The sequence below is a fragment of the Pygocentrus nattereri genome, chromosome 16, assembly GCF_015220715.1.
Source record: "Pygocentrus nattereri isolate fPygNat1 chromosome 16, fPygNat1.pri, whole genome shotgun sequence".
Classification (NCBI taxonomy): domain Eukaryota; kingdom Metazoa; phylum Chordata; class Actinopteri; order Characiformes; family Serrasalmidae; genus Pygocentrus; species Pygocentrus nattereri.
In genome coordinates this window covers 11,998,851-12,115,245 of record NC_051226.1, presented here as the reverse complement: position 1 = coordinate 12,115,245, position 116,395 = coordinate 11,998,851, and the positions used below count along the sequence as shown (strand labels likewise).

At 37.9% G+C, this 116,395-nt stretch overlaps 5 protein-coding genes and 1 long non-coding RNA gene across 40 annotated transcripts; 4 read left to right on the top strand and 2 right to left on the bottom strand.

Annotated features, from left to right (window-relative positions):
* The first annotated feature begins 5,169 nt into the window (after nucleotides 1-5,169).
* Nucleotides 5,170-12,052, top strand: LOC108436869. The gene is made up of 6 exons (XM_017713594.2): nucleotides 5,170-5,304; nucleotides 6,716-7,060; nucleotides 9,166-9,255; nucleotides 9,765-9,851; nucleotides 10,959-10,992; nucleotides 11,364-12,052. Exons 1-6 carry the CDS (start codon nucleotides 5,259-5,261, stop codon nucleotides 11,377-11,379), a joined length of 618 nt encoding a protein of 205 aa, XP_017569083.1. The 5' UTR covers nucleotides 5,170-5,258; the 3' UTR covers nucleotides 11,380-12,052.
* A 2,898-nt stretch (nucleotides 12,053-14,950) lies between these two features.
* Nucleotides 14,951-17,684, bottom strand: LOC108436864. The gene is made up of 3 exons (XR_001858560.2): nucleotides 17,508-17,684; nucleotides 17,337-17,370; nucleotides 14,951-15,003 (listed from the first exon to the last, which is right to left on the bottom strand). It is a non-coding gene; the product is annotated as an uncharacterized LOC108436864 (long non-coding RNA).
* Nucleotides 17,685-24,244: 6,560 nt separating this feature from the next.
* Nucleotides 24,245-28,963, top strand: LOC108436849. 2 transcript variants are annotated; one of them, XM_017713569.2, is made up of 6 exons: nucleotides 24,245-24,389; nucleotides 25,132-25,446; nucleotides 25,896-25,991; nucleotides 26,182-26,298; nucleotides 28,126-28,165; nucleotides 28,271-28,963. In XM_017713569.2, the coding sequence occupies exons 1-6, from the start codon at nucleotides 24,341-24,343 to the stop codon at nucleotides 28,323-28,325; spliced, it is 672 nt and encodes a 223-aa protein (XP_017569058.1). In that variant the 5' UTR covers nucleotides 24,245-24,340; the 3' UTR covers nucleotides 28,326-28,963. The 2 variants fall into 2 exon arrangements, with proteins under 2 accessions (XP_017569058.1, XP_017569064.1); XM_017713575.2 differs by lacking the exon at nucleotides 24,245-24,389 and adding an exon at nucleotides 24,399-24,639.
* A 14,822-nt stretch (nucleotides 28,964-43,785) lies between these two features.
* On the top strand, nucleotides 43,786-48,228 carry LOC119265386. Of its 4 annotated transcripts, none has more exons than XM_037545812.1 (6): nucleotides 43,792-43,908; nucleotides 44,516-44,860; nucleotides 45,349-45,426; nucleotides 46,321-46,413; nucleotides 47,305-47,354; nucleotides 47,481-48,228. In XM_037545812.1, the coding sequence occupies exons 1-5, from the start codon at nucleotides 43,863-43,865 to the stop codon at nucleotides 47,316-47,318; spliced, it is 576 nt and encodes a 191-aa protein (XP_037401709.1). In that variant the 5' UTR covers nucleotides 43,792-43,862; the 3' UTR covers nucleotides 47,319-47,354; nucleotides 47,481-48,228. The 4 variants fall into 4 exon arrangements, 3 of the variants coding, with proteins under 3 accessions (XP_037401707.1, XP_037401709.1, XP_037401708.1); XR_005131620.1 differs by having other exon boundaries at nucleotides 43,793-43,908; nucleotides 47,305-47,386; XM_037545810.1 differs by having other exon boundaries at nucleotides 43,786-43,908; nucleotides 46,930-48,228.
* Nucleotides 48,229-51,582: 3,354 nt separating this feature from the next.
* Nucleotides 51,583-64,165, top strand: LOC119265375. The gene is made up of 7 exons (XM_037545754.1): nucleotides 51,583-51,789; nucleotides 54,317-54,406; nucleotides 60,821-61,135; nucleotides 61,588-61,683; nucleotides 61,891-62,007; nucleotides 63,617-63,656; nucleotides 63,754-64,165. The coding sequence occupies exons 2-7, from the start codon at nucleotides 54,358-54,360 to the stop codon at nucleotides 63,806-63,808; spliced, it is 672 nt and encodes a 223-aa protein (XP_037401651.1). The 5' UTR covers nucleotides 51,583-51,789; nucleotides 54,317-54,357; the 3' UTR covers nucleotides 63,809-64,165.
* Nucleotides 64,166-65,533: 1,368 nt separating this feature from the next.
* cast (calpastatin) lies at nucleotides 65,534-115,141 on the bottom strand. Of its 31 annotated transcripts, none has more exons than XM_017715196.2 (37): nucleotides 115,018-115,141; nucleotides 86,958-87,026; nucleotides 85,173-85,418; nucleotides 84,459-84,617; nucleotides 83,904-84,005; nucleotides 81,498-81,542; nucleotides 81,284-81,385; nucleotides 81,088-81,168; nucleotides 80,864-80,914; nucleotides 78,423-78,506; nucleotides 78,092-78,241; nucleotides 77,486-77,617; nucleotides 77,072-77,116; nucleotides 76,896-76,958; nucleotides 76,727-76,807; nucleotides 76,493-76,543; nucleotides 74,910-74,993; nucleotides 74,697-74,756; nucleotides 73,948-74,019; nucleotides 73,747-73,812; nucleotides 73,480-73,584; nucleotides 73,241-73,357; nucleotides 72,958-73,068; nucleotides 72,736-72,810; nucleotides 72,510-72,569; nucleotides 71,479-71,583; nucleotides 71,258-71,374; nucleotides 71,044-71,154; nucleotides 70,486-70,593; nucleotides 70,283-70,387; nucleotides 69,860-69,952; nucleotides 69,705-69,755; nucleotides 68,976-69,104; nucleotides 68,796-68,879; nucleotides 68,474-68,506; nucleotides 67,080-67,188; nucleotides 65,534-66,954 (listed from the first exon to the last, which is right to left on the bottom strand). In XM_017715196.2, the coding sequence occupies exons 1-36, from the start codon at nucleotides 115,063-115,065 to the stop codon at nucleotides 67,087-67,089; spliced, it is 3,297 nt and encodes a 1,098-aa protein (XP_017570685.2). In that variant the 5' UTR covers nucleotides 115,066-115,141; the 3' UTR covers nucleotides 65,534-66,954; nucleotides 67,080-67,086. The 31 variants fall into 31 exon arrangements, with proteins under 31 accessions (XP_017570685.2, XP_017570693.2, XP_017570651.2 ...); XM_017715204.2 differs by lacking the exon at nucleotides 115,018-115,141 and adding an exon at nucleotides 111,135-111,344; XM_017715162.2 differs by lacking the exon at nucleotides 115,018-115,141 and adding an exon at nucleotides 103,432-103,658.
* Between the last annotated feature and the right edge of the window lie 1,254 nt (nucleotides 115,142-116,395).

The following is a 116,395-nucleotide window of genomic DNA, read 5'->3' as shown; positions in this document are numbered from 1 at the left end:
GAACGTTACATTGATGTTACTGCCCTAATTTGCACAGTGCTTGCTGTTTGCTCCTGCTACTTTGGCTGAACTTTTGCTTTAATGTTTTTTTAGCTGTCATTCCAAACTTTGACTCAGGGGGGCGCTGTTCATCTGCACTTGTTTCTCCTCTGTGGTGTGGAAAAGCAAAGACTGCAGGTGCTGTAAAGTGTAGTGTTACAAATTCACCAACTGTTTTGAGCTTTTATGTCATGATCTGATGTAGACAATGTTTTTTCCAAGACCACCTCTTCCATGTCTTATTGCTCTGAGGATTTCCCTATTATAATGTATGTGGTCTAAGCTTGTATATGATAAAGGTTCTTAAGAATGTATGCATTTCTGCTATGTGTTTTTGCGATGATATATATTTTTGGCATGTACAACAGGTGTATTTGGTGCAAATGAGGACACTTGACTCCCACCTGGTCGATCTCTTCCTCGGAGTAGACCTCATTTGCCCCCGTGAAATATACTAAGCAGAATCAAAACAGCCCATACAGGCAAGGAGGTTTTGTGTCTTCGACCTTTGATATGGTTCAGAAAAAGAACTCTTTTTAGTTTTACTTTTGTGTTGTATGTCAATATGCATATCAATACTGTCATTACAAACTCTCATTCTAATTTTTTTTCAGTTTTCATTTTTTCCACCACTTTCAGAAATGTTAACCGCCTTTTACTTTGTGCAAACATTACATGATGAATGGACAAATAGAAATGGTTTCAAGTGGCTTGTAATTAAATCTTGCAATCTCTTTGTTTTTTGAAAAAGTCTCAATAATAATGGTTAAGATGTAAACAAAATCATTCAGAGTGGTTTGATATGAATTGCTGTGTTCTAAAGAAATTTAAGTCACAATTGCTCACAGTGATGGTGATAGAATTAAGCTAGAACTAGACATTTGAAGAGTTTAATGCCTCTAAAAGCTCCCTCACTGAAAGTTATTACCTAAGAATGTTATGAATATGCCGCCTGATGCAATTACAGTTGTTTTTTGGTTTTGGTCTAAAACGTTTTTGTAACACACTCATGGCAGAGGAGGTACATACAAGGTGCAGTGAGGCAAAATATTCCTCAAAGAGAACTTATTTTTTCAGATTTAGCACCTGTTTACTTTTGGATAGCAAATAAAATGTCTATGTTTGTGTTGTAGATGTCACAACAGCAGGTTCCTGTCAGCACCACTGTAAAGACACTGGAGTTGTTACTTTTTTTTTTTTTTTTTTTTTTGAATAATGAACCACTCTGAATGGCTTTCCATCTTGAATTAGGAGAACTTAAGCTTACATTAAGGTGAATCTTTTTCCTTCTCCTATAAGTTTACCAAAATTATGGAATTATAAGTTCAGGAGAAACATGTAGATACTTCACTTAGTGTCATTTAACGGTTGATATTACTGCTTTTCTGAATTTTCAGTCTTGTTTTCCCGACGTCGGAGCTTTTTTGTTTGCTTTTGTACTCTTAAAGTTGAAAGCCCCCCATAGAGGCGAGCATGTCGGTACCTTCAGCAGTCTCTGAAGCCCCCCGAGATCTCCTGTTTTCAAAGAATCATGTGGTTTTGTTCCCAGTGTCTGTGTTGAACCCTCGACCCCCAAAGCGTGTGCTTCACCCACATCCTCCCCCCGTACGACCCTCATGTAGGCTCAGGAGCCTCTGTAAGCCTGCATAGGCCTTCAGATCAGGCTGGGGGCGATGAGCCTTAAAGCCTGCAGCCAAAACTCCCACATGAAGCCTCGAGCACCTCAGAGTGTGGCAGCTGAGGCTTCAGCATGGTCTGCAGGATATGGAGAGGATATGAAGCTCCTCTAGTTTAACAGTGTCACAGTGCAACAGGCACAAATTAAGCAGGCATATATGAAACGTTTGGCATAACAAACTTCATATCTCCATAATGACAACTTGCTTTGGTTTTTTGATTGGTTCTTGACATTAACAGAAGTTATTGAAACAAGTGTTTTTGGCCATCTCTGTTGCTTCATTCATCATGAAATATTCACACAAAATCTGGTGCCAGCGTAGTATGATGTGTGACTCTTTTTGCTGTTAAATGAGCATTGTTCATTTAAATCATCCTTACAGAATGAAAGATGGTTCTTTAATAGATAACTTTCCTTCTAGGTTGGTCACTCATATGAACGCTTATTAAGACCAGATTCATGACTGCGCATAATGCCAAGTGCCTATGGTTTCCAGACACTTTGTTGTTTTAATCATTGATTTGTTATTGAGTACAGGAATGTTCAGAGTGATGCTGAAAGTAACTTGTACCTTCATTGGCCAGAATTGCTACTGGTGTAAAAATGATGTGAAACAAACAAATGCATTATTAAATGCTTTGCTCCACTGTCAGTGCTGGAAGATGAAATTTGGGTGAGTTTTACCATTTTTTTTTGACATTTCTTTACTTCTGCAAAGCTTTTTTTCCCCTCAAAACTAATGTACCACTCAAATGATTTTAGCTACTTACAATGAGGGCTGAACAATGAATCACTTTTATATTAAAAATGTGATTTTTAAAGAGTGCAATTTAACCTATGAATAGAGAGCTTGTTAACTAGGAGTCTAGCGTTCAGTCCTGGTGCTTAATAAATCACAGTCACTTTATTAGTCAGATTATTCATTTTTTTCTTGAATTGTTCAGCCCTACTTACTACTAATCCTTTTTTATTCTAAAGGGCCTACATCATGGAAAATTGGATTTTCCTCAGTTTTTAAGAAGTTGATTTTGTTTGTAAATAATGTAAATATCGTTATATACACACTTTTGATTTCATTTGTTTTCGTGATGTCATGAAAACCACCTCTTTACAGTGGAATTCCACCAATTTTTCTAGATGTCTGTATAATCCAGTGGTTGAAATGTAAACAATGTCATTTAGAATGGTTTGATGTGAAATGGTTCGTTTGTAGAGAAACTTACCAACTCTGATTTCTTTGCGGTGGTGATGATAGGAACCAGGGGTCCTGATGTCTACAACACAAATATAGACATTTTGTTTAATATCCCAAACCACCAACGTACACAAGTCTTCTGAGGTTTTTATATGCAGTGTTGATCATGGTGAAATAGTGGTAAAAAAGGTTTTCTTTGGGGACTATTTTGCCTTAGAACATGCTTAACGCATCCCTCCACCATGAACAGATTAGAATAAATTGAAAAATGTATACTGTAAACAAAGTCAGACATCAGGCTGAGTATTAATAACCATTTAATGTAATAACCTTCTGTGACGTAGCTTGAATTCAGACCTTTCTGATTCATTAAGTTTCTCTAGAATTAAGCATTTCAGAATCAGAATCAAGCTTTATTGGCCAGGTATTCTACACATACAAGGAATTTGGTTTTGGTTACAGGAGCTCACAATGTGCAGTATCAGACAGACATTCACGTGTAGGAATAAATATAAAATAAATATAAAATATAACAAAATAAAACATGCATTCCTACCATCACTCACTCAGACACACACACCGTCATACCTGTAAACCTTACAATATGCAAAGTATGAGTCTAAAGTTAAAGTGCTGAGTGCAGCAGCAGTGAAAGGGTGTATAGTGGCAGAGGCAGGGATCAATGAGGTGACAGTCTGATAAGTGGGGTGATATGCTAAATTTTGCACCAAACTGCTCTGAATGACTTTGTTTAAATCTTAACCATTTAATTACGCAGAACATTTGAAAAATCAGTGGCGTTCCCCTTTAACATATATCCACCTATTCTTACTTAGTGTTTCAGAACAATAATCAGAACAGAGCTCACTTACATATTTAAATCTTAAGGCAAACTAACAAAAACAGCCTGATTAATTTCAATGGACAAAGAGGCTGAAAATGGTTATGTAAAATTAATTATGACTGTTTTTGTTTTATAAATCCACACAAATGTGATGTGTGGATATAAGGGTAAAGAGATGGGCCCCCTTAAAGGTACAGTGTGCTTTAGACTGTCTTCTGTATATGCTGCACTCTTCCATTCACAAAATGATATGTTTTTTTATTTATTATTATTATCAATGAATATAATCATTCTTACTCCCTTAGCTGAACAGACCAAGTGTGTGAACTGGTGACTCTAATTTCACTCTAATTTTATAATTACATTGTGTGATATAAAAAGGGTTATGTCATAAAGCGTCTTATCAAAATCTAGCAGGAGTAAATATGTGATTAAGGCCATGTTTGTGTGGTTTGCTTTAACTCCAGTATTGCTGAGTTGCAGGTTGCTGGCGGCACACTGCAGGTGTTGCTGTAGGTCACACACCTGTTTTCGGGTAAGCGTTAGGAACGGCGCTCAGGGCTTGAGGTGGGAAAAGAGAGAAATTAATTCATTTAATGTTGCTCTAAAAGAAATGCAACAACGTGTTCGAGAGAAGGCTGTTATTCCCAGCGGGAAAAAAAATTAGTTCAGTGCAGAATTTTCCTAAATGAGCTGTTTTAGAGTTTAGTTATTTGTGTAATTTTTGTTTTTGTGTGTATGGATTTATTTTTATTTGCATCTCCAAATTCATCCTCAGCAATAGAACAGGTTGAGCAACAGTTTGTGGTCACTGGATCAGACACTCTGCTCCTTTTTGGGGTAATTTGTTTTGAAATGGCTAAATGTCCCGTTTAACTTTTGATTGTAATGCAGTTTGTTGCCAGCATATTCCACAAGCTAAACAGAAGAGACTACATAGTAATATATATTCGGTACATTAATTTTGTCGTCACTTAAGAGACTTTTGGGACCTCTAAATCTAACATATATGAGCTCATTTGCATTCACTGGGCCTCATTTACCAATATCTTCCCAAGTTTTTTCATAAATTAGTTCTTGCGAAAGGTCCTAATAAAAAGCCTGTGTCAGAGTCATGACATGGTCTTAAACCACAGAGTTGTTCACACCTTTATGCTGTTAAATGTGCACAGATTCTGTTGTTACCTAAGAACAAATCCTGAATAAAACATTGGTGAACGTCAGTGTTCTTTGTGAAAACTGTGTAAGTTGGTTTTAAGAAGAAATTTCATCTTAAGCACAGTTGGTGAATGAGGCCTGTTGTTCTTGTACATTGTGGATGTGTATGTGTGTGCGCATGTGTGCCTGTGCTTTGACTCTCTCTCTGATAGGCTCAGTGAATGGCTGGGCCTGACAGCCTCCAGTTCCTCCTTGTTATATGACAGAAGAAGAAGAAGGACAGGCACAAACAGTAAAGCGCTCATACACGCGCAGAGTGGTGTCAACAAAGCAAACAGCCGAACATGACTCTCAGTCGTGTCTGGACATTCCTGGGCCTTTTAGCAGCAGGTAAGTCATCTCGACTGCAGATTAAAATCAAAGACCTGTCGGAGTGAAATATGTAGAGAGCTCAGGATCAGGCCTCGGTCAGTGGACGCCCTTTACACTGTCAACAAGTGCTGTATAGAAGTGCTAAGTGGATGAACTGTTAATTACTTGATAATATCTGTTTCAGCAGATTATTGTACATATATGAAATGAAGAAAATAAGCTTTTTTCAGAATTTTGTGTTGAATAAAAAATGGATGTGGATGTATACACTAGGCCCAGCAGTGTCTGTTGCTATGGTGTGGTTAAGCATTTACACAAGCTTCATACTATATTAACTGCATAACTTTTCTGATGTGAACGTTTGTATGCAACTTCATAAATGTAGGTTTTTTGCAGTTTGTGGTTAATAAATACAGTAGTTATGTAATATAATTAGGAAAAATTCTATGTCAGCTCAACGGATGTTGTTGAAGATATGCTGAGAGGAATATATTGTTGTTTTGTTCCAAAAAATATGTATCTCTAAAATGGTAACTTTACAGTAGAAATCAAACATGTTATTTACTTTGAATGCACGTTAATGTAAAGAGAATGTTTTTCAGGTCGTTTTGGAGCGTTTCAATTGGTCCATTCACCATGAAACTTTCACACAATGTAAATGAGAGCCGCTCTGTTCAAAGAATGTAGAAAGTGGAAAGATAGAAATAATTTCATAGAAAAATGACTATTAAAAAAAGATATACATTTTATATGCTAAGTATAAGTTACTAAATGCAATTTGTCTTAGTATCTATACATTTCCTAAATATATCTCATATTTCAGACACATTGACACAGGCGTTTTGATGAATGCAAGAAAAGTGTGAGCATATATCCGGCTGTTTTCAAACTTTTAAAAGTATAAATATTTTTTATTATTTAAATTCCATCCAACTGTCTTACTGACTATGGGCTCATTTCTGTTTTAAATTAAAAATATTTCAATGCAGATGATGTCCGCACCATTTCCTCACTGGAAAAAACACCTATATGGGTTTATCACTGCATATGTCTCAACGAGGGTTTAGCATTTTGCCTCAGACAGACTAGAAGGAAAAAGGAAAAACAATTTTGCAATAAGGTGATGGTGTGAAATGAGCATTTTTTTCTAAAACAGCCCTTCGAACACTCTGGCATTTGCTATTTCTGTTCTTACAAAACAACACTCTTTTTTTGTTCTTTTCTCCTCTCCTTTCTTTCCAGTCTGATGCTTTGTCCTGTTACATAATTGTTCCACCAAAGACAGAGCGTACACTTTCTCTGTGCTGCAGTGTTATCATTGTATGATGTATATAATGTTCTATGGATAATCAGATTTAGTTTACATGGTCTGATCCATGGTCTGATGTATAAGGCTCTGCTCACTATGTCGTCCTGGTTCATCCCACAGCGTCTGCAGTGACCATTCTCTATCCCGGTCTTGGCGGCTCAGAGTCCCTGACCTGTGAGTGCCCGGACCACCAGTGTCAGAAGGTGTACTGGTACCGTTTCCTCCAGGAAACCGAAAAGCTCCAGTTCCTCGTGTTTGGTAACAGCGCGAACAGTGTGAAGCATGCAGAGGGCATCGACGGAACCCGCTTCAAGGTGTCTGCAAATGAGGGGTCCAAGATGACGTATTCACTGCGCATCACCGGCCTGCAGAAGAACGAGACGGGCTTCTATTCCTGCATGTTTAACAGTCCAAAGCATGAGCAGAAGAGCCAGATGCCAGCTGGATACTACATCAGGCCTGGAGGTGCCAAAAGCACTTTCTCTGCTCCTCTGTCTCTCCCTCTCTCGCTCACAAGCTCCCTCAGTTATCATCATTAGCTCATACTGAGGACTATAAATTGGACCAAATCTCCTGAAGTGAAATCTTTGCCTGCACAATGAAGCTGAAGCACTTCAGCTTTTTTCTCTAGTTAGATTGTTGTTTTTCACTTTTACCATCTTGTAAAACTGGTTGACCTAAGTACTGACCTCTCCTTGGCTTATCATTTATCATCATCATCATCATCATTGTCCCTTATTAAGACCATGTTAAGGCTGTCTGCATGGCAGTTAAGCTGACGCGCTTCAGCATTTCACTCTAATCTGGTCTCAGGACACTTTGTTTTAGTTTAGCCTTCTTTTTTATTGTCTTGGAAAATTCCTTGACCAGAGCGCTGTCCAGAGATCACTGCCTTTCCCATATCATTATCATCCCATGTTAAGGAACCTGTTAAGGCTGCCAGAACGGCAACGAAGCTGACGCAATTAAGAATTTCAGTCTACTGTAGTCTCCGAAATGTTTATTTTTAGTTTGGTTTGTTCTTTTTCTGTTTTACCCTTTTGCTGACCACTCTCTCTCTAGCTCAGTTTCTTCTAGAAGTATCATCATCCCATAATAAAACCATATAGAGTCTGCTTAATGACAGAGAACCTGAAGCACATTAGCCTTCCATTCAAATGTAGTGCCAGTCATTTTTGTTTTGGTGTTGCCTTTTTTCCCAATATTGGTTGTGCTGACCTGAACTGATATTTGTGCTCACAGTTTAGTCATTAGTGGTTGCTAGAATTTGCTATAGTGGCAATAACAGCCACTGCCTTTGCACAGTTATGTTCACTAGTTTTAATATTCATCAGTTTTATGTTTATTTCAGAGCTGAAGTGCTACCTGGAGACATTCACATGTTGTCTTGACCTTTTCTGATTCACTTTTAAAACATTCAGTTCCAAACTCTAGAATATCATGTACATTTTTAGAAAGTCTTCATAAATTAGTTGCACTGAACATCTTTGAGAAACATACAGTGCATAACCATTGATGTCTAGTCGGATCTGAAGAATCTAGCTGCTCTGTTCTTAAGCCAAATAGATGGAAATGTATTTAAACCTGTTATTTTATCATTATTTTTTTACCTTTGTTTTATTTGGTTTGGCTTTTGCTACCTATTCAGTGACCACACAGACTCAGTGGGAAAAGGGAGGGAAGATCAAAGATTTCTACAGGACCGATGATTTACGCTACATATACTTTAATACAGTGTATAATCAGCAACAGTATCGCACTCTGGAAGTCCAGTTGATGCTTCTATTTTATGAAAATCTCCTCTTTTTTGATATTTCCACTCCAGTTTTTACCAGGGAATTCCAAAATAATAAATTAAATAAAACTACATAATTGAATTCTCTAGATGATGAGATTGTTTGATATGAAGTGATTCATTATAGAGAACCGTACTGACTTGGAAGTCTTTACAGTGGTGGTGATAGGATCCAGGTATCACAATGTCTGTAACCATAATGCAAATATATTTTATTTACTGTGCAAAACGTCCAAAGTTTTCCATATTATCCAATGTTTTTTTGTATGTGATTTTGATAATGATAAAATCTGAAAAAAGGAGTTTTTTTGGGGATTATTTTTGCCTTACAAGGACCTGCATATACCTCTACATTTTAACTGAAAGCCTGCTCAAAACTATCGTAAACCAATGCCTTCAGCTTCAAGGAGTGTTTTGTAAGCATTTCATACTTTTCTCACTTGGTGCTTTAAACTCGAACACCTGGTTCCTACCTGACTCTGCTTTCCTAATTCTGACTAGAAGTTTTTCTAGAAGGGTGCATTTCACATTAAATCACCTTTAATGATGCAATTTTTACCTTTTAACAGTGCAGAAAATTTGAAAAGCTGGTGAGAGTCCCTGTTTTAGAATTCATATAAAATATGTTTATTGTTTGTCTTCATTCATTCCTAAGTCTCTGTAACAATATTTGCTGTAATGCATTATAACTCAGTCTGTAATGCATTATAAACCAGGCATGTTTGTGTTTGTTATGTATGTTTGCGTTTTTAATATTTTTTTCTTTTCTTCCTAGAATCCCCGCCCACTTCATCGCCACCAATAATCAAGACTCCAAAGAAAACAAAAACTCGAGTCTGCCCATCTAACATTCAGCCAGTGAAAGGTATGGTATTGTGTGAACACTTACTGTAGACGTTTTCTGAGCATTCAGATATTCTGGAACTTTAACAGCAGTGGACGCTCTGTTTTTTGTTTTGGTCTCTTTGGAGGAGAACTTACTGGGAACTTTCTCAATGTTGCAGACAAACACTACCGTATGTTTTGAAATGATGTTTCAGTTACAGCAGTCAGCAGGCACACGTTGTCCCTCTGTTTTTACAGAAATTCAGATAATTTTATTAATCAAATACCGAAGTATACAAAACATTTACTACTTTCATGGGGATTTTCTTGGAATGTGATGACAATAGAAGTGATGTCCTCCATACCGTCTGTTGGACCTTACAAAAATAATGTCCATGTAGCTTATAAAGCAATTCTGAGAACATCCTAACGTCATTTTGTTCGCTGCGTGTTGTATATTGTGAAAATTCCTTCAAGTATTCTGATGTTATATATCTGCCATATTATCTACCATTAGTATAATGTTTGCTGTGACTGGTTCTGTTACAGGCTGTAAACCTCTGGTGCTTTGGCCAAGTGTTGGTGTTCTTCTGGTTCTGGCAGTGGTTCTGATCTCAACATTGTATTACTTCAGCAGTGAGTAAACACATACTCACAGATAGTGGTAGTGGTGCTAACAGGGCTGTTTCTTGTTATAAGCAGTTTAATCAATATCAGGAGCGTAAGAAAGTTAGTGATTGACTGACTGATTGATTGATTTGTGTTGCTGTTCATAATATTGGCAGAAAATATGAGCACACCATGACTTCACTTCCAAACAGTCATGAATACTGTCATATTACACTTGCAACTTGAACACATATTTATTGTACTTTATATTTTGTATTATTCATGTATTCTGTTGCTCCTGCATACAGATTACATGTTGTTTTATTGTCTTGACCGTAGAATGTATTACATGTAAAGAATTTAAATAGGCTTTTATTCTTGCATACAAGGTAATATAATTGACCAAATATTAAAAATGTCCCTATGTGATCAGTCCCACTTTTTGCTCTGCACATCTTTTTTTTAAACTGATACACCCAAGCAACACATTTACTAGGCACTTTTACTTTCTTAGTGCTTTTGTAAGTCTAACAGTGGCATGAGTGTCTTTTTTGCTGATACAGCTTATCATACAGTTGTATGCAAAAGTTTGGGCACCCTTGGTCAAAGTACAGGTGTTGTTGATTTTCTAAGCATAAATAAATGAATACATCCTCTACAGAGAAAACACTTGAACATGTTGAAAAAGGTCAAAACTTCTATTTATTTGCTGAGTTTAACATATTGCTAAAAAATAAAGTATAAAATGTGGCATAATCTTTGCACAGGCAATATGTTAAATTCAACAATGAAGATATTTTATGCATTAAAATGTACAGAAGTGTGTTCCCTATAGAAGGTATGTTAACTGATTTTGACTTGGTAATTTGACCAAGGGCACTCAAACCTTTGCGCATGACTGTGCCTGTAGTATTTAAATAATGATGTGACATATAACAGCTGTGTTACAGTCTTTACATCAAAGGTTATTCCAGTGTTCCTTGTGCTGACAGCGATTCAGATCTAAACTCTCATCTGTTGCTATTATTTATACGAAGGTGTAGGATATATTACTCAATGCATATAACAGGTAAAGCTTCCTGTGTCCTTTTTCTCATTATTAACTTCATTGTGTTTGTGTCTGTTGGGAAACAGGACTACCAAAGAAGTGCCGACATCACTTCACCAAGTGAGTTATGATTTATGTAACGAAAATGTTTGTTACGATTAGGATTTATAGTGATGTTGTTTGGTGTTAGATGAATGTGCTGTTAATATATTCCATTCAAACCCATCGCTCAGTCACTCATTGGTGTTTTGAACGTGCTTTTGTGGAAAATAGAAAATAGAAACAGCTTATAAAGTCCATTTGGTCTGCTAAAGTAGGATCCCTGAGCAATTAATGTTCCATATTTTCCATGATTCCAGTTTAAATAACTGTAATAACTTAATTATTAATAATAGTTTCTGTTTCCTACAGATTTCACTAGTAATGTCATGTAATGTACCTGCATTTGTCTCAGTACTGATAAACTGTCCTCTGTTTTGATCGAAACACAGAAAGATGCAGCTGTGATGAGATGGCTCTTATGTTCAGCCAGCCATGAAGCGCCGTTTGTGACCGTCTCCACAATCACTCTCCACTAATCAAGTTTGTAGACTTAGTTCTGAACGTAGATGTTTAACATTGAAAGCTTGTAATTCATCTATAAAATAATTTACACACCCTTTTTGGCATGTCTACAGATCCTCTTATGCTCTACAATTATGGTCAACAAGTCAGGCGTAAGTCAGGATAACTGCCTTTGCACAAATCTAAACTACTTCACTTTCAGTGTCAAAACATCAGTACTGAACATTTCGTTTGGTCTTCATAACATTTACTGTACTCCTTTACATCATGTAAAAATTAACATTTACGTTTCAAAGAAAGACAAAGTGATTAGTGATTAATTGCCAAACTTGAATGAGCTTCCACTGACAAACATGCACAAAAACATAGTTAACAGAGAACTTTGATCAAAACAGGTAAAGTTTAAAACTCATTTCTTGCTTTGGCGGCCTTTTAGTCCTGACTCTTGAATTTCCTTTTTTTGTTCGACTTTGTGTAAATGTGCTTAATAAATTAGAGAAATGCCAGTCTAGTGTGAAACATATCTGCGTTAGGAATTTTCCTTTAAGAAGCAGCTCATGTAAATGAATGTATAAATTCTGTGTTACAGTATGTCACAATTAAATGCATATCCTGATCTTATGTTTGTATTTCATTGTTAAATAAATGATGTTCCTGTGTTTGAAAGGACACAACTTGCATGTATTTATATCCACATATGTTTTGAGCGGGAATATATGGTATTAGTTTCATTCTGTCTCCCTCTGTTACAAATATGAGGGTGTGTTGGTTTGAATGTTTGACTGTTAGCAGGAGTTTCCCTCTCTGGGGGTGTCTGTTTTCCCTTTTGTGAAGGTGTGTGCGTTACTACTGATTGATATTGCTCTGTTTCTGATACGTACATAGAAAACTTAGTTATGTGTGTACTGTAAGAATGTATGTATTTGTGTAGTGCAATACTATTGTAGCAATAACATAATTCTAAAGACATTAGCCCTGAACTACCATACTAGGCATGACTTGTAAAGTACAAGTGTGTAGCGTAATATCACTCAAACAGTAGCATTGCTCCTGAGAATTTGACCCCCAGTTTCTATTCTAGGCCTGATTTTATAGTTAAGTTATATAGAACAAGACTGTATCAGAAAGAAGGTTTTTGTACTGTCAGGTTTTAGGTACAAACAATGTAAGTGTACCCCCTAAAGTAAAACACAGGCCTTAAAGTCCAATTGCACTTCATTCACCTTCCCCGTGTATTTATATGTTTTCATAAGTTAACGTTTTCAAGTACTAAAAGCCTGGAGTTAGGATAGTATATATTGTTGATGCACTGGATAGTTGAAATGGAAAATAATACATATGCATACATAATTGCAATGGAATATGGTATAGTCACATTCTCTAACCTAAGGTACTGAAGATATACCCTAGAGGGTATCACCTAAGTGACTTTGTACCTCAACAATAGCATGATTTCTGAGAATTTGGCCTTTAGTTAAATTTCTTACACACAATTTCATTTTTTTGTAAAACACTATTTTATAGAACAATAATATTAAGACAAAAGCATCATTTCAGAGAATTTGGACCCAAATGACAACTCTAGTCACAATAGTAAAGTAAAATTTTATTACATTGTACAATAGAATTGTAACAATAGCATATTTAACTCACTATACAATATTTTATAGTAAAATACATCAGTAAGTACAATACTACTGTAACAGGAGCATCAATTTAGAAAATTTGAACAAACCCTCTGCGCGTACAGATACACAGCTGTTCACTGCAATACTTTTGTCATGAACAAACCCTTTCCTGTGCAGAGAGAGAGAGCAGAGAGAACTCTATCTCTCTCTCATCGCTCGCTGAGCTTTGAGCTCTCCATCTCTGAGCTGAAACAAAAAGACCACAGAGAAACCACAGAGTCGGCCGCAGCTACAGCGTCACAGGCACAGCGCTGTCACACTTCCATTACACTCAGTACCGTCACTGCTGTAATGCTTACACTATACAGGCTAAAGATCAGGAGCCAGTCAACATTACTGGAAACTATGTATTAGCAAAAATAGGGGTGTGCAAAAACACAGTGTCATCAAACGAAGATATTTTCAAGATAATATGTATCACCATATTTATTTATTTAGTTCTTCTGAGGTTTGAAGAGTTGGTGCAGACAGATTGCATATGTATACTCTTTTTAAAGATGGTTCTTCAAGAATTTTTCAGTAAAGGCAGCAAATGAATTCTATATAGGACCATGTCATGCTCAAATGCTTCTTTGCATGGTGAAATGTTTTTTCAGATTGACAGAGAATGTGCTGTATATAGTTGTTTTTTTAAAAATGGTTCTATATAGCACCAAAAAGGTTCTTCCATTCCTAGGGTGTCAAGTCAAGTCAAATCGAGTCAAGTCATTTCAGCTTTATACAAGTACACAGGGAAATTAAACACAGGACCAACACAGGAACACAAGTGTGAGACAATACAATAAACACACTGCAGACAATACAGTAAATTATATGAAAGACTTACAATAAATACAAAACAGAACACAGGCAGTACACGGTACTGAGAGTTTGAGCAACCAGAGCAACAGTATACAGTATTCGGTTGAGTATTCTGGCAGCTAACATTGGTAAAGTAAAATGTGCAAAAATGCAAGTATTCAGATCTACAGTCATGTCAAATTAAGTGTTTGTAACTATATTTAAATACAATGTTCCATAATTTGGAACTGCAAGAAGTGAGGAGTGAGTTAGTCCCATATTGTTATGTATGTGTGTGTGTGTGTGTGTGTGTGTGTGTGTGTGTGTGTGTGTGTGTGTGTGTGTGTGTGTGCCTGTGGGTCTGTGTGGGTGTTATGTATATGTGTGTGTGTGTGTGTGTGGGTCCGTGGGAGTTGAGGAATCTGATGGCTTGTGGAAAGAATCTCTTGCACATTCTGCTCAAGCTTGTAACAATAGAAGAACCCTTTATGGGGCTACCTAGAACCAATTCAAGTTCAGGCTTTCAGACAGTTATTGTCCAGGCTCATCAACATTATGACAGTTATTACATTGAACAATTAAATGGGATGCATAAGAAGAAAGAGAAACAATACAACCATAACATTCCATTTCCAGTCAAAATAACCAAGTACAAGTTATTAATTTTTCAAAAAAGCAGGAAACATATTTCACAGACAAGAACACAGAACACTCAACTCTAAGTATATGCAATCTTTCAGTGTTTAATTTGTCCACCTACTGTGCCTTCAACGTCCATCCAATCTTAAAAACATCCATTGTGAGAAGACACCTCAGTGCTATGGGTCTGAAAGAGTTTTCTATTAAATATATATTTTCTATTCCTATGACGCTGGTATGTGAATAACTTGTAAGTAATAATCGTTATGACTATAAATTAATTAAATAAAGGTTGGTCTCTTTGCACATTACAGCATAACATGAAAACAGAGGGAAAAGAAAACATATTCAATTAATTGTATTTATAGCAGTTTGACAACATTTTCCTAAATCAACTTTCCAGAAATGCCGTTCCAAATCCCAAATGAGGATGCTGTAAGTGAAGGTGCTGGAAAAACTCCTAAAGAAAGAACAAATACAGTCAGGAACCAAGACTGAAATCTCCTAAAAGAGTATAAACAACACCCAAACCATAGAAAGCAACCATCTGCTTCTGGACTGCCCTGAAGAGAAGTTATGAAAAGTGAGAAAGTTTACAAGACACACTCAGATTACACAGAGGAGTGTTCAGTATTCATGTCCTCCCCACAGTCATTATATTGGACATTTTTATTCAATGCTGACATTTTTATAGTGTGCATATGAGGAGGTGAAGGAGAAATTACTCTTCTGCTAATCCTAGATGGCATGTGAGGTCCAACAAGCATGGCAGTCATTTAAAACGACACTGAACTACCTTTACTTGGTTAGATCACTGTAAATTATTAAAAGAGAGCTTTGAAAAAAATCTTTAAAAAAAACAGACATAAACCACAATGGATTGTTAATTTGCTAATTTGTGTTTATTATATATGTATTTTTTAACAAATAATCATGTTTTGCCTCTATTAATAGCTTTACATATTATTATTATCCAAAAAAACCCACAAAAATCTTTTTAACTTTTAATGTAAGTCAATGTAAAGAGATTTTATTCCAAGCAATTTTGGAGAATTTCTATTGATCCATTCATCATGACTTTTTCACAATATGAAGGAGAACTGCTGTATTCAAATGATGTAGAAAAAGCAACCGCAACAATCTACTTTTTATCATTTGTATTAATGTATAATAAATTAATGCAATAATAACAGCATGTTTATCATTGTTAATAAAGAACTCTCAAACTGCAACTCTCACAATTGAAAACATTAGAAATAAACTGCTTATTGTGATTTACAGTATGTAATATTGACATGCCCATGACAAATATCTCATGTTTGGAGTTAATTTTAAGATGGCTTTGTCAGAAATATACTGAAATAGTTCACAGTCATACTAAAGGTGTTTATCTGTAGCAGGATATGAAATTTTATACTAAAAATATGTTGGTCACCTATAAAATATAAAAAACACATGTAGAGTTCTGTTCAGCTTTTAGCTGAAATGAAACAACCTAAGAAACACTAACACGTGTAATATTACAAAATAGAAAGTATATTGAAAGGTTTGTCCTTCCTGTGAAGTTGAATAATTGACTTCAACATTTGTGTACTTTATCGGTCAGCCAGCTTTAAGGCATTTCTCCAGTGCCCACACAGTCTGTGATCATATCTGACATTGATTGTATGTGAACTGTGTGTCTTGATTTATATTCTCATGTGATAAGAACTGGTACTGATTTCATCCAGTATCTGGACGAATATATTTTGATATAACATTAAATAGACAGAATCCTCCCATTGGGTGCGCACTGACAATTGGAATATCAGCATAAGCCAATCATTTATTACTTATTTGTCCAATGATAATTTCTTCAAATTGTCACAGCTGTGCTGCAGTGCCATAAATAAGATATTAATGGGTCTCCCATGTGACAATGACCCTGAATAAATTTTAAAAATAGCAATGCAATTTGCTTATTTAAGTGCTCTAATGCAGGATCATTGTTGAATTATATTATTATTATCATACATACACAAGAAGCACTGAAAGAATAAATACAGAGAGAAACCGAGACTGAAAATCTCCCAAAAAGAGCCTAAACAATACCCAAACCATTAGACATTTTTTATTCAATGCTGCCATTTTTAGTGTGTGAATGAGGAGTAAAAAGGATTTTAAAACACAAGAGTCGAGGATGTAAGGCTGCTAAAATAATGTCATAAGGGCTCCAATAAAGACGTTGTGCTACAGGCCCTTGTGCGATTACCCCGCCTACCCTACCAGTTACTTCACTAATGTGGTGGATCAGTCCTGAAAGCTTAAATACACGAACTTTAAGTGAAATTCAATAATCAGTGATAAATAATCATTGAGGATTAAATGGTTCACTGAAATATCAGATGTACAGAATTTTCCTTGTTACTCAAAACCCAATCAGACTCCAGTAGCTCCAGTGTAAAACTAAGGAAACAAACTTTACGCACCAAACTACACTTTAGGTAAAATCAAAAAAGTTTCATTTTCCAGTGAATCAGCCACTTAAATACAGCCATATGGAGTAAATCCATAAAGCTTATAGTGGTCTTCATCACAGGTAAAAGACACACTTGACAACGATTACAATAAAAGCCAGAGGAGGAAATAGTTAGTTTAAACCACTGCAGCACAAGGGGGAGCATGAATTTCCAAACATTTCATGTGAACATGAAAACATTTTCCTTTATGTGAGCACCTGTAAGAGAAAACAATGTGCCTCTCCATCCTCCCATTTACTTAGATCAGCTCACAGTAAAGCTTATTAGTACTTACATCGACTAGCCGTGCAGCCAGCAGTCCACTCAGCCTGCAGCAGACACAATAGACCATGTGTGAATCAAAAAACGTCCTATTCCAGCTGACTTACTGTCATAATGCTAACACTGTCTTCACTCTAACGGCAGCAGAGTCGATTCTCTCTCTGTAGGACCCTGTGTTACTCACCCGTTGTTGTCGTCTTGTTTTGTGGTGCACCAGGGAATGAGCTGGAGTCTCGCTCTTCAAGGAATGCCCAGGTAATCCCCATTCCCCCTTCTCTCTCTTTCTCACAAACCCACACAGATATGTACATGTATGACTGTTACATGTAGGAACCCTTTATTTCTCACTTCTGTCTCTTTCAGTGAGTCAGACAGGGATCCCCAGGTATAACATCAGAGCAGAGTGAGAAAGTACCAAAAGTGAGACAGTGACTCAAATCTACATGGGGCAATGGAAACCGAGGGTGGACCACCAGTTATGAGCTATTTCTTTATCTGACACCCACCCAACACTTTCAAGAGAAACAGAGAAACAAGAGAATCCCCCTTTCAGATGAACAGAAAACATAACACTAGATTTAAGGTGTTGATTAAAGCTGACAGCGTAGGCTTGTCTATGTAACCATTAACAAAAAGAGAAACGAATCAGAAAAAACACTGCACTTGGTGGTTGGATCTCTAAAAAAAAAGGTGAGAAAATGGCAGACTAAATTTAAGGTGCTGACAGAGTAGATCTGTGAATGTAACCATTCAGCTGTTGTGTGAACCCTTTAAAGACTAAACAGAGAAGCTGGACATTTCTGGATTATTTTAAATGTAAAGTACTGATACAGATAAAAATAAAGATAAAGCCAGAGAGGCCAGGTTGAGATGGTTTGGAAATGTGTTGAGGAGGAATAGTGGATATATTGGGCAAAGAATGTTGGAGATGGAGCTGCTGGGTAGAAGGAGAAGAGGTAGATCTCAGAGAAGGTTTATGGATGGAGTGAAGGTGGACATGGAGATGGTTGGTGTAAAAGTAGAGGAGGCAAAGGATAGGGCAGATGATCCACTGTGGCGACCCCTAAAGGGAGCAGCCGAAAGAAGAAGAAGAAGTAAAGTACTGATACAGTACACTGTCTACAAGTGTTTTTATCTGATTACTATCTGATTTAGCACCAAGTCGTCTTTTCAGTAATACTAGTTGTTTAAATGTTAAATGTTCAGTACAAAAATAATATAAAAAAAAAAACAAAAAACACAAAAACAGATTGGAGCCCATCCCAGCAGTGATTGGGTGGAAGGCAGGACAGGTCCGCAATCAATGGAACCAGATTTTTTCCAAGCAATTTTGGGCCATTTCTTTTGGTCCATTTATCATGTAATTTATACATAATGTAAAGAGCGACAGGTATTTTCAAATTCTGCCAAAAAACTAAACAACAAAAATGTATATAAAAATGGAAATTAATCCACCTTTAGTGTTTCCTTTTACACATTACACAGCTGTTTCTTTTAAAAAAACTTGTTATATGCAAAATAGATACAAATGGATACACAACATGAAGTTGGAAAGGAAACTTCATACACATCTGCAAACATTTTGCTCAGCACTGTCAACAAAAAAGTGTAGAAAAAATAGCTGTGGAACTCCAGGCTGCGTCAAGATACCTTGAAAGTTACAGTTTTTCCATACTGATCCTCTCCTCCATGATACAGAAACTAATATCATCAGCTGGCAGTTAGGGAACCAGCCTTGTGACTAGAAGGTCACTGGTTTGATCTCCTGAACTGACAGGACATGACTGAACTGCCCTTGACCAAGGCACCTTACCCCCAACTGATCCGTGGGCGTGTGCTGTGTGTGCATTCACTAGTGTGTATGTTAGTGTTTCACTACACAGATGAGTTAAATGTAGAGGTGAATTTCCCCGTTGTGGGATTAATGCAATATAACTTATTATTTATTATTATTCATGACAACATCGTACCACCCCTCCAAATACAGGAGGAGACAAGAGAAGCTACTTCAAGTGGAGGATGCACAAGTGTGTGTTACCTAGGAAGACTTTTAAAGATTTTAAAGTGACAATACTGCATGCACATCCAGACAGGATGGACAATATGGAGGAATCCAGCAGGGATTTCACAGTAATACAACACACAATACGCATATTGCCCGAAAGCTTTGCATCTCTTGTTTAACATGAGTACATCACTAGTGTAATGTTCAACCTTGAAGAGTTAACAAAAGAAATGGAAAAAGAAGACAAAAAGAAAAAACCTTCAAAAATTTCTAATTCCCTTAAAAGGAAAAACAAAGTAGGCCTGTATGTGTACCCATTATGCTAAAACATTAACATAATTAAATTATTAAGTAGTTCGAAAAATGTAAGAAATATACTGGCAGTATATTTTAAAAGAAAATTATGTTTCAAAGCAGAAATAAGTCTCTTTGGCTAAAGTAATATCTTTATTTCATTCATACATACTGCAGGGCACCTCACTGACAGTGAATTATTTTCCCATTGATGAAGTAAACTCAACACACTAGATCTAAGTAGGCCTGTGTTAGTAACCTTTAGGCTGGGGCTTTGACAAAAAAAAGAATGGTGCTTGGACCCCTAACATCAAAAAAGAATAAACACAGTGAGAAGACAGAGTAGGAATGCACATGTAACCATTAGCCATTTATCAATAAATAAACAAACAAATAAATAGATAAATAGATAAAACACTAACATAAACAATACTTGATGCTTCAACCACTGCGAAGTACCCATCTGTCTTTGTTCACCTGTGATCCTACTGCATTACCCTGAGCACTAAGCTAATGAAACTTCATTTCTCTCGTTGGTGCTGTAGGTGACCTCACTGATGTTGCGTTACTTTCCCACTGACGACGTGAACAAACTCTCCTGACGCAAGAGCCCATTGCAACACTGAAGCGCTGCAGAGGAAGAGAGAAGAGAAGAGAGTGATGTAGTGGATGAAGCTATGTGTTCTTTAAGATCCCTCACAGGATCTCTGTACGCCCACAGCACAAAGCAGACCACCTCTTCCACAAAACACTGCGAATGTGAAACTCGTCAGCAAACACGACTCTTTCCACTCTTCTGAAGAAGCTGCCCTTCATGAATGTGTTATTTAGACACTTATTCCTTTTCCACAGACCTACATAACATCAGCTTTCCACAACTGATTTAACTGCTGTGTCTCAACTGGTCACCAGTACCACCAGTCTGAGTGAACCACTGCAGTGAAAAGAAGAATGTTAATGAAAATGTTGCTTTATGCATTTATAATAGTTATTTTAAAATGTAATTTTTTAAGCAATGTGGAGATGAAGAAATTGATTGATTGCTTATTGACTTTTGAGTTCATTAGATTTGACTGACTGACTGACTGACTGACTGATTGATTGATTGATTGATTGATTGATTGCACTACCCTCTTCCTGTGTCAGTGTAGGTATGTGCACATTTTCAATTTGATTGAAAATAAATAAATACATAAAATCTAATAAATAATTAAACATACAGCCAAAATAATACCATCTTAGAGGTATTCTGATAATACATAATAAAGATCAGATTAATTTATCTGACGTTTTTTTAACAAGTTGGAACAGATAATCCTGCTGCATGGAACATTTCATGCTAGTCTAAGCTAATTTTTGTCAGCAACTAATTTTTGTCAGTTTTTGCTTTCCTACATCATTTGAACTTGGCAGCTGTACCTTGCATAGTGTGAAGATTTCATGACAAATGCAAAAAGCTTTATGATGAATAGAAATGCTTCGAAATCACTTGGTATAAAATATCTTTACACTAACTTACATTCAAATTTAAGAATGTTTTATCCTCCTTCTGTAAATTTACCATTTTGGAGATGCATGTTTTTCTTTGGACAGCGATATGTTAAGAATACAGAAAATATAGCTTTGGATTGCTTTTAGGGTAAAAGCAAGGAACTGAGGAAGAGTTGCTAATTTGCATGCCTTAGCGGTGTTGGTGCTTCCATGGCACCAAAATATTTGGGTATGCTATTCTTCTTTTGGAAATGCTCCTTTATGGTTCAGTAATGCGCTCTGTTCCTTATATTAATCCAGATCTCACACATCTCCTCTAGAGTCTTTGATTTAGTAAATGAGTAATTCAGTCCTTCCAATAGACTTGTGCAAAATTGAGCTTTCAGATTTACAAATAAGCTACGGTAAAGCTTTTCAGAGGTATTCCCAGCATAGTTACAGGTGCTAGGTTATGAAGCACCAACATTTTGCTACAGCTCTACCCTCAGGCAGAGCAGTGCTGCATAGTTAGAATATTAAAGACAGAAGTGCAACAGCTGTGAAGAAAAATAAGTAAGGACCTTTCCTTGAATTTCCTTGAATAATAAGTTTATTTTTAAGGATGCTGCAGAATTTTGATTGATTATTTTTCTACATTTGTTGCAGTTGTCCTTTACATTGTGTGAAATTTTATGATGAACAGACCAATAGAAATTCTCAAAAAATCATTGGAAATAAAGCCTCTTTGCCCTAACTTACATAAAAAAGTTTTTGCTTCTTTACTATTTTGTAAGATTTATTTTTCTCTGGACAGTGATTATATATAAGGTATGGCTATAGATTGCTCTTTTTGTATACATTCCAGTTTAGGGTAAGGTTTAAGGTAAGATCTGGTAAAGGGCCTGGAAACACTGAAGAGACCTGTGATACACATAAAGGAAAGCATATCATGGCATTTTCTCAGCATGTTGTTATATTGTCATACTCATCATTATACACCCTGTATCACTCAAATGTTTGGAACCACTGTTCACAAATCAGGAATCAGTTCTTTTAATAATAAAATCATTTTAAAATTAGTTGCAGATAACTGTTATGCTAATGTTATATTATCTGTAAAAGGAATTAAGGAATTTGATGTGTCCTGAATAATAAATGGAGCAGTAGATGATTCTAAATGACTGACAAAGTTGTATAGTATGAATGAATATATATACACTCATCAGCCCACTTTGCTAGTAAATAGTTGGACCCCCTTTTGCCTTCAGAACTGCCTTAAGTCTTCATGGCATACTTTCAACAAGGTGTTGAAAACATTCCTCAGAGATTTTGGTTGGTTATTTGAGTTCCTGTTGCCTTTCTATCATCTCGAACCAGCCTGCCCATTCTCCTCTGACCTCTCACATCAACAAGGTATTTTCGTCCACACAACTGCTGCTCACTGGATATTTTCTCTTTTTCGGACCGTTCTCTGTAAACCCTAGAGATGGTTGTGTGTGAATATCCCAGTAGATCAGCAGTTTCTGAAATACTTAGACCAGCCCGTCTGGCACCAACAACCATGCCATGTTCAAAGTCACTTAAATCCCCTTTCTTCCCCCATTCTGATGCTCGGTCTGCACTTCAGCAAGTTGTCTTGACCACCTCTACATGCCTAAATGCACTGAGTTGTGGCCGTGTGATTGGCTGATTAGCTATTTGCGTTAACAAGCAATTGAACGTTACCTACTTTATTAGGGTAGGCCGGTGAGTGTTTATATATATATATATATATATATATATATATATATATATATATATATATATATATATATTATACAATACTTAACAACTTGATGAACTTCTGGTGAACTGATGATTCCGAGAATTAATGAATAAAAACTGTTTAACACTATTAGAGCTTCAGACACCACAGCAACATTTACAGCCCTATGAGGGTCCCTAGTGGTTTTTAAATGCAAAACTGCCCAATACACAAACTGAAACACCTTCCTTATTACAGTCATTACAGCTCACGCCAACTGCTGCACGCACACCAGCACTACATTCACCCTGAGAGTCTGAAAATGCAATAAAAAAGTAATGTCTGCCAACAGGAGGCAGTAGCAGCCCAAGCCTTCCATTATCTCACTATAGCCCACATTTAAAAAGATGATTTTTTTTAAGACCCCTGCTCTAAATTTCTGTTCACTTCAGCCTGTTATTTTTTTAAATCTTATATTACAAAGATTGGCAACATAAAATAAGAAACATTTTAGAGTCACATAAAACTGAGAAGTGAACTTAAAACATCACAAACATGATTTCAACTGGAGGAAGTAAAAAGGATAAAAAGGATTTAATAAATGACTAGGTACTCTATGTCGAGCCGACTCGATTTATTTCTTTCTCGTTCTCTTTTTTTCTTTCTCTTTCTTTCTCTGCCCTCTTCCTTTCTTCCTCTCTCTGTTTCTCTCTTCCTCTCTCCCCCACAGTTCACATTAGCCTACTGTTGGGGTCTCCTGTGTTCTAAATTGTTTTTAATGTGTTTAAAGAGCTATTTTGTTGTAAATGAACCCGTCTTGCTGTAATGATGCTCCGTCTTGCTGTAATGATGCTCCTGTATTTACTGTAAATGGATCTGCAGATGAAGCTGACCACAGGGTGGGTCAGCTGCTCATGAGCAAACGAACAGACTACAAGCTGCTCCCATAACCAATAATGGCTTATTATAAATGCAAATCAAATGTTGAAAATTAAATTAGAATGATTTATAATCAGTTTTATTACATACAAAGGACTGTTTATTATTGGAAGCATTGATCTAATGAAGTGTTTGCCATGTAAAGCTATAAAACCAAACTTTTCTTTTTAGCTATACGGCTTTGAAGGATAAGATAAAGATTTAATCACATTTTTATCCCAAGTAATTCTACTCTGCACCTCTAACTTAAACGTATATTTGTTCAGTTATATTTTGGGGGCACTTGTGCTCTGGTTCTTTTTAGAAAAAACACATACTAAACATCTCCTAAAAATACATTTAGAATGCATTTCCCCTGTCTTTGTCTCATGATTCAGTATTTGCCACCAAATCTATTCACTCACTTCAAGAAACAAAGACAAACAAAGAGAGAGGAGAAAAGAAAGAGAGTGAAAAACAGGGTGGAGAGAGGAAGAGGGGGTCGATGTGCTCTCTTCCTTACAGTTCTCATCTTCTTCTTCTAGCGAGCTGTGGAAATCTGAAAAACTAAACAAGAATCAAGAAAATGTTTGGATTCTCAACTGGACTTCTGCTCCTTTTATTCCTGTTTAATGGTAGTCTCTCAGTTTTCTTACTCCGGGTATATATTTCAACCACAGCTATAAGGAGCTTCTAAATAGAATTCAAAAGGGGTGAGACAGACTGTAAGAAGGCGGCTGCTACATTTTTTGACAGTCAATAGTTTTAAAACAGCTCTTAATTCATATTATTCATCATTATTGATGGCAGAAACAGTTTAGATAATCACTTGAGTTGAAATATTCAAATGGTGACAAAGATTTGTCTCTCATCACATGTGGCTATGTAAGTGGTCCTGTTTTTTGAATATTGATAAGAAGCTTTTTATTGATAAAAATAATTAAGGTATTTTAGATATATCAAGAATGTTAAGCAGATCTTTAGATGATTGAAGAATTATGTAGAAAGCTATAAAGCAAGTATGATAAATGAAGACAGCTTGTTTTAAAGGTAGTGATCAAGTTTTGAATCAGGTAACCTGAAAAATGTTCTAAACAGATAATTACAGCATATCTTCTGATTGTACCCTGAAAACAATATTTAAATCTGGATGGTATATGTTATTGTATAAAAAAAATAGAAACTATTAATTATTAAGATAACAAATGTGTTGTTGGGTCAGGTGCACACCAGCAAACCATAGAGAACAAGCAGCTCTAGTAACTAAATAGGGCTTATTATAACCTTATTATAACTGCAAATCAAATGCTGCAGACCAAATATGAAGGAATTATGATCAGTTTTGGTATATATAAATATATGGTTTTATTTGATCAGGTGCTTGTTCTGAGGTACTGAAGGAGGGTGAGGATAAGGACATTTCATGTGACCCAAGCTCATCAGGACAGACTGTGTGGTGGTTTCGGCTGAAAAACAACTCAGTGTTAGAGTTCATAGCATCTTTTACCAGTTCTGGGGACAAAAAAGCTGGAGACATGGACAGCAAGTTTGACCCTCAGAAGATGAAATCTTCAAAACGTTTAACGCTGAAAGGTTTCAAAAAGGAGACGGACAGTGGCTCCTACAGCTGTGCGTCTATCAACAACAACAAGCTGAACTTTGGCTCTGTGACCAGCCTACAAGGAACACCAGGTGATGAGCTGCATATTTAGCGCACTAACCATAACACAAATAACCTCACTAATTACAGCACCACACACTCTGTTTTCTTTTCTCTGTTCTTCATTTTAATCTCTTTTTCTAACTGCCAGCCTCCCACTTACACCTGTAGGTACAGTGTACACTGTAAAGAATGTTTGGTTTTTAATAAAAAGTTACTTTTTTATCTTCAAATTTAGATGTAAATTTCAAATAAGTTAACAGAATGTAAGACAGAGATTATTGGTCTATTTGCTATTTAATGTCATCAAAATACTATGGCACATGTGCTAAATGTGGTGTCCTTGATGTCACAGCTACCAGCATTTACTGTTTACTGAGAGCATCAGGCATTCAAGTGATCTTCTCATTGTGATTTATGTAATATATATTATTTTGCAGTGATACTGTGATGTTGTAACTGAAAAAAAAATCTTTTTTAGACCCAAAGCCAGAAACCAAAGTGGTCGCAACAACCAGAGAGACACCTGAGCGCTTCACGACTAAACGCACAGTGCCATGTGAACCTAAAAATCAAGGTTATTATTATTATTATTTTATTATTATTATATTGTAGCAGTGTTTATAGTAATAATGTTGTATTTGTGTAGTTTCACTAACAAAATAGTGAATTAATTGCTGTAGGGACGACTTGCTGACTTTACAGTGTGTTTGCTATAAAAAGCTGTTTGGATCAGTGATACTGAAAGTGATGTGCACTGTTGGCAGGGAGAAAGCCGGTCAGCGCGGTCACTCTGGGTTGTGAGCTTGTGATTCTGATTCCTTTGGCTGCAGGCAGTGGTCTTCTTCTCATCCTACTGATTATCACCATTCTGTACTGTAACCGTAAGTACTTTCAGCAATATCACTGAATTACAGGGGTTCTATAATCATCCATAGAGCGCACAGTATTTTGACCACTTTCTATACCATGCTGGTCTCTTATCATATTCACCTCATCTTCCCAAAAAGATCTATTAAGCTGAAGTACAAAAGCACATATCATCGCTGACCAAAGAAAACAAGCATCTCCAAAATAGCAATTTTACAGAAGAACGCAAAAACACTCTTACCTTTCAATGCAAGTTAATATAAACATTTTATTGAAAGTGATTCTAGAACATTTCTATTGGTCCATTCATCATAAAATTTTCTCATGATGAAATCGACAGCTGAGGTATTGAAATGATGAAAAAAAATAAAAATCAATGAAAACAGAGAAACATGGTTTTCTCTGGACAGTGACAATACACATGCATTAGTGCAGAGCAGGACTCAACCCAACATATTTAGTTTTGCTTGCCAAATAACTTTAAAGTATTTAAACAAGATTCTTTCTTTATTGGAGCAAAATCTCCTCCAAATGAAATCTGATTAAAATGGCTCTTAATAACAAGCAAGGTTACCTGTAACACACGAGCGGTTTGTTGTAACAGTCACTAAAATATCTGGGAAATCAGTGCAAAACACAATTAATCCAATACACTTAAAGTTTCCCAACAAAAATAGGCTACAGAAAATACATTTATAAAGATATGATTTGTGAAAAGAGGCACAAACGTACAGGAGAGCAGGGCTTGATCTTTTTGTTTTATGCTTGTTAAATACTTACCAGTATTTGAGTAAGATTAATAATATGCTTATATAAGCAGCACTGATACAAATCTCAGTAAGAAATGAAGACATGATCTTTGTTTCCAGCACCTGATGTTTATGATCAGTTTAGTCAAAGTAACAGAAGGCGGGGTTAATTGTAACAGAGGGGCCAGTTTGAAGTCTGTAGAAAACTGGTAAATCAAACACAATTTACTCAAAATAAATCTATGCTATTTGAACCAGATGGGCTTTCCAACCTAAATATCTAAATAACACATTCATCAAAATATATATTAATCAAATTAAAAACTTGTGATAAGAGTCTGTGGCAAATGTGGTAAATGTATTTTTTTACCACAAAGTTGAAGAGCAAAAATACCAGTAGAACAAAATGAAAATATATTTTTTGGTATGATTCGATGAATCAGTGTATAAAGAAGTTCAAATATCTGACCGTTTTTAATTTATGTAATAGGAAATTAACTTCTCTACTTTGTGGCTCTGAGCTGTAACAGCATGTTAAAACAAACTCTGCCATGTGGAGGCTGCCCTTTAGCCTGGCAAGCTTTCTCTGTGCACTATTTACATGCTTCAAACCAGTGCTGTATTACAGCCACCAAGAAGGCACATAAAAAAGGAAGCTTTTTGCATAAAATGCTTATGAAAAAAGTTACCTTGTGAAAAACAGTCTTCAGGGTGAATCTGGGGAAATATCTGTCTGACCACAGTCAAAATTCACTAATGACATTGCTATGGAAATATATCATGACCAAAAGCATTTTCTGCTTCAACCTGTTTAACTGCATTGAAATGCCATGTTACATTGTAGCTTGTGTTAGTTTGTGCCCCACTTTCCTTTTATTCTTTTCATGTTGATCAAAAGCTGTATGCTTAAGAGTGATTTTACATACAAAAGGCACCGCACAGTGCACTGTGAACGGAAGTATAGAATTGCAACATAAAAACACTGCAAAAAAATATAAGCTGACTTCTTGCAATTAATGCATTTATTAGTTGCTATATTTCAGTGACACCATCGTCACTCTTAAAAATATTTTTTTATCTCATCTCCACAAGATATGAGAACAAGGCGATGCCCGCATCATTACAAAAGACAGTAAGTATTTATTTTACAGTTTACAGTATTTTTCTGTATACATTACTCTGTACATGGATTTGTAATATGACCCATGTCTCTAACTTCAATCTTTCATATCTGCAGCCCCCGAAACAAACCAGCAGGCCACAGGCCTCTGCCTCACCAGTCCGAATTCTAGTCTCCATGTTGACAAACTAACTAATGCCACCTTCTATAGAGAGCAATGCAGTAAACATGGTTAACCTGTATATTTCAAGAATACTCATCACTTTCAAAACAAGCCTGTTGGCCCTCAAATTGCCCATCAAGCTTTCAGAAATGTTCCTCTCAAACTGAATTTCTGGTATAAATGAGCTTCATTATTCTACAGTTGTATTCATTCTTTTTCAGTAACTCTGACTAATTTTACATTTTATCTTTTGAAACAATTTAGACATTATAGCAAATGCAGTAGTGTTCATAGTTCATAGTGAGCCTCTATAATGTGTTAATATTTCAAATTAAATTTACAGAACGTCGCAGCATACATAACTCGCACCGTACAAAAGCTTCATTTTCTTAGTGAGTTCTTTGTCTCAGATATTATATTTTCCACCTGCTGGTAAAATGTATCACAGTCTCGACACATAACATGAATAAGGGTCAAAAAGCATGCAGTAGATCAAGTTTCTAATCAATTAAGGAATTATGCTTGTAATCTATTTTGATCTATGATCTATATATGTGTATTCTGCTTGTACAATTGCTGTTTGCTAAATAGATGAACAATGTGTGTCTAAATTTATGAATTAAAAAACATTTTCAATGATTCACAAATCTGGAATGTATTTGTCTTTTTTCTCTTTTTTTCTTTTTTTAACTGATAACTCACATGAAATTATACTTGTGCTGGCAAAATTATTTTAAGTATTCATGAATAATTTACAATGCATGATGTAAAAGTAAAAATGAATAAAATGACATTTTGCAGAAACACAAGCAGTCTAAATGCATTTTCACAATGTTTCAAATGATTTCAGGAAGCATAATTTCTCTTACACCAACCAAAGACTATATTTGCATTTTCTTTATATCTGTTTTAATTTTGCCCTTGAAAACATCCTTAATTCTTTCACGTTATGCATGGTTGTGTTAGAAAAGAAAAAAAGGATTGCTTGTCCTGCCTCAGAAAAAGAGATGATAATAACAAAGTCATTTTTTTAAGTAAACGAAAATGAATCACCATAATCAGCAAACATCTTAATTTCTGTAATTTCACTGCTTCTCCACATTCAGGTCTCTTGAAAAAGACGCTGATACAAATTGTCAGACTGAGAGCTGCTTTTTGGTGCCATCTGCTTGATTGTAGCACAGCAGATGAAAAGTTGGAGCACAGAGGAAACACCTTGCAGGCCTTTGCAAAAGAAGAACCGCATTTACATTGCTGTGCAAAAGTCAGAGACCACCCTTTCATTTGTTTTATTTTTCAGGGAAGACATTTATTCATTTTACAGTGTCAGGAAAAAAAAAAAAACAGAAAACACATCCTTAACAGAAGAATACACAGAACATCCCTAACAATTAAATTCAATATCTAATGTTTCATATTTCTTTGCCTTTATTACAGCTCCATTCTCCATAATCTTGCTTTTGGTTTTTCGAGAAAACCTGCAGGGAGTTCTACTGCAAATGTTCTTTCCTTCCTCTTGACAGCTACACATTCTTTCAGGCCTACAGTGCTGAGTTGTCTTCTCACAGTGGAAAGGTGGACATCACCTGAGAAGGTCTTGTATGGTGATTTGAATTATTTTCATATTTATTTTTCCTAGGCTTTCCTTCCTGATGCAAGTAGATTATTTTAGAGAAAAGAACTTTGCAAGGCAGCTATGGTGTGTTTGGGTAGCTGTTTGTGTGAATGCTTGTGCCTCTTTGAAGAGGAACAGAATGTCAGTAACTCTACTGGAAGAGGATTTTGTTGGGAGGACTCAGCTGTAGGTGGTTGGCCTTAAGACTGGAAGGAGAGAGTTAACGTGGCAGTAGAGCACAAAAGTAAATAAACTATAAATGACACATAGAGTTAATATACTGTCAGTGTTGGAGGATTTAGTAATATTCTGCATATTTAATGATTGTTTTTACTTGAAACTGAGTAAATGAAAGGGTGGTCTTGTGCACAGTACTGTATAACACACTAAGGTTCACACCTTAGGCACTGACCACAAACAATACACATCCCTTAGTGAAAATGACCCTTCACAAATCTGTCTGCATTAAGTATTAAAGTTTATAGATACAAACAAATGAAACGACACAGAAACAATATCAAACATGTCCACTGTCTTTTTTTATTTAATCAGAAGAAAATCCCTCCTCCATAACGCTGTCCCTGGGTTAGAATAAGAGCATTGCACTTCAAAAGAAAGGCACAATATTGTATAGACGATATCACCATGAGAGGAAGACTAAGTCTATCTTGATCACTTTGGCAATACAAGACCTACAGCAGGGGATAAAACGACATGGCATGTTTTGGGAAGACTTCTGGGACTAAAAGGTGCATTTCATGTTTAGAAAATACAACATACGCAGTAATGGTCTGTTGGTCCTAGCTGTAGTGCAGATGTTTAAATGAGTGTCGGTTCAAATGAAAATGAAACAAAGACTCATAATTGGTATGCCACATCCTACTCAAGCTGAGAACATCACGAGCATGGTGTTGCTACAGGCCAAGGTCAGGTGGTATTACACGATTCATACTTTCTAACCACATGACAGCTTCACTGGTGCTGAAAGGAAGTTCATTTTATTGTAAGGCTTGCCAGTAATCTCTTTCACTCCTCCTGCTTTTTTCAGTGCTAAGATATAAGACCTGGTGCTACCACAGCCCATCTGCAAGCAACAGTGAGAGGCACTATAGCAAATACACTTCAGAAAGCCAAGACAGAGCCTTTGAAATGAGAAAACCCTTCTGCGTAACTATATTCAGACATCGTAGTGACTATCAAAAGCATTCAAAAGCATCACAATCCAAAACACCATTTACTCAAACACCTTTAATACAGTTCTCTACTGTAAACTAGAGGATGTAAACTAAAACGGAAGTGCTGTACACTAGTGTCTCCAGGTGCATGGCTTATCAAACAGCTACAGTACTGTGTGAAAGTTTTAGGCAAATTTTTAAACAATGTACCTCAGTAGTGAGTTTATCACAATATACATTAGAATAAAATCATATTCGTAATTCAAACAAAAAAAAAAAAGTAACAAGAGTTTCTTAGGTCCATATTTTTTCTTGACACCCTCACAGCCACCACAGAGACTTGTTAATATCATCAATTACATCATGAGTACAATTTACTGAAGCACTGATTGGTCAAACCAGGAGTTGCTTTTTAACTACATATAATACTGGGCTTCCTTGAGGAGAGGTTTGAAAATGATTAAACAAACACACTAACATCCATAAAATCACTATATATATATATATAAAATCCGTATTAATAAATATCCATGAAAATGTGTCTTGGGTGCGCCTAAAACTTTTTTGTGTACAAGTCTGCAGAAATACTCCTGATACAAAATGAATTCATAATTCATGCAGTATACTAGGTTTAATCTGGACGGCACTTCTTGAAGTGATAATAAACTAATATAGTGATGGAGGGAGCACTTCAGTGTCCTTCCATCACTGCAAACATGGGGTTGAACAGCTACTCTGTCAGTAATAAAGATATTTACTTTTGCCTTTTTACTTTTGTCATGGGTTAAAGTAAGCAAAGAATTACTCAAAACACATATTTCCCAAAAGTCTGTTCTGCTGATTTAGGATTGGTTCTTATTTGGCGAAGCTGATCCCAGATCAGAATTCTTAACGTGGGAAGTGGGAAAGATATTTACTTTTGCCTTTTTACTTTTGTCATGGGTTAAAGTAAGCAAAGAATTACTCAAAACACATATTTCCCAAAAGTCTGTTCTGCTGATTTAGGATTGGTTCTTATTTGGTGAAGCTGATCCCAGATCAGAATTCTTAACGTGGGAAGACAATAAATATAAATATGGGCTGATGCATGTTGGTGTTTAAAGTGTCTGTCTGTGTGTACATCTTTACAGATTATACACATTAGTATGAGCAACTCCTTTGATTTGCAGCTCTATGTGTTGCAGGGAGATGTAGCGTGGAGGCAACCTGAAAGGCAGCATGCAGAACTAAAGTCAGTAGTGAAGTTAATTTTTCTATACAAGTGAAATTATTCTATACAATACTGAAAGGTACATACAGGTTTTGGAGCAACATATGCTGCCATCCAAGCAATGATTTTTTCAGGGACGTCCCTGCTTATTTCAGCAAGACAATGCCAAGCCACATTCTGCATGTGTTACAACAGCATGGCTTCATAGTAAAAGAGTGCTGGTACTAGACTGGCCTGCCTGCAGTCCAGACCTGTCTCCCATTGAAAATGTGTTGGGCATTATAAAGCACAAAATACAACAACGGGACTGTTGAGCAACTGAAGTTGTACATCAAGCAAGAATGGGAAAGAATTCCACCTACAAAGCTTCAATAATTAGGGTCCGCAGTTCCCAAACGCTTATTGAGTGTTGTTAAAAGGAAAGGTGATGTAACACAGTGGAAAACTGTCCCAACTTCTTTGGAACATGTTGCAGGCATCAAATTCAAAATTAGTGAATATTTGCAAAAAACAATAGAGTTTATCTCTTTGAGCATTAAATATCTTGTCTTTGTAGTGTATTCAATTGAATATAATTTGAAAAGGATTTGCAAATCATCGTATTCTCTTGACCTCTTGACAGCTACACATTCTTTCAGACCTACAGTGCTGAGTTGTCTTCTCACAGTGGAAAGGTGGACATAAACACCTGAGGAGGTCTTGTATGGTGGTTTGAATTATTTTCATATTTATTTTTCCTAGGCTTTCCTTCCTGATGCAAGTAGATTATTTTAATTTGAAAATTTAATTTATTTATCTGTGAAAAAAATGCGGAGATCAGCAGTATTCATGACTAAGTTGTGTCCTGGAATTGTTGAACAGCACAAAACATGATCCTAACCAACTGGCACTTGTGGAATGATTCAGAAAAAACTGACATTAACAAATCTGCCCTTTTTAACTGTAGGTTAGTGCCGTCTTTTGGTTTTGTCTTGGGGAAGTGTGGGAGCAGTGTGGTCTCCAGTTCATCCAGCACTGGTCCTGATGCCTGCAAAACAAATATTAAATGTGACTGACAGTTACATTTCTTCATATGTTTATGTTCTTGGATTATATGGAGATTGCTGGTGTCGAGTACCACTGCTGCAGAGTGGGTGGGTGGGGCCTTTGCTGGAGGGGCGTGTGGATGTGAAGAAGGTGGGACTACAGCAGCAGCAGGTGCTGCTACTGGAGGACCAGAGAAGTCACTGAATAGCACATCAAGCACTGCTGACTCATCCATAGATGTCTGTGAGTAATAGAGAGGGAAAGTCATTTCAGACAAGCTAAAAGAAGCTAGTCTTTATTTGCACTTGACCATTTCATGGCCCCTTTAGCACAGTTATATAAATGCTACATTTATAAAGGTTTATTCCAAAAAATGTCAGTTGTCATAACCTTTTCTGATGTAAAATGGACTAAATCAGTCAATCGGACACTCGTTTGAATAAGCGTTAATTTAAGGTTAATGTCACTTGTTATAAAGGCTTATGTAGGTGTCATGTACCCTTATGAATGCTGCCCTTAAGTAAAGTGTTACTGAAGCCTTAGTGAGCTTCTCTTCTACCACCTGCTAGTCCTACAATAATTCAAAGAGATGACATCTAAAACAAGACTTCACTCTCTATAGCTATGAAAACTATTCTATACTTCTGCTGCTGAAAATGTCTACAATTCTGCTGATGTTTTCCTGTTTTTAGATGCAAAAAGCACCTCATGGAACTGGCTTGTAATGCACTTACTCACAATTAACAATTGGAAAACTCTCCAGAAGGTGGTAGTACTGCCTGACAACTATAATAAAATAAAGACAGCAAAGTCAGAAGTTAAAAATATAAGTAAATAATATTTTGCCTTAAAATGCTCTGCCATGTAATTTTGTTCAGGTTAAAAATGTCTCAGAACTATAACAAAACAATGTCTCAGGCATGAGGCAATGTATTCATAGCCATAGACCTAATTACACAGATCACATTACAAATTTGTAATGTGACCTACATGTACAGGGGGAGCTGGGTTAATTGGACTGCATATATATTGTGATATACTTTGAGCTACAAACAAACATATTGGATACAGCAATACATCAATAATGTGTGTGTATATATATATATATAAAATTAGTAATATACAATTTATGTACACAATGTACACAATTAATGTCTGATTGTGGCAGCTGACATTTTCTGTATAGTAAAATTGATAATCATTTAAAAATAAGATCTTATAAAAGCTACAAAATAAATGTGAACATAAACAGATTCTTGCAGATATAAAATGCTCATCCTATCAAAAGAATTAAATGAATTTTGAAAGCCTTATTTTTCATTTATTCAAATGTTTTCACATACATGACAACACCAGCTGCAAGAAAATTGACCCTAGAATATCATTAAGAAATTACTGTTCATATGCAAGTAATATATATATATATATATATATATATATATATATATATATATATATATATATATATATATATATATGTATATATATATATTTATTATACACACACACACACACACACACACATATGTGTGTGTGTGTGTGTGTGTGTTTGTGTGTGTGTGTGTGTGTGTGTGTGTGTGTGTGTGTTTGTGTGTGTGTGTGTGTGTGTGTGTGTGTGTGTGTGTGTGTGTGTGTGTGTGTGTGTGTGTGTGTGTGTGTGTTTAGGCTCGTCAGAGGTGGGTCCCAGAGTGCTTTTAGTGGACGGAGGTGGGGCAGAAAGTGCAACAGAACACCAAAGAACACCAAAAGTGACACATAATCACAAAAGTGTACATGACTTTAAGCAACTTCTACACATCTACTGCCACCTACTGGTCATGATTACACAATTCAAAGAGTGAGAGGAAGAGACTTACTCCCTCTTGCATGCGACTTTGCAGGACGTTTACATGCATGAAAAGCTATATAACACACTAAGGATGTACTGGAGTCCAAATTCAAAACACTGGAGAGATTCTGCCCCTCCTCTGGAAAAGAAAATTCAAACAAGAAGCTGGTGAATAAAAAGCCACCTTTAACTTTGTGCTAGATGGCTTGTCAGGTCCTCCAGTGTGACTGAAACACTTAACATTAGCATTTGTTAGCTAGATAGCATTAGCAGCACTTAAATACTGGCTGTGAATGTAAGTACTCGGATGGAAAAATTACTTAAAATGTCCATCCATATCAGTAGATGTAATAAATTATGTAAGGTGAGCACCGCTAGCAATGGTTTCTTTGAATTACTTCTTGGATTTATTCTTCTTCTGCTCATGTTACTGAAAAAAGTGAGAGTTGAGTGTAGAGTATAAAGAAAGGTAAAACAAGAAAAAAGCAGTCTGAGAGAGGATTGCTGAGTTACTTCTACTACTACTACAACTACTACTACTAGTAATAATAATAATAATTATTATTATTATTATAATGAAAATAAATAATTAAAATAAATAATATTAATAATTAAAAAGTAATAATAAAATGCTGGTATCAGCTCAAAATATCTGATAATGCTTTAGAGTAATTGACAAGACAATGACAGATGAAGTTAAAAAGAAATAGTAAACAGACACTGAATTTTAATTGAATGCCAAGTTAAAGAAATACATTTTAAAAATGTTCTTCAAGGTGTGTACTGAGCTTGACTGTCTAATAGAAGTGTGAGTTCAACACATGACAAAAACAGACAGACACTCTATGATGTAAACAATCTGAGCTGCTACATTTTGTACAAGTTGTAGAAAATGAATTGTTTTCTTAGGAAGTTCAGTAAGAAGGGCATTACAATAATCATTTCTACTGCTTTTGTGGGTGTGAGTGGACAAGAGGTATACTAGATTTTGCATGTGCAGGTGGACATAATAAGTGGTTGAATCGGGGGAGCGTACTTGCATTGATGATCAGGCTTGTGCAGGCATCTACCTTCTTGTCCAGTATACTGAGGAGCTTTAGGAGCCACAGGCTCTGAGGATGGCAAAGGATTTGCCTGTCAGCATCAGTGAAATAGAGGTGGATATCTTTGAGGCAGTACCTGAGAGTCTACATAGATGGACAATAAGATGGACTGGACTAATATCACACAGGCTCTATACAAGAAAGGTCAGAGCTGGCTGTTGTGTGCTGGTGCAGCAGAGCAAAGGAAGCTGATTCAAATAGATTCAGCAAACTCATCAGGAAAGTGGATTCTGTCCTGGGAGTGGAACTGGAGTCTTTTTTGGGGGCCTCAGACAAAAGGATGCTATGGAAACAACTTAGCATTATGGACAATGCCTCTTATCCCATACAAATCACACTGGAGTCATACTAGAGCACATTCAGCAATAAACTGAGACCACCCAGATGTACCACAGAATGCCACAGGAATTATTTTCTACCAGTGGCCATTTGTGCAACTTCAGACACTGAGAATAATAAGTGGATTAGCATACTAACAGTAAGGTGATTATAGTGGAGCCTTATCTTAGCAAGGAGACAGCAAGGCAGGCAACACAGCGTGAAGCGGCAAAAGGAGCTCAAGGCACGGTTGGTGCTACAACACAGTGTGGCGTGGTGGAGGAGCACCAAGCAATGGTGAAATGGAAGCTGGTCAGGGAGCCTGGATGCCATCACAGTGCAGCATAAATGGCAGATCGCACTTGTTGGCATAAGCTTGTCAGTTTCTCAGCTACGTCAGATGGCTGGGAGATCTGGGGGAACCATCTAACTCAGGTCAGTCACCACCGGGCAAATTAACCTGAGGGAGAGAAAGCAGCTCTCAGTTGCCCTGGGGGTCTGAGCCAAACATGCAAGTTTTGGCTTGCACCCATATGAGATACATACATCCTCTGTAAGAACCTCTTGCTGACATCCAGGGCCATGCTTGACCTCAGGAAGAAAAACATTGGGATTGAAAACAGGGCAAGTGAAGCTCATCACAGTGGCTAGCTGTGAAACCAAGGCAGAGAGCAATGCAAACAGTTGCCATGCCAGTGCCACCAGACAGTGGACAGCAAAAAAGAGGAAGGCAGTAGGGAGGAGGGCTGCTGCTGCTGTCACCATCCTCAGTAGCAGCGGACCTGATGCGGTGGGACTGGGTTGGGTCACTAGGACTGTGGAGGGGCAGGGTGGTGACGGCCACAGGGCATGCCCTGGTGGGAAGGATAGAAAACACATATTCCACTTCCATGTCAGATTGCAAAGAAGTGGAATTTTGAGTAAGCCTGTGCAATGTGGCAGCTATTTTAGCAAACCCTCACATGAAGCACTAGTAGTATAAGAAGCTTCATAACTCCCTGAAGCTCCATGGTATGAGCTACTGCTGCACCATGCCAGGTCTGTTTTTACCCTTGCGTTGCTTACCATGTGACCCGGGAATCTTACACACCACTGAAGGAGGCTGCATGTCTTAGGGTGCAGCCAAAGGTTTGCAGACTTGATTGCTTGGAACATCTGCTCTAAGTTTGTGAGTGTGTCTTGAAAACTGAGTGCTTGGACCTGTGCACTACCCAGACAGTTGATTCACTGGTTCTTGGGCATGCCAGTGAGCATTTGCCCATCAGCCACTCGAACGCAGCCTGTGCATTACAAAGACTGAAGGCCATAAAGTGCAATAGCGCCATCATTTCTCTGGTGTCCGGAGCCAGTGCTACCTGCACAATATCCACTCCACTGGTCCAATGAGCTGAGCCAGTGAGCTGTTGTCAATGTGCAGGAGCGGACATGAGTTTGGCCTGGTAATGTCATTGAGCCACCAGTAGTCCACATAAAAATGCTTGCTACCATCTTTCTTTTTGGCTAGGACCACTTGATGGCTCAATGACCCCCAACCCCAGCACAAAACACAGAGAGGCAGTGTTGTGGGAGGACACAAAAACTGAGGAGGGTAGACTTCCAACTGCTATTTAACAGCAAAGCCCACCCTCCGCACAGTTTACTCCAGGCAACATAACCACACTAATAACAGCAGCAATAAGTATTCTTCTTACCCAGGAGCTCTGAGAGCCACTTTGCATGGCTGAATCTTGGTTGCCAACTCAGCCTGAACAAAATCTCTTCAAAAGCCACTTTAGGTGTGAGGGAGCATGCCAGGATGTCATAGTGATAACAAAGACTCAGTGTCAGTGAGAGCAGCAGGCCATTTCCTGTCCCTTCTTTGTGCAGCACCAGCACAACAATCCCTCTGCCACTGCTTGGTTGAGGGCTGCTCAGAATGTTTTGTCCTCTTTGAGCTAACCTGCTGCCTAGCACTGTTGCTTGCCACAGCATTTTCATAGCATGCGCAAGCTCTGCCAGCAGGGCATTCAGGAAGTGCTCCACTGGCACTTCCTCCTGCACAGCCTTCTCAAACACTGTGTATGCCTGTTGAATTGTTGTGATCAGGTCCAGTATGCTTACCTTTAGCCTCTGCCTCTCAGGGAGCAGCCACTGGCCAACCAGGTTTCCAGCATCTGTTACTGGAGGGCTGTGATCAGCACCACTAGGTCATCTTGTTGATCCACAAGCATCTGTAGGGCTTTCCCCTCCAGTGCCAAATGCAGCTGTGTTGCAGTGATGGATACCATTCAGCTGTGATGCCAGGCAACTACTTGCTGTGCAGAGTACAGAGCTACTAGTTAACTGCTCCACTAATGAGCCTCATTGCCCTGTTTCCCTTTCCATCTTCTACAGCCAGCTGCCTTTCTCTTGGCTGGCTGGACCTATCAGAGAATGAGCAGGCAGAGTGCTCAGTACCCCCTTCCTTCAGGCTATGTCCTCTTTGCCATCCGCCTTCAAGTTTATTGATGTGCCACTCAATTTCTTTTCATTCAGTGTGCCATATCTCACTTCTGACACCAATGTAGTGTCAGCATAGAAAGAGATGCAGAAAACATAGCATATACAGGTGAATGATCTTTTATTTTGAGCAGGCATTTTAATAGACAGTAAGAAATGACTAGCCCAGTGCTAATGCAAACACAAAACAGGGCTAATACAGGAGGACACAACACTTGAGGAGGGAATACACTTCAATTACTAGTTAACTGCAAAGCCTACCCTCCTTGGACACAGTTTACTCCCACCAACACAACCACACTAATAACAGCAACATCAGCAACAACAGCAACAATGAGCATCCTTCTTACCTTGAAGTGTGGAATGCCCTGAGAGCCACTTTGCATGGCCACACCCCCTAAATCACATTGTTATCACATTGATTTAGCAGTTTACTCAGGCTTTAGCAGGAAAAGTGTTTGTAATAAAGCTGTTAAGGTCCTCTTTAGAATTTGTCTAACGAGTATGTTTGCTATGTTGTGGGCAGATTCTGAAATAGAGTATTAAACATTATATAGTATCTAAAATTACTGTCCTAAAATTTAAAAAGTAACCATATTCCACAAAATATAACTGACTGAATACAGATACTCAATTTTTGTATTTTGAATATATATTCCAGATACTTGTTTTTCAGCCCTGCATAATATACATATACAATGCAATGCACAGCAATGTTCTCTAACTAAAGGTACTGAAGATATTTCATTGAGGGTGAGAGTGTACTGTTGTAATAACAGCATGATTTCTGTTGGATGTTGGCCCTTAATTACCTTTCTAAGTATTATTTTTATAGTAAAATACTATTTAATTATATAGTACTATTGCAACAAATACATAATTTCAGAGAATTTGGATCTGACTGACCACACTAGGCATGATTTGCAGTAAAGTAAAATTTATTGTATCATACAGTAGAATTTTAACAATTCCATAATTTTACAAAAATTGTCCATAAGTGAATAAAAGTTTCTATGCATTTTTATTGAATGAATGCAGCCAGTTGACATCAAGAAACAAAATACAGGGGGTGCCTGAATGCCTCAAAATAAAAAATCTAAGTTCTATCAAAAATAATGAACTTATTATGAAGTTATGCTATTCATTAGGGAAAAATAGGGAAGCTCATTGTTTAGCTGTTTTACAGTCACCAGGCTTCTGTCTTCAATATTTTTATTTAACTTGAGATCTAGCACTGGTCTGCCTCAAGGTGGTACTGTGGCAAATTATAGCCTAGGAGCTGTAACAATGTCCAGAATACCCCTGAAAAACTTTACAATATGCTCCAGCTTTGCTGGAAATCTAAAAAAACGACCAATTTCCCAAGAGTTTGGTGTAAAGAGGATAGAATAAATTATTACTCATTCCTCCAACAGAAGACAATAGTGGAGATGTGTAAAATCTCAGTTAACGTGTAGAATATGTGACGAATGCATTACCAAACTATAACAGAGCATTTCTGGATGAAGAAGTGTTAAACAATACATTTACATGCCACTGAAGCTGGCAACAATACTGCTATGGGAGTGAGTTAGCAGCCAGTCAAGGCTAGAGCAGGCTGCTGGAGACTAGATATTAGTAGAAATGTGATTGGGCAAAAACACAGCATCATGACATGAAGATTTTTATGATATATTATAATTTCACAATATTTTGTTTTTCTGATGTTTGAGAACTTAGACAGAATGAACGTACAGTGCCACATTTATCAAGACATAATGAAACATTGTCATATTGCCCCTCTCTATGCAGAAATGTGAATTATGTACTCAGCATTTGAGCTGAATGGAAATGAGCTTAGCTTATGGTAATAGACAGTGATAAACTCCAGAGTTCAGGCTTTCAGTCAGTTATATGTTATTACATCAACACTTTGATCCACATGAATACTGAGGACTTTGGCTGTTATTTCATTTAGCAGTTAACAGGTTATTCCTTTTTTAGGCAGAAAATAATAACCAGAAAATTACACAAAAGCCTCAGTATCATGTATAATATACAATCTAGAAGCCTCAGCACTAATTATAATATCAAATCTATTAGTATATAATTTACCCACTATTTATCTTTGTGTACTCTACTGCCACTTTAATTCCTCCATCCTTCTGATCTTAAAACCAACCAGTTACAGCTCCCAACAAAAGCTGCTTCAAAAGAGTTGACTTTCTAAGAGACACCAACATTTACACAGCTATCCAAACACATCTTAGTTGCCTTAGAAAATCTTTCTCATGAACATGGCAAAATGGCAAAGATATTTCTGTGGAGATTAGTTACAAAATAATCCGCTTATATAAGAAGGAGAAGGCCAAAGGAAAAAAACAAGAGTTTCCAAAACTGGAGTTCAAAGCATTATAAGATAACCAGATGTTTAACAACTGTGCAAGACAAACAGCCGTCAGATAAACACTTCTTAAAGCTTTTGATCTTTGAGTGAAAACCAAGCTCCAATCTTGCTTCAGATCTGAAAAAAATCCACAGGTGTTTCTGTCCATCCTCCTGCTGTGAGCTGCAATAAAGACGTGATATTACATTTACTTGTTGAGGCACATGTAATTGTCCAGTAATTTTGTGCTTTTTGTTTAGATTGATTTTATTTCCTTAGCATTTTGACAACCAACATTACTTTTCAGAATGCTGTTGCAAACCCATAATGAGGAAGGTAAAAGTGAAAGTGTCTGAAAAACATTTAAAGAAGCACAGAAAGAATAATGATATTGGAAATCTTCCAAAAAATACCATAGGAAATACCCAAACCACAGAGAGGAACCAAAACTCAGAAGGAGAACCCATCCTCCTCAGATAAAGTAGACCAAGTATACAGAACACACAGAGGAATATTAAGTGTTAATGTCCAGCCCAAATTCTTAACACTGGACATTTTTAGCCAATGTTTAACATTTACTTCAAAGCCTCTGAACCTTTTATGTACCTTTTTTGTATGTACATGAGGAGTAGAAGGTGAGTATTTACTTGTCTGCTAACCCTACAAATGATGCATGATTATGTCCAGCAATACTGATTAAAACTACTTTTAACTACATTTACCTGGTTAAATGCATATAGTTCAAAGAACACAGGTTTGGGTCCTGACTTTCAGCTGCTCTCCTGTCATTGTATGAATTTGTTAAATTTCATCAGCAGCACATAATTTCATTTATTAAGGATTGATTAGATAAACTTGGTACAGGATGGTTGCTGTAATCAACAACAACAAAAACAACAACAACAATAACAATAATAATAATAATAATAACAGGTTTATTTTTGAGCAGTTTTAATACCAGTGGCAGTTCAAAGTACTTTACGGACAGATGTTAAAGCTTAACAGTAATAGAGAAAAATATGAGTATTGAAATAAAATTGAATAAAACCATGACAGATTAAATTACAAGGATCAATATCAAAAAAGACATAGGAATTTAATGAAACACTAAAGTATAGAGATATGTTTACAAATGTTTCTTAAAAGTGATCACTGAGGTTGACTGTCTAGCAAAAGGTGGAATCATGCTTTGCAGTTTAGAAGCATAATAACCGAAAGAGGCCTCCCCAGGTTTCCTGTATTTTACCAAAGGCATTTGCAGAAGGCCAGCATCTGCAGATCTAAGATCACATGTTGAAACGAATAGCAACAGACATTCTGTGGAGTAAGCAAATCTATCTTGAAAGAAACAGTTCTATCAAAATAGGAGTGATATGATCTCTCTTTAGGATCTGTGTTGTTGCATTTTGTACGAGTTGAAGAGGATGGATTGTTTTTTTTGGAAGTCCAGTGAGAAGAGCATTAAATTAATCAATTCTGCTTGTAAATAATACATGAACAGAGTTCTTTGCATCACTCTGAGGCAGAAAAGAATTCTCAAATGATAAAAATCTACTTTAGTGACTGCATTTACATGCAGAAAAAAAAAACCTAGGATCTAGGATTAGATTTGGTGTGTTAGATAACTGGTGTGTTGGCAGCACAGGAAAAAGGGACACTGCACCAGTCAATGCTACAAACCCAAACCAGCGGGGAAACTAGGAGACTAGGAGATTGGCTGCTGCCACAGACATTAGATAGGTGGTCATGGCAGGAGGCAAGAGTTCTGGCTCACACGTGTACAGGATGTGTGCATTCTTGGCTTGGACTTTCTTCATAAGTCAGAGAATCTTGGCTCCCTGGTAGCATGGTGCTGTTGGTGCAAAAGAATCTGAACGTGCATTGTTAGTGCTGGTTGGTATTATAAAAGGGTGCATGACAATTGTAATACAGGGTTTGAAACTTACTTTTTCACCTCCTTTGTAACGGGGAGTGAGGTGGTGGCCATATATGCTGAGATAAGCGACTTTTATTAAGGGTAAATCCAATATCAGGGTCTAGACGGTCTATGGACAGAGAGCTAACATGAAAATAAGGTGGGACGGACATAATGAAAATAAATGGGTCAAACAAACAGAAATTGCTGTTTATCCTTTGTGCTCTTGAGTGTGTGTGTAGATTCTGTTCTTACCTCAGAACAAATCCCAAACAGGAAAACACTGGTGAATGTTAGAATCTTTGTTAAAACTTTATAAGTTGGTTTTAAGAAGCAAGTTTATCTGTGTTCACCTATGTGTGTGTACATAGATGTGCTTTGACTCTCTCTCTCTCTCTCTCTGACAGCCTCCAGTTCCTCCCTATCATATGACAGAAGAATAAGGAGGACAGTCACAAACAGTAAAGCGCTCATACACACGTAGAGTGGTGTCAACAAAGCAAACAGCCCAACATGATTCTTAGCCATGTCTTGACATTCCTGGGTCTTTTACCAGCAGGTAAGTCATCTCGATTCCAGGTTAAGTCAAAGACCTGTCAGAGTGAAATATGTAGAGCAGTATATGCAGTATTTATGGTGAATATAAAATGGATAAGGATGTATACACTAGGTCCATAGTGCCTGTTGTTATTTGACTAAGCATTTACATAGGCTTAAAACTACTATATTAACTGCATAACTTGATGTGAACATTTGTATGCAACTTCATAAATGTAGCTTCTTTTACAGTTTGTGGTAAATGAATGCAGTGTTTATACTATCCTAAACTAGTGGATGTTACTGAAGATATGACGAAGTGGTTTAAATCATTACAAAAAAAACAAAACACACACCAGCCTTTCAAACATTTTTTTTTGCTATTTCTGTTCTTACAAAACAACACTCTTTTTTGTTCTTTTCTCCTCTCCTTTCTTTCCAGTCTGATGCTTTGTCCTGTTACATAATTGTTCCACCAAAGACAGAGCGTACACTTTCTCTGTGCTGCAGTGTTATGATTGTATGATGTATATAATGTTCTATGGATAATCAGATTTAGTTTACATGGTCTGATCCATGGTCTGATGTATAGGGTTCTGCTCACTATGTCGTCCTGGTTCAACCCGCAGTATCTGCAGTGACCATTCTGTATCCCAGCCTTGGCGGCTCAGAGACCCTGACCTGTGAGTGCTCGGACCACCAGTGTCAGAAGGTGTACTGGTACCGTTTCCTCCAGGAAACCGAAAAGCTCCAGTTCCTCGTGTTTGGTAACAGCGCGAACAGTGTGAAGCATGCAGAGGGCATCGACGGAACCCGCTTCAAGATGTCTGCAATTGAAGGGTCCAAGATCATGTATTCACTGCGCATCACCGGCCTGCAGAAGAACGAGACGGGCTTCTATTCCTGCATGTTTAACAGTCCAAAGCATGAGCAGAAGAGCCAGATGCCAGCTGGATACTACATCAGGCCTGGAGGTGCCAAAAGCACTTTCTCTGCTCCTCTGTCTCTTTGTTTTTTGTATATAATCGTGAGAATAATTAAATTATAAAATAATATCCTCATAAATCTGAAAAAAAGTTTCTTTAGGGATATGTTTTAACTGAAAATCTACTCTGATAAATATTGCAAAACAGTGCCTTCGGCATCAAGGAGTGCATTTGTAACCATGTCAAACTTTTTGTTAGAGAACTTTTAGAGGCTTTAAACTCTTCGGACACATTTCACATCCAACCACCTTTAATGACTATGTTTTTACCTTTTATTTATGCATAGATTTTGAAAAGCTGGTGGAATTCCCCTTTTAGCGATTAGAATTGTTGTTATTCATTCCTAGGTCTCTATCACAAAAAACAATATATGTTTTAAAATGGGACCAACTCAGTCTGTCATGCATTATAAACCAGGTAGGTATATGTTATGTATGTTTTTGTTTGTGTTACTTTCTTTTTTCTTTTCTTTCTAGAACACACACCCACTACGCTACCTCCAACAGTCAAGATTCCAAAGAAAACAACAACTTGGGTCAATCAGCCAGTGAGAGGTATAGTATTGCATGAAAACAGTTACTGTAGAAGTTTTCTGAGCATTCAGATATTCAAGAACTTTAACAACAATACATGTTCTGTTTTGGCCTGTGCAGAAAGTTAGGAGAAGAACATACTGGGAACTTTCTGAATGTTACTAACAAAAACAACTATATCGCTGCTGTCGGAAGAAAACCTCATATCTCCATTTTTGTAGTTTTTCAGTTTTTGACATACTTTTTCATGGAGATTGGACCAAAGTAAATGATCCAAAATGACCTGGAAAAAAGTGTGGTTCCACTGACTTACATTAAAAGTAAAGTAGGTGTGTTCCTGCTCCTGTAAAGTTCTTATTTAGGAGATACAAGGTTTTCTTCCAACAACAGCAATATATTTTTAAGTGACGTTCCGGTTATAGCATAAATTGCAGATGTTCTAAAACAGGATTTGAGCTAAAGAGGGGGGAAACACTTTAAGAATTGAAAAATGTCCTCTTCGGGGCAGTCGTGGGCAGGAGGTTAGGGAACTGGCCCTGCAGCTGGAAGGTTGCCGGTTTGATCCCCAGCGCCGACAGTTCATGACTGAGGTGTCCTAGAGCAAGACACCTAACCTCCAACTGCTCCCTTGGTGCCGTGGATAGGGCTGCCCACTGCTCTGGGAAAGTGTGCTCACTAGTGTGTATGTGGTGTTTCACTTCATGGATGGGTTAAATGCGGAGGTGGAATTTCCCCATTGTGGGGCTAATAAGTATCACTTAACATTAGCATGTAGTAATGATGTCCTATAAATATTTACTATAATTTCACTGGGATGTTGTATATGGTGAAAATGCATTCAAGTATTGTAGTGTTATATATCTGCCGTATTGCCTACTATTAGCATAATGTTTGCAGTGACTGGTTCTGTTACAGGCTGTAATCCTCTGGTGCTTTGGCCAAGTGTTGGTGTTCTTCTGGTCCTGGTCCTGGTCCTGGTTCTGATCTCAACACTGTATTACTTCAGCAGTGAGTAAACACACACTCACAGATAGTGGTAGAGGCGGGGCCCACCACCCACTTCATATTTTAGGTCATGTTATTTGTTTGCAAGAATGAAAAATAAATAAACCATTAGAAACAGATCAGTGGTGACTTTTGCTCTGCACATCTTTGTGCTTCCACTCTGTAAAAACCTTAATTAACTTATCAAAACTCAAGCCCTTCATGAAGCGAGAGCTACTGTCTTAAGACAAGGAATTCTAAACGCAGAAGAACTCACGCACCAGTTTATCAGAAGAAAATACGAAAAAAAGAACTAAAGATGCTGTCAAAAACAGTTTACTGATGACACCACACTAAGCCTAGATGAAAGCGAACATTCAAACATGATGAAGAAAAGAGAGACATAAACAGCCAACATTTCGGTCTGCTGGAACATCATCACTGTTTTTTTTTGCCATTTCTTTTTTCTCATTTTTCTTTGCCTGATTAGCCTTAACATATTGTAAAATCAACAACACAATGTGACCTTTCTGTGTGGAGTTTGCATGTTCTCCCCGTATCTGCAGATTTCCTCCCACAGTCCAAAGACATGCAGTCAGGCCAATTGGGTATGCTACATTGCCCCTAAACGTAAATGTGTGTGTGACTGTATAAGCCTGTGTATCTGGCAATGAGTTATGATTTATGCAACAAAGATGTTCATTACCTAAGATTTATAGAATAAAATAGAAATAGCTTAACTCCATTTGGCCTGCTTCAGCAGTTGATGTATCATATTTATCATGATGTCAGTTTAAATAACTGTAGTTTATCATTACTGTCATTTCTATTTCCTACAGATTTCAGTAATCATATTATAGGTACCTGTATTTGTCTCAGTACTGAAAAACTGTCCTCTCTTTGTCCAAAATGCAGAACGATGCAGCTGAAATGAGATGACTCTTATGTTCCGGGCATGAAGCACTGTTAGTCTCCACAATCACTCTCCACTAATCAAGTTTGTAGACTTAGTTCTGAACATAGATGCTTAACCTTGAAAGTTTGTAATTCACCTATAAAACAATTACACACCCTTTTTGGCATGTTTACAGGTGATGATCCTCTTATGCTCTACAATAATAGTCAACAAGTCAGGCTTAAGTCCGAATAACAGAAACTGCCTTTGCCATCCATCCATCCATCCATCCATTATCTAAGCCGCTTCTCCGTCAGGGTCACGGGGGGGTGCTGGAGCCTATCCCAGCAGTCTTCGGGCGGAAGGCAGGATACACCCTGGACAGGTCACCAATCCATCGCAGGGCAGACAGACAGACACAGACAACTGCCTTTGCACAAATTTAAAATACTTCACTTTCAGTGCTACTTTCTGTTCTGAGCATTGTTTTGTCTTTATAACTTTTACTGGACTCCTTAACATCATGTAAAACTTAATATTTAAATTTTGAAGAAAGATTTCCATTTAATGATTGACTGCAAAACATTAAATGAGCTTCCACTGATCAACATGCTTGAAAACAAAGCTATCAGAGAGCTTTGAATAAAGGAGGTAAAACGCATTTCTTGCTTCTCTCTATATTTCAGAGAAATGCAAGTTTTTAGTGTGCAACATTTCTGCATTACAAACCTTCCCTTAAGCAAAAGCTCATGAATGAATATATAGATTCTGTGTTACAATATGTCCATATTAAATATATATCCTGAAAATGTGAGTTTTTTTTCCATTTTACTGGTGAATGTCACAAGTTTCCTTTAATCTAGCATTTAAATCAGAGACCAGATCATTACCGGAGAAAATCAGAGCTGCATTTGATGCACTATTATAAATGCTTTCAAACTGTTTCTGAGTCATTGTATTTTTTTAAAACAACTTTCAGGCAAGTTCTTTCTTACTTCTATACTGACTTTAAAAATATCTAGTTATTATCAGATATGAAAACATCAGAGATGAGGGACAAGTTTGGGTTTAAACCTTCAGTGTTTACCAGGTGCAGGATGTGGACTAGCTTGTGGGTACAGCTGCCCACCTGCTGCTTCAAACCAAATATCTAAGTCTCTAATGAGTTGCATCGTGTTACTAGCTGATGGATTCTTAACATGTAAGTTAATGTCCCTAGAGAGAAACTTTAACATAGCTTGTGGATACAATTGATATAAGTTTTGCCATTTATGCCATACAATTACTGTTTGGGAGGTTACAATTTCTAACACAGAAGTGTTCATAAAAAGGTTGACTACAACATATTGAAAATTAAATTAAATTAAATTCATCAACAGTTGTATATTTCCATATGAAGTCACTGTTATAAATATATGCCACTGCTCACCACCTTTTACGGTCACCTATTATTGTAGGTATAACTGTAGATTCCTCAAGTAGAGTCTTGGCTAAACGAACACACTGACAGACATAAAATCACAATCTTTTGAATGTTTTGTTTATTTGCTAATTTGGATTGACTGTATGTTGGACATGCCATCCTTTTCCCGGCTATGACCATGGACTCAGAGTTGGAGGTGCTGATCCACAAACCAACGGTTTCACACTCAGCTGCAAACTGCTCCAGTGAGTGCTGGAGGCATCCATGCGATCCAACCAAAAGAACAACATCGTCTGCAAATAGCACAGACGCCATCCTCCGGCCTCCACACATAATGCCCTCCTGACCCCGGCTACGCCTTGACACCCTGTCCATGAATATCACAAACAGGAGAGGAGACAGGGCACAACCCTGGTGGAGTCCAACGCTAACACTGAAAGAGTCCAACTTAATGCCGAGTATACGAACACAGCTGTAACTCCGGAAGTACAGAGGTTGAACGGCCCGGAGTAGTAGCCCCAGCACCCCATACTCCTGGAAGACCTCCCACAAGATATTTCAGGGAACGCAGTTGGCAAACTCCCATGCCCCCTCAACAATTCGTGAGAGGTTGAGAAGCTGGTCCATTGTTCCACAGCTGAAACAGAATGCGCATTCTTCCTCCTGCTTGGATAAGCACCCTGCACTATACCAATAAGAGTCCTTGGGCAAGACTCCTAACACTACCTTGGCCTACTTGTGTAAAATGATCAAATTGTAAGGTGCTCTGGATAAGAGCATCAGCCAAATGCTGTAAATGTTAATCCTCAATCTGAGGTTCAACTAGATTATTGTAGATAATAAAGCACTCTTAATGGACTGCAACTCTTAAAAATGTGCACTAATGTCATTTAGATAATGTGATATTTATATATTTGCGATTGTTATTTAAATGATTTATTACTAGTTTATAGGTAACTATATAGTTAATTATGTAGTTAATAGTTAATATTTTAAAAGTTAAAAAAGTGAGTATACCCCTCACATTTCTGCAAATATTTTATTATATCTTTTCATGGGACAACTTTAAAAAATAAAACTTGGAAATAACTTAAAGTAGTCAGTGTACAGCTTGTATAGCAGTATAGATTTACTGTCCTCTGAAAATAACTCAACACACAGACATTAATGTCTAAAAAACTGGCAACACAAGTGAGTACACCTCACAGTGAATATGCCCAAATTGTGCTCAGTTGTGTCGCTGTCCCTCCCTGGTGTCATGTGACTCATTAGAGTTACAAGATTCCAGGGGTGAACGGGGAGCAGGGCTATTTCTGTAGTACTGGATGAATATTTTTAACCACAATATAATATTAAATAGGTATAATGTTCTCACTTAACAAGTGCACTAAAATAGAACAATTGTTGACATATATTGTTATCATACCCATAAGTAATGGATGTAATACTGCTTAAATTATCTCAAAAGGGCTCCAATAAAGACATTGCACTACAGGCTCCAGTGCTGTTGCACCTGACGATAATATGCTGTACTGACATAAAGGGCCTTAAACTAATGTGACAGACATTTTCTGTTTATAACACTGCTATAAAACATAATTCACAGTTAATGTAAATTATAAAGTTGGGGTCTATTTCTTAATGCCATTTGTCAATATATTTCTCTATATATTTTGGTTCTGTTAATTTTTCTTAAATTAAAGTACAAAATACAGCTTTTATTAAGGTATCCCTAATAAAACCAGCTTGTTAAAATAATATAAGACAATATCCATTAGAAGTAAACATATGTCTTTTTTACTGACTTTTACTGATAGAGTAGATTTGTGAATGTAACTATTCAGCTTGTGCATTTAATGACTAACCCTAGACGCTGAACAAGCATGTTTTATATTACCTGATTCAGCACAAACTCTCAGTAATGCCACTTACAGGATAAAAAAAAATGCAAATAACAATAAAAAATACAAAAACATCCCACCCACACACATTTACACTGAAAAAACAATACAAACATACATAACAAAACAGTTTGAATGAAATCTCTGTACAGTAAATCACTTTATTGTCGTCTGAAAGTCAATTGCATTTTCCACCACGTATCAGAACGTGCCTGTGAGCATTTTTCTCAGAGCTGTCAGCAGTTTTTTTCTGATAGTACTAGTGTGTGCATTTATATCTAGCTGTATAGAGACACACAACATTACTTCTATCTTGAAAGCATCTATGGCTTCCCCATCACCGCCCTTGAAAGTAATTTTTTCAGCACTTTTCTTGAAGAAAATCTTGTTTATTGTAATGTCGGGGTCTTTCAGAAGTTGTGCTGAACCTGATCGCACACTGCAGCATGCTAATCCAATGTCAGTAGAGAATAAGATAAAAAAATGTAAAGAAATTATAACATCTTAGGTACATGGTTCTCAAAAAGGAAAAAGTGAGAAAAGTAGACCTAAGATGCTGACAGTAGTGGTTGGTTCACACTGCAGGAGACCTCACTGTCATTGGATTGTTTTGGACCCAAAACAATAGATCTAAGAATTATAGTGTATAACCATAAGACTGGTGCATGAACAAAAAAAAACAACAAACAAACAAAAGGAAAACAGTGAGAATGTAGCACTAGGCAAAACAATGTATATGTTACTATTAGCCAGTGATACATCCATGAATAAATGTTGAATGAACAAATAAACAGAAAGGAAAATCCATAACAAATAATGCTTGTTGCTCGGACCACAAAAAAAGGTGCAGGTGACCTCACTGATGTTGTGTTACTTTCCCACTGACAACATGAACAAACTCTCCTGATACAAGAGATTGCAACACTGAGGTGCTGCAGAGGAAGAGAGAGAAGACTAGACCACAACACGACAGCAAATATGAAACTTGCCAACAAGCGAAAGTGACTCTTTCCACTCTTCTGAAGAAGCTGCCCCTCTTGAACGTGTTATTTAGACACTTTTATTCCTTTTTTTCCACAGACCTACATAACATCAGCTTTCCACAAGTGATTTAACTGCTGTGTCTCCAGTACCTGCTCTGCCTTCCAGTCTGAGTGAACCACTGCAGTGAAAGGAACAACGTGAGAGAAAATGATTTGTTGTGTTATGCATTTATAATCCTTATTTAAAATCTTTATTTGATTAAACATTTTTTGGATTAATCAATGTGAAGATGAAGAATTTGATTGGTAATCAACTGATTTTTGAATAATTAACTGATGATTCACTGTTTGATTTGTTTGATTGATTGATTGATTGATTGATTGATTGATTGATTGAACTACCCTCTTCCATTCCAATTTGATTTAAGCTACAAATACAGTAAAATTGGATTTGTAACCACACTGGGTGATCATCATGATTATTCCAGTTTACCAATGATTACCATGTGTCTTGTGGTCATTGTTAGATAAATCTTTTGTAATAAACAGCCAAACCACCTTGTAAAAGGGTAGTCGATATGTCCAAAAGTACCATATCACCATTAGCAGATTTTTATGACGAATGACACGAATCACAGTATTTCCAGTAAGTTGTAACGGACACATTAACAGACACATTGCCACATTTAAAAGTCTACAAAAAGCAATGCGTTCAATGATGTTTTAAAATAAACTTTTAGCACTGGTAATAATAATAATAAACTACTAAAATAACTACTTGCATAACTTTGGGCATACTTTCAGTCAGTATGACCACTGGCTGAAATTACAGCCTCCAAACATTTCTTGTTGCCAGCCAACAATCTTTTTTTCCCTTGATTTAGGATTTTAAACCCATCTTACATCACATAGGACTTCCAGTTCAAAAATATGATCATTTGAATTGTTTTTCAATATATTCAATTCAGCAAAAACGGTAATTGTGCATTACGTTTTGTAGAAATATGTCATGTTTAAGTTTCTCTAAGCAGACATGGATTTTTTTTGTTCAATTAGAAAATCAACAAAATATTTCATTTGTCCAAGGGTGTCCAAATATTCACAAACAAGTATATGTAGAAATCAGATGTGACTGAATAGATGAACAGATGTGAGATCAAGGCATTTCAGTGTCCGATCAAAAAAGGAGTGTACACATTTAAAACTTTTGTAACGGTTTCATAGTTTTATAACCTCAATTAAATACAAATAAATACATTATATTAGGTAGCACTTCTCAAAAGTGAGTGTTTTCATGAAAGATATAAAGTATAGCAATAGCTCTGTCTCAGCATTATATTATCAAACCAACATTGTTCAGATATTTGGAATTTCTGTTCAAAATTTGGAATCAGTGCATTCAAAAATGTAAACAACATTCAAGCAATTTGGTTGCAGATAAATCCATATATATATATATGTATATACATATATATATATATATATACATATATATATATATATATGGATTTATCTGCAACCAAATTGCTTGAATGTTGTTTACATTTTTGAATGCACTGATTCCAAATTTATCAAAACAGTCATAAGTTGTTATTAACTAATTAATATATATTAACTATATATATATATATATATGCTAGTCCAATTTTATGGGTTTGAGAATATTAATAGGAAGCTATAAAACTAACCACAAAGAGAAAGTATGAAAATTAACTTGACAAAGCCAGTTAATAACAACTTATGACTGTTTTTGATAGCTTTATTGAGTTTATATGGTAATCCAGGTAGTTGCTATGGTGTTCCAGCTGTAAAGCATGAATAAATAATAAAGAATGTGATGATAAAATTTTAAAGCAGTAAACTTTGAAATTATGCATAATTATATGTAATATCTGTACTGTACAGTACTTCATAACTTTTCTTGAAATATCATATATAAAACGTGAAAATACCTATTGATGTCAAGTTTAAACCTAATATTTAAATTTACATTGTATGTGTTGTTGTATAAAATAACAAAAACTATTTGTTGTTAAGATGACAATTGATTCCAAACTTTTGAATGGCGGTGTTTATATTTAAATCTCTGAGAATGGAGTGTAGTGTTGATTGCCTTATGTATAAATACATGTAATATGAATATATATTCAGAAGCACATTTCTTTTTTGTCCTATCCTTGTCCTGACACTTTTCTGAATAAAGTGATACCTTTCTAGAAAGGTGTGTCATTTAAAGTAATCTTAAATCTGCTGGATGTTAAGAAATGGGGTCAGCTAATGCACAGTCTAGTCTAAAGACTTGACTGTTATTTGTAATGGCAGTATTTAACAGTATAACAGTTTTAGAAAAGACAGAAACGTTTACAGCACCACGAGGATCCCTAGTGGCTTTTAAAGGCAAAACTACCCACTACAGAAACCTGAAACCTTTAACATGTAATCACTATATTTAAGACCCTAAGTCTAAATATCAGTTCACTACAGTCTGTTTACAGGCATGATAAATCATGATGACAGACATTTGTGTTGCTAAATCTTAAATGAAAAAGACAATATAACAAATAAATTATAAAATACAAAGGATAACAATTTAGAGCCTGTAAACTATATCTATTCTCTCAGTTCAAGAAACAATGACAAAGAGAGAGGAGAAAAGAAAAACAGGGTGGAGAGAGGAAGAGGGGGTCGATGTGCTCTCTTCCTTACAGTTCTCATCTTCTTCTAGTGAGCTGTGGAAATTTGAAAAACCAAACAAGAATCAAGAAAATGTTTGGATTCTCCACTGGACTTCTGCTCCTTTTATTCCTGATTCATGGTAAGCTCACAGTTTTCTTACTCCAGATATATACATATTTCTGTCAGAGCTATAAGCGGCTTCTAAACCGAATTTTGAAGGTGTGAGACAGACTGTAAGAGGGTGGCCGCTACCTTTTTTGACAGTCGATGGTTTCAAAATCAATTTAAAACCACCAGCTTTGATTTCACATTATTCATCATTAATGGCAGAAGCAGTTCTCATAGTCCCTTGAGTTGAAATATTCAAATGGTGAAACAGACTGGTCTTCACATGTAGCTATGTAATTTTTGTAACCTAGATATAGTTATGCAATAGTATAACCATGATAGTATAGTACAATATAGACTTCACACATTTCAATTTCCAAAGAAATTTGGGATGCTGTGCAAAATGTAAATAAAAAAAGAATGCAGTGAAACTTGCAATTTTAACACCTCTTACCACTTTCAAGCATACAATTAAACATACAATAGTAGACTGTTGCTCTTGTTAATAATCATGGATAAAAATAATGCACTTACTCATACATATTAATTTTTCTCTATCCTTACTCCTGCTTTTTTCAAATTTTTTGGTTTGTTTTATGTAAATCTGTATTTTTTTGTTTGTTCTGTTATGTTTTACTTTTGGTATGTATACTTGTTTTTGTATGTATCTGTTTTTATGTGCCGTGGACCTATTTTTATTGGGGCCTTTCGGCCAGGTCATGTTTGTAAATGAGAACTGGTTCTCAAACATTTTACCTGGTAAAAAAAAATAAAAATGTGCAAATCATTTAACCCTATATGTAATTGAAAATAGTACCAAAACAAATGTTGAAACATTTTGAAATTATATGCTTTTTTTGAAAAATACATTCTCATTTTGAATTTGATGCCAGCAGCATTTTTTTAAGTTGTGATGGAGCAACAAAAGGCTAGCAAAATTATGTAATGCTAAAAAAAAAAACAAAACAGTAGAATACCTCACAAACAATAATTTTTAATTGGACAGGTCAGTCACAGGATTGGGTATAAAAAGCTTACCACTCCATGAATTCAAGAATAGGTTTTTCAAGATAAAATACCAAAAAACTTGAGGACTTCATCATCTTTCAGTAAATAATATCTTTAAAAGATTCAGAGAATCCAGAGAAATCTCTGTATGCAAGGGACAAAGCCAAAAACCAACATTGGATAGCTGTGACCTTCGGGTGTCCTGTGGTTCGATTAATCAAACATTTTAATTTTATTTGGAAATTATGGACATTGTGTCCTCTGGGCTAAAGATCATCCAGCTTGATGTCAGCATACAGTTCAAATGTCACTATACATGATGCTATCATGGGGGCAGTTGTGGGCTGCTCACCGCTCTGGTCAAGTGTGCTCACTGCCCCCTAGTGTGTGTGTATTCACTAGTGTGTATGTGGTGTTTCACTTCACGGATGGGTTAAATGCAGAGGTGGAATTTCCCCATCTGTGGGATTTAAAAAGTATCACTTATAGGGGTGCATTAGTGAGCAACATATGCTACCATCCAGATGACGTCTTTTTCATGGACGGCCTTGCTTATTTCAGCAAGACAATGCCAAACCACATTCCATACTTATTACAACAACTTGACTCCGTAGCAAAAGCATCCGCGTGCTAAACTGGCCTGCCTGCAGTCCTGACCTTTCATCCATTGAAAACATCTGAAACAAAAACTATGATAAAGGAGACCAACTGTTGAGCAGCTGAAACTTTTTTTAACCAAGCAAGATGGAAGAACTTTTCACTTTTAAAACTACAGCAATTGGGCTTCTCAGTTCCCAAAACCTTGCAGAGTGTTGTTAAAAGAAGAGGTGATGCAACACAGTGGAAAACATGACCCTGTTTTTGACTGGCATCAAATTCAAAATGGGTATTTTTTCCAAAAACATTTCTCAGTTTCTCAATTTCTCAGTTTCAACATTTGAAATGTTGTCTTTGTACTGTTTTCAATTAAATACAGGGTTTGATGATTTGATTATGATTTGCATATCAATGCATTCAGATTTTTTTTATTTATAATTTTACGTTTCTAACATAATATACTCCCATATCCCACCCCAATCCAACATCCACACACAAAAAAAAGGGAGAGGATAAAAGAAAAACATAACTAAGGTACTTTTAACTTGTCTAAGAACTTATTCCACATCAAATGAAAATGTCTCTGAGCTTTTTTATCACAGCATCTCAATCTCTCCATCTGGACAATGTGTGTCATCTCAGACAGTCGTCTTTTAAAACAAAGGGTAATTTCCGGTTAAGAAGAATGACCTTTTTGGCAGCGACCATACTGGTCATTAGAACCTGCTGCTGAATTCGAGAAAAATCACTTATAGACTTAGAATAGCCACAAATCGCAACAACAGGGTCAGGAGACACTTGGATATCAAGTACATTAGAAAGAAATAAAAATATATTGGACCAAAAACCGTGTAAGACTGGACAAAACCAAAACTGAAGAGCCAAGGTACCATCTGCAATCTCACATGTCACAAAGTTAAGATACTGATCCATAGATTCTAGATAGTTAAGTTTTTTTAGTTATGGAGTCTATACAGGACCTTGAACTGTATCAGCCTGTGCTTTGAATTGCTGGAGCAATAGGAGATTCTGGACAGATTCTCTTCCCAGACATCCCTGTACAAAGAAGCGCCAATATCTGCAGCCCATGAAGCTGTCAGCGTCCGGGGAGGAAAATAAGAGTATTAGAAACGCAGATATTAGGTGCTGTGAGTAAGGGTTAATAAGAAATAAATTAAAAAATGGATCATCTGTTGGTTTATAGATGTAATTTGGAATGTTTTTTTGTACATAATGTCTGACCTGTATGTAAGTATGTATGAGGAAGACTATACATGTATTTATCTATCAATGGTGCAAATGATGTAAATTTATTTTCTTGTATACTAAATATATAATACTAGATAATACTAGATAACCAATACTAGATAACATTTTTTCAGCCCAGGTGGAAAATGCATGATCCATAACAGAAGGAGGAAAAAGATAATTAAGGAAGAGAGGCGTATGAATGGAGGTTGCAGGAGGTTCAAGGAAGTCCTTAATTTGGTTCAATATTTGAAGTGAATTCCTCAAAATGAATTTTTTGCCAATCAGCCCACGAGCAGATCTTATGGTTAAAGACAGAAAAACTAGTAAAGAAGACCCTGTAATTGATTTAACTTCCAGATTAACCCAACACAGCCTCTCCTTTGACACTAGATTGTACGAAGATCCCAATTTCCAAAACATAAGAGCTCTAGCATTTTTAGCCCAATAATAATGTTTAAGCACTGGTCAGCCAATCCTCCATCTAAATAGAGCTTTTGTAGATGAATCTTAGAAATACATGCTGTTTTATAACCCCATACAAATTGCATTATTATTGAATATAATTGGTTAAAGAATGTAGCAGGCACAAAAATGGGGAGGTTTTGAAAAATATACATACATTTTGGTAGTATCACCATTTCAATTGCACTGACTCGGCTTATCATAGACAAAGGAAGCAGATGCCAATGCTCAATGTCTGCCTTATGTTAATCTACCCTGCTTAAGAAATTTAACTTAAAAATCAATTTGGGATTCATCGGCACTTTAAGGCCAAGATAGTTAAATATTCCTCAACCACTTTTCTTATTTAAGAAAAAAGGATCTAAGGTTCCAGTCAGAAGCAAAAACTCACTTTTGGCCCAGCTGATAGTATATTCTGATAATTTGTCAAACAAATTTACATAATTTAAAAGACTAGGAACTGGCGTGGCTGGATCTGAGATGTACAACAATACATCATTGGAGACTAACCAGACATTCCACTTCCCCAAATGTAATACTGTGTATTTTTTGGTAATTCCTTATTCTCATAGCCAGTCGCTGCAAAGCAATATTAAAAAGCAGCGCAGACACAGGATCACCTTGTCACACCCCTCTGTACAATTTAAAAGGAGAAGTGGGGTTGCCATTTTTAATATAGATAATACATTGTGTTTTTAGAAACAGTGTTGTATTACAAGAGCTGTAAAAAGAAATAAGGTATTTAGATATGTTCAAAATTACAAACAGAGCTTGGTGATTATACAATAACTTAGAAAGCTGTAAAGCAAGTATAAATAATGAAGAATGACTATTTCAAAAATAGTGATAAAATCTTTAAGCAGATAAACATTGTAAATACATGATTACAGCACTTTATTAAATAAACATTAAATAAAACATTTTAAAATGTTGCTGTTTACAAATATTTAAATCTGCACTATAACTGAATGTATAAAAATTCTAACTATTAATTATCAAGATGGCAAAAGATAGATAAGGCAGTAAATCAACAGACAACAAGTAGCTTCAGTGACTAAATAAGGCTTATTATGTAACGTGGAGCGATGAGGCGGACGCATGTGCGGAGGTAAGCGACTTTTATTAAGGGCAAATCCAGGGTCGTGGTCAAAACGATCCAGGGTCAAAGAGCCAATACGGACAGATCAGGGGACAGACATGACATAAACCAGAATCAAACAACAAACAGAGACCGAGACATCAAACAAAGACCAATACATCGAACAAAGCCCGACCAACACAAGGGGCAAACACAGGGCTTAAATACACAGGGAAAATGAGGGTCAGGTGAAAACAATCAGGGCGGAGTTACAAAACCAAAACAAATGCACATGGACAAACCAAAACAAAAAGGCACATGGAGTGGGATGAGCCAATCGTGACATATTATAACTTTAAATCATACATTGCAAATCAAATATGAATGAAATAATATAGCTGCAAGCGGCAATCTCTGGGATCCAGTGAGGCCTTATTGTCAATAAAAGACTTTCTAATAAAAAGAAAAAATTTTAAGAAAGGCTTCAATTTCTGGCTAATGGCAGCACTGTATTTTTGAGACAGTTTATTGGTAAGGAGCAATAATGAACCAAGCACTATTTTAGGCACTAGCTTTCTACTTTTAACTATTGTGATAATTGAGAAATATAACTGAAAAGTAATTCAGAGTACACCCTCAGTTTGTCACTCTGTACATATATCTCAAGTTTGGTTATAATTTGGTTTGGTGCACAATTTAGGAAAATATATTTGCAAAGTGTTAGATCTTAGTGAGATGTATAATTTGAAGACATTATCATTTTATTATTTTAATCTTAGAAAGAAAAAAAAAATATTTCAGATTGATGGCGGTTCATTAGGCATTGGATAAGATGAGGCTGATTAAAGCAAATTATAAACACTTCCTACACTAATTATTGGTTATAGTCCAATCAAATTTAGTCACAATCTCAGCATTACTGATGGATCTGACCTTGTGTCAGAATAAACCAGGCTGTACTGACTGATTCTTATCTTGCAGTCATACTACGCTTAAAAGGCAAGATCTTTTAATAATTATTGAGAATATGTCATCACTGGTTATTTAAAGACCAACTTTGAGAGAATGCAATAAAAATCCAGGGAGCAGTATGAAAAAAACACTTTTCAATCTTTGGTGATTTACTAGAAAACAATAGTTTTTGAAAAACTGGCAATTGCAAAATTGTTAAGCTGATACAAATACAAAACATTCAGAGACTTTCTGTGTCTCAAGAGAAATATAGGAAACGTTTTAACTGTTTGTATGTTTGAAGTATTTGCAGTTAATGCTGAAACTATAGTACTGCCTATTTTGTGATCAAGATGGGTTTAAACATTTTCTGTGCAATTTTGAAACATATGTATTTTAGCAAAGTGTTAGGTCTTACTGATACGTGCATTTTGAAATCATTATTGTTTTCTTTATTTCAATCAGAGACAGAAATAATAATAATAATATTGATAAAAATTGAATAAAGTCACACAAGATTAAACATTGTAGGGGCTTATTGAGGCCAATTTGAATTATACTTTGTATGCTTGTTCAGATGATGATTGTGTTCATTTTTTCCCGTTTTTGTCAAAATCAAAGAAATGCTAATGAAATTATAGCCACTACATTTAGAAAAATATCTGCTGAATAGATTGATTGATAGCTTGCAGCCATTCTGTGCATTGAGATCAATTATTTACCTACAGACTCCAAAGACTTCATAAAGCTAATTCTTCAAATTTTGAACAATTGCAAGCAATTTTGAAGAATTTTAAAAAATTGGATAAAAATGTCAGCCTTAGGATTTGAAGTGTTTTATTTTTCTCAAAGTTAAAATTAATAGGAGTTTTTCTTGATTTTTTAAATAGTGGCACTTCATGGCAGATTTGGGTCAAAATTGATAGGCAATTAAAGAGTGCAAATATGGACAAATCATTGAATTTTTGAGATTACTGACCAATGCTAAGCCCTCCACATGCCTGCTGAAAGACTACGAAACCTGGAAATGCAATAGGGTTCTATGCGCCTATCAGTTTTGTTTCATTTTAATATTTATGTAAGGTTTTATTTGATCAGGTGCTTGTTCTGAGGTACTGAAGGAGGGTGAGGATAAGGACATTTCATGTGACCCAAGCTCATCAGGACAGACTGTGTGGTGGTTTCGGCTGAAAAACAACTCAGTGTTAGAGTTCATAGCATCTTTTACCAGTTCTGGGGACAAAAAAGCAGGAGACATGGACAGCAAGTTTGACCCTCAGAAGATGAAATCTTCAAAACGTTTAACGCTGAAAGGTTTCAAAAAGGAGACGGACAGTGGCTCCTACAGCTGTGCGTCTATCAACAACAACAAGCTGAACTTTGGCCCTGTGACCAGCCTACAAGGAACACCAGGTGATGAGCTGCATATTTAGCGCACTAACCATAACACAAATAACCTCACTAATTACAGCACCACACACTCCGTTTTCTTTTCTCTCTTCTTCATTTTAATCTCTTTTTCTAACTGCCAGCCTCCCACTTACACCTGTAGGTACAGTGTACACTGTAAAGAATGTTTGGTTTTTAATAAAAAGTTACTTTTTTATCTTCAAATTTAGATGTAAATTTCAAATAAGTTAACAGAATGTAAGACAGAGATTATTGGTCTATTTGCTATTTAATGTCATCAAAATATTATGGCACATGTGCTAAATGTGGTGTCCTTGATGTCACACAGCTACCAGCATTTACTGTTTACTGAGAGCATCAGGCATTCAAGTGATCTTCTCATTGTGATTTATGTAATATATATTATTTTGCAGTGATACTGTGATGATGTAACTGAAAAAAAAATTCTTTTTTAGACCCAAAGCCAGAAACCAAAGTGGTCGCAACAACCAGAGAGACACCTGAGCGCTTCACGACTAAATCCACAGTGTTTTGTGAACCTAAAGATCAAGGTTATAATAAATTATTATTATTAGTAGTAGTAGTAGTATTACTAGTAGTATCAGTGTATCAGTGTTTGTAGTAATAATGTTTCTATTTGTGGTTTCAGTAACAAAGTGAATTAATTGCTGTAGGGACGACTTGCTGACTTTACAGTGTGTTTGCTATAAAAAGCTGTTTGGATCAGTGATACTGAAAGTGATGTGCACTGTTGGCAGGGAGAAAGCCGGTCAGCGCGGTCACTCTGGGTTGTGAGCTTGTGATTCTGATTCCTTTGGCTGCAGGCAGTGGTCTTCTTCTCATCCTACTGATTATCACCATTCTGTACTGTAACCGTAAGTACTTTCAGCAATATCACTGAATTACAGGGGTTCTATAATCATCCATAGAGCGCACAGTATTTTGACCACTTTCTATACCATGCTGGTCTCTTATCATATTCACCTCATCTTCATTAAGCCGAAGTACAAAAGACATATGTGCATATTAGTGGGACTCAACATGTTTTATTGTTTGCTATGTAATTTTAAAAATATCTGAACAAAATATATTTTTTATATGAGCAGCCTGCACATCTCTCCTCCAACTGAAAACAGAAACTTTGTTTCAAACCATTGCTGTTTATGAAAAATTCAGCCAAAAGTGGCATAAATAAAAATATAACAAGCAGGGTTAACTGTAACACACTGGAGGCTAGTTTCAACAGTCTCTACATATCTGGTAAATCAATTTAATCCAAATTGTCACAATAAATCCAATACAGTTCAAGCTTCCCAACATAAATAGTCTACAAAAAATACATTCATAAAATATAAAGAGGCTCTACAGGAGAGTTTTCGCTTTTAATGACTTTTCTTGATAATTTTAGAAGTATTTGAGTAAGATTAATAATATGCTTAGATAAGCAGCACTGAAACAAATCTCAGTAAGAAATGAAGACATGAACTTTGTTTCCAGCACCTGCTGTTTATGAACAATTCAAAGTAACAGAAGGCGGGGTTAATTGTAACAGAGGGGCCAGTTTTAAGTCTATAGACAACACTGGTAAATCAATGCAAACACAATGAACTCGAAACAAATCAATGCATTTTAAACCAGATGACCTTTCCAATCTAAATATATAAAAAATATATTAATCAAAATAAATATTCATCAAATTAAAAACTTGTGATAAGAGTCTGTGGCAAGTGTGGTAAATGAATTTTTTGACCCCAAAGTTGAAGAGCAAGTACCAGTACAATAACGCTGACATATATTTTATTTGTATAACATCTGTGGTACGATTTGATGAATCAGTGCATAAAGACATCCAAATATCTGACCGTTTTTAATTTACGTAATAGGAAAACAACTTCTCTAATTTCTGAGGCTGAGCTGTAACAGCATGTTTAAACTAACCCCGCCGTGTGGAGGCTGCCCTTTAGCCTGGCAAGCTTTCACTGTGCACTATTTACATGCTTCAAACCATTGCTTTACTACAGCCACCAAGAAGGCACATAAAATATTGTATTTAAGACTTTTATCTTAAAGCTTATGATGAAAAAGTAACTTTAATATCACAAAAAACAGTCTTCAGGGTGAATCTGGAGAAATACCTGACTGCTGTCAAAATTCACAAATGACATAGCTGTGGAAATACATCATGACTAAAAGCATTTTCTGCATTAAACTGCCATGTTACATTTGACCTTGTGTTAGTTTGTGCCCCACTTTCCTTTTACTCTTTTCATGTTGATCAAAAGCTGTATGCTTAAGAGTGATTTTACATCAAAAGGAACTGCACAGTGCACTGTGAACGGAAGTATAGAATTACAACATAAACACAATGCTGCAAAAATATACATCCCAAAAAGCTGAACATGCTGTTAATGCAATTACTGCATTTATTAGCTGCTATATTTCAATATCACAATCACAATACAGCTGTTCTCTGATCTCCACAAGGCACAAGAACAACACGATGTCCACATCATTACAAAAGACAGTAAGTATTTATTTTACAGTTTAATTTGGAGTATTTTTCTGTAATATAGATTCACAATGTAATGAATGTCTCTACTTTTAATCTTTCATATCTGCAGCTCCCAAAACAAACCAGCAGGCCAGAGGCCTCCATCTCATCAGACCGATCTGTAGTCTCTGTGATGACAAACTAACTAATGCCACCTCCTATAGAGAGCGATGCAGTAAACATGGTTAACCTGTATATTTCAAAAATACTCATCACTTTCAAATTAAGCCTGTTGGCTCTCAAATTGCCCAACAAGCTTTCAGAAATGTTCCTCTCAAGCTGAATTTCTGGTTTAAATGTTGGTTCCACATAAAAATCACGCAGCAGACCAAGGTTCTAATTCTAATCAATCATGCTTATAGGCTATTTTGATCTTGTGTGTGTGCGCGTGTGCATATATCTTTTTTTTTTTCTTTTTTTCTTCACTGACAACCCACTTGAAATTATACAAGTGGTGCTGGTAAAATAATTTTAAGTGTATTTCTAACTATTCATAAATAATTGACATATGGTATGATGTATTCAATAAATTTAAATAAATAAAATTCAATTTTACACAAACATCTAGCAGGTCTAAACACATTTTTCACAATTTCCAAATGATTTCAAAAGCATTGTTTCCCTTACACCAACTAAATACTATTTTCAGATTTCCTTTATAATTTTTTTACACTTATCTGCAACTCCGTGTCCTGCCCAGGAAGAGTGATCACAATGTAGACCAATTTATTTATTTATTTTTTCTGTAAATGAAACGGAATGAAACCAATCACCATAACCAGCATACGTCTTCATTTTGTTTTGTTATTTCTCTGCTTCTCCACTATTCAGTTCTCTTGAAAAAGACACTGATATAAATTGTCAGACTGAGAGCTGCTTTTTGGGGTCATCTGCTTGATTGTGGCACAGCAGATGAAAAGTTGGTGCACAGAGGAAACACCTTGCAGGCCTTTGCAAAAGAAGAACCGCATTTACATTGCTGTGCAAAAGTCAGAGACCACCCTTTCATTTATTTTTCAAGGAAAGCATTAAAAACGGAGTTTTTCAGTGTCAAAAAAGCACATATGTGACATACACATAACATCCTCTACAGCGTAATCTACTATCTAATATTCCAGGGTTAATTTGCTTCCATCCTTTCAGGAGACCTGCTTTCAGAAATCTGCAGGGAGTTCTTCTGCATATGTTCTTTCCTTCTTCTTGACAGCTACACATCCTTTCAGACCTAGTGTTGGGATGTCTTCTCACTGTGGAAAGGTGGACATAAACACCTGTGACGTTTTTTTTTTTCCTGAAGCAAGTGTTACATCCATCTAAGATCTACATCCATCCATCTTTGAGTACTGATTATCTAATGGTGACAATTTCAGGGATCTACCAGGTTTACGCATTTAAACTCATTTGGCTTTCCTTCCTGATGCAAGTAGATTAATTTAGATCTAATTGCCTCAAATTTCTTGTGTGTGTGAATGCTTGTGCCTCTTTGAAGAGGAACAGAATGTCAGTAAGTCTACTGGAAGCAGCTTTTGTTGGGAGGACTTTGTAGGAGAGAGTTAACGTGGCAGTAGAGCACAAAAGTAAATAAACTATATATGACACATAGATTTAATATACTGTCAGTGTTGGAGGATTTAGTAATATTCTGCATATTTAATGACCATTTTTACTTGAAACTGAGTAAATGAAAGGGTGGTCTTGTGCACAGTACTGTATAACACACTAAGGTTCACACCTTAGGCACTGACCACAAACAATACACATCCCTTAGTGAAAATGACCCTTCACAAATCTGTCTGCATTAAGTATTAAAGTTTATAGATACAAACAAATGAAACGACACAGAAACAATATCAAACATGTCCACTGTCTTTTTTTATTTAATCAGAAGAAAATCCCTCCTCCATAACGCTGTCCCTGGGTTAGAATAAGAGCATTGCACTTCAAAAGAAAGGCACAATATTGTATAGACGATATCACCATGAGAGGAAGACTAAGTCTATCTTGATCACTTTGGCAAAACAAGACCTACAGCAGGGGATAAAACGACATGGCATGTTTTGGGAAGACTTCTGGGACTAAAAGGTGCATTTCATGTTTAGAAAATACAACATACGCAGTAATGGTCTGTTGGTCCTAGCTGTAGTGCAGATGTTTAAATGAGTGTCGGTTCAAATGAAAATGAAACAAAGACTCATAATTGGTATGCCACATCCTACTCAAGCTGAGAACATCACGAGCATGGTGTTGCTACAGGCCAAGGTCAGGTGGTATTACACGATTCATACTTTCTAACCACATGACAGCTTCACTGGTGCTGAAAGGAAGTCTGATTGTAAGGCTTGCCAGTAATCTCTTTCACTCCTCCTGCTTTTTTCAGTGCTAAGATATAAGACCTGGTGCTACCACAGCCCATCTGCAAGCAACAGTGAGAGGCACTATATCTTGCAAGTGCACTTCAGAAAACCAAGACAGACCCTTTGAAACAAGATACACAGGAAAGCCCTTCTGCACAAATATATTCAGACATCATGTAGCCACAAAGAACTACATTCAACAGCATTCAATCATCAGCATCACAATCCAAAATACCATTTACTCAAACACCTTTAATACAGTTCTCTACTGTAAACTAGAGGATGTAAACTAAAACGGAAGTGCTGTACACTAGTGTCTCCAGGTGCATGGCTTATCAAACAGCTATATAAAACTTTTTTGTGTACAAGTCTGCAGAAATACCCCTGATACAAAATGAATTCATGCAGTATACTAGGTTTAATCCGGATGGCACTTCTTGAAGTGATGATTACCTAATACAGTGATGAAGGGAGCACTTCAGTGTCCTTCCATCACTGCAAACATGGGGTTGAACAGATACTCTGTCAGTAATAAAGATATTTGCCCCTTTTCACTTTTACCTGTATACTCCAAACAGAAATCAAAAACAAGAAAAAAAACAAAGCAACATTCTATCATGGGTTAAACCAAGCAAGGAATTACTCAAAACACATACTTCTCAAACTTCACAGAGTCTGCTTTGCTGATTTGGGATCAGTATTTGTTTGGCGAAGCTGATCCCAGATCAGATTTCTTACTTTGGGAAGACTGATAAATATGGGCTGATGCATGTTGGTGTTTAAAGTGTCTGTTTGTGTAAAACTGTGCAGCTAAATTCTGTACACCTTTCTACCATAACAGATTATACACATTAGTACGAGCAGCTCCTTTGATTGGCATTTCTATGTGTGGCAGGGAGATGTAGTGTTGCAGCAACCTGAAAGACAGCACGCAGAACTAGAGTCAGTAAATTAAGTAACTAATTTTTTTAGACTATTTTCTAAGATTTACATTACATTTTTGATTAGGTGTTCTATTAGAAATTTTTCACATTTTACTAACATGAGATCTAGCTCTTTCCGCCTTTCTTTGTGGAGGAAGTGGACACCACGTCTGTGCTCGGCTGACCAGAGAGATGACCTGAAGTTGGCGCATCATCTACTGCAGGTTTCTGAGACAGAGGAAGATTTATCAATATGGACAAGATGCATTTCTAATGAAATATAAAGTCCAAATGCAACACAAATTCAATACATTGACTTGACTTTGCATCAATGAACGATGTGGTTACATAATAAGATGTTACAGCTCTTTCTTGTGATCACATGCACTAATGACAGCAACAAATTTACAGAGCTGCAGCATGCCTCGTCAGCCGTGAAGTTTAAATAGCAGAACATTCAAGCAGTTACTTTAGGCTGTTGGTTTAAGATGGAAATGGAAGAGTCAAATTCTGTCACATTTAAAGTCTTACAAGTGCCTGAAAATTTGAATGGACAGAAATATTAACGGCATAATCAAACCATTTCCTACCAGTAACAGATTTACCGAGACTGTCCATCACAATTTCTTGTTGGTTTGACTCCCCCATCAAGTTCTCAGCATAGGTGAAAAGCATTCTAGGAAGCCCCTCATGAAACTTGCAGGACTGCCCTACTGCTGAAATTGAGGTTTAAACCCAAATTGTGCAATATGCCAACCACATAAAGAGGTCCTAAAGAATTCACCTCCTTACACTCATTCACAGTATCCTGACTCTAAGAGCAATCCGCAGTCTGATCAATTGTAGCAGTGTGATGGCCAGCTAACATCCAAGGGTTTTCAGACTCACTGCAGAAATTCCTTTTAAATCTATGTTATTACTGATTCAGAAATTATATTCTATTAAGCAGTGAAAGATAGCAGACTCCCATACATATAAAATGCACCTTTCCTTTGGGTGCATGCAATGCTAGGCTGCACACACACTGAAGAAGGTCTCTACCAGTCTGGCCTAGACTGGTGGTACTGATATCTACCAGCATACCTGAGGCAGGTGTTCACCAATTTCTATGATTACTCAAATAAAAAAAATGTGTTATTATAAAAAAGCAGCAGCTGTTGTAATATACTGCCAAAGCAGATGAAAACATGACATTCATGCATAATACTTCATGCAGGCCTGACTGGGTAATGAGAAGAAGATATATATTCTAAATATGTAGGTATATACTTTAAATACTCTCTTAAAATAATATATAGATTTGTCTTTATTTTGGAAATCTGACTTTGCCTGTGGTTTCACAGTATCCAAATCACATCCACAATCCTGGATGATGAAGAGATCAGATTATTATTTAAATTTATTTTAGTTTAATTTTTGGTACTGAATATAAGACCAACTTGTGTCTAGTCAATCATTACTCTTCTTCTCATAATATTACATTGCATTGTGTTTTGCTGCAGACATAACCTACCTTTGGTTTAGACTTTGACTTTCCACCCTTAACCTGAAACCAGATAGAGACCCCTGAAACAATCTAATATGAACTAAAAGGGTCCATTGGGGCAAATCCTAGTGTGTTCACTTACAGGTGGACACACTTGCCAGGTCCGGTTCTGTGACGGTGATGGTACATTAAATGGGGTACATGAAATTAACTAAACTAGGGCAGTGAACATTAAGTGAAAGTAGACTGTGACTTAAAAAAAACGTAAGTGGAATGTTTCTGAGAAGAACTGTTATCTCATCAATCTGCCCATTTTAATTGTTATGTGTCTAAATCAATAAATAAGCACCTTTGGTTTGCTGTCTTTTGGTTTTGTCTCAGGCAGGTCTGGGAGCAGTGTGGTTGCCAGTTTGTCCAATGCTGGTCCTGATGCCTGCAAAGCAAACATTAAATATAATAGACATCAGTTGCATTTCTTCATATGTTGATATTCATGGATCATATGAAAATTCATGCTGGTGTCAAGTACCGCTGGTGCAGAGTGGATGGGTGGGGTCTTTGCTGGAGGGGTGTGTGGATGTGAAGAAGGTGCTGCTACTGGAGGAGCAGAGAAGTCACTGGATAGCGCATCAAGCGCTGTTGACTCATCCATAGATGTCTGTGAGTAAAACAGAAAGAAAGTCATTTCAGATGAGCTTAAAGAAGCTAGTCTTTATATGCACTTGACCATTTCATTCATTCCCCCCTTGGGAATTTTCTGTAAACGCAGCTACTTTACTGGCCAAATTTAGAACATTTGGTAACACGTGGTACTATATGGCGGTGTTGATAAAGGCTGAATGACACCTGCATGAGCTACATAAACATTCTTATTCCGACAAGCATCAGCTATCATAACACTGATGACTGATGCTTTTTGGAGTAAGCCTTTCCAAATTTTAGTGAAGGTTTATGTAGGTTGTCATAAAGGCTTGTAGGTGTCATAGCCTTATGAATGCTACCCTTTGGTGAGGGGTTATCAGACATTCTTACATGACCATTATAACTACGAATCAGCAGTTTGATATGACTTTGGAATTAGTCTGATACAGCTGACTAATTGGCATCCAGCCAGTTATGATTCATCTCTGTAGCTGCTTTTGTAAATGTGATTTAGTTACTTCACTGTTTTATGTAATCTTTTTCAATCATTTTGTGCTGCTTTGTGCTGCACACCACAGAACACTGAAAATATCTCTGTAGATAAGAAATACATTACCTGTTTGGGTGGGACATTTGCCTTAGCTTTGGCCTTAGCTTCTGCAGCCGCCTTTGGAGATAAACATTTTAAATGAATGAGAAGCACTCTACAGGTACAGTCTGATAACTGCTAGCATAACTAATGTGTGAGCGCAGTGCTGAAACACCGAGTACCTTGATGTCTGCCTCTGTGGGCCGATAGTCAGGTGGAAGGGTGTCGTCTCTCTCTCCGGCCTTAGTGATCTTCTCTTCTACAGCCTCCTTCTCCTGAGGAGGTTCAGCGAGATTACATTTGAGACAAGATTCCAATCTATAGCTATGAAATCTCTCAATTTAAATGTACCAGCTGCTGTTGTCCTTTTATTAAGATATGAAAAACACCTCTTGGAGCAGGCTTTTAACACAATCACTCACATTTAGAAGGGAAAGAAATTCTCCCCAATGGGGTGCCATTAGCAGTCTAATTGATTTTGTTGCCTCATAACATTACAGATAATGTGCTAATGTGCCAAGCAAGCATTAAAATAATAATGGTAATTAATGTTTATTCTGAGCAAATGCAGCAGAAGGTGCTTTATGAATGATGAGCAGAATTACCTTAACAATGTCTTTGGGAGCGACTGGCACTGGCTGTGGCGCTGGGCCAATGTCCTTCAGTGTGTCTGAGAGAGCGTCCATAGCTGAAGTAGTATCTTCTGACAACTAAAACAAAACAAAAACAAAAAAATGGAATCAGTGCATATATATGTATGTAAAATGCACCCTGTGTATGTGCAGAGAAGAGAAATGTATCCATTTACTTGTCTGTCAGCTTTTCTGGGGGCTGTAACAGCAGAATGGACCTTAGATGCAGCTGTAGGTGCAACAAAGTCACCTGCAAGCTCCTCTAGGGCAAAATCCGCTGAGCTCTAGAAACAGAGAGTGAGTGTATTAGCAGAGGACACAACCAACATCGTTAACAGTATGTTTTGCATTATGATAAGATAAAGGAATAAAGCTGACCACTGTGGTTGTTACAAGTAGATGCTTAAATGAAATTATATCAATTATCCTAAATTTCTGTCACCAGACAGGACAGGGGCTGGAGACACAACATCTACAACACAAATATAGCCATTTGTTTGCTAAAAAAGAAACACAAATAAATTATGCAAATAATTTTAATAAATAAGAAAAAATGTCTTATTTAAGAAATAAGAAATAATTTTAGCTTTAGCTACTTTGGATATTTGCTTCCTATCACCACTGTTGTGAACAGTTCTGACTCAATAAGTTTCTCTTAAAAGACACATTCAAATGGCACTTTTTACATCTTAATGATTTCAAAATGAACAGGATTCCCCTTTAGCATGACTTACATCTGCAGGGGGAGCTGAGGGAGGAACAGGAGCCTGGACTGCAGGAGCGACTGAAGGGCTGGTGAAATCTCCTGACAGAATATCCAAAGCTTCAGCTGTGTCCAAGGAAGGCTGGAAAAAAACAAAAACAAAAAACAAATGTATATGTTCTGTCAAAAATGCTCTGGAGAGCTCAAATGCTAAGGTGCAGTCAGCCATTCGAGTTACAGATTACCTCCTTTGGGGGTGCAGGGTACTTCTTGGATGCCTCCTCAAAGAATCTGTAGTCTGGTGGCAGTGTGTCATCTCTCTCACCCACACGCATTCCCTTCTCTGATGACAATTTCTTTTCCTAATCATACAAACACACCATGCAAATATTAGCATACCCTTTGAAAGCAGCAATTCAACTACATGTAATATAAACTGTGCTAAAACAAACATATTGATGCATACATCAACAATGTCCTCTGGTCTGAGTTCAGGAGATTTTGGAACTGGTTTTGCAGTAGGCAGTGTGTCACCAAGTGCGCTGAGAGCATCCAGAGACATTGGGTCACCCTGGGGATGACAAATAATCCCTTTTTAATGTAGTGGTAATGGAAATCATTACATTATAGCGCAGAAGTAGACAAATCTAGTTAGATCTGGAGAATCAACAGAGAAGGCAGGAATGGGTCGATGACACGATGTATCCCAATGTTTTATTTTCCTATGAAATAATAATAAATATATGCCCTATCACATTATTCTATACAAACTTGCTTATTTGACCACATTTTCAGGGCATAAAAATGAAGTTAATTTTAGTCATTTATGCCTCCCACAGTCCAAAAAAAAACACCAGGTGTTGTTACTGTTCAAAAACTTAAATATAAACCTACCAAAAGTAAAGGTTTATATGGGTGTCCAAGTACAAAGACTAGTTTATACATGTTTTCAAATTCAGTAACTTTCAAATATATAATATTTTTTACTAATGTTCAATTCTGCCAAATCTGGCAGTGTCTGTATGGCGAAAATGACATCCGTATAAAAGCTAAGAAACAAATATTAATACATTAAATTGAAGGAATGTAAAGTATCTCCCAAATTGAAATCTTTCTGATATAGATTTTTTTCTTAAGAATATATTTCTTCGGAAATATAGCTGTTTGGTATTTGTGTCTCTGTGTGGCTTGACATCTTTCTTGAGAAGGTAGATTCCTGCTGATATAAAATCATATCCTTTTTAATAAGAATATTTTAAAGCCTTATACATCAAGGAATTAAATACTTTCTCCTACACGACAACACTGACTGCAAGAAAACTGTCCATAAAACAGCAACAAGAAGTTACTGTTCATCTTCATATGCAAACAAAACAAATAAAGAAAAATATTTGTATCTGATTAACAAGACATATCAAGGCATTTCCAAACATTCATATGAACAACTATGTACAAGTATTTAAATATAAGCTAAACACAGTTCAGCATTTGTAATACCTCGTCAGATGTGGGTCCCACGGTGCTTTTAGCAGCTGGAGGGGGAGCAACAGAAGCGACCTACAGAATGCCACACAATGTGCCACACACACAAACAAAAAATACGCATCTTTACAAATAACTGAACAGCACTTAAACACATACTACAGCACATCTACTGCCATCTGTTGGTCATGGTTACACAATTCAAAACTACTCTAAGTACACTGAAGGCAAGTAGAAATACCTTTTTGGCTTGTGCAGGAGCCACAAAATCACCTGCTAGTTGTTCAAGAGCTGACAATTCCTCTACTTTAGGTTGCTAGAGAAAGTTAAAGATTCAGAGAAATAAAGGAAGAAACAGATAATAAAAATATTTGACATTGCAAATGAATAAAAATCACTATTTTGTGGAATGGTAATAGGTAATAGAAGAATGTCATTTTGGGGAAGCTCTGCGGTGACTGACCTGTTTAGCAGGGGCAGAGGGAGGAACAGGGGCCTGGACTGCAGGGGCTACAGAGGGGCTGGTGAAATCTCCAGAAAGAATATCCAGAGCTTCAGCTGGGTCCATGGAGGGCTGTAAGTGGGGACACATCTATCAGTAAGCAATAACATGAGTCCCAAAACAAATCATGCGAATTACATTACATTCTCAAACTCATTCACTTATATGATAATCACTGATTAATAATATCACAGATATAACTGATGACATGACTTCCTCACACATGGCCAAGCAGGCACCTCACCTCCTTTGGTGGAGCAGGTCGCTCTTTGTGCTTCTCCTCTGAGAATCTGTAAGCAGGTGGACGAGTATCCTCTCTCTCACCTACACGCACACCTTTCTCTGCCTTGGCCTTCTTCTCCTGATAATGTACACACATTATCACACATGCCGTTGCTTCACAGTCATCACAAATCATGAAAGCGAACAGCTCGTACTGTAACACAATATAAAATGAACGGATAGCCAGTAATGAGCTATTACATCAACAATGTCCTCAGGTCTGAGTTTAGGGGATTCTGGTGCTGGTTTTGCAGCAGGCAGTGTGTCTTCCAGAGCACTCAGAGCATCCAAAGACATGGGGTCTCCCTGATTAAAGACACAGGAAGAGGAACAAAGAGATAAACGTTTCAGCACAAAATGAGTTTAACAACAAATCAGAGAAATCTTCACGGGTGTATCTGTGGCGTAATTAGGTGGATGAGTTTATTGGTTATTAGAAACTATATTGGCTTTACTCCTTTTTCTCACCTCATCAGTTTTTGGTTTTCCAGCAGGTGAAGAAGAAGGCGCTGCTTTCACAGAGTCATTAGCAGACTGAGGAGATACAATACGAATGTACTTTAGTACAACTTCAGTGAATATACCGAGTAGTCTTAGTAGAAGGTTATTAGACGGTCACTAACAGCAGACCATTATTAGAAGCTTATGTTCAAATAACTTGTTCCAAACCTTCTCTACCCTTGCTTTCTTGTCAGCAGGGGGAGCAGGGGATACATTTGTAGGTACAGTCACATCTTGCCGCTGAAAGAAAAAACACGGATCAAGTTTTTGCTTGTGAGTACACCACTGAAATAACCTTTAACAAGATCTTATGACTTGAAGGGACTAAGTGGTAGGACTTTATTTGAAGGCTACCTTCATAAGGACTTATAACACATGTATAAGCACTGAATAATGTATTCACAAAGCAACACTTCAGTATTTGCTAATGTCAGTTATCGCAAAATGACATAAGATTTTTTATGGAGTAAAGGACAGTGTATGATAGACAATTTATTAATGTAAAACACTGCTGTGAAGCATCATTCATAAGTACTGAAACTTTTCTGTCAGAGGCCTAGTTAAGAGCTCTCTCTTACATGTACGCAGACACACAAGTCTCCTAATCAGAAAGCGCTCATAAAAATTTCATAAAAGAGCAAAATCATAATATAGCAAAGCTATCTTAACTGAAAGTACTTTTACTTTTGATGCTTAACTACATTTGACAACACTACACGTGTAAAATATTGTATTTTTGTACTCAACAACAAATACAGACAGTATACAGTGTTTTGTACATAATTTAATGCTATTTAGTGATCAGGAAACCTGCTGCTATTCTTCCTCTTTTCTGGACCCCAAAAAAGACTACATCCTTACAGTTTTACTGATTTCTAATGGCTGCGAAATCAAAACAAATGTAATTTCACTCTTACTTTCTGAGCAGGAGGAGGAGGAGCAGTCTTTGACTGGGCAGCAGTCACACTTTCAGCCTTCTGAAAAAAGGCAGATGCAAAATGATATTAGGAAGTAGAAACCAGCTACAACTTAACAGGAAAGCATTGTGGAGCATGTTTTTGAAAACATCAGACTATTTGTCAGGACTAATTAAAGATGAATTAACGTTAGTGTCTGTGTTCTGAATGTACCGTTTCTGGCTTTGGTGCACTTGGAACTGCAGATGATACAAATCCAGCAGAGAGAGAGTCGACAGCTTCATCCACTGTTAAGGGCTTTTAGTGAAGACAAACATCAAAGGCGTGCACACACAGACACACAGACACAGACACACACACACACACACACACACACACGATCATTTAGACACAAGCATAAACATGAGACTCAACACACAGATATCTATATCCTACAAAGTAATCTTTTCTAATATTACAAACCTCAATTCCAAAAAAGTTGGATCATAATGTATATGTGGATGGATATATTCATAACATGGGCTTGGGAAAACCATTGTCAATAAGTACTGTTCATTACTGCATCCACAAATGCAAATTATGATGGTACTGTACATAGCAGTGGATATATGTCCACAAATTAAGCTGATTTTTCTGGGTTGAAGTTCATTTGAAATGGACTGATGCACAGCTGAAACATGTGCTGTGTTCTAATAAGTCAATCCATCAGATTCCCTGTGGAAATACTGGATGTTGTCTTCTCAAGGCCAAAGAAGGAAAGTATTATCCAGATTTCTATGAGTGTAAAGTTTGAAATTCAGCATCCATCATGGTATGGGGGTGTATTAGCACCCACTAAGGTTAACTTCTACGTCTGTGAAGGTAGCATTAATGCTGGACGTTCTGTACACATTTTGGAGCAGCATAACTGCCTTCAAGACAGCATCTTTTTCAGAGGTTTATTTCAACATGACAATGCTAAGCCACCTCCTGCACTTGTTACAACAGCATGGCTGTGTAATCAGTGAGAATGGGTGCTAGATTGGCCAGCAGTCCAGATCTATGTCCCACTGATAATGTGTGGCGCATTATGAAGCACAAAGTTCCACTTTTAAAAATTGAAGAGTGGGTTTCTTCAGTCCCCAAACAATTATTCAGTGTGCTTAAAAGGAAAGGTGTAGCACTATGGTAAACATGCTCCTGTGAATGCTTTTGGAACATGCAGACATCAAATCTGGAACAAGCGTATCTTAACAAAAAAATTCATACAGTAAAACATCAAATATGTTATTCAACAGTTTTCAGTTCATTACTAGACATATATTACTAATCACAGCTTTCTGTTTTTAGTACCATTTCGCAAGCTGTCCCAAATTTTCTGCAATTGAGGTTTTGTACAGTATTCCACAGGGGGGCGCTTCAGGCTTTGCTTTTGATTTTAAAGGTATGGGTCACAGCAGGAAAAAAAAAACAATAGACACAGCCCTACAGACGCTCTGGAACACAATGACCAGTAAAGTTCTTAATAATTACCAAACAGTCTTTGTGACATGCTTTGGCATGAGGGATACGTACTCTGGTTGTATTACATGCTTTGACATGAGAGATACAGACTCACTGTGTGCTCATCAGAAAGTGACACTTAGTGAGTCCAACAGATAAAGTACTGCGTATAGTGTAGTCTTGAGATGTCTACAGTACACGGTACTGTGTGCTTCAAAACTCCTGTGCCTGGCTGAATGTGTCTTTGGCACTGTACCATTGCATACAAGTTGCTGTCTACAAGCAAAATCAGCACGATGACACGTTTTCATTACCTTGGAAACTTCCTTGGGCTTATCTGATACTCCAGCAGGAACCTTCTTTTCCTGGTGTAAGCAAGAAAAAGGACCGTTTTAACTCCAAGCCCAAAGTAAGACACTATCTTAGATTTGTTTCTCTGATACAGTAGAGGAACAAGGATAAGACAGAAAAGACAGCACTCAGAAAATGCTGATAACTGTGAGCATGGAACTCTTTTTCTATGGGCATGTGACCCATGTCAAACTGACCATGTCTTCCCATCTGTACCCTGGAGGCAGTGTGTGCTTGTTCTCCCCACAGCGAAAAGCCACTTCTGAGGTTAGGCCAGGCTGAGACATGCAACATACACTGTTACAACATCCATAACACAGCAAACAAGCACGTGCACGCAAGCAAGCATGCAAAGCAGATTCATACCTCTTCGACTTCTGGTCCAGAATACTGAAGAGCTTTAGGGGCCACAGGATCTACTGCAGGTGCCTGCGCAAACAGCAGCTCAGGATTGCACATGCAAACTGACATGCTCTCTAGTACAAGCTCTAGCAACCTCACACCCAGAGCGTTAACAAGAAAGAAAAGGAGTGCAGACTCACCGGAACACCGGCTTTGGCTGCTGGAGGAGCCGCTTCTGCATGCACCTGCAGGTCAAAGCAAAATGACACTTACTTTGCTGGTCTTGCAGTATGCTACTGCTATGAAGAATGCACTGTGCATATGTATGTTTGGCTTGTTCTTTATCTTTAAAGTTCATCATTAAACGGTGAACCAAACTGCAGGTCACATGAAAACAGTAAACATGAGATTGGTTCAGATGATGTCCTGCTTACAGTTCTGTAAGAACATCCGTCAAGAGATGACCCACTTTTTTTAAAAATTAGCTATTTACAACTAAACTAGAAAGTTGAGGAAAAAAAACACGAAATGAAAATTTTTCTCCTAGGACAATAAGAAGCTCCATGACGAGGGTCAAGATCACATTTTTTTCCAAGTGATCCTTATGAAAATACCTTGGCTTCTTTGGATTTAATATCATCTTTTTGGGCAGTGCTTCCAGAGACGTTAGCAGTGGCAGAGGGCTTAGCCACTCCTGTGGATGTCACCTTCGGTGGTTGCAGTATGGGGGATGAAATCACAGTGCTCTATTCGAAGCATATGCAACCATTACACGACTGGCATGGAATTAAACAATTGACACCCAAAAGAAAGCTGCCCAATGCGAAATGAGGCAGAAGACCACATCTCAAGACTACCATAATGAGGCCAAAGCACAGAGCAGCAGTGTAGTTGAAAGAGGAGGGAAAAGATAAAATGCAACCCGTATATTTCCAGAAATGCTACAGAGCAGCTTCCCTTGCTCAGTAGAGAAATAAAATAATCCAAGGCAGTAAAATGTGAATGTGGCAAAGAAGAAACATGGCCACCACAAGATAATGGTGCTATATGTAATTCAAGGAAAGAAACAGAATTCCAGGGCATTCTCCTAAAAGAACAGCACCAGATACAAAACACCATGAAGAAATAATGCATAGTGATGAATCTCGACCCCATTCAGCAAGGCAACAATTAGGTTACAAGTTGCAGGTCGATCCTGGCCTAAACAGCCTTTTTAATACCTGAGGTTTGTCTTTCAAAGTATCTTTGGGCTTAACTGGGTCTGTAGTGGGCTTCCCTGCCCCAGCTCCTCCGCCTGTTGCTCCTTTTCCACTCATTGCTCCACTGCCTGCGCTCACAGTGGGAGCTTTAGCAGAAGAGATGGGTGGAGTCTGCGACCAAAATACAAGCTTGAAGACTGACAATCTATACATTAAACCATACATGGTCATGAAGAAACTTGTTCAGTGAACAGTCACTGGCAAGCGCATTAGGGGTGTGGTAAACAGGAAAAGAGCAATGGTAATAACCAATAGGACTCTATATTGAAATTCATGAATATTTATGACTTACCGCTTGTGTCTTTGGCGCACTTGGGACTGCAGATGATACAAAACCAGCAGACAGAGAGTCCAGGGCATCATCCTCTGTTAACGGCTTTTGGGGTGAAATCAATAACACACACACACACACACACACACACATTTAGACACAAGAATAAACATCTTATTACACAGATCTGTAGTTCCTATAACATACGCCTCTCTAGCACTACAGTATTCCACAAGGGGGCACTTCAGGCTTAAATTCAGATATCAAAGGCATGTGTCATGGCAGGAAAAGTACTGACACACCCCAATAGATGCCAGAACAGACACTGAAAACCCAAATTTTCTAAAAACCACAGAGAACAATTACAGTAAATAAGTGCTTTTTTTATTTTAGTAAACACTAAAACCATTCATCATTCCTTAATGAAAAAGTAGTAATACTCTACAGCATGAGGCCCAACAAAAGTGTACACCACAGGCTGTCATGTCTAGATTGTAAGGAATACTAAAAAGATGTGTGAGTGGGCATGTGCGCTCGCAAGGGTCTCTCTTAGGTGTCTGACTGGTCAGCACAACCCCATGTCAACTGCCAATAGTAATGTGAAAGTGTGGTGTTCATCATTTTCACATTGGTCTATAGTAGGGATAGAAATTATTAATATATTAAAGTTTAACTGACAAACAATTCTTTGGCCAATGCTATTCGTTTGATTTAATTTCCTATTTGAATAGGTAGGTTTACTATTCATTCAAGATTAAGGAATGTTATTAAAATGTACACATGAGGGCACAATGGATAATTGGTTCTGCTGGATAGGTCTACTAACAAATTAAGATTAGATTAAGAGACCCTTATTAGTCCCACAACGGGGAAATTTCACCTCCGCATTTAACCCATCTGTGAAGTGAAACACCACATACACTCTAGTGAGTGCACACACACACACTAGGGGGCAGTGAGCACACTTGCCCAGAGCGGTGGGCAGCCCAATCCACAGCGCCCGGGGAGCAGTTGGGGGTTAGGTGTCTTGCTCAAGGACACCTCAGTCATGTGCTGTCGGCTGTGGGGATCGAACCAGCGACCGGTCACAAGGCTGGATCCCTAACCTCCAGCCCACGACTGCCCCCCAAGAAAGTCAACCAGGTCCCACCGAGATTTGAACTCGGATCGCTGGATTCAGAGTCCAGAGTGCTGACCGTTACACCATGGAATTCAACTGCACAGCTAAAAATAGTGGTGTTTGGGATCACTTTTTAGAAGCACAACAGCACAACTACAAAGATTTACCGTATTGAAAGCAAATACCACCAAGTGATAAGACAGACAACAATTTCAAGAGAAAGTGTGTGCCTGACAGTGTGAGGAAATCAATAGCCCATCATTGTAATGTCCAGTCATTTTGTTAACTTTTTGGTTTTTGTTATCATGAAAACACATCTCAGTTTAAAAAGACTAGGGGAAGCACTCACAAAAGCTTTCCTAAGGAAAAAAACCTTATGACAATTTAAAAAACAAAAACAAGTTGTTTGTTCTTATAAAATAATAAAGTCCTCAATATTCTCTTTAAAACACTGAGCAAATAAGATCTGCAAGTGATGCTGGAGGAAACAGCCAATATGAAAAATCCTCTTTTAAAAAAAATTATATATGGTGAGAAGTTTAAGAAGTTCCTCATGTCAATTCTTACAATCTAGACAGTCACGAGGTGTTAGACAGTCATAAGGTTAAGAGAATATTTAAGAACATTATGTCAATAACATCACTTGCTTTTATAAGCTTTACTGGGTCAAAGGTTTAAAAAAAACAAAACAAAGTACTACATTCAGTGGTTCATGCAAGGAACATTTTAATATCTTGGTGCGTTAATACAGAATTCAGATGATGTGCACGTATATCAGGTACTTCACAATGGCTTTGAACTTGGCTCAGTTAATCTGACTGTAGAACCAGAACTATCAGTAATTAACTGATATTTTGATGGGTCGGAATCTTGATATTAGACTTAATAGCCAACTTATTGGTCAAAATTTACATCCCTAGTGCAGAAACTTTATTTAAATCTCATTTTGAACAGGCACACTGAGATGAGAGGGTGTGTGAGAGAAAAAAAGTCAGAAACCAGTTGTTGTGGGTATTTGCTAAGTGAACAGCCCTCGGAGCAATGCAACATTTCACACAGCAGAGGTACAAAAGATTCTGTGCAGTGAACAGTGCTGTCTTCAGTTGTTTACAGTATATACAGTTCTGTGTATTAATAATACTCTCCACTACAGCAGTGGAAAATTGAAAGCACAGTTTCTCTGCCCTAACACACCAATTCAACTTAGCAAGCACCTTAGAGCTGAATCAGGGGTGTATAAGCTGGAAAATCAACAAACTGTGTTGCCCAACCCTGCTGTACTAGATTAAATGTGCAGCAAATAAAATATGACTGCACGGCATGTGATAGTCAGCTTCTTTACCTTGGAAACTTCCTTGGGCTTATCCGGTTTTCCTGCAGGCATCTTCTTTTCCTAGTGTGATCAGAGAAAGTAAGAGTTAACTCCAAGCTTCCAAATAAATACCAATATTTGTTATTTATGAGACATCAGAGAAAATAAAACAATACTGCAGTGATAAGACTAAAATGCTGTGAGCAAGGAAGTCACAGCTGTATCTATGGGTGTGTGACCCATGTCAGACTGACCATGTCTTCCTTTCTATATCCAGGTGGCAGTGTGTGCTCTTTCTCCCCACAGCGTTTAGCCTCTTCTGAGGTTAGGCTAGGCTGAGACATGCAACACACACTGTTTTAATACGCGTTCCATAACACAGCAAAAAGCAGGCCGTTAAAAACAACCATGTGCACACAAGCGAGTGCAAACGAAAAGTAAGACTCTCACCTCTTTGATCTCTGGTCCAGTATACCGAGGACCTTTAGGAGCCAAAGGCTCTGATGATGGCAAACTGCCAGCCAAGGCATCAAATGGATCTACAGCAGTTGCCTGTGCAAACAGCAGTTCAGCAATGCACATGCAAACTCACATGCTCTGTAACACACAGTCTAGCAAACTCTAATCTATAACAGTGAGGAGGATAGGAGAAGTGTGGACTCACTGGTGCACTGTTCTTGGTTGCTGGAGGAGGCACTTCCACCCGCACCTGTAGACCAGAACAAAATTAAAAACCAGTGTACTGGTCTGGCATAGCTGACAGAATAGAATGCACTACTGTATGTGTTATGTTACTACAGTAAAATCAATTTCAGCAATGGACAGTGCGTCAAATACTTCAGTGGTTCAGTTCAGAATGTTATTAAAATGTACACATGAGGGCACAATGGATAATTGGTTCTGCTTTATAGGTCTACTAACAAATCAACTGCACAGCTAAAAATAGTGGTGTTTGGGATCACTTTTTAGAAGCAGAACAGCACAACTACAAAGATTTACCAGATTGAAAGCAAATACCACCAAGCGATAAGACAGACAACGATTTCATCTACGTTCTTTGAGAGAAAGTGTGTGCCTGACAGTGTGAGGAAATCAATAGCCCATCATTGTAAAGTCCAGTCATTTTGTTAACTTTTTGGTTTTTGTTATCATGAAAACACATCTCAGTTTAAAAAGACTAGGGGAAGCACTCACAAAAGCTTTCCTAAGGAAAAAAACCTTATACTTGGTTCAGTTAAATTACTATAAGCCAATTCCAGTGAAATTGGTTTATTTTGAAAAGTTTGAATGTTTTGGTACTGTGCAAAAATCAGAGACCATAATAAAAACAGCCATTAAGTACAAGTTGTTCATTTTCCGCACCATAAAAAAGCAGATATTGATTTTAATATATATATATATATATATATATATATATACACACACACACACACACACACACACACACACACACACACACACACACACACACACACACACACACACACACAGGCCACTTTATTAGGTACACCTTGCTAGTAAAAGGTTGGACCCCCTTTAGCCTTCAGAACTGCCTTAATTCTTTGTGGCAGACTTTCAACAAGGTGTTGGAAACATTCCTCAGAGATTTTGGTTGGTTATTTGAGTTACTGTTGCCTGTCTATCATCTCGAACCAGTCTGCCCATTCTCCTCTGACCTCTCACATCAACAAGGTATTTTCGTCCACACAACTGCCGCTCACTGGATATGTTCTCTTTTTCTGACCATTCTCTGTAAACCCTAGAGATGGTTGTGCGTGAATATCCCAGTAGATCAGCAGTTTCTGAAATACTCAGACCAGCCCGTCTGGCACCAACAACCACGCCACGCTCAAAGTCACTTAAATCACTTTTCTGATGTTCGGTTTGTACTTCAGCAAGTTGTCTTGACCACCTCTACATGCCTAAATGCACTGAGCTGCAGTCATGTGATTGGCTGATTAGCTATTTATGTTAACAAGCAACTGAACAGTACCTAATAAAGTGGCCAGTGAGAGGTTATATATATATATATATATAAATGATATCAAAATTTTCAGCATTATTGTGTCCACCCTGTCACATTATTTTCACATTATTTACTTCCATCCTTTTTGGGAGACTCGCTTTCAGTTTTTCAAAGAAGTCTGCAGGGGTATTTTTCCAAAGTAACAAAGTTCAGTCTTAGAAGATGGTTGCATTTTCTGCTTCTCATGATCCAAGTAATCCCAAACACAATTAATGACATTGAAGTATAGACTGTATGGTGGTCAGACCACTGTTCTGAAAACACCAACAGCTTCTTGGTTTGATTTGCAAATTTTCTTCTTTTATGTCTATTAATTTTCTCAGTAATGGCTTCATGACAGTTTTACATCCCTTCAGACCTGCTTTCCCATCGTGGAAGGATGGACAGACACACCTGTAGAAGTTACAGTGATGTTTGTACAGTTTATCTGATGGTCGCTGTTTTGGTGGTCTGCCAGGTTTTGCACAGTTGTTAGTCCCGTTTTCTTTATATCTTAAATATTAGCTTTGGAAACTCCTTTGAAACTCCTTTCCACTCCTTCCTCATCTGACTGGATTATTTTATATCTAACCTCTTCAGAAATATTTCCTAAAAAATTATTAGCCTTTACTTAATGACATCTATCAATGTGAGAGGCAGCATTGACATTTAAATAGAATTAATCTAGGACTTCCAAGTAGTGTAACTGGATAAACAGACTGTATTCTAGCACTAGGAGGTTTGATTCCCACTGATGCCACTGTCATCTGGGGCAAAGAGAACACTTGTCCTCTAATATTATGTGGGCAGCAGCTCTAAAAAGATGCAGTAACTGGCTAAACAGAACTTGATGAAAACAAGTGTTAGTGTTCTTAACCACGGAACAAGGGAGACTTAGATAGTGAGAACTGAGAACTAAGGACACATTTAAAATAACATTATAATTGTTGGAGAGAATGCAAAGATAAATGGAAAAAGGAAATAAAACTTGTTCAAAAACGATCAAGATTTCCATGGAGGAGGCATATGTTTTCTGTAGTACATCCCCGATGCTTAAGAAAATACCTTGGATTCTTTTGACTTAGCATCATCCTTTTTGACGGTACTTCCCACTCCTGTGGATGTCACCTTAGAAGGCTCCAGTTTAGATGATGAAATGATGGTATTCTATTTGAAGCATATGTGCAACCATTACATGACAGACACAATTCATGCCCAAAATTTAGCTGAGGCAGAAGACCATGTATTATGCTTTTCGTGATGAGGCCAAAGCAAAGGGCAGCAGAGTGGATGAAAGAAGATGCGTCCATAACATTTCAGAGATGTTATGAAGTCCTGCTTATTGCTCCCCAAAGTCTGCACTTTGCCCAGAGGGTAAAAGATGAACCACGGCAGTAAAATACGTATATGGTATGGAAGATACAAGGCTTTTAGATATGGTGCAGTATATAGTTGAAGCAGAAAAACAGCATTCCAGGCCATTCTCACTGAAGTATAGCCGCAGATATGAAATAAGATGGGCAAATGAAACAGCATATTGTTTAAATCTCAACCACATCCAGCGAAGCACTGTAGCAGCCAGAAACAGGTTGATTCTGGCCTAAACAATCTTTTGAGTACCTGGACTTTGTCTTTTGAAATATCTTTGGGCTTAACCGGATCTATAGTGGGCTTCCCGGCCCCAGCTCCTACACCCGTTGCTCCTGCTCCTCCTGTTCCACTTGCTGCTCCACTCCCTGCACTCACAGGTGGAACTTTAGCAGAAGAGATGGGCGTAGTCTGCGTCCAAGAGACAAGTGCCAGAGCTGATAATCTAAACATTAAATCATCAAGGCCATACACAAACTTGTTGAGGTTACAGTCAGCAGCAAGCGCAAGAAGTGTGGTGAACATGCAAAGAGAGTCCAATATTCCAATAGTCCAATAGAGTTCAGTGGGTTCAGCGTGTGCCCAGCATGTGCTTTTAATAGTTCTGGCAAACACATAAAAGCAACATCATCATTTCATTCCACCACTACCATTGGCCTAACATGCCCTGTGTAGTATGGATGACCTATGAAATAAAACATGTTTGATCCGCACTGTGAGGAATATCAAACAAACCCACAGGAGACCCTGAGAGCTGAAGAGAAAATCCCAGAGATGACAAACATGACTTCAAAGAGCTCATGCCTTTACAGTGAAGGCTGATCTTAAGAAGTGAGCAGAGAGAAAAAGCCCCCCCCCCCTGCTGCTGTATTAGTGAAGGTGTAAAGGTATGATGAACAGGTGTGGAGTTATGAAATGAAATGGAAGGAAGAATCCACCAGCCCCACAACACATGCCGGAGTCTACCTGGGGTGAGACTTTAGAAGCTCCGACTTGGGTGCTTAGATTGCTGGCTGCTCCTGTAGGGGTTGCTCCACTGACAGAAGCCCCTGTTGAGACTCCCCCACTAACTTTAGCTCCTGTAGAAACCCCTGCACTGACTGTGGCTGCAGTAGATGTTGGGGCAGTACTTGCAGCAGTAGAGGCTGCAGAGGGAGCGGTAGTGCCAGGCTTTGCAGCAGAACCTGCAGCGGATGCTGACGCAGACCCCATCTGCAATGCGGATATCATTGTCATAATTGACCATTCAGAGGGTAGTTAGTTTTACTAAAGGGTATTAAAAGCATTATTGCTCATTCATATAAGTTCATAGCATTGAATCCTGGCAAGACGAAACATCTGAGCAGAATCCAATACTACTATTTTTCTACTATTCAGTTATTATAGAATCTCTATAAGAACTAGTTAACAAGAATCAGGCTGAATAGGACAACTTTTAACTGCTGTGTGTCACCATGGCAATGTAAAGGCAACCTAAAACAACCCTGCTTTTATACTGAAAAGAGGGAAATGAGTCAGAAGGCAAATTCCTCTCCAGGGAAACGCCATGTTCTATTATCCACCCTGCATGAACATCCACATATTCCAGCTACCCCAGTGGGTTACCACACCAGCAACACAACACTTTTGCTCCAGAGAGACACATTTTACACGGTAGAGGACAGTTTTAACAGAAGGTAATTAGTCAGTGTAATCAGCTGGAATTAGCAGGTCTTTATGCTCCTGCTGGCTCAATAACAATTAGTCCACAGGACTACTATTTTAATAACGCTAAATAAAAACTCATTCTCTGCATCTCATGAATCCGTCAATTCTGACACCTTAACAGTGCATGACGCTAAAGTCTTTCAGCGGCACACACACACACACAAAAAAAAAAACAAAACACAAATACATTGCCAGCGTTTTCTCCCAAATACTTTAGAGAAAATTAGCGTGTTTTTCTCAATCTATCATTTCACAACCTGTCACAGAGACTGATTTAGTTTTAAGGAAAAATGATTCCAGATACCAGAACAATAAGGACCTGACGTTCTCTTTCCAGACTCTTGCTGTCGCTAATAAGGCCAAGCCCAGTGTCTTAAAAGACTGAACAATAGACAAGCTTGGCAAACCAACATTCAGTGGTCAAGAATGAAGGGTTCCGCTGTAGAACTTTCCAAACTCTTTACTGTTAAGTAATAAGGTCAGGTGCAGGGTTTTAAAAGGAATCCCGGCTATAGAAAGAAGTTCTTTATGGGCTCTGTAGTAAAGCTAATGGTCTTACAGTGCTGTGAAAAAGTATTTGCCCCGATTTCTCCTATTTTTACTCATTTGTCACATTTCACATCATGCAACTAATTTTAATATAAGATCAAAACAACATGAGTAAACACAAAATGCTGCTTTTAAATGATCGTTCCATTTACTGAAGATAGAGATTTATTCAAAACCTCTATCACCCGTGTGAAAAAGTAATTGCCCCTAAACCTAATAACTGGTTGTGTCACCCTTGGCATTATCAACTGCAATCAAAAGTTGTCATTCATTTGCGTTCTTTTAGATCGAGATGAGTCTTTCACATCGCTGTGGAGGAATTTTGGTCCACTTCTCTTTGCAGAATTGTTTAACCAAAAGTCCATACACAGAGCAAAGAGATGGCATAAACATGGCATAAGCAGGGGAATGGGCAAAATGACCTGGTTTATGAGGTAGAGGGGAAAGTGATACGGAAGAAGAAAAAGAGGAACAGGGCTGATGCATGCTTAGTACCTCATATTCTGCAGGTTTCACAGTGGAGACCGGCGCTGCTGGGGTGGGTGTGGGCTGTTTGGCCTGAGACTGTGGAGAGAGGGAGAGAGAAAGAGAGAGAGCTTGTTACTCAGTAAACACATTTAAAAGCTGAATGCCACTGTTGTTATATGACATCTTTGTTCAGGCCATTAGAGTGTGTGATCTGTAATATCACACGGTAGCTAGCTGTGAGGTTTCTGAGAAACACATTACATTGCTGTTCCTTAAATTATATCATGGCCATGCACCAGCTCTCTAACTATAAACAGTTTAATATGCAGATATTGAGGTCAAGTTCAACACACAGCAACAACTACACAGCCAAACTAGCAGAGAAGAAACTGGTTAGAATTACTAACTGCACACTACTTCTAATACGAGAACATCATATCAAAATGCCTTTGTTTAACACTGGGTTGGCGAACAACACCAAATGTCACAATGTCAGCACAGTGTAAATATACTGGATTCTGTTTCATGTGGGTTGCTGCTGACCATCACTGCAGCAGTGTTGATCACAGTAAAGCTATCTTAAAGCTTTTAACGGGATGTTTTGCTTTAAGCTGCTTTTGACATTTCTCAAGGCCGATTTGAGGTGGCTATGCCAAATGCACACCAAACAAATGACGAGAACAATGCCATCTAACAAACAACAACATCGCTTCGATGTTTATTCTGTGGGGTCATATTTCATAATATGTGAAATACGTTATAAAATGATTCCTGGGTGGTAGTCATTTTCTACGTCTCACTGAACAGGCAAAGTTGTCAGGGTGCAAATTGTTTTCCGAGTTTTATTTCTGCAGTGATTGGATCAGTTCATTGACTCCATTAGTATGGCCAAAAGCCACAGGAACGAAGAAAATAGAGTCAGAATAGGAGAGAGGCAGAAAAGCTGAACAAGTTTTTTTTTCTACACATTACTGTTTTGAATGTCTTGGGGAACTAGTGTTCTGTCAGCGCTATGTTTCTGTTTTTTATGCCATTCTTAATGCTGGTTTCTAATGTGGCATAAGCCTAATTGGAATGGGATTGAGTTTACAGGTTATCCTGGAGAAATCTGCATTTTTCATAGGTGCTACCAGTGATTTTATTTTTAGATTGACAAGATAAGTATTTTTATCCGTCACCCCTAAGGAAGGGTTTGAATTGCTCTTTTTCACCAAAGACAAATATCATCTCCACCTTTTTTACACTAGGAGAGCTTTAGAAGAAGGAGAAGAATCCTTCACCCTTTTATAAAGCATTACTTTATTTTCACAATATCATCAACGTGTGATTTCTATGATGATATAACAATGTGTGATGCAAACATTTGGGTTTATAGAAAATACAAACCACTAGAACCTCGTGTGAACTGTGGTATTGAGGAGACAAATATAAATTTATCACAATTGAAAATCCTGATAAACCAATCTAATCTAAACAGGGCTACAGATGATGTCTCAATCATGTTTCCTGGAAATAGTAACACATCTAACTTATCATGATGTATTTGCAAGTGACATGTGGTATAAAGGATGATCACTGAGCATTTTGTTAGATGAAAAGGAAGATGAGAGAGAAGCAAAACATTATATTAGTTTCATTATTTTCCCCTGTCATTGATGCATGATAACAAAATCAAAAAATCGTATATATCATAAAAAATCAAAATCAAAATAAAAAAATCATAAATCATTACCCGTCAGTCAAAGCATTTTTATAATTCAAACGGTATGGCACAATGAATATTGCTTAATATGACCATGAACATGAACTAACAAGACAGAAAAGATCAATATGCATGCATTCTAATATAAACAAAGTCATTCTTAATGCTTTGATGTGAAACAGTTTATTGTAGAGAAACAACATTTTACTATGGTGATAAAAGAACCAGAGGTTAAAATGTATACAAGACCGATATGGTAATTTTCCTGCAAGCTATCTTTTAGAGGGGTTAATGCTATGGACATCTGGTTCCTATCACCACCACTGTCAACAATTCTGACTTGAGAAGTTTCTCTGGAATGGAGCATTTTATATCAGACCAGTCAGAATGACTGTTTATATCTTAATGACTGACTGGCAGAAAATTTGAAAAATTGGTGGAATGTCCCTTCAATGTCTGCTCAGTGGCCCTTAGGCCATTCAGGAAATTGTAAAGGGGGGCGTGTCAAGTGGAAAAATATAATTCCTGCTTGAAAACATCCTCTTCAGATCAATCATACATCTTATACAGAACAATCAACATCATATACAGAAGATAAATAAAAATAACATATCATGCTACTGGAAGACTTACCACGATACTTCACATTTCATGGCATTTCATTTTTTCTGAGGTTTGATAAGTTAGAACAGATTGAATACACTAATTATGCCCCATATAAAAGATATGTAAAGAGTACAATGACTTTCATTCAGTGTTACACACACTGTGCTACATTACATTCAGTTAAACGGGACCAATTATCTCAAACGAAAAACATGAAGTTGGTCAGCATTGTACAAGCAATGATGATCTATACTCAAAAAAGCATACTGCAGCATACTGTGATGCAATTTATCATGATATGATTAATCATTGTCATATTTTCCACTCGTGCCTTAAGGCCTGACTGCTTTGTGTCATAATTCTAGATATAGAGCTGATTTAGACTCAACAGGAAACGATCACACACACACTCCAAGCACAAATACTAGCAAATAAGGAAGTTCATGATAAACATATTTCTCATCAAGACTTTCTTTGCATTTCATTCCATTTGAACAGGCGGTTATCAGATGTTTCAGAATTACTTCTAGGAATCATAACAAAAGCTGGCGTATAATTATGCGAATAGGCCAATCAAGGCTTAAAGCAGGATGAGGGAGTTATGAAGCCTCTGAACGACAACAAGGAGGACTGCATGTGAATGAGCCATTTCACTACTAAAGACTTTCCAAACTGTACAGCAGATTAGAGGCAGTGTGTCTCTACTCCAAGCATGCCAGTGCAATGGTGCTGAATATACTATACAGGGCCTGTATAAAAACATTTCCACAGAACAAGAAATGCAGTTGCTAATAAAAACTTCTTTTATTGAGAACTTTCATCTTACTTTATACATCGGGTGTGCTGTTCGTTCTCTGTTGCTTTTGGCTCAAAGCACATTGCGAGATTCCCCAGTGACTGTTGCGTGCTGTACGGAGGACTCGCCCAGGGTAGAGACTGGTTTGAATTAGGGATGTGCTTTCCGACCTATGTTGATATTCAAGTATTTCTAAGAGTTCATGAACAGCTATGTGGATAATCGTAGAAAAAGAAAAAGACAAAAAAGAATCAACACATCCTGGTAGAAATTAGCAGACAGCTGTGAAAACAGTGGCACTGCACAAACATTTTGCACCAAGCAAAGGACTACACTTCAGAATGTTTTATTATCCAAAAACAGCACCGGGATCAAGTGGTTTTTATGTCACATGAGTAACATAAAGGAGGATTAGTTAAAACTACAGCTAACAGGTGCAACACTGGATGCTGATGCAGTGTTCTACAGGTGTTTATTTCCTCTTCAGTGGATTTGGTGGGAGAAAAGGCATTTTGGCTGGTTTGTCAGGTTTTTAAAAAGTTATATAAAAACAATAAACTCTATTACTTGGTAATGCAACTGAAATATGAATAAGCTTCCCAAATTCTATGAGTTATCATCGTTTGGCATACATGTTAGTCACTCTTATTGTGAGGAGGCCATAGGTCCGCCTATCTGTATCATCTGCAATCAACATCAACAATTAACATACCCAATTTATTACTGATATGCATACAGACTTGACATTGAATGAATTATCCAGTTCACGTGACAACAATGAAGTTCAGCAAGTTCTGAAAATATAGTATAGTTATATAGGTATAGTTTGCATATGCCGTCATGGGTTCATGGGTCCTATCATAAACTTTGATGAGTTTGTATGAGCTCTGGATAATATAAAAATATTATACACATACAAATCAAATTAAATTTTATTATTGAATTTCTGTTATTTAATTGGAATCGGCATGTATGTTGTCTCCGTCTTCCCACGATGAAACAACCAATACCCAAACAGTGATTTTAGTATTCAAATACTGGCAAATCAAACGGTTGACTCAGTACCTGGGCACATGCCTAGTTTTAATTTTCAAGAATGCAACACATTAGACTGAGATCTAAAGACAAGTAACTTATCAAAAACTTTTTGGTGACATTTGACCTGTCTCCATTCCACAAAGAATCTCTCACTGGTCCAATAACAGAGTTCACTGTTCATCTCACACCCACTCAAGCAAGACATAGCAAAGCAGCTGAATTACTCATATTCCTGGCCATCTTCACTGCCTTCAATGCCACTTTTTTTCCAGTCTGTAAAAAACTATGCAGAAAAGTTTCAACTCTTTACAAAGAATAACATCATTAGAAGGATCTGGACTGTGAGAGCATACCAGTATTGTTGGGTGTATTTTCATGTGTGGGCAAGGCACCAACCCTCCCCATAATGCTACAATACAAACAAAAGTGTACACTCACTGGAAATCTATGTACAGAGTACATGCCAATGCAAACTGAAGACAGGTTTTGTAGGGCACATTTACAGAGCCACCTAGATATCACTGAGCTAGAGGCAAGTAAACACTGGATCATATGTACAAAAATGACATTCACAGACAACACAGTGGGGTACGATATTTGCATTTAGAGTTTAGCCTTTCACTGTTGTCAGCTCAGTCTCATGTTGTCCCGGCTATGTCTCTTTCCTCTGTGCTCTAATAATATCCAGAAAATAAAAAAAAAAACATTTATTTAAAGCTCTACTGCTCTGTCAGGTTGAGCCTAACCCTCATCCCCACAAGCACAATCATATGACTCAAACAGCCAAATCCGTGCTTGCACATGGAGTCTAAATGTCTCAGCATATCTCTGAATTGAACACCCTCCTATTCATGTTCTGAAACACAGCATGATATCACCACAAACACAATGTGCCACCTTCTAACTGAAGGAGGGCCACAAGCTTCCAACAGCTTCCCACAAACTGGCAGTAGTTTCAGTTACTAGCTGCAGCCTATCAGTCAGTGACAGCACACAGGCCCGCACAGCTGCACATCGGACACATGGATTACCATGAACACTCTTTTCCAAACCCCCCACATGTCCCCATGCAGGGGGGGGCATAGAGGTGGAAATAGAAACAGTTACAAGAACGTCCTAAAAAAGCAGCTTCTCTCTAACCTTGATTTACACACAGCTATCATTTACTCAGACACAGGAACTGCAGAGGTGTTTGATCAGTGGGGAACCCTCAGGGCCCTTCAGGGAAGGCCTAATGATTTCTGTGAAATTAAGAAAATATACATATTTATAATCTTTAGTTCATTTTTTCAATGGAATCATCACGCTTGTTGTATGTTGACTCTACAATGAATTGGATGGAAAGGGTAGCACTTTTAAAATGCCCAACAGAAAATGAAATAAAAAGCAAAACAAGCTTTCTTATCTGTCAAGACTTTCAGTTTTGACATTTCAGGCATAGCTCTAATAGTAGCTGTTTGCCACCGAGTTAGGGAAGAGGGAACACATTTAAAAACAACTCTAACTTCATCTCATTATAAATAAAATAATTGTATAGACTTGTCAAGGTGATATTTACTGCCTTCTCCTTTCACAAGTGGCAGACCTAATAAACCAAGCTTGGTCCACTTGAATCCAGACGTCACTGTGTTACTCTTCATAACTCAGTAACTCACTGAACCTACAGCTTCTCAAACTCGTTTCAGAATCTGAGCCACAGCCCAGCTCTCAGCTCAACGCTTAAGGGACATGCTTGGTGCAGTCACCAAGCCTTAGACAAACCCAGGGAAGGTATTAAGTTTAAAGATCATCTGCCACGCATACAATGAAGACAATGCAAAATTAGGCAGGCAGTACTACAAGGCACAGCCTAGCCTAAAATACATGGAACAAATGCCTTACTGACTTACGAGAACAGTCTGTTCTTTACTGCAGTCTTAATAAGCAGGTTTCTCAATACTTTTCATTTAATAAGTAGCACGCTTGAAAGTCATCACCCACTTTCTTTTCATTCTCTTCCTCTGTTTCTCCATCCTTCATTCCACTCTTTTTCATCAAAAGATGTGATGACTAATGCGTGGCCACACCCCTGACATCACACAAACACAAAGGCACACATTCTCACTATTGCTATGGAAAGTAAATACACCGGGTGGCGCAGCCCTGTAAAATCACTAAAGCTGCAGTACTGGAACCAGTGATGCCTTTACAGCCTTACTGAGTAGTGTTGAGTTCAGAAATCTTTGTTAATCTGGACTACATAATGTCTTAATCACTGAATCTAAGTTTGCTAATGGTGTAACGTAACTGTGATGTTATGTAAGTATTATGTATACAAAGTTTTACGTTTCAGTTTGTCTTAAAGCAGTTTTGCTCAGCTTTGCTCTTAAACTGAATCCAAGGTGAACCTCCACACAAAAAAAACTCGAGTCCACAGGTTTTGACTTGCAAGAAGCCAGGCCTGTAATCCTAACTATGAAGAAGAGAAAAGCAAGTTGTGCTTATTCATTAAGCACTGAGACTGCTTTGCAGAATGCATGCTCATATTTTGTACTATGCGTTTGTGCTCAAACTAAGCATGTTTTAAAAATGCCTCTCTTAGTCCTACATTGACTAAAAGGTTGTTTACATGCTAACTGACCTTAAATGCCATCTACATGCCAACCTAGCCTATGGCAGGCACATCCCACAGACCATTATATTGCAGATTGCAATATCTCTATCCATACTCCTGAACTTCCTTCCTCTAGCACTTAGTTCCAAATTGGACCCATCACAACTTGGTCAGGACTTGAGATGCTGCTGATGACTGTGATTAAATAGATCAGTTATTAGATTAGGGTCTAAAGAAGTCAGTCTGGAGATACCCATTTCAGACCTACACATGGAACCAGCCCACTAAGCACAAGATCTTTGCATATTTCACATTTGTCCCAATGCATTGCTAATAGCTCAGTGCTTCTAGGCCATGAATACAACATAAAGGCAAAATAAAATAATTAAATATTTAAATTGCTGTACAGCATTTTTCAGTGCTAAGAAGCACCATGTTTTTGAAAAGCAGTTTCTCATCAATAAAAACCATCAACAATTCAATGATTGCCCTGTAATATATTTCTGTAAGGCCTGCTTTTCCAAATACACATAAAAGTGAGATCAAATGGCATTTTTTTCAGTGCAAAACTAGTATTAATAGCAAGAATTAGCCCAGGAAACCACCCCATAGCAGACAAACCTATCATTATAAATTCATGTTGGTAAAAGTCAGCAGCCTTCATGACAAACTGTCTATAATGTATCATCCAACAAAACCTTTAGTCAATGTTTTAAACGACAACAGTGAAACAAGCGCTGACAATTTATAGCAAGCTGTAAGTTTTCACCATCATATTTTCCACGAACTGCAGTGTTGGCACCTCTACAGCTACAGAAGCAGGAAACCACAAACAGAAGACAAGATCCTGCGAGTACATACCATCTGGGTCTGTCAGAGAGTCCTTTTGTATAGATCCTTATATGCTACACTCCACAATCAAAGAATGAAGAAATCCCCTTGGTCTGACAACTACAACACAGAAAGTAATATCTCTCACACATATACACACAGTCAAAGAAACACACCCCAACAAAAAAATGAAGTTCCAAGCCCCTCCCATACAGACATGATGAACAGGACTGAGCAGATCAACCCCCTCCCTCATTCGCAACAACACTGCAACACCAGCTTTGCTCATTGGCTGGTGGAACGTCCTGTCCCACCCCTTTCTTTCTGGTAGCCAGGAAAAATAAACTGATTGTTTCCATACGACAAAGGAATGGGATGCTGATTATAGTTTAAGTGAACTAGTCTGGCTCAGCACTTGTAATAAGTGATCTGTGATTCTGTAGAGGGTGGCTTAGCTGAAGGACGTCTCACTGCAAGCCTGAAGCCTGCTTGGCAGGGTGTGCCTGCTACACTCACTGCTCAGGAATCTACACCACAGAGCTACCCCGATTACCAAAAACACAGCACTACCACATGACCCCACCCAGAAATGCACAGAGAGGGAGAGAAAAGGAGACAGAGGTGGAAAAAAACAGATTAAGTAAACACCAGACTTGAAGGAAGCATATAGAAACTCACAAAGTAGTAAAGGGGAGCAAAGTGAAGGAAGAGAGGCAGCAGGAGTGAAGCAACGAAAAAGAAAACCAAAAAATATCTGCAGCTCTGAACGCAAGCCTTGGAGAACTAGCTGGCCAAATGCCAGCACTTATGCAAGAGGAACACATAGTCAAGCCAGAAACGTCACAGCATGATTCAACTCACTGTTTAAAAGCACTTCCTAGCCTCTGAAACAAAAGGCTGTGTTGGCTTGATCTCTCGGGCAGGATGCCAGCCGGGCTTACAAGTGAAAAGAGTTCAATTCCTGTGATAACAGCGCCACCTGCTGCGTGGCTGAAGGACATGCATGAGCTTGTTTTCTGATCAAAGACGACACAAGTGCCATGTAGAGAGCAAAAGGAAATGAGACAACATGTCTGTAGATAAGCAATGACTCCAAAATGAATCAGTGATGAGTTAACACTAATCATAAACCACCAAACTTGTTTGGGCAAGAACTGAATACAAAAAAAGGGCAAAAGTGATTGTCGACTAATTGTGATGAAATCAAAGACACCTCAACTCCTGTGCTACTTATTACTCATTGTATGTAAGATTTTCAGATAGGCAAATCAGTCTTCACAAATACCATAAATCAACAGAGTTCATTGTACGCAAACAATGAAAATAATACGTTTAACATCACAGTTCAGTATGTTTGGGATGACTTGCTATCGCGAGAAGTAGAAAATTCAACCCACTTCTAAAACTTTTTAGGGTGTGGAAAACTATCCCTGCAGACTTCTCTCCCAAAAGCATTTAAAGCAATATTAAAGGACAACGGTGGACACACTAAATACTGACCATAATGTGATATATTTTGCTGTTGAGGCCTATATATATATATATATATATATATATATAAATAAAACCCTTTTCAAAAAGATTCTACAGTATATAGAATATACCATATAACACACATTCTCCATCAACAGGCATAATCATTTCACAATGCAAAAAAAAAAACTTTTTAGAAAGCCTATATAGAACCTCCCCCCGCGACCCTGACGGAGAAGCGGCTTAGAGAATGGATGGATGGATATATAGAACCATTTTTCCCTGAAGAACCCTTGAAGAACCATTATTTTTAAGAGTGTATGTTTTCTGCTTTTTTTCCTGAATAACTCTTAATTAATGGCCATTTTGACTGGAAATTAAATAAATGGTTGGTCTCTGACTTTTGCACAGTACTGTATGTTGTGACATATGGCTATTTAGAGCACATAACTATATCAAACATGAATGCCGGAAATTAAGGTGACTGGATTCCTCAAAAAATGAAAAAAGGAGGACATTTCCAATTTGGCGGTCAACATAGCATTAAATATTCTATGTTTTTATCTACAAAATAAAAAGGGGGGAGGGGGAAGTTCCAGTTTCATGTATTTTGACCATGGTAACTGTTGCACTGGAATAAACTATGGTGAAGCCTGACTGCTAAAATTGGGTACTGACTAAATAACTTTGTAAACCATGTTAGAAAATGATAAAGTAGCCTACCACAATGAGTGAAGCTGTGGTGTGAACTACACTCAATGCGATTCAAGTCCTGTAGCCTCACCCCTTTTACCTCGTGTCTTGGAAAGAGGTTTGTGGTGATGGTGCTGATCCACTCGACACTCGCTAGACTCTGGTTGTGTTTTACACAGCAGTACTCTCTAAAACTAGGCAAGCAAGTGAAAAGAGTGGTTAGTAGATAGCAGCAGACAGCGCCATCTAATGGTCAAAACAAGCACAACACAAAATGTCTGTCTGCTCTGCTGCCACGACTTCTTTGAACTTTCTGGTCCTGTTTTATTGATTGACAGTAAAAGAAAATGTGGGCTGTCTAAGGAAAACAGGGATGTCTGGTCACCCTATCCAAAACATGCTACAACCTAAACAATCGCAGAAGGATTAGAGAGAAACGTGACTGTTGAATTTACACCTCAATTTCTGAGCCATGTTTAACAGTGGGTGCAGCGGTGATCTAATAGGGAACCACCCTAAAAAAAGAGCAAACAGAATAACACTATCAGTAACATAAGTACAAAAAATATATAACATAATCCAACAACTCCTGCTTATAAACAGGCTGGAATGCTTCTAAACACCACAGACTCACATCTGGAACGGGAAAACCTTCCAGACATAACCATATAAGGAATGACCTACCAGAGAAAAGTTACACAAACATCATTATTACCCTGTTTTTGGCAACAATAAGCTGGAATTGTCCTGGCAAAGCAAACACACCAAATTCACCCAAGTTTAGCTGTGTTTTTAAATGCATCCACTAACATTACTTCTCTTTCTGCTGTACTCAGGAGGTGGGAGGGTTTCTGAAGAAGTGTGAGCTCATAATGCTGACTTCAGCAAGGCTGAGGAAAGAGGCGTGGACAGTAGAGTCACTTAGCAACCTTTATCTGTTGACAAGTAACTCTGAGGCCAAACTACCTCCCCACCCGCAAGGCGTTTAAACCAATCAGAAGTGAGATGATGACCTCAGCATGAATCTGGCCTAGTGAAAGAATGTTTTGTTTCTGAAGCAGACTGTCTGCTCAACCAGTCATCTGTACTAACACAGGCAGCATACAAACAGGTGCAGAAATCTGAAGCAGGGAATTACTCTTCACAGCAAACTCAGGGAACAATACAACAAATTTTGCAGGACTGGACCAAAAGAATGCAGCTTCAGCAAAGATTACACAACTCTCGAACTGTGAGGAGTGTGGGTTTGGATGGGCACAACAAATCTGTTGGGCCAAATCATGGCTTTCACTCCCATGGACCTTGGGATATAAACTACCAAAATGTAGTACAAACCATCACTGAGGCATTTACTAGATCTCTTTCTTTGCACACAGAAGCAATAATGACCAACATAAATTTTATATGCAGACAATTTCTAGCTTTTAAGCCTTCTGCATTAGAGAGCTGGGTGACTACACCACGCTGGAAAATAGGTAATTGCTGGTCGTTACTGTATTTATCCATGTTCAGCTACACTTGTGCTAAAACAAGCTGCATTCATACACTACTAATCTTTTCATACTTATCATACCAGTGTGAAGAGCAGATGAGTAGCTAAAACAATACGGTCCAGCTCAGTAGCGCAGCATTTTAAACTAGAACCTCAATATTATGCAGCCACTCTGAACTCCAGCATAACTTCATTAGATTTTTGTCAACAGTCTGTAAAGTTTATCCACCATCACAACAGTTGCTATGAAAGGTGGGAAACTTAATTGCGTCTGTGGGGTTAGAAACATAAAGAGCAGAAAATGCAGTCAGCAAGGATGCCTCCACCCCATAAACACACAAAAGCACTGACTATGATAGCCTCACCTTTGAACAGAGGTGTGAACATGAGCAGTGAAGAGGTGTGCATGCACACATACAGCTCAAAAGTTTGGAATCACTGTTAACAATAAAACAAAATAATTGTATTAAATGATTCTATTATGCAGCTAAGGGAAGCTGTACAACATCAAGAGTGAAGGTATATTAAAATTATCCTCCAGAATGCCTTGTATTTGAAATGTAAATTATTTATCATTTACAAACTTTAAAATTTCTGCTAAGCCGCTTCTCCTTCTGGTTCGCTCGAGCCTATCTCAGCTGTCATTGGGCGGAAGAGAGGCCGACAGGGCAGAGAGACATACACAACCACACCGAGGGGCCATTTATGTCCAATTGGCCTGACTTCATGTTTTTGGACTGTGGGAGGAAACCAGAGAAAACCCACACAGACATGGGGAGAACATGCAAACTCCACACAGAAATGGCCCTGGTTGCCCAGCTGGGGAATCAAACCCAGGCCCTTCTTGCTGTGAGGCGACAGCGCTACCCACCACGCCACTGTGCCGCCCAGCTCTAGTGTCGATCATATGTCTCCACTCAAATTTTGTACAAAAATCATCAGAATACCAAACTGTGAACACTGTGAAGTATTGTGAATTGAATCAAATCTTATAACCTTACAAGCAAATTCACCACACACACACACACACACACACACAGATAAGCCAAGCAAATATATAATATGCTACCTATCATACAACTAGGGCTTGTACATACACACCCAACACAATAGCTACACTGGGTTTGATGCCTTTCTGATTAGGAACTAAAGTGATAAGGTGATTGAGGTTTAGTAACAGTTCACCCTTTGCTTGTGTGAAATGGTCAGCAATTCCATCCTCCCTCGTTCTTTCTCTAAAGCCTGTCTATCGGGAACTGACTTTGTGGCTCTGCAACTAAATACAGCTGCTTTGCATTTCCTCATATTTAGCAGTACATACTAAATCAATGGTTCCCATTGATGGTTTGTCCACTATTCCAGCCAAATATAACACCTCCTAAGGTCATATGTTAAATGTTCTGCTAGTCTGTGGTGCAATAAAGTGTTCCCATAAGTCTAAATGCAAACACCCACTTCAACGCCAGCCCTGCTCTGTGACTGGGGACATGAACACAAATAGCTTCTGCAGTTACCCAATGTGTGAGAACATCCCATGTGGATGGCAAACATGATCCACAACCAGAGCAAACAGACCAGAAATATAACAATCAATGTTTGTGACAGATTCCCAGGAGAACCTGAGACTCTGGAACTAACTTAATGGGTGCATTTACCCAAGCAGTTAGTGCTTGAGCTGTGCCAAGGACTATGTTTACCCTGGTGCAGTGCTGAGCATTAAGCTAGCAGACACTGAGCTGAGGAATCTGACAGCACTCTTCAGAGGAAGCAGGCGCTCAAGCTCACAAACATACACAGACAGAAGCACCAATAACAGAAACGGTGGTGAATCACAGTGCTGTTGTAGCCCTGCTTCATTCAGACATGATGCACGCAGCCTTAGGCAGGATGTTCCATTACCACTGGTATCTCACACTGTCCAGATCAATAGTGCAACACTGAAAGAGCACAAAGAGATACACAGTTCAACAAACGTTTGCACTACAAACCCAATCATAAAGGTTTCCAGGTGGATGACTTGTGTCCAGACAGCATGGAAGTTGCTCAACTGAAGTAACACCAAGTACAAACATAAACACAACAATGGTTTTGCTGTGTTTGAGACTGTAGTACATTTTTTGGAGTTTTCCAGCTTTTAAAAGCAGGCAGAGCTGGGATAAGTTGCATTAATCCTCGTGAGTGGTCTTCTGTCTTGGCAACACCAGCAGCTGAAGTGAATGACAATTTAGCAAGTCATTTGATCCTTCAGGAGAAGATAAAGTCACCAAGCACTACTACATCACCAATAAAAGCACCACAATGTAAAGTGGAACTGTATGTTTTTGTATTGCTTTTTTCAGAATTATTACTTTGTGTGATATAAGCTATTTAGGAAGCTAACACTAACACTATTATTGTATGCTTGCCTCTACAGAATGAGTGTTTTGTTCATACTTGCACAGCCGACAGTGAAAATACAAGCTCTGCTTGATTCAACATGTACACATTTGGGTGAGCGCATGTTCAGGAGTTCAGTATATTGTTTCATATCAGCCAAATAAGTCAATCTAACTAGCCCAGTTAGACGCTTTAGAGAGGTAAGAAATGTCTAAATAGACAAAGTTACTATGATGGCCTCTCAAGTAGGTGGAGGCCAGGGTTTTTTTACACACTTCTATAACCCAAGAAAAGCTCCATTAGTTTGCACTGAAGCCCCTTTAGATAATAAATAATAAGCCTTAGTATGTAATTAGCATGCAGTGTTAAGGGGTCACCTAGAACTACAACTGTGAGTTCCACTGGTTCCCATTTGGGTCCGTTCTTGATTTTGCATGTGTAAAAACACATGTATAAAGTGAATGCCTGTTCATTAGACACATCAATGAAATGTATAGCATGTTCATGATTATATGACAGAAACTGACCATACAAAGTTGTGAAGTTATCAAAGATCAGTTTAAAAATATTTTGGACCATAAGAGCTTTATTAGCACACAGGCTTACTAATATGAACAACAACAACAACATTAGGAGTATTTAGTTTTTCAAATTGTGAATATTTACACAACTATTTTGATATTTTCAGATCACTGAAAGTTTTCTATTTTTCCAATTTCTGAGTAAATAACTCTTGTTGTACCAATCCACTGATATTGGCGTTATCCATTGGCGTTATTAAGTAACTTAACATGTATTTCTACTACAGAATATTAACAATGCGGTATACTATCTATATACTATACAAATATCTGTAGTCAATATTTGCTGATAGCTGGAAAAAATACTATTATTACTGTGTTTTGTGATTATTATTATTTTAATTATTTAGAATATTTTACATAACTTTGAGGAATATTTTAAGGTGTTAATTATGGGTTGCGCTGATCCTAGACCCTGATGGAGCAACGGCTTAGAAAATGGATGGATGGATGGATGGAATTATGGGTTGCTATATCAAATCAGAATTCCATGTCAGTGTATCCCTAATAAAAATAACAATAGTTGTTATTATTTAATGAAGTAATTACTAAGTCACATCAATATCTGTGCATAGCTACAGGAAACAAGAGGCTGATCTGGTCAACGCCCAGTCATCATGGAACAGCTCCAAACAGAGGGGCTGATTTCCTAAACCCCTTTAGCGTGTGCAACACCAGTAACACAACCACTGACCGAGTGATGTAATAGGTCAATAAGTTGTGATTTCATCACTGATCGTGTTACGGGATCTGCATGAGCTAATCGTCCCTACTTCATTTATTTATTTGTTTGCAAAACCACTAACATTAAAATAAACACAAATAAACAGGAGATTGTGATTTTATGTGTTTCAGTATATTCACTGTCTCCAAAGCTGCCCTTTATATATATGTTGGAAACCCAATATATTCAGTCACCACTCATGCCTAGCTTATCTAATCAGTCCCTCGTTAAATTAAATCAGCGCTGCTGACTGAATTTAACAAATCAGTGCAATGGCTGGAGCGCACCGAGAAGTGAGGAACCAAACCTTTGTTCTTCTAACCACATTCTCGTTTATAAAATAGTAAAGGTGAAAATACATATATTTATATTTTGCTGCATTTATTCTAGTTGTATAGTGTTTTAACTGGCAAAAACACATACAGCCAAAATACAAAGCTGCACTTTGCTGTATAACCACAGAATCTGTTTAGCAATGCTGAGAGATAGGTGGGGCCGATCAGTCACTGATCCAGTATTTTCAGATTCATAAGAAAAGTCAGGACTCCACCTACTCCTAGGTGCCTCTAAATGCTCACACTCGGCTGAACTCGCTCAACCAACAGAGCAGCAGAAGATTTCTTCTTTCACAGTTAATCTCTGTTCATTTGTTGACAACAGTGGGTGATGCTGAACAGAGGTAGCAGAGTGCACTGTAGGTATGTGCAGTACGCGGCCCTGAGTTAGCAACCTAATACAGACCAGAGAGCGAGACCAGGCTTTAAAAAACACAGAAACATAATGCTTCTCATGATGCTTAAGCAGCAACATTACAGCTGCAGGAAGTGTCCAAGTGATAAGGGGCTAGGGACATGACCCGTGTGTAAACATGCTCTAGCTGACTTAAAGATGTCAATTAGAGACGCTGCACCACAGAGCAATGTGGAACCTTATATGGACTTTTTCCACTGATAAAGACTTAAGGTTCCTACACTAGCAAACATTCTTCTTCCTGAGCTTGATTGCCTCTAAGAAAATATACCAACCGTATATTCTATTTTTACACTTTAAACATGCTTATCAACAGGAGGTTGCAAAATTCCCATAAAGAAATGGACTTAAACCACAAGACTGAAATGACTGCTGCAAGTCAAGTTTAAGTTCAAATCAACACAAACATTTAAAAAGGCTTATGCCGACAACCATCGGTAGTCAAAACATTTGGAATGAGCCTTTCTAAATGTTTATGCAGGTTTAAGTTATCTGTCATTAAAGGCTTACGTAGGTGTCATACAGTCTTATGAACACTGCCCTTCAGTAAAGTGTTACCAAATTCTCTGTCCAGTCCTGGAGCTCTGGGTCAGTTTTCCCAGCAGTACCCTCACATTCCTTTCCTCCCCCTCCTCTAGAACTTCGGCTGACTTGGAGCAAAGCCAGCAACTCTTTGACTCTTGCCCTGCCCTCTTTTGTGATTGTGCAAATGCTCAGCAAATCAAAAATGCACCCAAACACAGGCCAGTAAGCTCTGCTCCTTAATTCTAACCATACAGCGAACACAGGCTCACTACACATGCTGTCACCAACCTAGACAAAAGCACATACACATGCCGCCCTTACTGAAATCTGAGAGTGTTTATATCCAGTAAGATTGACCTGTTGCTCCACTGCGATGTCCTGCAGGGCTGGAGTTTCCTGTGAGCCCCGAAACCAGCTGAAAAACTGGCCCATGTTTGCTGCCGGCGTGCTCTGTGCGTGTTTGCGAGAGTGTGTCTCTGTAACTTTCCCTCTCAGTCTCTCACACTCTTTCCCTCAGTCCCTCCTCTCTCAGCTACAGCATGTTCCAGTCACTGAGAGAAGGGGAGGGGAAAGAAGGGAAGGGGTGGAGTCAGGGCAGGCAGCAGGGTGGACCATGCATCAGAAATAGCACATGTGGTGGGGCAGGGGGGTGTGGGAGGAGATGGTGGGGGGTTGGCGCTGAACTGGGACTCTTCCACCTAAATGACTCACGAATGACATGAACAGACATCTCTGTCTTCCACAATGCGAGATGACAGAAAGAGAGCTGTGCTGGCCATACACTGAACTCTTTAAACCAGTTAACAAGGGTCCGTATGTGACCCATACGCCCATCTCTCGCAGTCATATCTACATAACTTATGTATTAGTTTCAAATTTGATCAGATAATAATTTATAATAGGTACTGACTGATCTTAAAAGCACTATATCGTGGAAAAAATTTCCTCGCTTTAAAAGTAAATATTACATTACCACTCACTCTGGAGTCCATTCAGGACATACATGAAAGCTAGATTACAAAAACAGCCCGTTTTCCACTCAATGTTTATGTGATGTCATGAAAAACTTCCGCATTTACGTGTATATTTTGCAATTTAGTCCCGCCTATTCACGGTGCTTTTTAACAAAGCCTAATACAGCACATCCATTCAAAACATTTACATATATAAGTCTTAAAGGCACAGTAACAAAAGCAGGCTGTTCTTTTGTGGGATGAGAAGATGTTGGAAAATGGGTATGTAAAACTGTTTTCTGGATGAATCCACACAAACGTCATAAGTGGAACACAGGAATAAACAACAAAAGAAACGGATATGGGCCCTTTAAGATTGATAACTGAGTAATAAACCTATAGATCAGGAGCATACCTTTTTCACTTTTTTCAATTGAAAGGCATTATGTAAATAGTTCCAGGCACTGTACTGATGGCAGCAAAACAGAAATGGGGATTAATAATAATGAATCATTTTATTAATATATCTAACATGATGCATTCTGACTGGTTTAGTGTGGGGAAAAAAACATGTACTCTACAAACACAGAAACAGGGGCAGTGAGGGAGTGAATATTTTTTTAAAGCTGGGATCTCACAAAATGCTCCAAGTACAACAGGACTCACACAGAGAGGACAAAGCGTGCCTGTTCCACAGATTACTGGAGGGTGTGGACTCTTCAACTTCCATAAATTCCCTGACAGGAGGTCAATTTCAGTAACATACACATCAGACCGCACTGCAATATATTTTGTATCTTTGTGGGAGTAAAGTTCAGGTTTTCTAGAGAGAAGTAACTGATCTATTAGCTCATGGGTCCCTGCAGGTATCTTCTGGGTGGAGAAACAGCAGTGAATAATCTGAGTATAATGCATATAGTATTAAATATTGGTAGTCCAACTCAACTAGGGCTCAAAAGGAGCATAGACCCATGAGTAACTTTTAGCGAGAACAGTCTATAAGTAACTTCTCTGGCCTAAAATATGCAATAAAAAAGCACATCTATTTGATCCAAATATGTCAAAAACTCCTCCTTATGAATGAATAAAATACATAAACACTGTTTACTTTCAGCAGTAACTGTGTTAAGTAAATAGAGGTAAAGTAATTTTTATTTAATTATATCAGTTATTTCCCACAATTATTAGCTTCTCCAATCATATGTTTATGTCACTGTGATGAGGCAAACGCGTTACCCATCACCAGAGACTGTGTATGTGTAACACCTACCTCAGCACCCTACGCTGAAACCTTTGTTTTTATAATGTACTGAAGCCACAGCTGAAGCTGACAAACAGTTCATTTTAATAGACAACATTTTATACAAAATTAAGGGCAAGTATGAACAGCTTGCAGCACCCAAAAACTTAAGGCAGCAAGTACTTAAACTTGAACACTCAGGGCCTTGGGCAGGTCATATATGCTGCACTTATATATTGTACTTTATTGTATTGCACTGTGTATTGCAGTTTATTGTAGTGTATTGTATTGTATTGTATTGTATTGTATTGTATTGTATTGTATTGCACCCTTCTGTGTTCAACTCTGTTCCTTTTTCTCTGGGTGTCAACAGTGACTTGTTGTTTCTAGCAGTATCTGAGCTCTCTCTAACCTGTTGGTAACTAGCAAAGATACTTTCTCTACATAGACAAAGCACTTCTTTTAAGTCACTCTGGATAAGAGCGTCTGCTACATGCTGTAAATGTAAATGTCATATGGGGACCATCAAAACACTAAGCAGGATAGACACTAGGAATCACTGGCTACGTCAATACCAAGATGTGGAACAATATTTTAAAGCATGTCCTGAATGCCAGCTTACAGCCCCTTTGAGAAGTACATGATTAACTTGTCCATTGTAGATGTTCCATTTTTGCATATTGCCATGGACATAGCAGGACCTATTCCAAGAAGTTGTGGGGATAACTGCTATATCTTAGTAATATGTGATTATGCAACGAGGTACCCAGAAGCATTTGCATTGAGAAAGGTGAAGACAAGGCAGATCGTCAATGCCTTAATTCAACTTACCTCACACGTAGGAATTCCAAAAGAGATTTTAACGGATCAGGGGTCTAATTGTACATCCAGGCAGCTCACTGACGTTTTTAAACTACTTGGGGTTAGGGGTATCAGAACCACACCATACCACCCTCAGACTGACGGGCTAACTGAATGCTTCATCCAGACCCAGAAGTCTATGCTATGCTGTTTTGTCTCCGAGGTCAGAGCAGATTAGGACACATGGCTCCCGCATGTCCTGTTTGCATACCAGGAGGTGCCACAAGCATCAAAGGGATTTTCACCATTCCAGCTTCTCTATGGTAGAGTGGTGAGAGGACCATTAGATGTTCTGAAAGATGCCTGGGAAGGCAAGTACGCAGCACAAAGGCTGAACGTTCTCTCACACGTCCTCAAAATGAGAGAAAAAATGTCAAAGATCACAGAGCTTGTGAGGGGAAACATGGGGAAGGCACAACTATGGCAAAAGACATAGTATGATTGCAAGGAACAGAGAGCTCAAGCCAGGCGAGAAAGCTCTGGTCCTTCTGTCAACGTCTGACACCAGTCTTTTAGCAAAGTGGCACGGGCCTTATGAGGTGCTCAGAAGGGTCAATCGGACAACCTATGAGTTATCTCTTCCTGAAAGGAGAAAAAAGACACAAACATTCCACATCAACATGCTGAAGGCATGGAAAGAGGCAGACCACAACAGTTCAGAGCAACTGTGGGTTTGAGCTGTTCAAGACGAGGAAGAAAACATAGAGCAGTACTTCCAAACAGCCAGTGAGAGCAGCTCAGCACCTGATTTGTCTCACAACACACAGCACGAGGAACTGGAGAGAGCCATCCCTCCAGGACTCTTCAGAGCAGACCCTGATAGGACAGATGACATCTAGCACAACATCAGACTGCTGAAAAGTGAGCCAATTCAGCAAACCGACTGCAGAGCACCGGCGTGTCTGATCCCAAATCTGAAGATAGAGGTAGAGACCATACTTCAGATGGGGGTAATAGAGCCTTCAACCAGCAAATTGTGCAGCCCAGTAGTCCTGATCCCAAAAAAAGGATGGAGGACACACAAGGATTTTGTGTGAAAAAAAAAATCTGAAAGACTGGGCAAAGCAAAAATCCTGTCAACATTAGACCTTTGTAAAGGTTATTGGCAAGTTCCTTTGAGTCCAGATGAGGCAAATGCGTTGCCCATTACCAGACTGTGTGTGTGTGTGTGTGTGTGTGTGTGTGTGTGTGTGTGTGATTCTTACCTGAACACCTACCTGTAATACTCACCTGTTGCCTGTTTCCTAGTAGACTCAGAAAAGGGAGGCAGATCAGATGGAGCTACATCCACATGAAAAGGATTAAGAATGAAATGTAAAGGAAACTGCAACATGACACTAACTAGACATGGAACATATTCTTTCACCATATACTTCACAGAATAACAACAAGCACCAGCAAGTTATAAATAACTTTAGGCACCAAAGGTGCTCCTAATGTAAAGCCCATATGAAAAGAAGAACAAATAGAGCAGGATCTATGAGGTCAGCGTGGGCAACAGGTGTCAATCCAGCACAGACATGTTAAACATGTTATTGATAACCTCCTATCTTCTGATAAGCGTAGGAATGAGGTCTGACTTCTCTGAGCACAATACAGAGCTTTTTTATCTTCATGCCTGGGAAAACACACAGAACCAGGTCCATGCTGAACAAAACAAAGACAGTCACACCCACAAACGTAATGAACAGATCTGAAACAGACAAGATGATTGATAGACTCTTGTAGTCACACCTAAAGGTTCAGCTGGGAACTCAACAGGCCTGTTGAACCAGCTACTGCATCTTAAGGAACGCACAAGTCACTTTTTCTTTCATGCTATCAAAGTGTAGCACTCTTTCAGAGGTGCTTTATCGCCTTAGTATCCTAAACTCTTTGCATGAGAGCAAATATCTATGCATGTCTAAGCATAGCACATTTGTGCATTGAGTGTTCAAATGCAGTTTGTGCATGTATATGTAAACGTATGCAGATGCAAATGCATATGCGGCAACACCATACTGAGTTCAGTGGGCCTTGGCCTGTCCAGTGCCCTGAGTATGTCATTGAAAAAGGAGCCACTGAGCCATCCAGGGTATTTTTAGTCATGCATAGTTCCTGAGTTCACATCTCACAGTCACAGGACACTGCAATAGTGTCACTTTCTAAGAGGCCATGAGCACACTTTCTAGGTAAGAAAGTCACATGTAAACCCAATAACTTAGAACCATGGGCAGTAAAAACAGCTAAATGAACCAATCAGCATCATGCATGATGAGAAAGCTGACAGAAAATGATTATAACTCTGATCAAACTGTTGAAGTGAAAACAGAAGTACAGCTTGGTCCACAAATCTAAGACCACATTGAAAATGTGGGATTTTTCATTTAAACTTGGAAATAAACAACAGGAAGTCTTAGAATCTTTTTTTTGTCTCATCTCTTCCGCTAAAGCTTGTGTTCAGATGAGGTAGACTTGATCTTGGTCAGAGGCTGTTGCACAAACTTGTGAAGTCCACGCCAGCTCAGGCACATGTTGTCATCAAAGAAAAAGGGGGACATACTGTACCAAATATTAAGAAATTCTGAAATTCATATAAATACTTCAAAGATTCCCCTTTTCACTCGATAATATCACTTGTAATGAAAAAACATGCATTTTCCCTAGTGGTCTCAGGTGTTTGGACCCCACTGTGTCACACAAGACTGATATTTTATATGCTAATTTGCCAACAGACATGCTCTCACACGACTGATATGTCTAACTGATCCTACTGAGGTCTTTTATGTCAGACAAGTTCTCATGATTGAGCTACAGCGGTCTACCTCGGGAAATTAACCTGTCACAACAATCAGATTCACAAGTTCTGAAAGTTTAATCCTGGGTGCTGAGCTAAGTAAGTAAAGCAAACCTGACCCGTCACACCTATAAGTGTCATATTCTTTAGATTAAGGCTGAACTGATGTGAGGTGTCCTGATAACCTGCAACACAATTGTACAGAATACACTCTATTAGACATGCATACTGTACACTAGGTGGAGACAAAGTTCCAAGATGACTCAAATATGCATCTGATTAATCTGACTGACCCGCCCACAATCGATGGATCTCATTAATAGGCCTGAGGACACCTTTGCACCTTTATGTTTTGCCTTCTCTAAAACATGATCTATGTATGAAGCCCTTCCTGAAAGTGGTCAGTTGAATTAGAGGTAAAACGTAGTGTTTGGGGTCTCCTGGAACTGGTTTGCACCACGTTAATATTATCGTACTTGAGACCCTGACACATTGCTGATGGTAGACAGAGAGAAATACATTTATGCAGTTTCAGAAACAGAAACTCTCTTAAAAAGGTGCCATTAAGGGTTATTTGAGAGATGCCATAGAATGAGCACTTTGGAAACATTTTTGAAAAAGAGATTTGTGAATATGAATGACTTTTTAAAGGTTTCAATAATCTTCACATAATGCAGTTAGTTCTAACCTAATTTTATGGTTCTTTTCTTGAACCTTCTCATCATGCAAGAGATTTTCAAAAAGGTTCTTCACACTCACACAAAGAACTAAAAGGGTTCCCTCCCTGGCGTCACTCAAAGAACTCTTTTGGCACCTTTATTTCTGAGAGTCTAGACAATGACCAAGATGGACAGTTACCATCATAAACCGCCACAATTTTTTTTTTACACTAACACACTGAAAACTTTTCATAAATGCAGGTTAAACTCAGTCATTCGCTTATTTTAACACAATTACAATCTCTAGTCAATAACATCATGATGAACTTTCTGCAGCTCTAACCTTTCAAAGCCCAGCTAGTCTCAGACACTCATCCTGACTTCATTCATCTGATTCCAGTGACTGCATGACAAACCCAGCTCAGATATCTACCAATGTTTTAGTACAGTACTAGTGGTGTGGTAATTAAGCTGTAGGATATTTTGAAGCTACCGCGACCCTATCTGGATTAAGCGGTGAATGACGATGATGAAGATGATGATGATGATGATATTTTGAAGCAAGTAAAAACATAATCCAGAGCTTTCAAAGACACAAATGTCCAAGTCTACACATTATAATAATGTTCATGGGTTGTTTAGTAAAGGCATTGGTTCTATTTAGAACCATGAGTTGTATATAGAACCATTTCATGCTTAATAGGTTATTTGCATGGTGCAAAGACTCTTCAGGTTTATGGAGAACGTGTCATGTAGAACTTTTTTGAAAACTCTTCAATATAACATCAAAAAGGGTTCTTCTACTGTTAAAAGCTTGACATTGGGACAGTAGACGAACCCTTTTTAGTGTCACATAGAACCATTTTCAAAAAGGTTCTATATAGAACCATATACAGCCATTCTCTAAGAACCATTTCACAATGTAAAGAACTCTTTAGAAAATGTTTCTATATAACACTAAAAAGGGTTCTTCTACTGTTAAAACCTTGACATTGGGACAATACAAGAACCCTTTTTAGTGTTACATAGAACCATTTTCAAAAAGGTTCTATATAGAACCATATACAGCCATTCTCCAAGAACCATTTCACTATGTAAAGAACCGTATCGAAAGTGGTTCTACATAGCACCAAAAGGGTTGTTGTTAAAAGCATGACAACCCAACAATAGGAGAACCATATTTGGTGCTGTGCAGAACGGTTTTCCAAGAAGCATTTCATCATGCAGAGCATTCAAGCACGACATAGTGTGTATAGGACTCGGGGTTCTAAGCAAAACCATTTCCTTTACCAAAGAAGAACCTAGAAAACGTCCAAGTTCTACCATCTCAAGTTTCTATCACTGTTTAGAAGCTCGACCCAAGTCATCGTGATTTATTTCACGGATAGTGGTGTGGAGACTAATCTGTGCGTGCGAGCTCCGTCAGCTTCAACGCACCAAGTCAAACACGCCCAGAGGACAGTTGGGTTTAGCTCAATGCTGCTCGCCCTGCTCTGGGAGCCTGTAGCCTGTTTCCTTCAGCGTGCTCTACTTACGGTTTTCATGTAGTACGCAGCGTACGCCATGGGGCAAACGGAGCCGGAGAGAGACGCGCTGGATAAGACCAACTCTCCTCCAAAACACGAGGCTAAACTACAACCTCAGACCTGTGATCACTTCGTCAGGTCGTCTCGCATTCCTCAAGCGCCACTCCCGTCCATGCAGACACGCTGAGCAATCTCTCCCTAACTCATTACAGTCAACTTTAGTCAGTCCTGCAGATTTACAGGAACTGCACAACCTTCGTCTTTGATCGTCAGGAAAACCTTAAAGGGAAATCCCACCAGTTTTTCAAAACCTCTGCACAGTTTAATCGCCACGATATCATCAAAGTCGTTCAGAGTGGTTTGGCTTGAAATGCTTCCCTGTAGAGAAACTTACCGACTTGGGTTTCTCCATAGTGATGGTGATGGGAACCAGGAGCTGCTGTGTTTACAGTGCGAATAATGATGTTATTTACCACCCAAAACCACCAGTGAAACTACTCGAGTCTTCGGAGTATCTGGATGTAACGACGATGATGGTGAAATAGATGTACATCTGAAAAAACTGAGTTTTATTAGGGACTATTTCGCCTCACCACGCCTTGCATCTCTCCGCCGTGAGTGTAGGTCTATTATTTTACACCGAAAGACTGTCGCAACAATCAGACATCAGCAGAGCAGGCATAACCATTTACTGTAGTAACTTTTTGTGAGAGAGCTTGTACAGACATAAACTCTTCAGATGTCTGTTTTCTGCCAGTGTGAACATTTTTGTCGTAACAAAGCAAACTGCCCTGGATGACTTTGTTTACATCTCAACGACTGACCTGAGCAGAAGTTTTGATAAATGGGTTGAATTCTTCTTTAATAGGGGGCAAGAACTGCGGTTAGTACTAAATTACACAACAGTCAGTTCCGGCGGCGCAAGCTGATTGGTTTATAGGCGCTCTGGCCGAGCTGATATTTCATGAGAGTTTGTAGAGAGGAGAACAAACGCTAGAGGGCGCGAGTCCACAATGAATGGGTTGATACGGAGCATTTGAGCAAAATCATAGCTTATAACCTTTTTAGTGTAAAAGAATACATTCATTTCCTGAACACTGAACAGCAGTAAACATTTTAACACCGCTGTTATATTTTTAAGAGCTTTTAAACTCGAGTTTAAAACGGCGCCTCATGTATGTTCATGACGTCAGTGAGCGCGAACAGCCAATGAGCTGCTCCGCTCGCCGATCAATCACCAGGCCCTACCGGTAAAGCCCGCCATCTGCTGCCCAAACCCGTTTGCTGTAGAAAGAAGGAAATACATAGGTGAGATTTCTTTGCTTTTTTAGTGAAATGCATCCTTCTTCTTTCTAAAAATTAAAGAAACGTACTGGACAAGTGATTAGAAACTATTTTAGCTTTTCGTTTTTAGCCGTTGAGCTCCACTCACTCCCATTCATTGAGGGCTCACTCGCGAGCGCCCTCTGCTGTTTAGCAGTCCCGGGGAATAGGGAGTGGCCAGGACCCTCAAAAACCGGCTCTGATAACGTCACGGGTTTTTCACCAACACCGTATCACTCCGCTGAGACGCCGTTGCGAAGCAACGACTGTGCTACGAGACGCCCAAGCTATATTTCTGTTTGCACAAACATAATATTGATCATTTTAAGATCACATTTGATCGACAGTCATACTCTGAAGACGAGATTGCACTAAATTCTCAAACTGTCAGTTGGTCTGTGTGGAGCTGGAGCGTGAACGGCCGGCTGTGGAGCGGAGTGAGCGGAGCTGGTAACTCTGGCGTAGCAACAAGCTGCTTGTTAAGGAACTAACCTGTAATTGTGGTGGAAGGAACTGCTGACATTAAAACATATTACATGTCACGTTGACGGCTCAATTTATTTATTTCTTGCCTTATTTAACTGTTGTTTAAAAGCAATAGAACACCCAAGGTCGTGCGTTATCGTCAATATCGCGATCTACGGCTCCCAAAACTCATGTTATTTCGCGATAACTCCCTCTTGGGTTCTACTGCTTAATCAACGACCTGGCAAAACCAAACTTCACTAGCTTTATCTTACGTTATCTTACTGGTCATAACGCCGACAGAGCAAGTGTCAGTTTTACGTTAAGCCTTTTCCTCTCGACTGAAACCCGCTATAATGATCTGTCTCAACGTGGCTTAAGCTGTTGAATCATAAGCTGCCTTATGGTGTTGGGCTGTAGCTAAGGATGGAGAGAAATGTGTTTCCAGGCGTGAAAAAGACTGAAAACGTATTGATGTCTCAGTTCATTCATGAGAAGAAAACAAATGTAGCTAGCTAACAGTGCTAAATGCTATCTTTGCCTGACCCCGAACTCTCCACGTAAGAGATTTAGAAACGTTTCTCCTCTTCACCTTTGGGCTGAATTCTTGGAGTGTTTCTAAAAATGCAGAAAATTATGAATGTCCTAGTATTAATAAAGCACGAAACTCCTGACGTTAATTCAGAAGATTAAGGCAGCAGAGCTGCTAGCTAGGTCGGAACATTAATTAGCCGTTATGCTAACCAAAAGGTTTAGGATTTGCACATTAATGTTACGAAATGAAAGGGGGTTTCATTCTTTTCACTTCCAGTTGTGAGGAAACATCTAAAACATTTACCAATTTTAATTAATTTTTATTCATTGTAATTAACTAAAACCTAAGCGATCCCATGCAATAATTTTGTGTTCTCATGCAAATGTTTTATGTTCTCTCGAAAAATATTTTTACATTCTGTTGCAGTGATTTTTGCATTTCCTTGCAAATGCACTGGAACACAAACAATTGAGGTGAAAGTATTATAGATGATTATAGAAATATTATGCAGCAATGTAGATTTCTTATAGTATTTTTTGTAATCATGCAGGTCTTTTTTGTAAGGGTCATTACTAACCAAGCCCATAACCACTTTAAAATAAGAAATTGGGTTGGTGAAATGTACAGAAGATATTCAAGGTTAGTCTTATGCCTTTTTTATTTTAAAGTAATAAAAAACAACTTATTTGTGAATAAGCCATCATACCAGCCTTGCTTTAATAATTCATGAACACTTTGTCAGCCAGTCTCCCAGATACAGACTAAGCCTATTCCTATATAAAGACTAAAATGCAATGCCAGTGGTGTTTCACCATTACAGATTCATTTTAATCTAGGCTTGAACTTAATCTGGGTCTAAGAAAATGGCCAGTAGCCTATTACATGTTTCAGCTGGGCTGGCGCTGAGTGTTGCGCAATAGCAAATTCCTTGCAAACTAACTTAACAAGGCTTTTTTTCTCTTCTTTTTTTTTTTGCAAATACTTTCTTCATGTTCTTGGTTAGTAAAGACCTTTTAGATCTTAGATAATTTGTTCATTGTTATATGAGTGCGTAACAAAGGACAAAGTACTATATGTGGTATAGACATTATACAAGATTGCTTAGTAGTAACCTCCCATTTGCCATTTTCATTATCTATAAGTTGTTTATCATAAAATGAACTCGAATTATGCCAACATAAACAACAGGTAGTTGTGAAGAGTCGGTTAAGCGTATGACACTTTTGTTATTCATTAAAATATTTATTAGAAATATTGTGTGTTTTTAGTTGTCAGGGTGATTCGGATTACAGCAAGAAGCTTGTTCAGTACTGATTGTTTGTCGGATGAAATTTACTTAACATCTCAGGGTTGGAATCTCAGCTCGTAACCCCAATTAACATAGGAATGCAAAACTTTGCTGTCTCTCTGATTAGTAACCGCAAGATTGACCTGTTAAATGGCAGTGACTTACAGTAGACGGCTTGTAGCTAGTACATTACGTGTAGGTTATGCTTTGACAGTCACAGAGTTGAATTGTAACGAATAAAGAAAAGTATAGTGTAAAGTATGTGCATGTATGTGGCATACCTGTTTGGGTTTTCTCCGACGTCCATGACTTCTCTTTTTGCTTGGCATATCTGCGGTAGCTTGCAAGAAGCTCTTTCTCCAAATCTGTGCACTCTGGAGGGCTCTCTCTGGCACTCTAACTTGCTCCTCCTGCTCAAAGCATTCAAGTTATTGAAATAAGCCAGAGCCAGAGGCTATGAGCAAGCCTGATAAAACGGAGCAAGCAAACTTTGCAGTTCCAGCACGCTCTGCATGCATAGCAAGCTTCTGCACATTAATATTTCGGGTTTGAGCGTCATGCAATTGCATAGTGCATATCTTACACAAAATAATAAATGCACGGTGGTTATATAACTAAAAGGCATAAATGCATTTGCATAGCATGGTATAGTGGACATTTTGTTATGGCATTTTATTAGACATTATTCACTCAGAGTAAGGACAATAAACCAATTACTGTGTCAATTTATTAACATGTCTATATCCTGGGTTGGTAATATGTCATGTCTAAACCTTACAATGTTCACAGATTTCTTATCATTTGTATTTGTTATTGACCTGTATTTTGCTACAATTGTGAGTGCAGCTGCACAATTCAGCATTTTGATGCACCAACTGTGTAGCAGTGCAAATAAAAGTCTTAAAACTTCTGGGGAAAAAAACAAGGCAATCAGGCACTCCTTACTCTGCTTCTGCACAGTGGAACCACCTTTTTATCATAACAGACTCTACAAGCCTTAAATACCATTAAACAACAATAAAGACCTTAAGGGACTTCCTTTAGATCCTTATCAGTTGCGCTCCAAACTCCCAGCCTTGCGGAAAGCTGACAATGACTCACTAGGTGTGCCGCACTGCCTCTCCTTCGCTTGTTCATTACAAACCAACCTCGCTTTGCTTTTTTCTCACATTAGAGAGAGTAAAGGAGACTTTGCTCCACACTTACTCAGAAAGGCTGAGCAATGAAGGGTGGGTAAGAGATTACTCAAATAAACTAACACAACAGAATGCATGGACTAGGAATAGTGTAAGCTTGAGAATTTCTGTATTTCTGTAAGAATTCAAATTACTGTAATGCATGATAGCCACAATATGCATCATCACAGTCAACCTTTGATGTGGAAGAACCGGAAATCACACCACAACAAATAAACATTTACTGCTGTGGTTAGATATTTTGTCTCTGTTGTTGTGTATGTAAGGGCTCCCTCTGGTGGTATGTTTCTTATGTTTCTTCATTTGTTTTACAACCACAGATTTACACAAAGGTGTTGGTCCTCCTAATTCACTGGTATCTACATTAAACTGAACTGATGGCTGGGATATGGAATTTTGATTACCTGTCTATACAACGTTCAGCTACTTATGTTGTTCCCTCCTGTATATTTTGCATGGAGGC

What these genes read in the sequence shown, in the direction of transcription:
- LOC108436869 (XM_017713594.2), top strand. Translation starts at nt 5,259, where the DNA reads ATGACTCTCAGTCGTGTCTGGACATTCCTGGGCCTTTTAGCAGCAG. An exon ending in ATACTACATCAGGCCTGGAG is followed by an intron (nt 7,061 to 9,165) that starts GTGCCAAAAGCA and finishes TTTTCTTCCTAG; the next exon opens with AATCCCCGCCCACTTCATCG. An exon ending in TAACATTCAGCCAGTGAAAG is followed by an intron (nt 9,256 to 9,764) that starts GTATGGTATTGT and finishes GTTCTGTTACAG; the next exon opens with GCTGTAAACCTCTGGTGCTT.
- LOC108436849 (XM_017713569.2), top strand. Translation starts at nt 24,341, where the DNA reads ATGTTTGGATTCTCAACTGGACTTCTGCTCCTTTTATTCCTGTTTAAT. An exon ending in ATGTGAACCTAAAAATCAAG is followed by an intron (nt 25,992 to 26,181) that starts GTTATTATTATT and finishes CACTGTTGGCAG; the next exon opens with GGAGAAAGCCGGTCAGCGCG. An exon ending in CACCATTCTGTACTGTAACC is followed by an intron (nt 26,299 to 28,125) that starts GTAAGTACTTTC and finishes CATCTCCACAAG; the next exon opens with ATATGAGAACAAGGCGATGC.
- LOC119265386 (XM_037545810.1), top strand. Translation starts at nt 43,863, where the DNA reads ATGATTCTTAGCCATGTCTTGACATTCCTGGGTCTTTTACCAGCAG. An exon ending in ATACTACATCAGGCCTGGAG is followed by an intron (nt 44,861 to 45,348) that starts GTGCCAAAAGCA and finishes TTTTCTTTCTAG; the next exon opens with AACACACACCCACTACGCTA. An exon ending in AACACTGTATTACTTCAGCA is followed by an intron (nt 46,414 to 46,929) that starts GTGAGTAAACAC and finishes TTCTGTGTGGAG; the next exon opens with TTTGCATGTTCTCCCCGTAT.
- LOC119265375 (XM_037545754.1), top strand. Translation starts at nt 54,358, where the DNA reads ATGTTTGGATTCTCCACTGGACTTCTGCTCCTTTTATTCCTGATTCAT. An exon ending in CCTTTTATTCCTGATTCATG is followed by an intron (nt 54,407 to 60,820) that starts GTAAGCTCACAG and finishes TTATTTGATCAG; the next exon opens with GTGCTTGTTCTGAGGTACTG. An exon ending in CAGCCTACAAGGAACACCAG is followed by an intron (nt 61,136 to 61,587) that starts GTGATGAGCTGC and finishes ATTCTTTTTTAG; the next exon opens with ACCCAAAGCCAGAAACCAAA.
- cast (XM_017715162.2), bottom strand. Translation starts at nt 103,542, where the DNA reads ATGGGCCAGTTTTTCAGCTGGTTTCGGGGCTCACAGGAAACTCCAGCC. An exon ending in CTTTGAAAGACAAACCTCAG is followed by an intron (nt 77,618 to 78,091) that starts GTATTAAAAAGG and finishes TGCTTCGAATAG; the next exon opens with AGCACTGTGATTTCATCCCC. An exon ending in GTGCACCAAAGCCAGAAACG is followed by an intron (nt 74,757 to 74,909) that starts GTACATTCAGAA and finishes GCCTTTTTTCAG; the next exon opens with AAGGCTGAAAGTGTGACTGC.